Source organism: Tenrec ecaudatus, chromosome 3 (genome assembly GCF_050624435.1).
Source record: "Tenrec ecaudatus isolate mTenEca1 chromosome 3, mTenEca1.hap1, whole genome shotgun sequence".
NCBI classification, from domain to species: domain Eukaryota; kingdom Metazoa; phylum Chordata; class Mammalia; order Afrosoricida; family Tenrecidae; genus Tenrec; species Tenrec ecaudatus.
In genome coordinates, this window is record NC_134532.1 from 103,477,497 (window position 1) to 103,621,675 (window position 144,179).

The following is a 144,179-nucleotide window of genomic DNA, read 5'->3' on the forward strand; positions in this document are numbered from 1 at the left end:
ATCTATGGTCACTTTCTGATGGACTGGTACCCCAGGCCTAACCAACTCCAACATCAGACATGATGATCACAGATTTGCAAACATTGTTTAATCAGCTCCCATAATTATGTAAAGTGAAATATTTATAATTTACAAATGCATTAGCATTTAAATGTTGCAATGATATTTGTGAGCTAAAAAAATTAAAACTGCGGTAGAAACCCTGGTGTACTTCCAGTTAATCATTGGCATACTAATTGCAAAGCTAGTAATTCAAAACCACAAGTCACTCTGTAGGAGATAGATGACATTGCCTGCCACACACAAAAGGTTTGCAGCTTCAGAGACCATGTATAGAGTTGCTATGAATCAACTTCAGGACAATGATTTTTCTCTGACTTTGTTTCCCAGTATGTAAACAAAACCTTTTGGGAAGATGTAAAAAATGATATACATACACATGTCTTGAGCCTAAGAGAGTATGAAAAAAGGGTATTATTATGAAAAAAAATTAGAAAGTCCCACCATATGTTAGGCATAATTTGGGCACTTTATAAAGAGCATTACACACAAGCCCCAAATTTCCTGAGGAGTAAAGTGAAGAAATGAGTGGGGGCCTTCTCTGACCTCTTCCAGCTATACAAGAGAGAAGAAAAAATCCATTCAATGTTTGCCAATAGTGACTTCTATGAGTTCAGACATGCCTCCTTCAGCCACCCTCCTTCTTTTACCCTATCCTCCTACCCTGCAGCCTTCCCATGACACTTTACCTCTCTGTTGTTCTGATAATCTGTGGCAATGGCCATCCACAATTCACAGATCATAGGTCACAACACGTCAGGATCAGAAAACATTAAAGGTGCAGTGTCTCTCTGCAGAGCACTGTTTCTCAGCCATAATGATGGGTCACAAAGATCCTTTAACATGAATAAGTGTCCAAAGGACAACCAACTGCAAACTAGCCTGCCACCCAAAGGTGCTCAGCTTCACTGGATTCATGGGCAGGGAAACACATCACCCTGTCATATGTTCTCCAAGCCTCCTTCGTCATGGTCTTTGGGGCCACTGCTTCTGCAGGTGCGGTCTTGCCCCTCATCTCGTTGAACAAGGGATTGTCAATTCCTGCTTCTCTGATGGCTCACTTGATATCGAGTAAAATAACAAAACTGACCAATTTTAGACAGTTAGATCAGTCTACACCTTATTTACATGATCTCAATTAGTCATTTGTGGGAGTGAAAAAGACTATGGATAGAAGTTCCATACCAAGTAATTTCACTTCCCCAAATTTTTCTTATGGGATAAATTGCTTTTGTTTAATATGTCAGGCTAAGAGAACAGCAATGATAACAATCTAGACTTCTATCCATAGTTTTAAAGAACATCTAACTTACTGTAAAATGACTTAATATTGTATTCAATCTCTCTCTGCCAGAAGGCAAATTTTATGGTGATATATATATATATATATATATATATATATATATATATATATATATATATATATACACTGTTAATTAAATAGCTTCAAGCACTTGCAAATAAGCCGGAACACAAAATATCAATTATAAAAAATTACAACCTCTCCATTTTCTCAGTTAGTGTTTGACCTAATAGGAAAAAAAACAACCAAAAACTCAATGGGCTTGAAATACAAATCAGCTTTGTTACTCTTAACTTTAAAGAAAGTATTTTATCATATGAAAGAAAAACAAGTTTCTTTTATGCTATTGTTCAACAAAAACTGATGAAGATATAAATCAAAATAAGACAGATATTGTGTTTCTTCTCTCTAAAGCTAATGGGATCATACTATAAACAGCTTTTCTACAGGTGTTGTTAACCTCCATCAGCAAGCTATACTATCTTCTTCCAATGCTACTCACATCTCTCCAGACTTATAACTGAAGTTCTAGACTTCTAATTTTTCAAATGTTACTCAAACAATTCCAACCAACCCAGTGCCATCAAATCGATACCCACTCTCAGGGATTGCAGAGGGAAATAGGAACAGTGTTCCTGTGAGTTTCCAAGACTATAACTATTTGGGGTGTTGATAGCCTCATCTTCTCTCCTAACATTACCATTTACACACACTTTACCGTCTCATTTAGTATTTTCTCATTATAAAGCTTAATTAAGTTACAGATAAGCACACTAAATATTATAATGAAACAAGAAATCTTAATGTGAAAACACACATTCATATTTTAAATATAGTATATACAAATATACTATGAAGTAGAATGGTAGTATAGTGCTAGATTTATAACATAATCTCTCAAACCTAACTTATTCTGGTTATTATTGTAGGTTTCATTTTCAATACCGATAAGATGATGATAGAATTATTTTTCTTTCTTCTCATATGGACATGAAAATTGTATTTCTTATATCCTGAAGAAAAATTTAAAAATCTGAAGAAAAGTCCCATAATACTTGTCCATAAAATGTACCTTCGTACCTGTATCTGTTAGAAAGGATGAACCCTTTTGGTACGAAGGATCGCCTTTCCTTTTATGCGCCATGTTGCTGAACGTCCAATGCAATGGAAGCCACGTATTTTGCAGTCATCCTTTCTCTCTTCTTTTCTATTTTTCCCTGATTCCTAGATGTTTCCGGTTAGCATATCAGCACGATAAGATAAAACTAATCTTGAACTATCAAGCAACTTCCAATGACAATGAAAGTTGTTTTTCAAATATTGAAGTACTTTAACATCCATTATGGAAATCTCCATGTTGTTATCCATATTTTCTATTTCCATATCCTTACTCCATTTCTTTCTGGACTCAACTTTAAAAAAACAATTCAACTACACCATGCCAATGAGAATTCCCATGTTCAAGGTTAACAATGACTTTCACAGTGTCAAATAATCCTAAACTAAACCTTATATATATAGACTTAGATGTAATACCAATGTTGTTTAACTTAAATACACATACACACAGACAGAGTGGAATCAACTTGAAGGAATGGAGCTGGTTTTGGGGGCTCCATATATACATATTTGTTTATCCATTTAATTTTGTTATCTATCAATGCACTAATGACTATGATTATTTCTACCTTTTGAAGGACATGGATGTTCATATGTTTATTTGTGTCAAAAATTCTTATTTATTGAGGACATATATGCCTGAGTATATTGTTAGATCCTGCGTTTTTTTCGAATTCCAGCCTTTTAAGGATTCTTCACATTTTCCATAATGGATGTGCTGCTATTTTAGAGTCCCACCAGCAGAGTAGATGGGTTTTAATTTGCCAGCAATCTCTGAACTGCTTGATGAAATGTTTCAGAAAGATGAAGAAACACTGGACACTCTCACTAATCTGTGTCAGGAAATTTAGAAGACAGTTACTTGACCCATTGACTGTAAAAGATCGATATTTGTGCCTATTTCAAAGAAAGGCGATGTGACAGATTGCTCTAATTATAGAATTATATCATTGATATCTCAAAAAAGTAAATTTTTGCATAAGACTTTCTAAGCACGGTTAAAGCAGTATGTTGAAAGCCAGCACGGAGTAGGAAACCAGTGGAGAGGTCTGAGGGACCAGCCCCAATCCCAACTATGTAGACACCTGCCCCTCACCCCAGAAGAACTTATCTCAGAGGACAGCACTGAAGCTGCAGCTCAGGGAAAGGGACATGTGTGGTCAGAGCACATGGGAGCAAATGAAGGAGGAGGAAAAAGAGTGGAGCACATCCTGGCCCACCAAGCCTTGATGATGAAATTCCCACTGAGAGCAACCAATCCACAGAGAAGACTATATGGCCGGCCCCACTATGAGACATGACATCCCTCACTGACCCATAGCCCTACAGGGGAAAATACTGGAGACTGAGTGTGGGAATTCTGCCCTATCTGATCCCATGACACCGAGGCAAAATACTAAATGTGTGAAACAGAACAGCAACAGGAACAGAGCAACAAAGTCCCCCGGGAATACCAAAAATCAACTTTGGGGCCAAGTCTTGGAACCCCATCTGACTCGACCAGAAAACACTCCTAGAGACCAACAAACAATCCTTGAAGTAACTACAAGCTTTTCTTTTTTGTTGTATTAGTTTTTGTTTGTTTTGTTTTTGTCATTGGCTTTCAGCTTCTGTTGTTGTTTTGTTTTCTTTCATTGCTTGGTTTTGCTCTGTCTTGTTTTTGTGCTTGTTATCATCTCTGCAGGTCTGTCTAAATATGATCGGCTCGATGAATAATCTGGAGGAGAATACAACAGGTCCAACAGTTCCGGGGGACATGGGAGTGGGGGGGTGGGGGGAAAGAATGTGTTGTTAACAAACCTAGGGACAAGGGAACAACAAATGATCCAAATCAGTGGTGAGGAGGGTGTAGGAGGCCTGGTAGGATGTGATCAAGGGCAATGTAACTGAGAGAAATGACTGAAACCTAAATGAAAGCTGAGCATGATAGTGGGACAAGAGGAATATAAAAGGAAATAGAAGAAAGAGCTAGGAAGCAAAGGGCATTTATAGAGGTCTAAATAAATACATGTACATATGTAAATATATTTATATGTGAGAATGGGGAAATAGATTTTTGGGTATATATTTATAGGTTTAGTATTAAGGTAGCAAATGGGCATTGGGCCTCCACTCAAGTACTAGCTCGATGCACGAATACTTTGTTCTCTTAAACTGCTATTCCATGATGCTCACCTTCCCAACATGATCACTGAAGACAAAGTGGGTGCATAAGCAAATGTAGTGAAGAAAGCTAATGGTTCCCGGATAGCAAAAGATAGGCGTCTGGGGTCTTAAAGGCTTGAAGGTAAACAAGTGGCCATCTTGCTCAGAAGCAACAATGCCAGCATGGAAGAAGCTCACCAGCCTGTGTGATCATGAGTTGTCGAAAGCATCAAGTATCAGGCATCAAAGAACAAAAAATCATATCATTGTGTGCTCACCTTCCTGATACAATGGCTGAAGACAAATGGGTAAATAAGCAAATGTGGTCAAGAAAACTGATGGTGCTCTGCTATCAAAAGATATAGCATCTGGGGACTTAAAGGGGTGAAGGTAAACAAGCAATCATCTAGCTGAGAAACAACAAAGCCACATGGAAGAAGCACATCAGCCTGTGGGATCACGAGGTGTCGAAGGGATGAGGTATCAGGCATTAAAGAACAAAATCATCATATCATTGTGAATGAGGGGGAGTGCGGGGTTGGGACCCAAAACCTATTTTCAGGCAACTGGAAATTCCCTTATGGAAGGATCATGGGGAGGAGATGAGCCAGTCAGGGTGCAGGGCAACAATGATGAAACATACTACTTTCCTCTCATTCCTAAATGCTTCCTCCTACTCTACACCCCCACTATCATGATCCCAATTCTACCTTACAAACCCGGTTAGACCAGAGGATGTCCACTGGTACACAGGAAATCCAGGACGGATGATCCCTTCAGGACAAGTAGTGAGAGTGGTAATACCAGGAGGGTGGAGTGAGGGTGGGGTAAAAAGGGAGAACTGATTACAATGATATACATTTAACCTCCTCCTGGGCGACAGACAAGAAAAAGGTAGCTGAAGGGAGATGTGGAACAGTGTAAGATATGACAAAATAATAATTTATAAATTATCAAGGGCTCATGAAGGAGGGGGGAACAAGGGCTCATGAAGGAGGGGAGAGCAGGAGGGGGGGAAATGAGGAGTTGATGCCAGGGACTTACATGGGGAGCAAATGTTTTGACACTGATGAGGGTAACAAGTGTACAGATGTGCTTTATACAATTGATGTATGTATGTATTGTGATAAGAGTTGTATGAGCTCCCAATAAAATGATTTTAAAAAGCAGTATATTGATAAGGAACTGTCAGAAGTTCAGGCAAGATTCAGAAGCCGACATACAACAAGGGATATCATTGTTAATGTCAAAAGGATCTTGACTCAAATAAGTGAATTCTACATAGCGGTTTCCTTGTGTTTCCTTGACTATACAAAGTCATTGACTGCGTGTACAGTAAGAGACTGTGGATAACCTTGAGACAAAGAGAATCCTTAATGCTTCATAGCACTCATTCAGAACTTGTGTATGGTAATTATATGAACAAAACAAAAGAATAGCGTACGGTAAAAGATCAGCGATGTTATGTGTCAGCACTGTAAACCATCACCATATTTGTTCAACCTGTATACTGAGCAAATCAGCAGAGAAATTCGATTGTATGAAGAGTGTGGCATCAGGATGGGAGGAAAATATATTAACAACCTGTTATATGCAGATGACATTTGCTGGCTGAAAGTGAGGATGACTTGAAGCACTTGCTGATGAAGATCAAGGATTGTAGCCTTCAGTATGGATTACAACTCAATGTAAGAAAGACCGACATTCCCACAATTACACCAATAAGTAACATCATGATAAATGAAGAAAAGTTTGAAGTTGTCAAGAAGTGTGCTATTAACTCATCTATCTATCTATCTATCTATCTATCTATCTATCTATCTATCTATCTATCTATCTATTCATCTATAATCTATTGATATTTCTGATATCTGTTATCTACAGGCTCATAGGATAGTTTTACTCCTTTTTAAAATCAACTTAGATGTTGTGGTATCATATTAATGTGACCTTTCTACATATCATTCTCTGCCTTGTAATATATTCTAAGCTCTATACCTATTCTTATTTTAGAATTTTAGAGTGAATTATTAGTTAAACTAATGAGGCAGAACGAAGATGTAAATATTTTGAGTTCCCACTTTATTAAAGGGTGTGCCTGAAGTCACTGTTCTTTATTTCATTGGGATATTGTCTCCATGTTAGCTGTCATCTCTGTTAAAACAAGAACTAAATTCTGGTTTTAATCTGTACCAGTGATACATAAATCTCCAGCTGCCTCTTAATTGAGAGGAACCTATAGTCAAAAACCTGACAGAGACTATTTCTTGATACCCATGACCAACATTTTGTGTATCAAATTTTGGAATTATAAGGTTAAAAAAATAAATACTTGATCACCTGGTGTCAGCTCCTCTTTTTCCCCTCCCTCCTCCACCCTCCCAACTTTGGAACTCCTTGATTAAATATATATAATAATTATTATTACTTCACTGTCCGTTCCCTCCCTTTACCCACATACTGTTATTCATCCCCCTCGGGGGCAGGGGGGGCGGCGCAACATATTCAACCTTGTGATGGGTTCCCCTTTCTCCCCTCCCTGCCCGCACCACTACGCCCCTCATGATATTATTACTCCCACTATTGCTTCTCAGAGTTTTATCTGTCCTGAATTCCATGTTTTGTGAGCTCTTATTTGTATGAATGCATGTGCTCCAGTCTAGCTGGATTTGTATGGTACATGTGTAAGGGTCATGGTAGTAGGGGGGCGGGGAGGAAGACATATTCAAGAACTAGAGGAATGATGTGTGTTTCATCAGTGGTATTCTGCACCCTGGTTGAATTGTCCTTTGTAACTCTTCTGTGAGTGGATGTCAAATTTTCTACAGATGGGCTTTGAGACTCCACTCCAACCCCACCCCCCCTTTTGCATTGATAAAATTGTTTGTTTGGGATCTTTTGACCCTGATACCTTATCCCATCAATACCTTATGATCACATAGGCTGGTGGCCTTCTTCCATGTGAGCTTATTTGCTTCCATGCTGGTTTAACTCCAAGCTTTTAAGACACCATACACTATCTTTTGATAGCCGGACACCATCTGCTTTCTTCACCAAATTTGCTTATGTACCCATTTGTCTTCAGCGATCATTTTGAGAAAGTGAGTATACATATACATGCCTATATTTATACCCCCTATAAATAGCTTCTGCTTCCTACTTCTTTCCTATCGTTCTTTTCACTTTATGCCTGTCCCACTATCATGTTCCCCTTCCATTCCTCTAGGACACATTGCACTTGATCAATTCCCCACCAGGCATTTTATATCCTCCTTGCCATCAAATTTAGATCTTTTGTTGTTCTCTTATCCCTGAATTTGTTGGCTCCCTGCTCCCCTCTCAAGTTCTTTCCCTCTCCTCGCCCATGCCCCCCCCCACCTCCCCGCCGCAGCCACCATTCCTCCTCAGGATTGTTTATCCTGCCTGTCATATAGATAGACATTAGGCAATAAAAAATAAATTAAATAAATGAATGAATAAATAAATAAATAGATAAATAAATAAAAGATAATAGATAGTTCTGTTTGACTCTTATGAGTGTTTCCAATCAGATCTGATGAGGTGCCAAGCCCTATCCCCTGAGTCAGAAGTCTATTTTCAGGATTCCTCAGGGATTGGTACTTTGCTCCCCTTGCTGCTCTGTTGGACTCCCTTCACATTTTGTCCCACTGTGCGTGGAGAAAACTGGGCATACTTTTAGCACAGTGTCTCCTGTTCTGTTCCCTATAGATCTGCTGGTCAGTGAGGGAATATCATGCTTTATGGTGGGGCTGGCCCTATAGTCCTCTCTGTGCATTGGTTGCTCTGAGCAGGGGATTTCATACCCGGGGCTTGGTAGGTCATGATGAGGTCCACTCTCTTTGAGGACTAAGGTGCAACTGACTCAAGACATAGTATTTTAAATTGCCTCATATACATATGAAACTTGGTCACTGAATAAGGGAGATAACAGGAAAATGGATGCATTTGAACTTTGGTGTTGGTGAAGAATATTGAAAGTACAATTGCCTGACAAAAGATAAAACAAATCTGCATTGGATGATGTAGAAGCAAAATGCTAGTTAGAGGCAAGGATGGGGAGAATTCTTCCCAAGTACTTGAACATGTTATCAAGAGAGACCATATTTTCCAACTCTTGTTCCTTTTGGATTCCAACTTTAGCATTCCTATCAGCAAAAATGATTAACACATCTTTATTGTTATGTTTGATCAACTTCAGACTGAAGGTGTTGATAAAATTGTTCAGCATCTTCATAATTAGCTTTCATGGTTGATGCATAAACTTGAATAATAATAGGATTGATTGGATTTCCTTGAAATCATCTAGATATAATCCTGTCACAGACTGCATCATTTTTCATTAGGTTTTGGATTGTTCTTTTACAAGGAATGCAATGCCATTCTTTTTGAGTGTGCCATCCCAGTCTACTAAATTATATGATGTTTTGATCCAAAATTGCTAATATCAATCCATTTCAGCTCTCTAACACCTAGGATATAAATCTTTATTTATATCATTTCATTTTTGAAAGCTTCCAATTTTATGCTTAGTACATTCCAAGTTAGTAGACTTTTGTTTTGATTTGTTTTTGTTTGAGATGAACATCTTTGTCACAAAGATCTCCATGTCCTTTTCAATTTTACTTTTCCTCTTTTTTTTAAAGTCACTCAAAGCACTATGTAGGTTTGAGGGATAAGGAATCTAAGGAGGAGTAAGAGAAAGAGATTTACAAAGAAAATACTTTTGGGTTTTATAGAAATATATGTATAATCACAGTCCATTTCAAGAAATTGAATCAACAACAATACCCTGTGAAGCCCTCCATTTTGTTTTCGTGCTCCCTCTCAGCCTCCCTCTCTCCCTGTCCCTACCCCTTCCCTGGCCTCCTCAGTTATCAAAGTCTTATCTATTGGTGTATAAACCATCGTTTTTCCTTTTCAGTTGTTACTTATAATAATGGCGATATTAAATATTTAATTTTGTAAAATTGCCACAGCATAATGTTTTCTAGTTTCATCCATTTCTTTCCATTTCTCTCTACTTGGGGCTTTTGGTCAGTTAGATGTTCTTGCTATTGCAATTGTACAAATAGCTGCAATAAACATTAAACATAGTTGGTCATACTGTATTCTCAATTTCTTTAGGGAATATTCCCAGTAGAGAGATTGCTTGATTATAAGATACTTATATTTGCATTTGTTTAAGGAAATGCCATACCGATTTTCATAATGGTTGGACAATTGTGCAGTCACATCAGTAATGTAAAAACGTTCCTATCTCTCCATATCCTTTCCAGGATTTATTATTTTATGTTTCATTGAATTTTTCCAAATGTGCCTTATGAAGTGACATCTCATTGTTGTTTTGATTTGGATTTCTCTTATTGCTAATGATCATGAAAATTTCTTAATATGACTGCTGGCTGCCTGGATTTGTCTTGGGTCAACTGTCTATTCATGATTGTACCCATTTTTATTTCACTATTTCTACTTTTATTGTTGAGATGTTGAAGTTTTCTATACATTTGGAGGTTGGTCTTTTGTCTAATGTATTATTGCTGAATATTTTCCCAAACCCACGAGTTCTCTTAAGGACCCTAATAAAAGGCATAAACACATTATTGAACACAATGAACACGTTTACACTACATTTAATAAAGCAGTTGGCTAGTGAACTCAACTTCAACTCTTCAATAAAGAACACATTCACAGCACGTCATTAGTATCACAGTCTGAATACAGTAAGTTGTTACATTTTTTGTGGGTGAATGATGAACCAGGCAACTGACAATTTTTAATTCAATTTAAATGATCATGTAATGTTACAAAATATTTCAAAAACTCATAATTTTTATTATAATGATAAATCAATCTTACAAAAATTATTTAACCCAGAATACTCTCAAACTTGAAGGAGTTCTGCTTGCACAGTGAAGGAGTCATGGTGCTGTGCTGCATTATGTGCTAGGCTAGTCTTCCCAACATCAGCACTTTGAATTCACCAGCTAAGTCACTGAAGAAAGATAGGGCTCTCTGCTCCCTTAAAAATTTATAGCCTTGATATCAAAAGATATAGTGTCTGGGGTCTTAAAGGCTTTGAGGTAAACAAGCGGTCATCTAGCCCAGAAGCAACAAAGCCCACAGAGAAGAAGCACACCAGCCTGTGTGATCACGAAGTGTTGAAGGGAACAGGTAGCAGACACCAAAGAACAAAGACCATCATTGTGTCCTCACACTCCCCAAATAAGCACAGAAGGCAAATGTGTGCATAAGTAAGTGTGGTGCAGAAGGCTGATGGTGTCTGGCTATCGAGAGATATAGCATCTGGGATCTTAAAGGCTTGAAGGTAAACAATTGGCCATCTAGCCCAGAAGCAAGAAAGCCCACATGAAAGAAACATTCCAACCTGTGTGGTCATGAGTGGCAGAAGGAACCAGGTATCAAGCACCAAAGAACAAAAATTCATATCATCATGAATGAGGGGGAATCGGGGATGGGGACCCAATGCCCATCTGTAGACAACTGCACATCCCTCGCAAAGGGGTAGTGGGGAGGAGATGAGTCACTGAGGGTGCAGTGTAGCAATGACGAAGCACACAACTCTCCCCTAGTTCTTAAATGCTGCCTCCCCATGCACTATCATAATCCCAATTCTACCTTACATACCTGGTTAGACCAAAGGATGCTCAATGTTGTAGATGGGAACTGGAAACACAGGGAATCCAGGACAGATGAACTCCTTAGGACAGTGGTGAGAGTGGTGATACTGGGAAGGAGGATGGAAGGGGCCTAGAAAGGGGGAACTGATTACAAGGACCTATATACAACCTCCTCCTTGGGGGATGAACAAAAGAAAATTGGGTAAAGGGAGACGTCGGGCAGTGTAAGATATGATAAAATAATAATTTATAAATTATCAAGGGTTCATGAGGTAGCGGGGGGGAGAGGGGGAATAAAAGGAAACGAGGAGCTATTCCAAGAGCCCAAGTGGAGAGTAATGTTTTGAGAATGATGAGGGCAATGAATGTATAAGAGTGCTTTACATAATTGATGTATGTATGAATTGTGATAAGAGTTGTATGAGCTACCAATAAAATGATTTTTTTTTAAATTACAGCCTTGGAAATCCAATGGAGGAATTCTACTGTTCCTATAGAGTTACATAAGTTATAACCAAATTGATAAAAATTATTTTTTTGGTTTTGGGTGACACAGTGAGCTAGGCATTGGTTAACCATAAGGTTTATGGTTCAAGTCTACCAGCTGCTCTGCAGGGGGAAATGAGGCTCACTATTCTTAATTTAAGGGTTTTTAATTAAGCAGTTCTATTTTGTCGCATTGGAACATTATGAGCCAAAATTAGTTCAAAAGCAGTAGATACACTGCCAAACATTAGTGCAATTGTAGAAATTATATTAAAATCAAGGCTTTATCAGAATTGATTATGAATTAATAAAATTGGGCCTATTCACTACAATTTAATTGAAAATAATACTGTTTTGCAGGATATTATTTACAGGACATTTAAAATAAAAAAGGATATAAATTATTTATTTTCTTTAATCCTTATCATTAAGAGTTGGTAAAAAAAGTTATATTCAGTGTAGGTGTTCTTGAATAGCCTAATGAAAATAAAACAATCTTCATTGCTTAAAATGTATATCTAGTGAGTTCATGTCAACTGATAGTGAGCCTTTAGGTCAAAGTATATTTTTTCCCTAGTGTTTCCAGTTATTTAAATCTTTGCAAAAGCTCTCTCACATCCTTCTTCTATGCAAAGATGGTGGATCTGAACTTTAAAACTATCTGCTGAACTTAACCAAGGCTCTTTATTCAATGGCTAGCTGTAAGAAATTTTGTCTCTATGAAAGACTTAAACAGGATATCATTATTTATTTATTTATTACTACATTTCCAACTACTCATTAAAAACCAAACTCATTGCTATCAAGTTGATTCCAACTCAGTAGGCCCCAAAGGACAGCACAGACCTATCTCTGTGAGTTTCTGAGACTGTAATTCTTTATGGGAGTAGAAACCGTCATCGTTCTCACACAAAGCAGTTGACCTTGTCACTAGAAGCCAAATATGTAACCCTCATTGCCACTAGGGCTTCTTGTGATAGAACTAGTAACAATAAAATGTTATTTCATGCTTTAATTTATAATCCACATATTTATAAAAATGATTTGATCATGTATTATTTTATCATGTGTAGATCATATATTATTTTTCTTATTATAGTTTTAAAATTTTATTCATATAAAAAGGTGATAATAGTCTAAACTTTTCTAACAAAACTTTGTATGTAATTATTTTAAAATACATTATTATTACTATGGAGAGAAAAAAAGAGTAATGGTAACATCCTGAAAAATTGTAAATGAAATAAAACTCTGTCCTGGTAGGATATTGAGATTAAGTTAAAGCCTTCTTATGAAAATTTATAGATATAAATGAAAAGTCTTATTTGGACAGAGCACAATCACTGTGTCTAGCTTTCAAGATTGTGACTCTTTGTTGGGAAAGAATGACCCCATTTTTCCTGTGGAATGGCTTCTGGATTCAAACAATTAACCCTTTAGTTGCTGGTTAAACATTTTAACCACTGCACTACCAGGACTCCTAATAAAGCAACAGTCTGAGGCACAGCACCAAAGCATGAGCTAAAGACAATGTAAACAAATAAACGGTTATTGTTGTTATTATTAGGTGCTGTCAAGTCACTTCCAAATCATAGCAATCTTGAGTGCAATGGAATGAAACAATGAACCATTCTGACAATTGATCTCATGTTTGAGCCAAATTGATAGAGCCGCTGGGTCAATTTAGTTGAAAGTCTCCTCTTTTTCTCTGCCCCTTTATTTAACAAGCATGATATGCTTCCACAGGAACTGGTTTCTCCTGATGACATGCCCAAAGTACCATCCTTGTCTCCAAGGAGCATTCTGGTTGTATTTCTTCTGAGAAAATATGTATGTATTTTTGGCAGCCCATAGTATTATCAATATTTTTGGCAGTACTATAATGTAAATGCATTGATTCTTCGTTGACCTTCTTGTATATATGAGGCAGGTGAAAATGCCATGGCATGGGTCAGGCACACCTTAGTGCTCAAAGTAGCATCCTTGCTTTGCAATACTGGAAAGAGTCCTTGTGCAGCAGATTCACCCAAGGCAAAGCTCCCATTGGCTTCTTGACTTCTGTTTCTAAGAGCATTGATTGTGGACCCAAGCAAGACAAAATCTTCAATCTTTTCTCCATTTATCAAGATGTATGGACTAGCTCAGTTCTAAGGTTGTTGTTTTTGTTTTGTTTACATTGAGTTGAAAGTTAAACTGAAGGCTGCAATCCTCGATCTTCATCAAGAAGTGCTCCTCACTTCGGCAAGCAAACTGTGTCACCTGCATATCGAAGGTTATTAAGCTGTCCTCTGATCCTCATGTCACGTTCTTCTTCATCTAAACCAGCCATGCTTATTATTTTTAGCCAGCACACAGGTTGACTAAATATGGTGAGAGGATACAATCCTAATGCATATGTTTCCTGAGTGTAAACCATGCAGTATGCCCATGCTGTGTTTTCACAAGTGTTTCTTGATCCATGTACCTGTTCCACATAAGCACAGTTAGGTTTTCCAGGATTACCATTCTTCTCATGATCATTTATATTTTGTTATGATCCACACAGTAATGTATTTGCATAATCCATAAAACAAAAGTAAACATGTTATAGTATTTTCTGTTTTCAGCCAAGATACGTGTGATTTCAGTAATCATATCCCTTTTTCCAGATACTCTTCAGAATCCACCCTGAATCTCTGCCAGCTTCCGGTCAATGTACAGCTTCATGGCAATGGACTGCTGCAATCGTATGGAACATTTCACTTGTAAGTGATATCAATGATATCATTTTATGATTTGAGCATTCATTTGGAATATCTTTCTTTGGAATCAATGCAAATATGGATCTCTACCAGTCAGTTGGTCATGCAGTTGTCCAAGTTTCCTGGCAGAGATGAGTGAGTGCTTCCATTACTTCCTCAGATTGTGGAAACATTTCTATTAGTATTCCATCAATTCCTGGAGCTTTGTTTTAGGCTCATTCTTTCAGTGCAGATTGTACTTCCTGCATCGGTACCGTTAGTTCTTACGTGTTCCCACTGGAAGTGGTTGAATTCGGACAGTATTGGGGCGTGGTTCAGCGACTTTACACTTTCCATCTTCTTTTGGTGTTTCCTGCATTATTGCATTTTTTGCCCATAGAATCTTTCAATATTGCAATTCATGCTTTGAATTTCTTGTTAGGTTCTTTCAGTTTAAAATATGCTGTTTGTTCTTACTTCTTTATTTCTAACTCTATATCTTTGCATATTCCATTATAATATCTGAATTTGTCTTCTTGAGCGGCCCTTTGATATTTTCTGTTTAACTCTTTGACTTAATCATTTCCTATATGTGCCTTAGCTGATGTATGATTTACAGCAAGTTTCAGAGTTTCTATTTTTTTTAAAGAAAAGCTAGAATTTTTTATTGTGATATATTTCAAAGCAATTCAAAATAAAGTTGCTGTAGTTTATTTATTAAATATTCTAATTTTACATATCAGCTCATAAAACAATTATAAACTTCTTTTTTTTTCCCCCAGGGCCTGTCGTGCCCCCCGGAAGGGACAGGTCACAGGAGGCCTGCCCGAGATCCTGCGGGCATCAAACTTCTTAAAAATAAACTCTATACATCTTTTAGCTTTCATTGAATTACAAGATACACAGCACATATGTAAAATCTTTGGAAACAACAAATTAATGAAAAATTATAATTCCACCTTCCTGTGCTTTAGGACAGTTTCTTTTATGCTCTGGTTTCTTTTATGCTCTGGTCCCACCATTCTAGAAGCTGAATGCGAGAGGCATTAAAGACACACTAGACAATCACAAGACACATTCTAAAGGAAAACGGGTCAAGTTACTTCTCTGGATTGAGCTCATTTATCAATAATTTTGTGATAACTATAGTATTCATTTAATAAAAAGAACGATTTTTTAACAACTCATTTCCAAGGATACTTTTGAGTAAATAGTTGAAACTTTTATCAGAGGAAATGATTCTTATCTGAAAATTGCCATGATCAGGGGCTTAAACTATTTTCTGTAGGGGCATCCTTAATTGTAACTCAGAGTTCCTAGTTTTTGATGCAAATTCAATCAACCTGAGTGCTCATACAATATCCTTTACTTAGGAAAGAGAGAGAAAGGACAAAGAATAAAAAGGTTTTTAACAACTTCACACATAAGATATCTGCAATTCCCGAGATGTCCAGTCTCAGTGAACAATTAAGACATTTTTAATGATTATAATATGATACTCTAGCTGTTTATATTACGATAACTGCAGAATACATAATTCTCACAATTATTAGTGTGTATTGTGTCAAACTTCAATAAGTAACAAGATGATAACCAAACACTAATAAAAATATTTCATGCAAAAGTGTCATTGTTTTTTCTTAACTAAAACCAATTTTCCTTTTAAAAAGGGGGCGGGGGTGCTATGTACTGGAAACAGCACTGTCCCTAGTATTTCTCCATACACTTTTTCTAATACAAATTAGCTGTAAGCGTAGGAAGTTATCAACCACACAACAAAGTTATATCCTTTTTCACTTTATCAAAATTCCTAGCAAACGTGGCTAAAGGGAAATAGTTGGGGGATTATAATTTTGTTTTATTTATTTTTGACAACTGCTAACCAACTGACTTAAGTTCAAAGGGTCTATTTAGCACAACTTTTAAAAGAATTCAAGAATCAGAAAATATTTCTGTTCAAGACAGTCATTTCATAAAATTTTCTCCTACGTATTAAAGTAAAACAAGTTGTTATATTTACTATAGACTGTGGTGCTGTTCCACACAGTTAGCTACAGGCCTCATTTGGCTAACTGAACACTTAACCTATGGCTAGCCAAAATTGGTAAATATACACTAGATTACAAAGAACCAGTACAAAAAAGAATAGATAATAATCTCAATAAATTTTTATTGATTATATATTGGAATGATAATAATTTGGATATATTTAAGTTGAATAAAATATGTTATTAAACTTAACATCATCTGTTTTTTTAATTCTTTTATGTGGCTGCTAGAAAATCTTAAATTACATATATGGCTTTCATTTTTCTATCCAATAGCACTGTTGTAGAAGCAACAGATTTGTAGTAACATATTTAACACATTACTACAAAAGTTCCTTAGCTTAGAAAAACACTCTATTCTTAAAAACAAAGTCAACTATGTATTCACATTATATTTGAGATCATAAGATCTAATATTTCTTTCTATCATCTTCTAGATACTCATGAGTGTGTTGAAGCTTGGTTAGATATGAATCTGCAAACAGATAAGGGGCTCTTTTGGGGTGTGGATATGTTCCCACACTGGGTTGTAGAGATGGCTGCAAAGCTCTAGACTGTAAACCACTGAATTACACATTTAATAGACAAATGTTAAGGTACATAATTTATAACTCAATAAAGCTATTTTTAAAAGTTCAGAGCTAGAGCCAGCAGATCTAAAGTGCCAAGAAGTTACACATACATTTTCAGATAATTTAACTGTAATCTTTCACACTATTATACAGTTTTCAAGTACAATGAAATTTTACCAATAAGTGTCCTTTAACCTGCAATAGTTCAACATTCAACAGAGGATTATGTAATCACTTACCGGAAGTATGAACTGATAAAAATAAAGGGATACTAGACATGAGATTGGGCAATTGTTTTGCCTTGGGAGGGACTCAGCTCAAGCAGCAATAGCCCTTATGGACAATGTACATAATTGAATCGATATAAAATCTTGTCACGAATCTCTTACCCAAACTGAGCATTATATAACTGAACACTTGCTGTTATCTCAGCATCCTTGACAGAGTACTAGAATATAATAAAGAAAAGCAAATGAAGAAAAATAAATACAGCCTTATTCAGCCATTTCCATGGGAAACAAAACTAAACTGCTGAGTTCTCTTTTTCTGTTGTTGAAGCAAAAAAGTATGACCAACTAAAAAAATCCATCAGTTTAAAAAGGCTATTAGGGTTAGTAACCCTATTAAGCACACACAATCATTTGTATTTTATTTCTGTCAGATCATTAAATAAATGTATTTTGTAACTAACAACTGTGAGATTATTCACTACAAACTTTGTTGTGGTGCCATCTTTTGTGCTGTTTTTGTTTTAAATACCATTATTCCCAGAAGCAAAAAAGAAGTAAGAAAGAAAAGCAGCTCACTTTGTCTATTTTATAAATATTAGTCTGAAGAGCGACATTCTCCTTTGCACTTAGGGCCATACAGTCCTCGAACACAGAGGCCACGCTTCCTGCACTTGTGTCACTATGCATGTTCGTGGTCTGTGTGGCTTCTCTAGGTTTACAGCACTCGCTTCATCCCATTTTAGCCAAAAGAATAAGAAGACGCAGAGCCAACAACATAGCAACACATATGAAGAGTTCACACTGGACACCGAAATGGATTTTAAGGTGCGTCCTGAAAGTTGGGCATAGGCACACTGAATTACCTCAGGGTCTCATTTTAAAATAAACTAGGTGGACAGCCCAAATTTCAAAGAATTAGGCAAATCATTTAGGAATCTTCATTTAAGACAGTAAGATTAAAGGGACCTATATAGTCCAGTTAAGTCATTATAAAATGACTTATTTATACATTTGGGTAAATCTAAGAATGTCTTTACTATTTTTCCAGACCAAACATCTTCATAACTATGAATATGTGACCTACTTTGTAATGATTTAATGTTTTTTAATGGAAATTTATGTAAAACACTCATGGAATTTGACTTCCAAGACAGATTATTCTCTATGGGTGATTTCAAGATAACAACAAACATTTTACACAATGGAGACTTTTAATGGTCAATTCAATATGATTTCCCGAAGCACACATGAAGAGGGCTTCAGAAAATTCATGGGACAATGGCATTAAAATTTAATACGACCATGTTTTTCCTACCATATTTGTGCTTACAGTTGTGCTTATAATTAAAAATGCGTATAACAAAATTAATGGCATAAAGACACAACCATGTACATGATGATGTCCACAAAAGAAAGCTATCTAGCTATCAAAACTAAATTGCCCTTGGATTATTCTTTTCGCATTCTCCAAACAATGTCCATCTTTCTGGAAAATTGAGAAAGGATTTTAAAAAAATTTTGTCCAAGCCATGGTTAAACTCATAGAGCATACTGATAGTCTATCAATATATTTCAGAAAGATTTTGATTTAATAAAATGTTCACAAAGCCCTACAATAGATGATCTTAACCTGACAGAATAAGTTTTGTGCTGTCTCTAAAATCCAAGCAACCAAACTGTGCATGCTAAGAAACCACTCCATTTCTTGAGTTTGGAGCTACTTCTTTGCAGAGTTCTGCAGAATACTCATTCCTAGACACACAGCCATAAGCAAACAATGTGTAAATAATTGTTAAGAAAATGAAAATTCTCTTAGATAATGATTTACTTTAGAAATAAAATAAAATATTATAGAACTAAACCCTCAAATCTCAGCTTATTTTATAGGCTATCTAAAGAGAAGGAGCAGGCGATTTTTACAGCACACACAGATTGAAGAACAATGGATTCTGGGACCCTGGCGCTGCAGGCTTGCAACTAACTATACCACCTTTTGTAAGACTTTCTGTAAACCGCCATAGACATTGGTCAAGGTGCTTTCCATGGCCGTGTCTGCTGCAGACTGAGGAAGCATCCCTCGGAGATCCGTCTGGAGGTAGCCTGTCAAGAGACTCGGGCTTGCATTGTCTTTATGTGGACCACAAAACCAGCCACAGGGATGATTATATCCACGAACAAATTCTGATCTCTTTTCACTCCAGTCAAAGCTTAACCCACAAGATAAAAACCCTTCCTTACAGTCTGCAGTCTAGGAGAGATCAAGGAACTCTCTCGGTGATATGATATTCCAACGCTGACCAGCAGGAGTGAACGGCATCACACAGCAGTTCCCTTCAAAGTGCTCCAAGACATCCACGGAAGTCATCAAGCTGTCCCAATCAAAGCGACGGGGCCCTGGACGTATGTGGTCATTTATATTATTGACACGGTCTTCTAGAACACCGTGGACTTTATAGAGATAGCCACTAAAGTCATCAAGGTTTTCTCCAAACAGTGACACCTTTCCTTTTCTTAGCAATTCTCCAGTTATCTTCTTCAATGCCATGGTACTGGATGAGCGTGTTTTTAGGCTTAGTGGAAAAAGCAGCAGCATCCGGTAGGTTTTCCCTTTATTGTCCCCACGACAGGACCAGGGAACGCGCGCTGGTGTGGGGTGTTCCGGACGCCTGGGTCTCCCTCCTGGCAGCAGGTCCACACTTGCCGGAGCAGTGCCTCCACCAGCGGGTTCTTGAGGAAAGCTAGGCTGTGGAATCAGCTAAGAAACACGGAGCACACCTCCCTCTCTGCTTTCTGCAGAGTCTCTTCTCCAATCTGCTCTAATATTTTTTTCCTTTTCTGCCTTGTTAAATAACCTTTTGCTTTCTTCATGTATGATGTTCATGTCTTATATGAGTAGTGTTCAATGACACAAATTTGTTCATGAAATTTGAGATGGGATATACTCAAGGTTATAGTTTGGCTCCCATAGACTTGTTTTTATTTTCTTCAGTGTTATTTTGAATTCACATATGAGCATTTGATGGTCTGTTCTTCAATAAGCTGCTCATATCAAGTTTCTTCATTATCATTCTTGATTTCAATCAAGTAGTAATCAATTTGGTTTCTCTGTATTCCATCTGGAGAAATCCACATGGATGGTCACCTTTTGGATTATTGCAGAGGTATTTACAATGAAAGTACTTGTTGGTTTTGCAAAATTCTATCATGCTTATTTTATTATGAAGGCCATATATTCCAAATACTGCTTCTTCCTCTTTGTTTTCAAATATATATGATACTTCTCAAAATTATTGTTAAATATAAAATAAACAACATAATTTTATCAAAAATATAAATAGTTAGCCTAAAGATTTGGAGAAATTGGTGAGAGGGATTTTTTCTGTAGGGTAACTATGAATTGGAATCAACTTGAAAGCAGTGAGATTTGTTATTTTATATCTGATAATGTTAGTATCCAAAATTCATTAAGAACTTCTATAATTTAGCACCCAAACATTGATTGATGAATGCAGTTAAAAAATGCTAAATTTTTTTTTTTTCACCAAGGAATACATACAAATGGCCCACAGCCCATGAAAAGCTCTTCAGTGTCATTAATCATGAGAGGCAGGTAGACAGCAACCCCAAGGAGCTGTCATTTCACACATTAACAGAGTGACAAAAACAAACAAAACAATAGGTGTTGGCGAGAATATTGTGAAAATAAAGCCATTACCCTTTGCTAGTGGGATTGTAAAATGATACAGACCCTGTGGAAAACAGTTTGTTGTTTTCTCAAAACTTTAGAATTATCATCTGACACAAAAATTGCCTTTCTAATATAGCAGCAAAATAACTGAAAGCCGGAGCAAATTCATGTGCATCGTTGTTCGTTACAGCACTGTTTCTAATAGTCCAATTGTGTACAAAGCCAAAGTGTTCACGAACAGATCAAAGGATAAATAAAAAGTGGTACACGCATACAATGAAATATTAGTCATAAAGAGAAATAAAGTTCTGATGTATTCAACAACTTGATGAACCTTGAAATATATTTCATGAATGAATTCAATTCTAAATGGACAAATATTGTGTGAGATGCCGTATATGAAATATCTGGATTAGGCATGTGTATTGCAACCAGAGTATATTAGTGTTTATAATTCTACTGGCAAAAATGGCTAGTGGCATGTACAATGCAGAGAGTTACAGTAAAAACTTCCTACCCAATCACTAGAGTTTTTCTGATTTTCCTCTTTTAACCAGTCTCTAAGTCTGTCTTCACTTGCCAATGTAAACCAGAGCCCTGATGGCACCTCATTACACCAGGATTTTATGTAGAAAGAAATTATACTCCATTAACTCCAGTGGTGGTCCAGAATTAGGCCTTATCATTAGGCCATTGATGTTTAATGGGCATGCATTTTCTAGACCACTCTTGGATGTTTTGCTTTCTCCCTTCAAATGCACTTTACCTAGGAGGAGCAGGCAAAGCGCTGGAAAAGCCTGTTCCCCACTCCACCAAGACACACTCCCTCTTCAGCCAATTCGGATTGGAGTGATACTTCTTGCTGTTTATTATTCCCTTAAACGTGAAACAAGTATAGTTGCTTTTAGACACCTTCACCTCCTAGCAATGGGCCAGAGAGAGCCTTTAAGATGCTGCAGATTTATTTAAATCCACTAATGAACCTAATCTTTGACAACCACGAGGTCTTCAACTTTTTTTAGCTAAAGCTGACAGTGTTTATGTCATCATCAAGACCTCCTACACCTGTCTGAATACCACTGGAGGGGGAGAGTAAGTGTGGATACCATTCACTGAGTGTGACAAAGGACAGCATCGACAGCGAGGCAGGGAAGCAGGAGTGTAGAGTTTGTTCAGTGGATTTTCCCACACAATGGAATTGTGCTTCACCTTTTGAATCATTTTAGCATTAACTGTTTTCTTAATTTGAACTTGTAATTTTTTTAGTAAAAATTACTTTTCATGGAAAAACAATGAGTTCAGAAACAACAAACATTTTCACCCTAATAGACTAATACTTACCATTTAATACTTTAAGATGTTGTCGCCTTGCATTTAGAAAATTATTCCCCTGTCTGTTATAACAGGTTCTCTTGCTGCTGTAACTCAGCAGGGCGGAGCATGATTATTACTATGTCCTATTTCCCAAGAATTTGAATGCTCTAGGAAAAGGGGTTAGTCTAATTTTTACTGGGCTTCAGCGAACTGCTGGTGCCCCAGGCCATTATAATTCTGCTTATGATGAATTTTGTTTATGATGATCAGTTACGGATCTCCATTTTACTCTGTTAAATGCATTCAGTGAGTGGTAACTGCATTTTCAAGTATTTTTTTTACATTATGTCTAGGACAATAAAAGATACCTACCTTGAAACCTAAACCTGAATATCTTGGCAAGGACAAAGAATACTGTGTCAAATTTATTTTGACAAGATCATTCAATATCCAACCCCCTCACACCCCCCATTTCCCCCCACGTTTCTCCTCCACAACGCATGCAACAGTGCCATTTTCGTCATTGTCAGTGCTTCCCTTCTCTGCGCTTTCTTGTTTCTCTAGCACTAAAGTGATTATCACCTGAACTATAAGGATAACAAACAGTTCCTAATTTCACTTCCTTAGCTCACACAAAAATTATGTAACATCGGTTGTATTTCTTTATATTTGCTGTAGCAATTCTGTACATTGTTACAAATGGTTCAGTTAGAACTGGATTTTTTCTCAATATCATTGGGGGAAAAGTTTGTCCATCCCTGTGGAGAGAGGTGGTAGAAATGTTGGAATACAATTCTGATATAAAGGAATAATTTATCCTTTTCATTTTTTTCTAGTTATTTAATGCTGTTGTAACAAAAATGTCCCATCTGTATGCTTTGAACAAACAGAATTTCTCCTCTCAAAGGTTAGGAGCACAGAAGCCCAAATTTAAGACCCTAGCTCTGGGGGACTGATTTCTCTCTTTGTAGGTTCCTCAGGAAGCCACTCTACTGTCCACATCTGCGTGCCCAACATTTCTTGAGGATATTCTTATGTCTTGGTGTCAATCGTCCCTGGATCTAGTAGGTCCTCAGTTCAAGAACTCCAAGAACTAGAAACACGCTTCATTCTTATCTCTTCGTTGTGGTGCTAGTCACATTCATATTTCTCTGCTTGAGTCTCTTTGTTCTTTTCTCTTGTAAGATAAAGGTGTTGTAGGCCTTATCTCAGGGAATTTCTCTTATTTAAAAGCATGGTAACATCCTATCTTCAGGAACTGATTGGGTAATCACTTCATATCATATCATGGGGCATTATATCATGATTACATAACTGCCAAATCACTGAGAATCAAGACTCAGGCAGGTTGATATATATTGTGGTGGGGCATAATGAAGTCCACATCAATCAGCATTTGCTATAAATAGGCATTCAGAAGGCTATGGATATTAATTTGGATCAGTGTGAAGTCTGTTATCTTCTTAACTTGGGATCACACAGTTTTCATCCTTTTAGACTGGTAAGGTTCTTATACTTCTGAGGGACAACTGAAACTCAGATTCTGCCTATGGATTAAACCAAAAATATCTTTATAGACAATTTCTAAAATATACACTCTAGACTATCAATGGGGATGGTAGTTGCTGATTCTGTTGCTTAAGTATGTGCTTTCTCATGAGTGATATTACTACAAAAACTGAATGTAGGGAATCAAGTAGACTTAGGAAAACTCCAAATTAAAAATCACTTATTTTAAAAGAACAAAGTATGTTTTATAGCATTTTTATGTATTAAATGCCTTATCGTACTTGCTCATTTAGTCTTAAGTGCTAACATTTCAATATATTACCCGAACTTTTATTATTATTATTATTATTTTTAGTAGTTAGTTCAAGGATTTTTTGTTGACTTTTAGGAGTACTTTCCAGTCCAGTCTGTTGGGTGGGGCACCACACCCTGGCCCCAAAGTCCACCTTTAGCATTCCCTGGATACCTTGCTGCTCCATTCCCTTGCTGTTCTCTTGCACCCCCTTAGTGTTTTGCCTCGGTGTGGGGGATTAGATCAGGTACAATTGTCCCCTGTAGGGCTATGGATCATGTTCATAGTGGGACTGGCCATGTGGTCCTCTCTGTGGACTGGCTGCTCTAATTGGGATCATCATCCTCAAGACCTGGTGGGCCAGGATGTGCTCCATTCTCTCCTCCTCCCCTTTCATCTGCTCCCATGTGCTCAGATCAGATATGTCCCTCTCCCGGAGCTGCACATTCAATGCCGTCTTTTGAACTAAATTCTTCTGGGGGGAGGGGCAGGTGTCCATTTAGTAGTTGGGATTCCGACAGCCCCCCAGACTTGTCCACTGGTTCCCTATTCCAAGCCAGCATGTTGCATTCACACCTTGCGGCATTGGGTTGAAGTCTGGTCCCACTTTCCCTGTGGAGATATATGCAATACCCTTTCCTTGGGTGGTTTTGTGCTACCCTTGTTGGTGTGAATAGCATATTTTTCTTTTTTTTTTAAAAAAAAAGATTACTTGCCATTCAAAATGTCAAGGCTCTCTAGAAATGTCAGCAAGATTATGTTTCCCTGAACAAATATTTGTATTCAGGTATTTTCCAATGCATTTCTAACTTCTATAATTTTTAAGCAGTCTCTGGCTATTATTAGGCACCTAACTATATAATTAAACACTAGAGTGTGAAATAAGCCTCTCAATTTACTTTAAGTTTGATTTGTAATTACATTAAGCATACTAATTGCATTCCCCCAAGTTGTGCATATTATGTTATTACATATGGATACATTTTGTATTATTTACTCTTGTTATGGGCATTCATAAAAACATTTTAACAGTTGCATTAAGGAAATAATTTGAATAATTGCTAATAACAATGAATGTTAATTTAGTTATAAGTAATGAGAATTAAAATCGCATCTTGCTTCAATAAATCTGTCTATGTGCCAGTCAATTTTAAGTCTATTTTATTTATATTGATTTAAAACCATAACCTGCATTCATTTTATGCAAACCTGTTTACTTGAAACATGAGCAAACTAAGGTTCAAAAAAATGGCTAAAAAAGTTGACCAGTGCTAATTTGTGGGTAAGTGTTGAAGTCAGAACACACGCTCGCAAATGCATTCCATGAATCAGTTTTTGTATAACTGTGTTTTAATGGAGCAATACATGCTTCATTATGTCGTGAAATGTGCTCCTCAAATAATATAGAATAGTAAGCTGCTATATGTTAAAGGTCCTAAAGCCGTTTCAAAGTAGAGGACAGTCAGTTTTTACCTGTGTAGTAATAAGCACAAAGCGATTCCTTATAGATTCCATTCTGAGCTCTCTTGACAAGTCCAAAGTGGAGCTTATAAAGTTACACTTTCACATGTATCATTTGAATGTAGGTATGTGGGAAGGCTTTCTAAAACTGATATATCTTGGTGTTGACTTTGTAATTATTTGTATGCCCTGATCAAGAATTTGGGATCTTTGGTTTCTGCTATCCCTAGTTGTGGTATCTTGTGCACAATTCAGCTTTGAACGTGCTTACTTTATTTTTAAAGTAAACAGTTTCAACCAGCAGGACACTCAGCTAAGAGCATCCAGGGTCGGGGCATCCAGAGGCAAGGGGCAAAAAGGGGTGGTCGCCACGATCCAGGGAAGAGCTTTCCTTAATTTCATCAACTTTAATATACATGATTGCAGCTGGAATTACCATGATTGGTGGTACCAGGCTTGCCTTCCATTGGATCTTCATTAAAGGATTTAAAGTGGATCCATTTACAGTACAGGACCTTGAAATGGTTTTGGATGTTTATTATTTTTAGCCACTAGTTCCCCAGGTGGGGAATGGGTAATTTGCTCATCTGTGGCTTTCCTTGGATGTGGTAGCCATTTCTCAGAATCCTTCTCCTGAGTCCTGGTGCTATAGTGGTTACTGAAAGGTCAGCAGTTCAAAACTACCAGGATGCGCCTTGGGGAGATAGATGAGGTGTCCTGCTGCTGTGAAGAATGGCAGTCTCAGAAATCCAGAGGGGGCACTTTTACTCTGTTCTATAGAGTTACAATGAGTCAAAATAGATCCAATGGCACTGCATTTAGTTTTTGATTTGGTGTTGATTTATTCACCAAATATATTTTAAATAACTTATTTCAATCTATAAACGTCCTTGGTATTATAAAATATAAACAAAATAATGTTCTTGTTAGACAACATGGAGCTGATTCTGAATCATGATCATTCCATGGATGCAGAGAAAAACTGCTTCTCAGAGTTTTCAAGGTTGTGATTTTGTTTGTTTTTTTTTTTACAAAAGGTTGCCCGGCCTGTCACTTGCGGGATCTCTGAGTGAGGCTGGACCACTAATATTTTAGAGGAAATTGTGAAGCATCCAACCCTGTGTGTTACCCAGGAACAGCTGTGAATTAATAGCACACTTAACAAGTTATATTGTCAATTATATATAGTATTGAATACTCAAGTTGTTAAAGCATGCAGATATATGTTAAGGTAAAAATAAAACACTAAATAACAAGAACTATATAGCAGAGAGAAAAGGATGACTTTCGTTTGACATTGACCAAGAGGAATCAACATGATCCCAAGTGCGAGGACTGTTCCACACAGAAGACCCTTAGAAAGAGCCAACGGCTTCAAACCACAACCATACCTGGGCTTTTTCTCTGGTTCATTCTTTTCCTTGTTCTAGTCCATGTTACAGAGACTTTAATAGTGTAACACGTTTTAGGTGCTCTTTCTTAAGGATTCTGAGAAGTTTGTTGAAGGTGGGAGAAACCAGAATACTCACTCTACTTTCTATTTTTCAAATTGTAGATTATATTATTTATACTTCCATCAAGTGACTGGCATAATTATTCCATATGATAATGATTCCCATCAGAAAATTCACCATGTGGCTATTAACTTGAATAATAATACTAGTTGATTTCAGCTCACTATTACCTAGACTATCAATCTTTTATATATTCCATATTATTTATTTTCAAAAATATTTACATGTTTTCCAGTTTGTTTTTTCCCTACAGATAACATTCTGGTTACAAATGGATGATTCTAGGTGTTTCTTCTCATTTTTAATTTGTGTGCTATCAGCAAATGAAATACCCAAATGCTTAGCTCCATCTGTGCCATTAAAATCAATTCTACTTTGAGGAGGCAACTCTTACCCATTTGTATTTTGAATGTCTTTCAACCTGAGGAGTTGGTACAAATCCTGACATGTACCATTTTATATATTATGATATCTATTAAGTGTGGACGGCATTGAAAAAGAGGTAATCTAACACCTAAGAAAATGATGTCAACACATTGTTTCAAACTCATGGTTTGGAGACACCTTTCAATCCACAACACACAAAATCCTAATTGATTTATTTTATTACACGGACAAAAATGAAACAAAATTCACAAGTCCATGATTGTTGGTTTTGTCGGGTGCCAGCTGATCGGTGCTGACTTATAGCAACTTACTGTACAAGAAAAAAATGCATGTCCCGCCCCTATTCTCATAAATGTTATTGTGGTTGAGCCCATTGCTGCAACCACAGGCTCAATCCACCTCATCAGGCATCTTCCGCTTTTATGCTGCCCTTTTACTTTACCAAGTACGGTGTGTTTTTCCAGAGACTGGCATCTCTCTCCCAACAAGTCTAAATATGTAAGACAAAGCCTCACCCTCCTAGCTTCTAAGTAGCGTTCTGGCTGTACTTCTGAGACAGATTGGCTTGTTCCTTTTATTTGTTCATGGTACTTTCAATTGTCTTCATCAGCAATTTCTTCACCAGCACCATAGTCCAAATGCAATGATTCTTCTTTAGTCTTCCTTATTGAATGCCCACTTTTCATATGCATATGAGGCCATTAGAAAATGTCAGGGCTTGGGTCTGAGGCACCTTAGTTCTCAAAATAATATAATTTATTTTCAACACTTCAAAGAGCAGATTAACCCAATGCAATGCATAATTTGACTTCTTGACTGTTGCTTCTATGAGCCTTGATTGTTGATTCTACCAAGATAACACCCTAGATGACTTCAGTGTTCTATCTCTTTATCATGATATACCTACTGATCCAGCTGGGAGGATTTTTTTTTTCACATAGAGTGGTAATCATACTGAGGGTTGTAAACCTTGCTTGTCTTTTTCTTATCAGCAAGCACTTCTAGTCCTCTTCAATTTCAAGGTTGTGCTATCAGCACATCAAAGGGTGACAATGAAATTAAATGAATAAATTGAGACAATAGTTTTCCCTTAGAAGGGAAACATAAATTATTTCCCTAGAACTGGAGCATAAATTGAGATTTGTGACTTCTTAACCTATGAGTATATACTTGTTTCTTGACACCACTTACATATGGTACATCTATTATGGCAGGACTAATAAACTGAGAAAGTATATTAAACATCTTTCTTCTTTAGTGAGTTTCTGAGACTGTAATTCTTTAGGAGAGTAGAAAGCAGCCGGTTGTTTTACAACTGCTGACCTTGAGGTTAGCAGCCAAAACAAAGACAGAGAATTATTGGGGGTAGAAAATAAACTAAAACATTTATACTAATAGGCATTATGCTGGATACTTTTATCACCTCTATTTTTTATGTAGCTTTCTGAAAGTTCTATTAATTTAGTTATTATTTCAATATGCTAACATATATTCACAGATTGTACCATATGCTACACATAAGTAACAATCCTCATTTGTCTGTGTGTAGATGATATCTGGAGACACAATTAAAAAGGTAAAGAACCCAAAATCACAGGGTCAGAGAATACCCAAGGTTACCTCCACTGAATCCCAGGTGTGGGAAGATGGATTGGGCTTCTTGGTAGTTCTATAAGCTCTTTATGACTAGTAGCTGGATGGATCCAGGGAGTGGGTATGGAAGACTGTTATGTGTTATCACCAAGGTTTCTATGAATTACAACCATATACCAGGCTTACTGTTAGTTAACAAGGACCACAGTCAGAAAGAAGAGTAAATTGTAGAGTGCGAAGAGTAATACCTGAGAGACCAGCTAGCACCTACACATGGTTTTACAATGGCTAACAAGAATGACTGTCAGAGAACACTAGTGACTGTTCAAATTCTACACCCGAATTGTGTCCTCTCTAGTAGTTACATAATCTCTTGTCAATTTGATAGAGACTTGAGAGTTAAGAGGTGAAGGTTAGCCTGTCAATCAGGTCGCAGCTCGATGACCTCATTTGGAGGTGCTAAAGAGATGAATAGCTCACCGGAAGCAGGACACAAGCAGACTTTCTGGGAGATATTCCAGCTGAGAAGACACATGGAGCCACATTAGTGCCCTGCTAGTGGCCTGAGCTAGTGAAACCCCATGGAGAACCCTGCCAGCACCGAGATGTTTACACCACCACTGGATCCACAAGACTTCCCACCCACTGGTCTGTGATCTTGCATTTGGTGTCATTGCATGTGTTTCATGAGTCTGAAGAGAACTTTATAGATTGGTATTGGACATGTGGGCTAATATTGGACTTATGGACTTGATATGGACCAGGCTGGGATGTTTTCTCAATATTCAAGTGTTCTTGTATAGAAACCTCTTTCTTATACACATATGAGTGTCTCTATGAATTTGTTTCTCCAGTCAACCAAGACTAACACATCCTCTTTTTCATTTTTGTCTTGTTCTTCTGGAGTCATATGGGGTACAATATTCTCTGAAATATAGTGTCATTTCACTATTTTATCTTTGTCTTGATAATTGTCTGTCTGATGTCATTTATCTAAGTATAACCATGTCAGTGTCAGTGCTTACTCTTAATGATGCTGTACAACAGAATTAACCCATCCTCACAAACATTATGTTAGAGTCAATTGCTGTAGCTACTGCTTCAGTAAGACCTTTTGAGGGTCTTGCACGCTTTGCTTATCCTCTAGATTGCCCAGCATGAGGGACCCCCTGATGACTTCTCCAAAGCACAGAAGATGAAGCTCAGCACTGAGCAGAGTAGAAGTGCCCCATTGGGTTTCCTAGGCTGTGATCTTTGTAAGGACAGGTGGTCAGATTTTCCCACAGAATGACTGGTAGGTTTTTTTAGCATTGTGAGTTTAACCATTGTGGAGGAGATCTCCATATACTCCCAGTGTGGTCGTTGTTAGGTGCCATTCAGTCAGTCCCGACCCATCGCGACCATATGCACAACAGAATGAGACATGACCTATTCCTGCACCATCCTCACAATTGCTCCCATGCTTGAGCCTACTGTTGCAGCCAAGGGGTCATTCATGTCCTTGAAGGTTTCCCTCTTTGGGCTGAACTTCTTTACTAAGCAGGATGTCCTTCTCCAGAAATGATTCTCTCCTGACGATACGTCTAAAGTATGAGAGATGAAGTCTTGCCATCCTTGTTTTAAGGATGTACTCCTCCAAGGTAGATATGAGTGGCTCATCTTCTTTGCACTATATCTGACAATGCTGTTTCTAGCTTCATTAGGCCTTCGGTATCTGACAATGTTTCTCTGCCGCCCATCAGCTTGTCAGTGGCTAATTCCTCAGAAATAGACAGCTGATTCCATCTTCATAGTCTATTCTTAGTCTGGAAGCTTTGCTGAATGAAACCTGTCCACTTCAGGTGACTCTGCTGGGAATTAAAGTACCAGTGACAAAGTTCCCAGCATCATCACAGAAACACACAGCACAGCAAACTGACAGACAAGACAATGAGAATGTAATTCTAATATATCCCTTAGCACAACTAAAATTAATAGTACGGTAATGTCAGTCCTGAAATGAAGTAAGTTAATATGTGTTTTCATAAATTGTGGGTAACGACAAATGATAAATAATTATAAATTGAAGCATTTGCATATCATCTGAGAAATTACACTCCTAAACATTTGTTGTGATTGCTGTATCCCACTATGAAATCAGTTCTAACTAACAGTGCCCAAATGTGCAGTAGAAAAAAATCTATGTCATTTTCACAATTGTGGGTATGTTTGATGTCCTGGTTTGCAGATACTATGTAGAGTAAACTATTTTTCAGTTTTGCTGGCCCTATATTTTACCAAGACTAATGTTTTGTTCCAAGAATTGGTTATCTCCTGATAGCATGTTCAGAGTAAATAAGTCTCGTCATCAGTGACTGTAAGAAGTAGTCTGCTTCTATTTTCTCGTTATTTTTCTGGCATTTCATCGTATAGTCAATATTATATTATAACATAATTGTTGAAATACTTCAATTCTTCTTTTGATTTTCTTATGCATTATCCAGATTTTGCATGCAAATGAGGTAATGGGAATCGTGTGGTAGGGGTCAGGTGTTCCTTAATCCTCAGAGAGACATCTATGCTATTGAAAAGTTTCAAGAGGTCCTTCGATACAGATTTTCCCAATGTAATATGTCATTTAATTTTTTTATTGCTACATGCATGGATGTTTGGATGGTTTATGTTTCTTCATAGAACCAAGTTAAATTAAGTGCATTTTTTCTATTTTTTTATCATGCTGCTGCTTATTGGTCTAGTTAAGAGAATTTCTGCCTAGTTTACGTTGAGGTGTAAACCACACAGAAGGCAGTGGTCTTTGTGTATGCTTACAAATGCTTTCTCTTTCAGCAGGTAGGGTGTGTCCTCTGCATATTGTAGGTTTTTAATGAGTCTTCCTTCTAATCTTATGTCATCTTCTTCATACATTCCAATTTTGTAGCTTATTTTCTTACTCTACAGGATGAGTAAATATTACAAAAGAATGTAACCTTGATTTACACCATTCTTGAGTTGAAATCATATAATATCCCTTTGTTATGTCAAATGTCCATCCCTCAATGTTTGCACACTTTACACTTGAGCACAATGGATGGACTATTCTGGAATTTCAGTTCTCGGCAATCTTATCCTTAATTAGTTGAATTCCTTTAAATAGTCAATAAAACACAGGTGAACATTTTTCTGCTATTCTTTTCTTTGAACCATTACCTATTTCTCACACATTTTCACTCATTCCCAAATGAGTCCATGCCATTCAGAGTGACTCTACACATACATGTATTTGGCATCAGCCATTATATCCTTCATTATACGCTTTCTTCTGAATCTGACGGGAATATATAGCAGTTTCCTGTTGATGTACTATTTGAACTCATTTTTAAATTATTTTCAGCAAAATATTATTTGCATGTGAATGTGTCTTGGCTGCATATTTGATCCATTTCTGACTGTACAATTTTGAAAAGTCTTCAATTTCTTCACCTTCGGCCTTGAAGAATGGCACATAAGTTCGAATAATAGTTCTATTAATTTGTCCTCTTTTGTATGGATGTTGCTCTATTTTGACTCTATGTTTTATTCTATATCTTCAGGATAGAACTTGAATAGTTTTTCCTTTTCAACTTGTCATTTAGAATATACAATTGTATCGATGAAAATGTCTAATACCAATGGTGCAGCTCACGAATGACCATAGTATCAATGTTTATGCATTCCATTTAATTTTTGATGACTTCCACTTTCCCTAGATTTAGAATAAATAATTTCCATGTTATTATTCAAAGCTGTTTGCAACTGTTTCCTTTTAAATCATGCTATACCAGGAAGGAAATTCTTAATGGCTTTAAAGGGCCCCAAACCTTCAGGAGAACTCTACTTTGAGGACACAACCCTATCCTGATAGTATTTTGAGTTCTTTCAAACTGGAAAGGCTCATCTTCTGCAACTACATCAGATAAAGATTTCATCCTCTTTATGGGGCTCTGCTTGACCAATTCTTTTAGAAACTGACTTCCATATTGTTCTTTCTACTGTGTTGTTGAGCTGATTAATGCTCACTTAAAAGAAGTCAAGCCAGGATCAGGAAAATAATGGGACTCTGCAAATTAACTTTGATTCAAGAATTATTTCACTGGCATTAGTCTAAACATGAAATAATTATGATTAAAATGTAAATAAAAGTGTTGCTTCATTGCTTATATTGATGTTGTATGTTCCATGGTGAGATATTCTTAATAAAAGTAAACTATTTTACAAATGAAATATACTTTTATATATATTTTAAAAATTAAATCTATCCAGTATATAATTTAATTAGTATTCTTCAATCTTTCTATCCCACACTAACAACGCAATCAGTACCAGAAACTACATATTTTATACTTTTAATTTAATTCTTTAGTGTATAATTTATTAATATAATAAACTAGCAAAAGATTGCATTTTCTATTTTATAGATTGTGTCTCACACATACTGATATTTCTCAAGAAACATGGGTGTCATCTACTTAATGAGTGTCCTTCTGTATTACACTTTCTTGTATTACTTTTAAAAAACTTTTATTTATCACTTTAATAACTCTCATTCTGCATTAATAATTATGTCTTCTTTGCTATTATAACCTACAGTTTTGGAATGGGCTATTAGGTCTGTCACTTAGACAATAAAATGAAAGTGTTGCTAGGTTTATTGTATTTGAAGTCATTTTTTATACTACTTTAACAATGTCTATTAAAAGTCTGACCAAAGTCTGTTGGATAAAAATAATAAATATTTTATGGACTTTACAAAAGAAGCAGAAATGTGAAATATTTTCCCATTAAGTTCTTTCTTATTTCTAAAGTTCACAATGTGCTAGGACATATTTGATAGAATGATGTATGTCTTTAATTACATCTAACTCAGCACTACAATAAGTTTGTAGTCTTATCAGTGCTTTTATAACTATAATCCAGAAAATCATTAAGATATCCTGTAGAATCTCTTGTTATAGAAATATTTTAAAATATTTTATTTGCATTACTTATGTGGGTTATCATGATTTTCATTTGTCTATACTTCATTATGTCATAAGATGCAAGGAGCCTCTTGTTTTCCATCAGTTTACCATTTCATCAGCTCTGTGGAAAGCATATTTTTTGTCTGGCAGCAACAGGAGGGCCATGTACTGGTTTTTAGGTTTGTAAAATTATTCTTTGGAGCGACCTTCATACTTTTTTTCTCTAACAAGAGAAGTTTTAATAACATTGTTAAAGTTTTATGACTGGATTATTAGGTGCAGTTAAGCCAGTTCGGATTCATATGGCACTGTTCACAAAAGAATGAAACCCGGACTGAACCCGCACCATCTTTACAACCTGTGTTCGTCCATTGCTACAGTGAATGTGTCAATCCATTCTGTAAGCGTCTTCCTCCCTCCCCCATATTACCTCCACTTTTCCAAGGATCATTTCATGTTCCACAGCTGTCTCTCCTGACAACCTGTACAAAGTACGTGAGACAAAATTGTATCCTCCTTGTTTCTAAGAAAGGAGCATTCTAGCTTTCCTAACTCCAGACATATTTGTTCTTCTGGTAGCCCATGATGTATTTCAAATTCATTGCCAAAATCATACTTCAAGTAGATCATTTATTTTTCATTCTTTCTTATTCAAGTTTTTGCATACATATGAAGCTATTAAGAACACTAGCTTAAATCAGGATTGTTTTCATACTTAATGTGACATCTTTGTTCTTTAACATTTTTGAAGTTTGCAGCAAAAAGTTTGGACCAATGCAATAGTCCGTTTGATTTTGTGACTACTGCTTTTATAAGCCTTGACTGTGGAGTCAAGTAAAATAAAATTCATAAAAATTTCCATATATGCAACATTTATGAATGGACAAGATGGGAAAATTCTGTTTTGAGGCTTAGTCTGAACAGTTTACAGAACTTCTGCTTGCCAAATTCCATACCCTGCCAAATTTCTGTCTGTTCAACCAAGAATCATAAGAATATCCAAATCTTTCTTTTATGTGAGTTACTCACTTGTTTAGGAAGAGTATGTATCAAAATTCTCATATATATTGGCAACAGCTACCTGCTGGGAAAATGTCTGCCTGTCTTCCTTTAGTCCTTCTTTAATGCAGCGTGTTCCAACATGAACTAAACAAAGGCTAAAATTACTACCAACCATATTTAACTAAAGGAGCCCTGGCCATGCTGTTGGGTAAGTGTTAGATTGCTAACTTCAATTAGCAAATTTAAACCGACCAGCCGCTCAGAGGGGAAAAGAAGAGACTTTCTCTTCATGTAATGATGTACAGCCTCAGACATTCTACAGGTGGTGACTACGTGTAGGACTTGACTGAGTGCCCATGGGTTTGATTTTTATTTTATTGGAGTTGAAGTCCCTGGATGGACAAGATGATTTCCTTGCTCCCTGGACTATTGATCTTTTAAGGCTGGAAGTTCAAATACACCAAGACGCCACATAAGACAGTTCTAACACTATTTCTAAAGAGGGGGTCAAGGGGAACACTGTATAATCCTGTTGCTCTGACACACACGGGGTTTTCATGGCCTAGAATTATTTTATGGAAATGATTTTTGTTTTTCTTAGTAGTGTGACACACTTTTAATATGAAATGTAAAGATACTATCTTTGTACCTTCTGTTAACATGATAAGGTGTAGAAATGTCTTTGTTTCTTGCCTATCTGGTGGATGTTGATGGAAAAATATTCTATGTTGAATATTTCGATACTCTAAATAAAACTCTCTGCCCAACAGAGCGGTGTGAAGCAGAGTCCATAAACCTTTACCACTTACTTCTATCACAGAATAGTTGCATTGGATTCTAACTAATACAGAAAAAAAATTCTATTACATCAATCTACATAAGGTTGGGAAGTATTGTATGCATTTTGTTTTATCTTAACTAATACAATATTCAACTGTTATTTGTAAAGCATTATTTTTATTATTATTCACTAGACAACTCTTTGGATTAGTTAGTCATAGTTTCTAGGAATCTTGGTGGTATAATGACTACATGTGAGCTGCTAACTGCAGGGTCACAAAGTTGACCCCACTAGCCTGTCCATAGGAGAAAAAACATGCCTGTCTTCTCCTGGGAAGATTTTCAGTGTTGTGAGTCCAAAAGAGATGCTCTACTTTGTCCTATAGTATGTCAATTGGTCTGAATCTACTGATGACAGCGAATTTTTCATTTTGTTTTTATTGTCATATATTCGTTGATTTAAGGACAGACACTTCATTAATAGTTTACTAAGTTGGCTAATTCAAGTAGAAAAATCCTATAATTAAGATCCCATTATGAAAAGTATCAAATTGTTTGGCATGCTTGGGCTAAAATTAAATTTCTCAAATTTTAAAAGCAAATGACTGTTATAATAGAAAACATTAATATCATGATAAAATATATGTATAATAACCAGTAAAAGGAAGAAAAGAATTAGGTGATGAGCTATAGCAGACACCAGGAGTCCTATTGTTTGTTCACAGTAGGGAGTATCTCAAATGTTCTATGTCATTGGGTGTTACCCTCTTGAAATTGTGATATAGGTTTTTCTATTTTTCAGTAAATGAAACCGAGGATTGAAAAACTTTAGGGATTGCAGGTGTTTCTGGGGGCTTCAGGGGAGGGAGGTGGTAAAAGGGAAACGATGTCAAGAAATCCAGAAATAAAAAAGTCTGTTTAGAAACTGATTGTGGAAGCAATGGTACAATTCTGCTTGATGTGACTGGACTATGAAATGACATTAAGTTTGTATTCACTCCCAAGTAATAATAAATTAAAAGAACAACAACAAAACATAGATCCATGGATTTGGGGCTTATACTAAATCCTAGCACCAATTTGAGAACAATTGGTTCTTATATCATGGCCCTACTTGATGCCCTTAGGAAGGGAGCAAATCAGAGACTGGTGCTATAGCAAAATATAGTGAAGAAATTAGATGGTGCCTCGCTATCAGATAAGATAGCACCTGAGGTCTTAGAGGCTTGTCTCCAACCAAGGAGCCATCTAAGTGAGATGTCAACTAAGTCCACATGGAAGAAGCACACCATCCTCAGTCACCAAAAATTGTGAATCACGTAATCCAAAGTCGAAGGAGGGATTCATATCACAGCCTAGAGTGTGAGAACCTGGAAATGCAGAAAGCTATGGATGATAGTGGGTACCTAAGAGTCATTTGTGAAACTACATAAGAAATAAGTCTTCCACTCCAGGGATAGATACTGCAGCCAACTAAATGGGAGGAGGAAAGAAAGAGGGGGGAAAAGACACTGGTGGTGGGGGATTGGGCACTTACTCACCCAAGGGGAGGGATTGTTTATATATCCACAGAAGAGGGAGCAAGAGACCAGGCTTCAACCCTATGCACCAAGACATGAATACAACATACCAGCATGTACCAGGGAACTAATAGAGAGGTCTGTGAGGCTGGCCCAATTCCAACAATATGGACACCCACTACCCCACGCCCAGAAAAATGCACTTCAAAGGACAACACTGGATCTGCAGCTTGGGGAGAGGTGATCATCTGATAAGAGCACACGGGAGATATGAAAAGGGACGGAGAAGGAGGAGAGGACATCCTGGTACAACAAGCTCCAAGGATAATATTGCTGCTCAGAGCAGACAATGCACAGACAGGACCATAGGGCTGGCCCCGACATGAGACATGGCAAGTTATCCCTCACTAAACCATGGCACTGTGGGGAACAACACTGGAGACAGTGTGGGATTGTGCACAACCTGATCCCATCATGCTGGGACGAAACACTAAGGGCATGCAACAGAGCAGCAAGGGGAGTAAAGTGAAGAAGACTTTGGAGTTAGAGGGTAGCACCCCATCACTCTCAACTGAAAAACACTCGTAAAGGCCAACAAACAGACCTTGAACTATTTATAGGCTTTTCCATTTTTGTCAATGGCTTTCTGTTTGTTTTGGAGTTTTTGTAGTTGTTATTGTTTTTTTTGGGTTTGACACCTTTAGTTGTTTTATTGGGCTCTGCCTGGTTTTTGCACTTATTAATGGCTCTGCATGTCTATCTAGATAAGATAGGTGGGATAAACAATTTGGAGATGAGAACAGGACCAATGATTCCGGTGGGCTATAGGAGAAGGGAGTGTGGAGAAGGGTAGGGGGTGAAACAAACCCAGGGACAAGGGAACGACAAGTGAACTAAAATCAATGGAGAGAAGGACATAGGATGCCTGGTGGGGATTAATCCAGGGCAATGGAGCAGCGAGGAATAACTAAACCCAAATAAAAGCCAAACATGATAGTGGAATAAGTGGAAAGTAAAAGGAAATAGAGGAAAGAACCAGGAGGCAAAGGTCATTTATAGAGGTCTAAATACAAACATGTGCATATGTAAATATATTTATATATAATGAGAGGGGAATAGAACTATGTACTCATATCTATATGTTGCAAATTAAGGTTGCAGATGGACAAAGGACCTCAACTGAAGTAAATCCTCAACACCAGAACCCTTTGTTCTAATAATCCGTCATTCTTTGATGCCCATCTTTCCCACACAGTCGCTGAAGACAAAATGTGTGCATAAGGAAATGTGGTAAAGAAAGCTGATGGTGCCTGGCTATCAAAAGATAGTGTCTGGGATCTTAAAGGCTTAAAGATAAATGAGCAGTCATCTAGCTGAGAAGCACCAAAGCCCACATGGAAGAAGTACACCAGCCAGTGTGATCATGAGGTATTGATGGGATCAGGTATTGGACATCTAAGACCCAGAACAAAATCATACCCAATGTGAATGGTGTGGGGATGGGGAGGCATGGAGTGGAGACCCAATGCCCATCTGTAGACAATTGAACATTCCCTCACAGAAGGGACACAGGGAAGAGATGAGTGAGTCAAGGTATGGTATAGCACCAATAAAACACGCAACTTTCCTGTAGTTTTTTGGTGCTTCATATCATGACTTCAATTCTACCTTACAAATCAGATTAGACCAAAATATGCACACTGCTACAGAGAAGAGCCCGCATAGGGATTCCTGGATAGATAAACCCCTCAGGGTCAACAATGAGAGTAGAGCTACAAAGAGGATTAGGGGAGGGTGGGGGGGGGGGAGGAGGAATCAATTGCAAGGATCATCTATAACCCCCTCCCAGGGGGACGAACAATAGAAAAGTGGGTGAGGGGCAATGGAGGACGATGTACAATATGAAAATAAAAATCTATAACTTATTGAGTGTTTGTGAGGCAGAGTTTGGGGGAGGGAAGTGGAAGAAATGGGGAGCTGATATCAGGGGTTCAAGTGGGAAGAGAATGCTTTGAAAATGATGATGGAAACATATTGCAAATGTGCTTGAAACAAAGAACGAATGTATGGATTGTGATGAGAGATTGAAGATCCCCCAATAAAAGCATTTAATAATTAAAAAAAAGAAAGAAAGAAAAAAAGAAGAAATTTCATGTGAACTCCCTCTATCCACAATTGAGAGATACCAGAGGAGTGGTAATTAAAGAGTTGAGTATCAAGGATAAAAGACATAAATCTGATTTGCACAGTTAAAACTTTGTTAGGAGATGGCCCCTAGGATGCAGGCTGGACCTGATGTTGTTTCCAAAATTTCCCGCTTTTTTTTTTTTTTGGTATTGTTTTGTTTGTTCATATTAGGTTTTGTTTGTTCATATCAGGATATTATTTCATTGGAGGTCACCCTCTTAATGTTGTGTTATATGTTATTCTGTTAGTAAATTTTACAAAATTAATTTCTTTAAAGTATTTAGAAAAATACCACACACAGATTAATATTTCATAAATATTTGTGTTATCTTTTATTATTGTTAGTACTAATAATACTAATATGTATGCAAGTAATTTAAGTATCCACTTAAATTGTTTAACTTATCTTTTCTAGGAAACATCTCATTAGCATACAAAACCTCACATATCAGAAAACACCAAAACCCACTGCCATTGAATTGACTCAAATGCAATGACTCTATTAAAGTTTTACCAAGTTTTAAATCCTTATGTTAGCAGAATCTCATCTTTCTCCTCAAATCAACTGGCAGAGTTGAACTGCTCACCTTGCGGTTCACAATGCAGCACCTGTAAACCAGGACTCCTGGTGCCCAAATAACAAATAATAAAGTCAGTAAACAAACATAATCCACTGCTGTTGAAGTGATGTCAGCTCATAGTGACCCCATAAGACAGGATAGAACTGCCCTTGTGGGCTTCTGACTCTGTAATATTTCTGAGGGCAGGAAGCCCAGTCTTTCCCCTGGGAAGAAGCTGGTGATGTCAAACTGTTGACCTTGAAATTAGCAGCCCGATGCTTAACTTTGGTGCTGCCAGGGACCCCTTGCCTACACCCACAAGGGGTTTCAAAAGTGTGGAAAAATCTATTCTCTTTTAGTTTGATTTTTCCATAAGTTTAAAAACATGTATATAAAACTGAAACAGCCAAACAAACAAAACTCCCACTCTTATTTGACCCATTCCAACTCAAAATAATCCTATATAAAATTTTCAAGATTATTAATCTTTATAGGAGAAGAAAGCTTCATCTGTCCCTTGTGGAGCAACTGGTGGGTTCGAAACAATAAACTTTGGGTTAGCTGTCCAATGTCTAATCAATAGCAGATAAGAATCTGCACAAATATATATATATATATATATATATATATATATATATGTGTGTGTGTGTGTGTGTGTGTGTGTGTGAGCGTGTATATGCATATACATACATATATGCATTATATATATGCATTTTTTACATTTTAAGATCTTTTTCTCTCCTATTTCCAATTTTTAAGATTCACTCTTAAAATAAAACATTTCTTGATGGGCAAATAGTTGAAAGAACTTATCTGCAATGGTGAATCATTATATACCTTTCAATGACAGAATCTAAGAACCAAAATGACAAATGTGAAAATTTGTTTAAGTTAAAATTTAAAACAAAATTAAGGAAAGAATCTCCTTAAAATTGTTTAGGAATATGGTGATAGGTATATTTGTACTGTCACTATTTATTCTTTGATTGTAATAAATTGGTAGTTTGAGTTTTTCTGATATATTTCCTAACCTATCATACTAAATATAAGACTCTGAACTATAGCAAATTTCATATTTGTGTCTGAGTTCTTAAACCTGTGGAAATAATTTCTTTTAGAAATAATACAAACTAGTCCCAAAGTGGTGGAGATTAAAGATGTCACAAATCTCCACAGGTCTAGGATATTGTACCAATCCAGTCCCCAAATTTACCGCATCTCTTTCATTTTAGCATATATCTCCTCATATCCCTGGGTACTGTAATTTGCTGTTCAGTCCCAAATTTAAAAGTCAGGCAGAGACAAGGCAAATTTAGGGTTCAGAGCCAGAGGCAAATATGTCCCAAACTCAAAGTTCTTCTTGCTTCCCCTACTACTTAAACAGGAAACCGAGGTCCCCAAATAGAAGGCTCTGATGGAGGCATGGTGTTTACCTTATAGAAGATCACACAGCAAGCAAAACACAAATAGCACCCTCTGGCAGGGTACAGACTAAGGATATGTCCCATCTTAAATTCTGTAACAGATCCTCCTTACAAAGTGACCTTATAACCGTAAGCATACCAAAACATTACCAAACTCACTGCCATGAATTCTCTGCTGATTTAGTCTTTTCGGTAAGCGACCTGAGCCTCCAAGCATCCCTGCCCTCCCAGATTACCAGGAAGATTACTCAGAGTGTTGTTCTTCTGGGTCTCCTTGGGGCTTCACCATATTAGTTTGGTGGTCAGAAAGAGAATGGAGGTCACTCAAGGTGGCATGAGGACAATTGAAGGCTTAGGATGAAGCCAAGGCCCTGCCAGGGGTGCCCTTTGTTTTTGGTATTACGATACTCTGTATACATGCACTTAATTGAATACTAGGTAAGATTTCTTCATGTGTCTACTCTTGTGAATATACTCTGGGGAAGTTCCCGATGGACAACATATAGGCAGCGGTTCTCAACCTGTGGACTGCGACTCCTTTAATTTTATGGTTGGGGGGGGGGCGCACCGCAATATGAGGAACTATATTAAAGGGTCACGGCATTAGGAAAGTTGAGAACTGCTATAAGGTATCCTCCAATACCTTCATGAAAATGACAATTGTAATGGAAGTTTCCCTTTCGTTTATGACGGCATGGCTTCTGCTAGAGCTCATGCATGGACTCAGCAACATGAACTTCCTCTCACCTACACTAACTTGGTTACTACTATATCCGAAACGCTAATCTGCCTGAAGCAGAGGCTAACACTGAGTTCAAAATATGGGGTCACTCCTCAGGGAGATCATCCAGCAACTTGGTCATAGATTTATTACATAAGACAGCTTCCTTCATGGGAAGTACAATGCTCTGTTCTTACTGGAGTTGACACTTATTCTGGACATAAATTTATTTTCCCTGCCCACCAATCTTATACTCAAACTACCATTCATGGATTCAACCACTGTCCTTGTATCCCACACAGTATTGCCTCAGATCAAGGGACTTACATGCAGCAAATGAAGTGCACCCATGGACCCATGTCACAGAATCCACAGATACTACTAAATTCCTCATCATCCTGAAATAGCTGGCTTGACAGAATGTATAAATATTTTTCTAATGACTTAATTATGTTGCTAGTTGATGAAAATACCTTGTAGGATCAGGCAATGTTCTGAAGGAGGCTATATATACTCTAAATCAATATACAATGTTTGATATTGTTTCTCCTAGAGCCAAGATGCCTGTGCTCAGGACTAATGAGTGGAAATGGAAGTACACCATTCACTTTTACTCCTAACGATTCCCTCACAGCATAGTTTCTTCTGGTCCCTGTGACCCTAGGCTTCAGACGGAAGGTCTTATTTCCAAAGGAAAAAGACTTCCAGTTGGAGACAAAACTAGGATTCAAACTATGTGTTCATTTTGTCTGTGAACTTGGAGTCAGGCAGAGGCTAGAGACAGAGGCAAGGTAACTATGAAGCAGAGCAGAGGAGCAGTGTCAAGATTGTGAAACTGTGATGCAGAGTAACACAGAGGCTTCATGGTCCACAGAGGCAAAGACAACCGACTGTCTGGATGAGAGGCTCAGGTCGAGAGAAAGTTGGGATGCTGAATCAGGAAAGGTGTTTCTGAAGACCAATTACAGTATCCTCACTGTTTACTGACCCTGACTATGGTTAACCTATCAACTCCATTAAAAACTCCTCTTAATTCTATTCTCTGTGAGATTTTGGGGGCCATAGTAGTGAATTATTAAACCCAGCACAGAAGTCGAGTGCAATGGGAAGAACAGATAGTGTCAGAATAAGAAAAGAAAGAGGGAGGCTGGAGGTGTATCTGACCTCTCTCTCCTTTATGGCAATAGGGAAGCCAGAGAAGGTCAGACATGGTCCCCACCTCATACCAGTTAGACTAGTTAAGCAATAATATGAGTTTACTATTTTTGTTGGTAATTGAGTATGTGTGTTTAAGATGTTTACAGATACTCAATTTAGAGTAGACTGTGACAGGGAGGTTTTGAGTTCTCCTGAAGGGGTCAACATTCTCAGTGGGTAGGGGGTTAAAATCTATTAATCCTCCTTGATCTTATCAACTCTATATTGGGATCTGCTGATATCAGTTGTAGGATGATTAGTGAAAATCAATTCCTTATGTAGATCACAGTGCTGATTAAGTTTGATCAGGGATATGACCCATTTCCTATATATAAATGTTGTGAGAAGTTTGCTCTTTTGCTGGGTCTACATCTTCATTGTGGTTTGTTGACCTCTGATTCTTCTATTTGAACCAACGACCTTTTATATTGTCTATCAATCATGTGAACCTGCTATCATCAACAGTCTTCCATTTGCCTGCTTACATGGTTATATTCAATGCTGAGGCCACAAACCTGTCATATTCCTTTTTCATGGTTAGTTAACCCCTTCAATTATTTATCTCTCCATTCTCACTGCCTTCAAGGCAATAATGACTCATAGTGACCCTACAAAATAGGGGAGAACTGTTAACTGTTTATAGGAACTGAAAGCCTCATTTTTCTGCCTCTGAGCCAATAGAGGTTTTGAACTGTTAAACTTGCAGATCACAGCCCAATGCATAAGCACTACAATACTAGGGCTTCTCTTCATTTATAAGAGTCCAGAAGAGTCTCCAGCTGGACATCTGATCCACATATTTGAATTAGACTGGACTTGAAGATTTGAGCAACACTAAACTGAGCCACCTCTACAACTGTGTGACCATTTCCTTGATATAGTCTCTCTCTCTCTCTCTCTCTCTCTCTCTCTCTCTCTCTCTCTCTCTCTCTCTCTCTCTCTCTCTGTTAATACCATAGCAAGCAAACCCTAGTAAGCACTTACTAGTGCTTGTCATGAACCTTGGGCATACATTGACAGTCTGAAAAGAGCTTTGTAGCAGATCTTGATTTAAAAAAAACAACAACTGTATCATGAGCATATTTCACTTTACTTTTAAATTGTCAACCTCCATAATAAACCACATAATTGTGAACATTCTCTATGTGTTTTGTGTTGCCATTGAAATAAATTATAGAAACATAATGCAGAAACATAAAAACTACTGTGGGAGACTGAAAAATGAAAGTAGAGAATACCTTGGGAGAAACACATATACATACAAATAAATACAAAACAAACAAACATCAACTTGATGACCACTAACAACTGTAACAATGTGTGATCATAATGTAGTCTTTGTGTCTAGTTGAAACAATATTAATACTTAGTGTGAGATTTACAGAGTTCTTACAATACAAATGCAACTACAATTAGATGTTTAATATATTATAGCATTATTATAACATTCTTTAGGTAATTATTGTTCATTTCAAATTACAAATATGGAGCGGGATATGTTCAGTTCTTCCAGCTTGAGATATGTGAAGTCTATTATTCTTTTTTTAGTTTTCTAAATCCAAATCTTTGCATCGATTCCTCCCTGAGTGTTAGCTACTCCATTGACCAAGACCAAGTTTCAGAGTCATTGTCCTTCTGATAGGGGGGCCCCAGTCCCCGGCTAACTGGAAGAAGCCGTGCTGCTTGTCCTCCTCCATAAGCTCATGAAAACAATACAATACTGTACCTCAGAATGGTGCCTGTTCAGATTTGTCTCCTGTTATCTCTGTATAGGGCAGCTATCTTCGCCTGAGAATTAAGTAGACAACGCATACTGAGACACGGGAAGAAATATGCAATCTTATTGGACTTGAACAAGAGAAAATATGAAATTTGTAATCAAAACTTCCTGTAAAAAAAGTCCAGGTGCAGTTAAAATGCTATCTAATTTTACAAAAATATTCAGTGTAAAATAATGTTTATAAAAATAATTGATACTAATGTTAAAATGCACAAAACTTTGGTGAAGCTGGGGTCATATCGGACGAATCTCTTTATTAAGTTAAGTGAAAATACAAAGAATGGGTTTGTCAGAGTTCACTAATCTTTGTACTACTGAAAATTTCTTATGTGGATGTAATTTTTCAGAGATCGTATAAGTTTTTTAGTGCAAAACATAAAATATTCCACATGCAATCCTGTTGAAAAGCCTGTGCGATTCAAAGTGATGTTGTGACTAACTATAACTCAGCAAAATAACACACTGAGTGCTGGGTAATTCTCATTAGTAATGTGAAGACAATAAGCAATGCAGAAAATAAAACATTACACAAAGCAAAAATATAGGCAAATGACCTAATATTCCCGAGGATGTTAAACAATAATAACCACAAAATCCTCTATTAGTATGATTAAAGCTGTGATTTGAAAATAGAAAAGAAACATATGTAAAAGGTGAAATCAGTAGTAACAATAGTTGTTAAGTATGTGAAGTGGTGACAAATATGGTATTTTTCCAAGAAGAATAAATAAATAAGTATACTTAGTAAGAAATGAGTTTGCATATAGTAAAAATTACTATATTTTTATGCAAATAGCACAATTCTTCATTTGTTTACCGACAACTTCTTCCCTCATGGCAATGTATTTGTAAATGCACTATGCTAATTTTTTATATCAACATGTAATTATTCTGATATATTTGATCGATATGAGAAGATTTGGGAGAGAAGAAAAATGTATAATTTTATTTCAGTAATATTTTGTAGTCAGTGCTCTTGAGTTCTCAATAGAAATGTAGAACCGTAGTTAAAATCTGTAACACCTTTTAGAGAAGTTTTTTTTAAAAATGGTGTGGATTAATAGAAAACAGAAAAATCAACAATAAGCCAGACATTTCTGATGAGTTAACTATAGTCCTGATAGAGATATTAATGGGGTAGAGAGCAAATGAGGATGGGACAAGTTGCTGGTTTAACAATATGAATCAAAGATTCTATTTCATAAATATTATTTTGAATATACCTTTGCTTGAGTTTGAATTCCGTGTCAGAGTAACGGTTAAGCCTCTCAGCAGCTAAGTGAAAGATTAGATTTCAGCTCTGTCCAGAGGCTCCACCACTACATGTTTGGTGATTCTGAAAAATCAACCTTTGAAAAGCTGATGGAGAACAGTTGTACTCTCGCACATATAGGATTTTCACAAGTTGGAATTGACTCAATCGACAACTGATTTTGCAAGATACAAATGAAGGTCTAAAGCATAAGGTCAATCAGAGACCGTTTCCCTAGATTCATTGCCAGGGAGTCCATGCTGACTGATAGTGACCCCCTGTGGGTTTCTGAGATAGTAATTTTACCAAAATGGAAAGCCCGGTCTTTGCCTGAGGAGGTGCTTATGATTTCAAATTGCCAACAATGAGGATCACAAGCCAACAAGTAACCACTCCACCAGAGTAGAGATATGTAAAAGAGTTAGCATGACAGTTGAGCGGAATTAAAAAACAAAAAAAAATATGGAAATCTGTAAAGTTAAAGATTCCATGGTTCAACATTGTCCAATTCTGGCAAATAAAGCCAGAAAATAATATTAAGGAATTACTATTTAAAGAGAATAGATGGTTTCTTAATAGTATGGGGATGAGGCGAGAACAAGAAGCGAAAGGTTTGACAGAGCTATTTCTGGGTTCTGGTCTCTTGACACTGAGGAAGCATACAATAATGACAATGCTCTAGGCATGCACTGTAACTAGGAGCCGAGGGGAGGCAAAGCAAGAAAAGTGATAACAAAAAATAAAGAAGATTAATGGAGGCAATGAAAGAAGAGATGTTGCTTGAGGCTTTTTATATCTTCTTAAATTTAAATACAAAACAAAAGAAAACTTGGTTTACTTCATATATCATTGTTCTTATCTTATTAGAAAACAAGGTATAGTACTTTCCTGCATCAGATTTCAAAGGATAGAACTTTGTTGTTTTATATGTGATTCTACTATTTTTTATTCTAAATTCACTCAAATCTTGCTAAGAGAACCTATAAACTTTTTGTTTATCAACTTTAAAATGACTAAAATCATAAACAAGTGTTAAAACATTAAGATACATATAATAAATATTAAAAAATTGTTTGTAGACCTTAAAGTACAGTTTCTTTACTTGCATTATGTTTGCTTGCTTTCTTGTTGCCAGGTATAAAGTTGATTCTGAATCACTGTGGTGCTCTGTACAACAGAATAATACACCCCCCTGTCCTGTGCCTTTTTCACAATCCTAACTACAATTTAACCCATTCTTGCAGAGTGTGTTAATTCATCTTGTTCGGGTCTTCTTATTTTTCACTGAACCTCTACTTTACCAAGCCCAATGTTTTTCTAGAGAAAGGTCTCCCTTGATAACCACTTCCCAGTATATGAAACCATGCCTCACCATCCTCAATTCTAAGAATCATTCTGACTTTATTTCTTACAGAAGAGATATATCTATTTTTCTGATACTCCATGGGTTACACAACATTTCTTGCTACTAACCATAACTGTAAGGTGTTAAGGTTTGTTTTGAGAGTTTTATTAACATACTGACATATAATATACATACCATTAAATAGCTCAAACAGATTGAAAAGAGTTGTTCAATCATCACTACAATCAATTTTAGAATACTTTTTTTCTTATAGTTGTAATTAGCTAACCCTTTCCCCACATATCTCCCAAACCATTAATCCAGTGATTGCATCTACAGATTTACATATAGATTTCCTACAGTGAAAAGACTATGGCAACAAAAAGCAACGCACCAATAACAATAACAAAATAAAACATAGTAAAACCTCATTCGAAGGCATCCGTATTTTAGGGTCTTTCTTATTGATTATCTAGATTTCAGATGCATGTGAGGTGATTGAAAATACCATGGTTTGAGTATTTTTTTTCCTAAAAATGGTCTTGTGAAGCAAATTTGACCAGAGTCAGATGTCATTTGATTCCTTTACTGCTTCCGCCATGAATATTGACTGTGGGTCAAGTCAAATGAAGCCCTCAATAGATGCTTTCCCCTCGTTATTGCTATTCAAGCATAGTAACAAATCGTGCTGTTTATTGATCCAGTTGTAAATGTGTTTTCTTTGTGCTGCAGTGTGTTCCATATTAAAGGCAAGGGTCTTCGATATTCATCAATGAGTACACTTCACTTCAGCCCACAAGGATATCAATTCAGCCGACCTTGGGCTGGTAATAAGGAGCCCTGGTGGTGTAGTGGCTACGCATTGGATGTTATCTACGTGGTCAGCAGTTCAAAACCACTAGCAGCTCCACAGAAGAAAGACTAAGCTGTCTACTCCTGTCAACAGTTACAATTTTGAAAAAAAACTCACAGGGGTTGTTGTGAGTCAGCATGGACTTGATGGCTGTGATTGGGCTATTAATTAGCTTTCTTGCAATTATGATGTAGTCTTCCTTTTCATATACTCCAGCTTCTGGGAATTTAGTTTAATGTACAGAGAATCAGTACTCTAAAAGGATACCATCTTTCAGGGACATTAAGTTATTTAATGTGTTTTTTCTAGTCAACATCTATATTTTCCACCAAATGACCTTCCCTTTCTGGGCCAGGGCCCAGATGGTTCGGATAGATTTCGCCTGTGAGTAACTGTGAACAGACATCCCTTAATTGTCGTTCTATTATGTATAAAATGAGCACTCGGAGAAACAGAAGCAGGCAGGAACTTACCTCAAAAAGAGCCAGAAGTGGCACACATACTTTGGAACTCAAGATCTCTGTGCAATGAATCTTGTGGAACCAAAAGAGAGCTGTGATATCTGAGGAACATTGGTAGAACCAGAAACCGGAGCATGAAAAAGTGGCGAAATTCCTAGCCCATAGAGCAAGGTAAACTGAGGTCTTTGGGGCAGTAGTCTAGTTTATGGAGTGAGGTTCCCCTAGGCACTTAATGGAGGGAGCCATATTTTCTGATCCACAGGGGTGGAGCTGAGTGTTTGAGGCTTACTGGGTTGTGGCACTTAATTCAAGAAGCTCGGTTTTCTGACCCACAAATGCTTACCAGTGGAGTGTTATAAACTTTACTGGCAACCCTGAGGGAACTTAGTAATATGTGCTGAAAACAACTGCATCCTGATCATTTTTGACTTGTATTATATAACCTGTGAGCTTTTGTAATAAACCCTTTATCGTGAATATTATCTGTCGGTCCTGTGTAGTCATTGTAATCAATTCTACAATCTAGCTAAAAATGTAGATAATGTTATTTTAAACAGAACATAATGAACTTCTGGCTCACATCTTCTCTGAATGTGTACTTAGCGGTGTTCCCCTTGTGTGTCAGTTTTTCATACTGTTATGGCTGTGAGGCTAGGAGCTATGTCACGGGCATTTGAAATGCCCGCAGAGTCACCCAAAGTGAATAGGTTTCAACAGAGCTTCCAGACTAAGAATAAGCAGTGAAGAAGGACTCAGTTCCTCACTTCAGAGGAGTATCTGCTGAAAGCCTTATACATAGCTTCCACACATTTTCAGCTACTGTAGTTCTAATAAATGGAAGGAGAACATTGGGGAAGAGTGCCAGATGGGCTTCTCACATTGGAGGGTGCAAAAATGTGACCGAGGAGGAGCCCATTTCTTTGAGTGGAGTGGACCGTGGTGGCCTGCGTCAAGCAAAACCTGTGGGAGCAGAGATTTTGAGATGTTCATTTGTTGACAAGGCACAAGTCAAGGTAAGGAGAAATAGCTACAAAACTGCTGCTAATGATCAGAACTTGAAATGTGCAAAATATGAATCTAGGAAAATTGGAAATCATCAAAAAGGAAATTGAATGCATAAATATTGATACCCTAGGTATTAGTGAGCTGAAATAGGCGAGTGCTGGACATTTTTTAACCAGTTACTATGATTTTCTGTGCTGGCAATAGCACAATCAAGAGGAATGGCATGGTATTCGTTGTCAAACAGGACATTGCAAAAGCAGCCATGAAGTACAATGCTTTCTGTGATAGGATTATATCTGCCTGTCTTCAACGAAATACATCAATATAATTGTTATTAAAACACATGCAAAAACCACAAATACTAGCGACGAAGAAACTGAAAAATTCTACCAATGTCTTCATTCAAAAAGGATCAAATGTGCAAGGAAGAGCCATTTATTGGTCATTGGTATGAAAAGTTAGAAACAAAAAAGGAAGGAACAATAAAGGGGAAACATGCAATTGGTGATAGAAACAAAGCTGGAGATTGCATGATGGAACTTTGCAACACCAATGACTTCTTCATAGCACATACTTTGATACAACAACACAAAAGGCAATTCTGTACATGGGCTTCTCCAGATGGAATGCAAAAAAAATTCAAATTGACAACATGTGAGGGAACACAAGATGGAGAATCTCAATATCAGCAGCTAAAGCCAGAGCAAGCACTGACAGTGGAAGAGACCATAAATTGCTCATATGGAAGTTCAGGTTAAAACTGAAACAAATTAAAATAAATCTACAAGATTCAAATACAATCTTGAGCCTTTTCCACCTGAATCTCCAGAACATCTCAAGAACAGATTTTGCATTGAACTGTGATGGCAGAAGACCTAATGAGCTGTGAGAGGACATGGACATCATTCATGAAGAGAGCAAAAGGTCACTAAAATGACAGGAAAGGAAGAAAAGCTCAAAGTGCATATCTGAAGAGATGCTGACTCTACATCTTAATGATAGAGAAGCTAAAGCAAATGGAACAAATTATGAAACCAAAGAGCTAACTAGAAAATGTCAAAGCTTAACTGGAGAAGACAAAGTCAAATATAATGAAATGTGTCAAGACCTAGAGTTTGAAAATCAAAAACAACACATTCAGCATTTCCTAAACTGAAAGAATCCAAGAAAAAATTCAAATTGTGAGTTATAATATTAAAATATTCTATGGGAAAAATATAGAATGATGCACAGAACACCAAAAGAAGGTGGAAAAATACAGAGTAACTGTGCCAGAAAACTATTTGACATTCTATTGTTTCAGGAAGTAGCTACGACCAGTAACCAGTTGGGCTGGAGGAAGAAATTCAAGCTGCACTGAGAGCAGTAGCCAAAAGCTGAGCTTCAGGAGGTGATGTAATAGCCATTGAAATGTATCAACACACTAATGAAGCACTGGAAATACTCGCCGTCTCTCGCCGTTTCATGCCAGGACATTTGGAAGCCAGTTACTTCAACTGACTGGAAAAGCCATATTTGTACCCATTCCAAGAAAAGGGGAGAAAACAAAATCTTCAAATTATAGACTGCCATCATTCATAGGAGATTCCCGTAACACATTCTGAAGCATGTCCAACAACGGTTGCAGCAGTACATTGATAAGGAAGTGTCAGATATTCAGGCTGGATTCAGAGGAGGATGTTGAACTAGAGGTATAGTTGTTGATGTCAGATGAATCTTGGCTGAAATCAGGAAATACTAAAAGGATGTTTACTTGTTGTTCTTTTTGACTAGGCAAAAGCATTCAAATGGATGGATAATAACAAATTATGAACATCCTTGAGAAGAATGGGAATTCCAGAACATATGATTATCCCTGTACAGGACGTGTGCATGGATCAGGACGTGGTTGTGCATGGGAAAGGAACAAAGTTAAAGTTAAGAAAGTTGTGCATCAGGGTTGTATCCTCTCGCCATACATTTTCAATATTCATTCTATGCAAATAATCAGAGGACGCAAATAATCAGAGGAATATTCGAAGAAGAATGGAACAAAATGATTGAAGGAAGACTTGTTAGCAACCTGTGACATGTTGATGATATAAACGTACTTGCTGAATGTGAGGAGGACTTGAAGCACTTGCTGGTAAAGATCATGGATTTCAGCCTTCAGTATGAGTTAGAATTCAATTTGAAAAGACCAGAATCATCACAACAGGACCAATAGGTGACATCAAGATAAATGGAGAAAAGGTGGAAGTTGTCAAGGATTCTGTCTTGCTTGGCTCCAGAGTCAATGCTCATGGAAGCAGCAATCAAAAGATCAAAGGATGTGTTGAATTGGGTAAATCCACTGCATAATACCTCTTTAGAATATTGATAAGAAAGGAAGTTACTTTGAGGCCTAAGGTGTACCTGACCACAGCCATGGTATTATCAATTGCTTCACATGCCTGTGGAAGTTGTACATTGAATAACTATGGCAATTACATAATCTGTCAATTTGCAAAGGGATACAGGCTAGCCTATCAATAAGATATAGCCAATGAGGCTTCCCTGTGGGCATGGTCTTCTTCAGAGGATTCTGGGAACTCCTGTCTTCCTCCCTGGTGGCAGGACACATACACTTGCTGTGAGACATTCCTGATGACAAGCCTGATGGAACTGCACTGATGGAACCAGAGCCTTGGAGCTAGAGGAGTCACATGGAGACCCATGCAAGCACTGTGATGCTTCTGCTGCCACTGGATCCATATGCCTTTCTACCCACTAGCCAGTGATCTTCCTGCATTTGGAGTCATTGCATATGTTCTGTGAGTCTGAATAGGAATTTATAGACTGGTATCAGACATATGGACTAATATCAGACTTATGGACTTGATCTGGACTGGGATGGGATGCTTTGTTAATGTACAATTACTATTTTATATGAAGCTCTTTCTTATATACCTATGCATGTCTATAAATTTATTTCTCTAGTCAACCCTGATGAATACAATAATGAAGAAAAATTGATGCATTTGAATTGTGGTGTTGGGAAATATATTGAAAATATTGTGGACTGTGCAGAGGACAAACCAATCTGTCTTGGCAGAAGTACAGCTAGAGTGCTCATTAGAAACAAGGATGGTAAGACTTCTCAGTTACTTTGGACATGTCATCAGGAGAGACCAGTCCTTTGAGAAGGGCTGTTCGCCTGGGTAAATTAGAGGGGTAGGAGAAAAGATGAAGACCCTCAGCAACATGGATTAACACAGTGGCAGCAACAAGGGCCTGGAACACAGGAACAATTGTGAGAAGGGCACAGGAAAAGGGAGGGCTATTTATGTTGTGCATAGCATCGATATGGGTTAGAACCAACTCTAAGGCACCAAACAACAACAAAAACATGGGTCACGATGCAAACAAACATTTTAGGAGAACATTCTATCTGAGTAAAATTGTCTTCATCTACAACTACAACCTCAAAAACAAAAGGCTGCACACTATTTAAACTTCTTCAAATGACTAGTTAGGTCTCTCCAGATATGTTTTTAAATTAAAAGTCAGTAACTATTGCTATCAATTGACTTAGCTATTTTTATAGTAGTCGGTCATATTTGCTTAAAATATCCCATGTTATAGACCCAAAACAATCCGTACAACCAAATCATGAAATATTGCAAATGTAATCGCCTTCATAACATCTGGTTCTCAATGGTATGATTCTTTATTTAACTTTGCAAAGTTTACACAGTGGAGCTGCATAGCTCTCCTGCTGCTCTCAAAAATGGACTGAAAAACTGCAAAGTTGCAGAAATCAGTATTTTTCAGATATTGAGCATCAGCCCAAATCAATTGCTTTTGAGAGAATTTGAATTAAACATCGTGAGGCAAACGTGTGGCCAAACATCTGGAGAAAAGGATTCAAAGGATAGCACAGAGGTGCATTATCATTGAGAAGATCAAGGAGGTTTGAGGGATGTGGTTTTAAAGGCCAGTGCACAAGTAAAGAAGACCTTTAAAGCTAGAAACTTTGAGAATTTGCATATCCTCTGTATGTAGTCTTTAGCTGAGTTTAAATGTTTAGCCGATTTTGTTGTAGGGGCACGGGTGAGGGGGCACTAGCAACAACATCAGAAAAAATAACAACGTAAAGAAAAACAACACAAGCCCTAAGGTTCTCAAAACGCACTAAATAGTTCTGGGCCAGCGAATTATTTAATGTGCTGCTTCTAACTAAAATCTCTTAACTCCTACCAAATGATTTTCCCCCCTGGGTCTGTTAAGAAGGTGGAGAAAGATACAGATAAGAGTCACTTGTGAGCTATTAAAATCAGGAATCCTTGGACTAGCAACTTGCTGTGGATAAAAAGAGCCCTCTGGGAAGCAGGAGGAAGCCTCTCTTTACCAGCAAGGGCCAGGAGAGGGGTGTATCCTCAGGACCCGAGATCGCTGCGCTGTGAAGTCCTGGAGAAGAAACCCGCGGCATCAGGAGCGCCACAGCAGAGCCAAGACCCAGCGCATAAAGCAGTGTTCAACGCCCGTTGTTCTGTGGGGACATCCCACGTCAAGCTGAGTGCTTTTGTGCAGGAGGCTGACTTGCGAGGTGGGGTGCCTCTGGACACGGAATTCAGGGACCTGAGTTAGAGCTGAGTGCCTTCAGACAGAGACTTAAAGTGGACTCGTATGCACCATGGGGCATTTATTAGTGGACCTGAAATAACTTGTTGACATATCCTGATAAACAGTTCAAGGATGTTTCTCCCTGGCATGGCAAATTACCTTAATAAAAACTCTTTCATCATGAATTTTGTCTGAGTTCTGTGTAACCATGGCAATAGAGTTTAAAACCTAAAGCTCAAGTACGGAATAGTAACTAAGGTAGCTGTAATGGCTTATGCTCCTACAGGCAGAGTCAGGTGCATTCGATAGTCACTGCCTCGGGTAGAACTTGCTTTCTACTCAACTGCTCCAAAGTTGTGGAGGAAATTTACCCTCAGCTAAATGTCTGGTTCGGCCCAACAAGGCTTAAAGGAAAGACTTAAAAGTATCAGATTCTTCCCAGTTAATTTACTAATGTCCAGAAATCAAGATTAGGATTGTTAACAAAGAAAAATAGCCACTGTTCAACAACAAAATCCACAATTCCCAGCACTAAATGTTATCATTAAAAAAAAGTTTCTTTTTAATATTGATAACAAGTGAGAAATACCATTCAATAACAATCTTTATCTCTTTAAAGCTGGTTTCCAAATCATAAACCTCTACCCATGTGATTTCCTATCTTTCCCTAACAATATCCTAAACCAACATACAAATAAACAAATATATTGCTTATTTGGTTGGCACTTGTCAGGACTGAAGGAGTTTTGTAACATTTGTCCGAAATAGGTAGAGTCCAAGGAATCCCTTGCCTGAGATCTCCAGTACCTGACAGAAAGATGCAGAGCAGCGTAATTGAGATGAAGCACGCAGGAGAGTGCATAGATTCCAAGACTATCAATCTTCACCGTTTCTAGAGAGCAGCTACTGTGGCTTCCAAGCATGGGCTTTTTGATTAAAAGTTTATCACTTAACAACTGGGTCTCAAGGCTTCTAAAAAAATCTCATTAGTAAACATTCAAAACTTTAAAAAACATTACTCAAAATTTCCCATTTTAGATATAAAGTTAATAAAAAAGTTAAAGTTGAAAATATATTAGTTGCATATGAATTAATGTAATTATTATTATTACTTAAGCCCATTTTATTGGGGCCTCTTACAGCTCTTATAAAAATCTATACGTCAGTTGTATCAAGCATATTTGTACAGATGTTGCCATCATTATTTTCTAAACATTTACATTCATCACAGCCCTTGGTAATAACTCCTCTTTTTAACCTCCCTCTCCCTTCTCACCTTCATGACCCCTTTATAAATTACAAATTATTATTATTTTCATATCTTCCAATGACTGTTTTTTCTCTTCCCCCACAATTTCTTCCCTGTCCGGTCCCCACCCTCCCCTTATCCTCCTGGTATCACTACTCCGTGTATCTGACCTGGATTCCTTGTGTCCTGAGCTCTTATCTCGAACTGTGTACATGCTCCAGCCTAGCCTGCAGTGAAAGGCAGGGTTGGGGTGATGGTAGTTTGTTTTAATGATCTTTGATTCCATAACAGAATTCCACTGCTTAATGTAATTGAGTACTGATAACTTTTAATAAATATGTAATATTTAAGAAGCAGAATTAAAAAATATATAACTTGTGCTACTTCTTTGAAGTCACTTGCTTGCTTTTTAAAAAAGATATTGCCTGTCCCTGGTACTTTTCCTTGATCTTTATAATTCAATGTACAACTTTCACATAGATGAGGCAACTAAGAAACAACAACATAGCTTTAATCAGGTACTCCTTAGCCCTCAAAGTCGCATCCTTGCTTTCCAACACTCTCCGGAGGTCCTGTGCAGCAGATTTAGCTAACGTAGCGGGTCCTTTGATCTCTTGACTGCTGCTTCCTCTCACATATTTTCAACAAGTTGTCAAGAAAGAGCAGTCCCTGGATAAGAACACCATGCCTGGCAGAGCGGAGGACTAGCATCCAAGAAGATCTTCCACAGGATAGATTGACACAGTGGCTGTACAATGCACACACATGAGCAAACTGTGAGGCTGGCCCAGAACAAGTGGCTAGTTCTGTTGTGCATTTGCTTGCTTTGAGTGTAACTGACTCCAGAGCACCAACAGCAGTAATCTAAGCTGGGGAACGTATTACACAGATTCACTTGTAACATTTATTTCTTGGGAGAGTATCTTGAGGAATAGTGGTACAGGCCTATGCAAACAAGAATACTCGGCTTGTAGAGTACTATGCGTACAGCGTAATAGATTATTTGAATCATGTTTTTTAAATTTTGAGATTTGTTGAAAATGACCATCAACTCGGTATCTTTTCCTAGGAAATTGCAACATTCATATCCACATTTTATTGACAGACTCATGATTCACTAAATTTTCAAGGCAGAAATTTGGGTCTATATTGGCATAAGTTCTAACACATATCTATACAAATAAATATAAATATACATGTATATGAATACTCACATGCACATATATGTAGTACACCTAATGTTCAGATTATTTTTGTAGATCAAGAAAAGGTAGAAAAACTAAGTGCTTTTGCAGAGGAGGCTGCCTTGCAGGGGGCAGGGCCATCTGGGCCCTAATCAGGCCTAAAGAAGTCTTGGAGCATTTGTCCAGACAGGACAGTGTCCTAGGCAGCACTGGTTTGAGATCTCTAGGCCCAGAGGGAAACATGCAGACAAGCATAATTGAGAGGACGCACTGTAGACAAAGCAACTATATCCTTACTACGTTGTAATCAAGCATCTTTCCTAATAAGCACCATAAGCCTGAGCATTGTCTGTGAGTTCCGTGTGGCTATATTGCCTGTGAGTTCCGTGTGGCTATATTGCCTGCGAGTTCCGTGTGGCTATATTGCCTGTGAGTTCCGTGTGGCTATATTGCCTGTGAGTTCCGTGTGGCTATATTGCCTGTGAGTTCCGTGTGGCTATTTCATCCACAGGTTGAACCCAACAGAGGAGGAGTGAGCAGTGGGAGGCGGGTCATGGAGGAGAGTCAGAGGTGGGAAAAGAAGTTGAAGGGTGGAGGCATGTCGGAACTCTGCATGGTGGCAACTGCCATTTCTTTACTAACATATATGAAACTTTTTTTAAAGACAAGATAAACATATGAGGTGGGTACACATTTAATTTCTTTTAAAAAATAAAATTGAGACCCGAGGAGTTACTTTCCCATAAAAATCGTTATTTCGGGGATTTAATATTCAAATTTCACATATGATAAATGGGGTCATGTACTATTAACTTTGGAAAATAATCAGTGTGTTCTGATACTTTCACACCTCTAGATTATTCTAAACCCTCCTGGTCTTGCTGGGTTCATACCCGTCAACCACTCCATGGGCAAAAAAAATCGAAACGTTTGCTTCTATAAATATTGATAGCCTAGGATAGCCTGCATAGCATTGCTAGGAGTCAGAATAGACTCACTGGAGGGGCTTTTGTTTTGTAATACTGTACTAGTGTAGCTACACGGGCTAATACAGCAGCTCTTGTAAGGCTGCCACAGGACCGGACAATGCTTCCTGCCACTGTTCGCACACGTCCTAGGTCTCCTGACAGACTGAAAAGCAGCAACCACAATAGTATTATCACAACAGCAAATTAAACATTGACAAAGTTGCATATTTTTTAAATTCATGAATAACAAATTAGTTGTATATGTTATTTATATGTGTTTCATCTATTTGTTTTTTTAACTTTTTCAAGCTATGACATGTAATGTTATCTAGCACTAAACTTTAGAAAAACTGAAAATATTTATTATGGTAATTTTATATGCTACCATCTAATGACAAAATAATACATGGAATGACATAGTCTTGGTTTCCCACTGACAAAGATATGTTTTGTCATTTAACATATGTTCATTAAAGTAAAAAATTACTCTCTTAGCATTAATGAACTTCCTGATTCCTTCAGAATTAATTCTCCTAAACACATTTCAAGAGATTTGCTTCATTATCTTCCCATTTAAGTCATTTTCAATGACATGTCATTTTATAAGGCTTGTTGTGCAGGTACTGACAGTTGCAATTCTGTTTTCATCACATGCATTTCAATTGGACTAACATAATAAATCTTATTCATACCAATGTCATCATTTATTAAGAATGATAATAAGCCAACCTTCTTTCAGACTTAATATTGGTGTTTTCATTAATGAGGTGTGGTATCCTTTCATGTTTTATGAATATCTTAGTTGACAGGTAAATTTTTGCTTATTAAATAAATATATTTTTTAAAATAAATATTTTTAAATGGCGAGCAAGTGATTTCAACTTTATATTTTAGTCAGAAATATTTAAATGTACTTTAGATTGTTTTTAAATGAAATATTATTAAATAATATTTGAAATAAATATTGACATATATGGAAAATGAAGTGATTTTAACAATACAAAAATATGTAAATCACTAATACTCCATGGAGTTTCATAAGGTGAACAATGTTCATTACCAGAAGTCCCCATTGTGCGACTTCAAAACCATAGTGCCCATAAGGGAAATCAGTATCTTAATTTACAATAAAATAAATTTTCCAGTTTGGGGAAAATCTTTAAATAGAAACACCATGCTTACTCATTTGTGACTGGACTTCTTCCCTCTGCCTATTGTTTATGAGATTTGTTTCCAGGTTATTTTATGTTGTACACTTGTGCTTATTCAAATTCCATTTTCTGAACATAAAACAATTTATTTTTCTATTTTATTCTTGATAGATATTTGAATTGTTTCCAGGTCTTATTATTTTAAGAATGCTATCTATCACGGATGAATTGGCATGGTGACTGCGACAAAGAGCTCCACCTTAATAGTCGTGATGAATGTGGGCGGGACTGGGCAGGGCTGTGCTCTGTTGTGCACAGGGTGTTAAGAGGAGGGCGCCGAGCGACCACAACATCGCAATATGCTTGGACTTATTATCTCTGTCCATAGGATCAATACTATTCTCAAACAACTCCGAAGAATTGAATTTTCAGTTTATATATTGGGGGCACACAAACCAGAATATTTACCTATAACACTGGATTTTGTTGTTTTGATTTTTTACAATGATAGAAAACCATACATTTCATTAGCATTTTCAAAAATCCATATTTTAACGTTACATATTTTATTAATTATATGTTCTTTTTGGTTTTAACTTATTTTGCTCCTGTGTTTATCTGGGTACATTAGAGAAACAAATCCATAGAAACTCATATTTATAAGAGAGTTTTAAAGAAGGATTCAGCGCACATCAAGAAAACATCCCAACCCAGTCCTGCCAGGCCCACAAGTCCAGCATTAACCCATTAATCCATATGTCTGACACCAATCCACAAAGTCCTCCTCCATCTCACAAAACACACGCACTGATGCCGACTGAGGAGGAAATCTGAATCAGTGAATGTGTAAGCATGTCTGCGCTGGCAGGGGTCTCCACACGGCTGTTCCAGCACCCAGGGCTGCATCGGGGTAGGTCCATGTGACTTCTCCTCAGGGATGTCTTGTAGGAAGTGAGCCTTACCAGCTGAAGCAGGGAACTGGCTAAGGCAGCTGCACCTTGGTCCGACCATCACAAAGCGAGACCCGAGAACTAAAAAAGGCTAGGCTCACTGAGCCATTTATCACTCCACACTTCAATTAACCCCACATGTGTTTGTTGGCCCTATAAACTTTAACTATCTCAGCTTCTATCATATTATTTCTATGTTTCTACTTTTATTGAATTGTTTGGCACAACAATGTCGACATAAAGATGAGATGTTGGTTGCCATAAATTTTCAACTTTTCCCCCTTCAAATGTTTTGATTTATATGACACATAAAAGTTGAGTCAAATATAAATATGTAGATAATTTACTACTCTCTCTATAGTTATCTTTCCAAATACTTAGGCTACAACAACAAAAAAACACATTATAAACCTAAGTCTATATTAGTTTATTTTTATACTAATTAAATCTATAGCTTGTTCTACAGATTTTGATAGAATTTCCTTTGATTTGATATAGGTATCCAAACTGGACAGCAAACTCACTGCCATCGAGTCTATATTGACTAACAGCAACCCTGTAGGACAGTGGAGAATTTCCCCCTGTGAGCTCCCAAACCTGTAACTGTGTATGGGAGCAGAAAGCCATGTCTCTCTCCCCCAGAACAGCTCGTAGTTTCCAGCTGTTGATTGGTAGGTTGCCACCAAACACGTAACCACTATGCCAGCAGGGTTCCTCTGAGAGAGATAAAGAGTAGTTTAATATTTTGAATCAGAAGGTATTCAATTTGCTATATACTTTGATTGTATTTAGTGTATAATTGGTTGAAAAATTGGACACACATATATTTTATATTAGTAATAAACATAAAATTAAATTTAAATGTCATGTGCACTGTTTTATTCACTGTAATGATACAGAGAATCTTGGATAGAATGCAACAAATTCTATTCAGCAATATCTGTATAAGTAAGCTACCCAGGAATATCTGTACAAGGAAAGTGTACAAAATCATATTATATTTGTTTTGTCCCTTACCTTCTAGAAGCCTACTCTAAGAAAAATTATGTTTTTACTTTCATTGTTATTTATTTTCTAGATCCAAGATAATGGTGTGTCATAAACAATGCTGTAAATGCACAGATACTGAAAATATAATTTCCCTATTGGTCAAACACAGACAAGAAATAAAATAAATAAATAAATCATTGCATCATTAATCTGAGAACTTGATTGAATGACTTACCTAAATCCATTGTACTAACATATAATCCTTTGGTTATAGTTTAATAAAATATGCCTTAAGTTTTCATTTCTTAACAGGGTGAATACAAGCTAAATTATCTAATATGTATTAGATTAATTTCTTGATTTAGTTTTATATTAAACAAAAATACAAATAATCATTTTTTTACAATGGAGATAATACTTCATAAAATCTGTATTTTAATCACAGCTATTTTCTGATTTTCATAAATACTAAAAATACAACTATTCTACAAAGTAAACAATTAGGGGATTATATGCAGCTTGACCTTTTCTATGTTTGCTAATTTCACAGGAAAACAATAAGAAAATGAAAAAAATTCAATATGAAATTTATATTTACATCAATAATCACTAATGAATGAAGACCAGAGATGTTATGGATAGCATCAAGGACAACATACACAAAGAAAGCAAAAGGTCATTAAGCACACATTAAAAAAAGAGAGTGAGAGAGAAAAGACAAAATGAATGTCAAAAGAAATGCAAACTACCTCTTTATCTAAAGAAACTAGAGTGAATGAATAAAAAAATGAGGATGTTAAAATAGCTGAACAAAAGTTTTCAAAGGGCAAATTCTGAGACCAAGTAAATTCTATAATGAAACATGCAAAGACCTGGAGTTAGAATTCCAAAAGTGAACAACGGCTGGACTTTTCTCAAGTTGAAAGAGTTGAAGGAAAAAAATTCAAGCCTCAAAACTCAATAATGAATGATTTTATAAGCAAAAGAACAAACGACTGATAGAGTGGATGCCCAAATACTACTAAAAGTAAAATTAAAAAATAATGACTGATAGTGATGACTGTATTTTATGTCAACTGCATGGTACTCATGTGCTGGTGATTCCAAACTGTCCATTAGGTAACAGGCTGAAGCCTTTTGATAAAAGAGAAGAAGGAAATTCTCTTTCTTGTGCTTCTTTGTCTTCTGTTTGCTTGCATCTGTCCCTGGGGTTGACAGTCCATGTGGCCTGCCAACCCTGCTAGTTTTGGCACCCTGTTATGTTCTTGTGTACCTTGGATTCATGTAGCTCTGCACATATTGGCCTGTGATCTCCCTGCTCCCCACTTCGCCTTCTGTATCATTGCCCTATAGCTACATTTGTCCGAAGTGGGCTTTGGCCTCTTGCCCTTATTGGAGCCATGAATTAATAGGTTGAGTCACTTTTTAAACATAAAATTCTTTTTTATTTAAAAATTATTCTTATGCATGTCACTAGTTTGGTTTCTCTAGAAAATTCAGTCTATAGGTGTTGAACCATTAAAGTTGCCTTGGATCTCAACTCAAGCACTCCCCTAACACAAGAACACATTGTTCTAACAATCCGGCATTCTGTGATGCTCACCTTCCCGACAGGATCACTGAAGACAAAATGGGTGCCTAAGCAAATGTAGTGAAGAAAGCTGTTAGTATCCGGCTATCAAAAGATATAGCGTCTGGTGTTTTAAAGGCTTGAAGATAAACAAGCAGCCATCTAGCTCAGAAGCAACAAAGCCCATATGGAAGAACCACACCAGCTTTTGTGACCACGAGGTGTCGATTGGATCAGGTATCAGGCATCTAAGACCCAGAATAAAGCCATGCCCCAGGTGAATGGGGGTGTGTGTGGAGTGGAGACCCAATGCCTATCTGTAGACTATTGGACATCCCTCAAGGAAGGGTCACAGGGAAGAGATGAGCTAGTCAGGGTGCAGTCTAGGACCAATGAAACACACAACTTTCCTCTAGCTCTTTGGTGTTTCTTTCCCCCCACTATCATGACTTCAATTCTACCTTACAAATCAGATTATACCAGAACATGCAATGCACACTGCTACAGATAAGAGCCCGTAGCACATGGAATCCAGGATAGCTTAACCCCTCAGGGCCAACAATGAGAGTAGAGATACTAGGAGGATTAGGGGAGGGTGGGGACAGAAAGGGGGAATTGATTGCGAAGATCAACTTTAACCCCTTCCATGGGGATGAACAACAGAAAAATGGGTGAAGGGCAACAGAGGACAATGTATGTATGAAAATAAAAATCTATAACTTATCAAGGGTTAGTGAAGGAGGGCAGGGAGGGAAGGGAAGGGAGAGAAATGGGGAGCTGATATCAGGGGCTCAAGTGGGAAGATTATGTTTTGAAAATGATGACGGCGGCATATGTGCAAATGTGCTTGACACATTGGAGGAATGTATGGATTGTGATAAGAGATGTAAGAGCCCCCAATAAAAGTATTTAAATAAATATTATATTGGGTACTGATAGAAGAAGTTTAAGCTCCATTAAAAACATTGGCAAAAAAGAACACCCTAGTAGCTAACAGAATACCAAATCAGAGTCTTAATATTATTATCAATTATTATTAAACAGCTATAATGCTAGAAGCATTCTCTGTTCAATGCCAAGAAATTTGGAAGCCTGTTACCTAACTTATTAACTGAAAGAGATCTGTATTGTACCCTAGTTCAAATAAAAGGCTTCCTAAAATATGGAAATTATTGAATATTAACATTAGTATAACAAATTAGCAAAACTTTGCTGAAGATAATTATTATAATGGCTATAGCTATAGCAGCATAGGGAACTGCTGGAAGCTCAAACTGACTATGAAGTAGGAGGTAGAAGGAATATACTGTTGATGTCACTTGGTTGTTGGTTGAAAGCAGACAATGCCAGAAAGATGTTTACCTGTATAGTACTGAGTTAACAAAACATTCAAATGTGTAAGTCATAACAAATTATGCTTCACAGTAGGAAGAAAAGAAACTTCAGAACACTTGTGCTTATGCAGAACCAAAGCCTACTGTTATTGACTCAATTTCAATTCATAGACACCCTGTAGAATATTTCAAACATGGTATATCTTTTTTGGGGGAAAGATCGCCTTTATCACATGGGCTTAGACCAAGTGGCAGAAAAGATGTGTGTCAAGGGTAAATTATTTCACAATATTATTTCATTATCTATACAAGCAAATCATACAGGACCCTGGGCAATATGAAGAACAAGCAGTCTCGGATTACAGGAAGCTTCGTAAATAATATGCAGATGATACAGCTTGCTTACTGCAAGTGGAAAAGATTTGAAGTAACCCTGAGGACAATCAAACACTTTCATCTTTTATATGGAATACACCTCAAAATAAAGAAAATAAAATCCTAGCAACTATATTGATGTAGCATTGTGATAAATGAAAAATATGGAAGTTGTCAATATTTCATTGTTCTTGGATCGACAATTATAGCCTAGGGGAATAATAGTCAAGAAATGAAATAATATGTTGCATTGGGAAAATCTGCTGCATCTTTTAAACATTTAAAAGATGTCACTTTGAGGACTAAAATGATCCTGATCCAACTCATGGTCTTTTCCATGTGCATAAAAAAGATGGAAAATGAATTAGGGAAACTAGTGCTATTAGAAAAAAAATGTTGTATAATCAAGAATTTCCAGAGAAACACAAAGAATCTTTCTTGAAAAAATAAAAAATAAAAGCACGGCCAGATGTTCCTTAGAGCAAGCATGCCGAGATTGGGCTCACTTATTTTGGACATCTTATTGAGGAGGGAAGGATACCGTGCTTAGTAAAGTACAGGTTCAGCCAAAAATCGAAAGACCCCACAGAGTGAAAAACGAGGGAGGCCACAACGATGGTTCCATTGCAGCTGTCTGCATGAGACGGTAGAACGCCAGGCAGCATTTCTTCTCTTAATTGGGTTGCTAATAAGTTAAATTTGGATTGACAGCACAGAACCACAACACTTGATGATCTTTATTAAGATACAATTATGTTTATAATATTGTTTTTAATTTCACAGTTATGTTCTACTATGGGAACATTTTAAAACAAAAATGAAAATGATCATTTTTAAAACCCTAGTTTTAACTTTGTATACTTCAAAACAATTGTAATGCTTACTATAGATGCTGGGAAAAAATAAAATGTAGATAATTTAAGATGTCATTTTGGGGGCAGTTTTCATCTAAATATAATCATTTAAATTAAATTACATACATGAAGTTTTTATGTTATTTTTATAATTTAGTAGATAGATTTCTAGCTTTGTGGACATTATACACATCTAGCAAACTACATATAATGTTTCATTTTACCCCTAAATATTAATCCAACACTGTTACAATGTTCCATTTGTTTCCTATTTAGAAAAAAATTTTCAATTTTTGGTAGCTGTATTTGCAGTGGATAAACCAAAATGAAGGAAACTAGTCACCTTGAAATTTTCTGACTACAGCATGCTTTAATGTAAAGCATATTTTAAATTAATTAATATTAAAATGATTAGTATCTTAAAGTTCAGAGTAAATTACTGAAACACTGGCCCTCTGCATCCATAGGCTCCTGATCTGAAGATTCAGAACTAAAGAAAAATGTGTAAGCAATATTTCAAAGGCTAAATATATCTATATGTTGATGTTTCTCAAAAATATCTTTACAAGTTAGAAACTCTCTTGTGCTAAGCACTCAAAATTACAAATATGTCTTAATATTCCACACACTTATCTATATATGGTTATATTTTATTAAGTCTAAAATAATCAGGATTTAAGAAATGACTATGAGGTGATTTATAAATTAATTCTTTCATAAAAGCTCAATAAAACAACACAAATGAAATAAAACCAACAAAAAAACACTGGCAGGATGTATCAGAACCAACTTTTCAGAACTCTGGAAATAAACCTGATTTACAACCATCTGTGAATCTGAGTTAAAACAATTAAGGAAATCTGTTGAAAACTGACTAAAACACAATACTGTTTAAGGGAACTATTGCCATTCTCCAATTTTTAAGTTTTCAGGAGCCTGGAGCATCAGCAGCCTCACATGCATGATCATTGATGAAAAATCAGTCTCGAAGACACAGGTGCGTTGGGCCGCTCCTCATAACGCTCCATCCCAGAGTGCTGGCACTATGTACCTTGTTTTCCAGCCGTGTGGGAGGTCCTTGTTTTACAGACAAAACCATTTGATTTGATTCAGGGTTAAACCCACCGCACCTGTGGTATGTCCCGAGCGCTTACAAAAAAAGAAGCCAGTATCAACTGTTTCCTACTGCAGTGATCTATGGCTCTAATAGTAGTTCGGCCAATTAAGAGCTTTGCAAAAATGCTAACATGGAACGTGTGGAAAATGAAATGGCCCCAGCCGCCTTTCAAATGCCCTGACAAACCCTGGAGGATCTAGAAGGGCAGGCACACCATGTTTCAGACTAATACCATGACTCCCGACAACGAGGGAGGGCCCCGATGTCATAGCTCTAGCTGGTCTTCAGGTCCCGTGGAAAGAGAAAATTAAGGCCCGACTGAAAACTGCCCAAACCTTGAAGGAGCGCTGTTCCTGAGCCAACAATGAAGGACATACTGACTGAACCAATTCAGAACGTCTCTGCGGAGTCATTAGCTAAGTGGTGACTTGATCTCCAAACCGGTGACATGATTTTCACAGAGGAGAGACAAGATAGCCTATGATTTACTGTGTGAATGACTGTCTAATCTACAGTATCACTGAATCTAATAAAATTTCAACTTGGTGAAGCTAAGATAATAGGTACTTTTGTCACACATTAATAAATAAAACAAAACAAAAATAAAATATTTTCAAGTTTTGTCAATAGGTCTAAAAAATAAGACTCTTAATACATTGAGAAATGTTCACCTGTTTTGAGGCTTCGGGTAAAGTAGTCAGATAATTTATTTTTAATGTGAATTTTGTGTATTGGATTCCTTTTATGCTCCTACCTGAATAAGAGGAATTCAATAATTCTAATTATTGACACAATAATGTAAATGATTTGAAACAACTCAATCTATGTTAAGAATTAGAAGCTGTGACTATTTTACAAAATTAATGTACTACTGCTATTTAAATATAAGCTAACCTTGCTTGTCTTTTTTTGGGGGGGGGTGTATGTCTCTTTTTTATCAGAGTCCAAATATTTTATTTAACTTTGGGACTTTTTTATTAATAAATCTTTTAATTGGGGCTTATACAACTCTTATCACAATCCATACATAAATCAATTGAGCAAAGTACCCTTATACATTCGTTGCACTCGTCATTCTCAAAATTCGCTTTCCACTTGGGTTCTTGGAATCAGCTCGGTTTCCTTTTTTCTCCCTCCCCCTCCCTCCCCGCTCCCCCCTTCCCCCTGCTCTCTTAATCGTTTATAAATAATTATTTTATCTTATCTTACACTGCCCGGAGTCTCCCCTCACCCACCTTCCCATTGCCCGTCTCCCAGAGAGGAGGTTACACATAGATCTCCAAGATAGGTTCTCCCTATCTACACCCTTTTCCCTCCTGGTGTCGCCACTCCCACAGCTGGTGTTAAGGGGTTCTTCCGTTCTAGATTCCCTGTGTTTCCAGATCCCTGCTGCACCACTCTACATCCTCTGAAATAACCAGGTCCGCAAGGTAGAATTGGGGTCATGATAATTGGGAGGGGAGGAAGCGTTTAAGAACTAGAGGAAGGTTTTGAGTTTCGTTGTTGCTACACTGAACCCTGAGTGACCCATCTCCTCCCCACTACCCCTCTGCAAGGGATGTCCAGTTGTCTACAGATGGGCATTGGGTCCCCATCACGCACTCCCCTCATTCACGGTGACGTGATCTGCCTTCCCCCTCCAACTGCCTTTGTTGTTTGAGACCTGGTTTCCTCTGCCCTTCAAGCTCACCCATGTTGGTGTGCCTTGCTTGTCTTTTAAATGCAAAGGGTATTTTAAAGAGCTCATGGAGAAATTTCTTTATCTTTTAATTCTATTTTTTCATGCCATTTGGGGGACTTATGTGCACATGCAATCTCAATAACATAAAAGTCGACAAGCCTTGGAAAGATATAAATGCAAATGAAAAAAACTATAGTAGGATCAGACGCTATTAAGTACAATAATTGACAAAACAAATAATACTCTAGCACTCTATTGTGCATGACCAATAAAAGTTTTGTTCTATTGTGTGTAGTAGGATTGCTATGAGCTAAAGCGAAGTTCACTATACCAACTACAGCAACAGCTTACTAAAATATTTTCTGGAGAAGATCAGCATGAAGTTGAATATTGAAGAAAGATATACATTGAAAATATATAGATCTTGGCAAGCTAAGTAATTCCCATTAAGATTTAGTAAACATTGCGAACCAGTAATAATGTGTATGATGGTGTAAAAATCTACTGCAAAAGTGAGTGTAAGACTATGTTTTGGGAAATAAAATTTATGTTTCTGACCTCCAAAGTAGTGTGCTATGCTATGACATCTAAATTAATGGGTAATGTTATTTATTTCAAAGCAGAGTCCTTAGGTTGAATTTCTTTTCTAAAATGAAGATCATCGTTCAACTTACAAAAGAGGGAATTGGCATCAGTTGCTATTTACCTATCATTGGTATATCTGTTGTCATAGTGCAGCGGTTTGTGTGCTGGACGCTCTGTCACCCATACTTAAAATGCCAGCAGGGTCCTCCAAAGTGACCAAGTATCAATACACTTTCCAGACTAACAACAGACTATTAAAAAGATATAGGCTATCACTTCAGAGAATCAGCCACTGAAAACCGTCTGGCCATTGTACATAGCACCACCGTGAGATGAACTAACTGGACAGTAAATACTATGTCTCAATGGAAAAGTCTATAAATGAAAAATAGACAATTCATTGTCTTTTATTGCAATACATTAAACTAAATATATATATATATATATATATTCATTTTATTTACATCTGCTTTGCCTACTAGTAAATGTGCCTTGAATATTTACAATTATTTTATCAAGTGAAAAAATTGGAGATATTGTGCAAATGAAGAAAATTATGACAACTAAGATATGACTGACATTCAAGAAATGAAAAGGAATTTAATTATTAGAATTAGCAAATCAAAACATCCATAAATTTCATTTGAACATAATTTGGAATTTTAAAAAATGTATTCTTGAAAATTCCAATATTTTGAAACTTTATAGAAGTTTTTCCTTTATCAAGAAAGGGAAATAAAATGGTTGAGCAAAAAGTGATTTTTTTAAATGAAAGAAAAACAAATCAGCAATCAAAATTCTTCACAGGAGAGAATTAAATCAAACTTCCTCTGTGATTAATTTCTAATGATAAACCCAGTACAAAACTAATAATTACACACAAATAAAAGGTTGTTAGAATGTTAATTATGTGCAGTTATAAATTTCATTTTCCTAAGTGTAAATGATTTCTACACACTTATAGGCATTTCCTTCTACAAGAATAAATGTAATTATCACCCAACCAGAATCCACAGGTCTTTTTTGTAAACCTAGCTGGAGTGAAATGAACCAGTTAACACCTTAGGTGTTATAAAACTTATCACATTCAGAATTTTATAGGTCTCTTTCTATCCTGATATAGTTTTGATAAATGGATTTCTCTTTATGAAAAAAAGTGGGATTCAATTTTATCAGAATGCATCAGGAAATAAAATTTTTAAATTATGAATAGGTAGATTTCTTGAAATTTCAGGGAATTTCTTACGGACAAATGGCTTCTAAATGATATCCTACTTTTCCTTTTTTTCCTTGATCAGAGTCCCTTTGTTTGGGGATCAACTCTTGTTTACAACTGTTATTTCTGTACATTTTGGTCAGCCTAGATCTGCTTATAATAGTACATACTTTTTTTGCTGAGATATTTCACTGGGAGGAAAGGGTTAGCCAAAAATAGCAAGTTATCAAGAGGGAAAATAAAGTGTAACTATAGACTATGTATGAAGTGCATGTTTCAGTGTCTTATAACAATAGCCCATCACCTCCTAAAGGGTCGATTCACCGGAGAAGCTTCAGAATTTACAGCATTGCACAGCTTTAAGAAATTTGGGAAGTTGTCTAAACAAAGCATGTGCCTGTATTTTCTCTCTTGTCAAACATTTGTTTTCTTTACTGTTTGTAAGTGCCGGTGTTAGCATGTTAGATCTGTTTAAGTAAAGTAGCATAACATTTTAAAACAAATGGAATTCAAATTCTCACAGTTAAACAGAACAGGACTCAAAAATAATTGACAATCCATAATCACCCTGAATATTCTAGAAAAAAATCTTCTTGCACATGTCTTGTCATTTTTGTCCTTGACAGCAATTATGATGTCATATGTCTTGTAGACCCATCAGTTCAATATCTACTGTCACCTTACATGGTGTTTCCTCTACATCTCTGCAAATCTCTTTCTTTTAATAAGGACACCTTAGTTTTAAAATTCACTATAATAGTTTTAGGGCTCTCTGGATGACTACATAATGAAAGGTTTAAGTTTTTAAATCTTTCCAAAAGTTCCTTAGAAAAAATGTCTAGTGATCAACTACCAAACTATCAGCAATTGAACGCCCTTTCAAACCCAGTCCTTTCTGATACACTTGAAGTCCACATGAATCTAACTTACTTGGCACCAACATTTTTTTAAAGTCTAATTACTTGAATATATCTACAGATTAATATGCATTTAAAAATATGGTCACATTTCCAGTTTAAGAACATCAATATATCTTTTCAGGGGTACACAGTGTAGCCCACCTCTGGACACTTGAGACTTATTTTACAAGTGTGTAGGTAAGGAGCTTACACACATGAGCTTAGCTCATGTGATGTAATTGGAGAAGTACATTAAAAGAAAGACCGCAATAGAATACCTTTTATAAATAATTGCCTGTTGATACTAATGGCTTCCATATTTTTAAAACAAATGATTTTTTGCTTAAAAATCTGTAGATATTATAAGGAAGTTTTTTATCATTAGAAATTTAGATTAAGATAATTGTTTAGAAGTTCTGTTAAAATGGTTGTTAGTACACTACATTAAGCATCTCTAATTATTTCTAAGTTATTTCTCAACTCTTTGCAGTAGAACCTTCACTTCAACACTTACTTTTTTTTTAAGAAATCACAAACTTAGAAACAATTATGAAGATGGTGCAAGGCATGGAATGCTTCCATTTTTTATAAATAAGATCACTGTGCTTTGGAACTGGTTAACACATTACAACTATAAAATACAGATGTGAATGAGTAGACAATAGAATGTTAAATTAGGTTACCTAACAAGTGCTTTTCTACAATAGAGACAGGTTGTAAAAAAACTATTTTAATCAATAATTTCCCTTAAAAATAAAACTTCTAGAACTTAATGATTAAGTTTATTGACTCTCCTAAGTATTTTAGATTTGTTTTGAGTTCCATTATGCTTCTCTGTACGAGAAGGTCGTAAAACATTTTGACAGACTTTTAAAACATGGTAACAAGCTTATGTGAGTTTCTATATGTCTGTGTGTATTTTATAATGGTATCCCTAGCATTTATTCCAAGGTCAAAGTAGGTTTTTAAAAAAAGAAATGAATAGAAAAAATACTTACCTAGCCTCCCCCCTTTTTTTTCAATATAGGAGAAGGAACTTTATTGGGGCATGGAAGAAAAATGTTTTTATAAAAGAAGCAATCTAAAGAAAACAGCAATCTCTAAGAACTCTCTGACATAGTCTATAAATCTTTGCAGTTCTTTTTTTTGTATCTTAAAAAAAAAAGGAAAACCAGTAAAAATAAAATAGCAGTTCGATGTGAAAAACTCAAAGTAAGAAACAAACTTTAAAATTTTGGACTCTTGGTAACTACTTTCAGAGGTTTTAAGTTACTGTATGTACCCGAGTATAAGCCAACATGAATATCAGCTGAGGTACTTAATTTTACCACAAAAACTGCATAAAATGTGCTGAAATCCCTGGGGGAGAACACGGGAAAGACAGTGCAGTAATTGCGCCCAATTTGACCCACCACACTGAAGCGAAACACTGAAGGTGTGCTGCAGAACAGGAAGGGGAACAGAGCAACGAAGTTCCCAGGGAATAGCAACAATAGATTTTGGGACCAGAGCAGGGAAGCCTATCAGACTTGATCAGACAACACTCTTAAAGGTAAACAAATAGACCTTGAACTGTTTACAGGCTTTTCTCTTTTTTATTTTGTCATTGATCTTTTGTTGTTGTTTTGTTTTGTTTCTTGGTTTTGATCAGTCTTGTTTCTTGTGCATATTATTATATCTGTAGGTGTATCTAGATAATATAGTCAGGATAAAAAATCTGTAGGAGAAAACAACAAGACCCATGGTTCTTGGGGGATATGGAAGAGTGGGAGGTGGGGGATAGAAATTGGATGTTAATAAACCCAGGGACAAGGGAACAGCAAGTGATCAAAAAAATCGATGGCGAGGAGGGTGTAGGAGGCCTTTTAGGGTATGATCAAAGGCAATATGACTAAGAGGGATCACTGATACCCAAATGAAGGTCAAACATGTTAGTGGGACAAGAGGAGAGTAAAAGTAAATAGAGGAAGGAACTAGGAGGGAAAGAGCATATATCGGGGTCTAAATACAGGCATGTACATTTGTAAATATATTTATATATGATGTTCAGGAAATAGATCTATGTACATATATCTATATGTTTAGTATTAAGGTAACAGATGGGCATTGAGCCTCTACTCAAGTACTCCCTCAGTGCAACTTTGTTCTATTAAATTGGCCTTTTATGCTCACCTTCCTGACATGATCACTGAAGACAAAGTGGATGCATAAGCAAATGTGGTAAAAAAAATCTGATGGTGCCCAGATATTGAAAAATATAGTGTCTTGGGTCTTACAGGCTTAAAGATAAACAAGTGGCCATCTAGTTGAGAAGCAACAAAGCCCACATGGAGGAAGCACACCAGCCTGTGTGACCACGAGGTGTCAAAGAGATTAGGTATCAGGCATCAAAGAACAAAAATTCATATCATTGTGAATGAGGGGTAGTGTGGAGTAGAAACCGAAAGCCCATATGTAGGCAACTGAACATCCCCTCACAGATGGGTCACAGGGATTAGATGAGGCAGTCAGGGTGCAGTACAGCACCTATGAAACATATAACTTTCCTCTAGTTCTTTAATGCTTCCTCCCCACCACTATCATGATCCCTATACTACCTTACAAATCCGGGTAGACCAGAGAATGTACACTGGTACAGACAGGAACTGGAAACACAGGGGATGCAGGACAGATGAACCCCTCAGGATGACTAATGAGAGTAGAGATACTAGGAGGGGAAGGGAAGGTGAGGAAGAAAGAGGGAACCGATTACAATGATCTACATATACCCCCCTCTTTGGGGATGGACAACAGGAAAGTGCGTGAAGGGAGACATCAGACAGAGTAAGACATGAAAAAAAAAAGCAAAGGTTCATGAGGGAGGGGACGTAGGGGAGGGAAGGAAAAAATGAGAAGCTGATATCAAGGGCTCAAGTAGAAAGAAAATGTGTTGAGAATGATGATGGCAACAAATGTACAAATAAACTTGACACAATGGATGCATGTATGGATTGTGAAAAGAGTTGTATGAGCCCCCAATGAAATGATTTTTTTATGTGCTGAAAAACTCGACTTATACACAAATATATTCTGTATGTATTTCAAATTAACGGTTGTAGAAAATGTAGTCATATGCTGTATAACATATATTCAGTCAACATTGACTTCATATACAGGCATGGTCTCATGTAGTTGTGCAAAAATGGCATGATAGATCATCTGACTTCCTTTAATTTCTCAAGGGGAAAGTATCACGGTGATCAGCAGTTCAAGTCTGATTCCTATGAAGAATATGTCAGGCATTCCTCCCTCTCCAAACCTTTTTTTAAAAACTAATTCTGAGATCAGCTATCCCTCCTACCAACTCTGTAGTTTTACACTAGGTTCAACAATTCACTCGAATAGCAACACAACTCTCAGAAAAGTCTCATGATTATGAAGGTTGACTTTATTTTTGAGGGAAGAAACATGTTACAATTTGTGATAGAGAACAAATAGTTCTTCAGGAAAGTTCTTCTTAGCTGTGCCTTGAACCTTTGACCTGGCCTCTATTCTGCTCTTATTAGTTTCCAAAGGTCAGTTAGCTCTGTCAGTACATGGCCAGAGATACCTTACTCCATCAGTAAGCATCTTGCCCATGGGTCCTCAGGTCTTTTGATTCATAGATGAGCTAACTCACCTTTGCTGTCTCCTATTATTTTTTGGTTTCTGATGTTCCATTTGCTTTTTCTCCCACTGTTCTTTTGCTGCTGTTTCTCACTGTCTCTTGAAAACTTTGGTATTTACAGCTCTTTGTCGTTTGCATCTGGGAAGCTTTCGGCACAGGGATCCCATGTGCACTTTGCTCCAGACTCTTCTTTATTTGGTGTTAATCAAGTTTCCTCTGTATGTTGGTTTATCACTCCTTTTAAGATAAAAAACTCTGATTTAATCTAGATGGTGTCCTGAGTAAGGGTGGCAATTTGAGTGCATTCTGCCATAAGCAGGCCTCATTAACAGCAACAATAACCTAAATTCCACTATAAAATAAACTAACATTGCCTCCCACCATATCTGTCAGTTTGTGGTACTATGGTGGTTTGTGTGTTGCTGTGCTACTGGAAGCGATGTCACTGGTATCTCAAATGCCAGCAGGATCACCCAAAGTGAACAGGTTTCAGTGCTTCCAAACTAAGGACAGGCTACATAGAAGCCATTAGCTCTCCACTTGGAGGAAGCAGCCAGTGAACACCTGATGCATCGAATGAAAACGTTGTCAGGTCCTCAAGGCCTAATAAATGACAGCGAAACATCATTGGAGATAATGCTGGAGGATGGGCAGCTCAGATCAGTAGGCACTCCAAATGTGGCTCATAAAAGGCTGGTTTCTTAAAGTGACATGAAGGGGCAAAGTCTATGTGAGTGGAGTCTCTGTGATCATTTATTGATGGGGCACAGCTCAAAGGAAGAAGAAATAGCTGTAAAAATCTGTTAATAATTGGAATTAGGAATGTAAGCGGTATGAAGCTAGGAAAATTAGAAGTCATTAAAAATGAAATGAAACTCATAAACATTGATATCCCAGACATTGGTGAGCTGAAATGGGTTGTATTGGTCATTTTGAATTATAAAATCATGATTTACTATACTGGGAAGGCCACAATCTAGAGGAAAGATTTCACAAAGGACATTTCAAGTTCTATTTCAAAGTACAATGCTGTCTGTGATGGTATTATATCCACGGATGGGACTCAGCCTGTTTGCGCTGGTTCAACAGAATCAATAGCTAAATTTTGTTGTTGATTTTGGGGAACTGGTTGTTAAAAGGACTCTTGTACTCAGGACCTTCTCAAGGTAGTCACCTTAGCAGCTGCCCAATGTTGGAATAACGAATTTGCATTCCTTACTCTTAACAATCATGTGTGCAATAGCATACTCTAACCACCTATATTAATGTTCATTCTATCCATAGGCAGAGAAAATTAGATGGAATTAGTATGATTTAGTTATTTGTTTCATTAAACTATGAATCTCATATATTACTTCAAAAACAGGAAAGTGAGATGTCATTTTTGGTGCCATATAAATCATGTCTGAAAGCAGAGAATGTTAAAAAAAAGATGTTGTGCTAGGCCGGGTTGACTAGAAAAGCTAATCCAGTAATACTCAAGAAAGAGCTTTCTATGAAAAGTAATTGAGAAATCATCCAAGCCCTGCCCAGCTCAAGTCCATTAAGTCAGATACTAGTCCAAATATCCCTCTGCAGACACACACAGTCACATGCAGTGGTGCAGAATGCAGGAATATCACAATTATGAGGATGGCTCGAGAATGGAGATTTTTGTGTTCTATTGTGCATAGGATCACTGTGAGTTGGAACCACATTGATGGCATCTAATTATAATAACAACAAATCAAAGTGTGCAATAGCTTTTGGGATATGGATATAATGCTTTCAGAAGTGTATAGACACAAATGGAAACTATATCAAGAGACAGTATCTGCCTATTTTGATAGCTTTCTTTAATAATGACTTCTATAATTTTGTAGGAATACTTTAAAAAAAGACACAGTCTATTATCTTAAAGGATGTTCTATAGATTCCATAAATTTAGTCTGTTAAATTATTTGGCATCATTTTTATTTACTCTATAGCTTACTATGCTGATTTTCAATACTTATAAATTATAGCATCAGAATATGACTAAAAGCCTGAGAAAACATATATTTAAAACAGAAGAAAGTAACAGATAAGGATAAAAAATAAGATGAAAAGTGTAGCTGTGCAAAGAAGAGACAAAAAAAATGAGGTATTCATAATTTTTTTCAGAATTTTGCCTTAAAAACAAAAACATAGTTCTGATTTGGAAGGGACCATTAAATCTTATTTCTAACATCAATATTCATTAGCAAACAAATGTATATATACTTCATATTTAGGTCATATAAACATAAATAAATAAAAGCATCAAAGGAATATTGAAAGAGTACACAGTCACTGTACCAAATATGAATAACCAATATAAAATTCTTCAAGGTTTAGTATATGAACAATATCCCTGGGGAGAACCAGAAATACAAGCTGGACTGAAAGGATTAGATGAAAAAAAGTCACCAAAAATTGATAGAACACATTGAAATATTTTTTCAACAAGCTAATGAAGCACTGGAAGCACTCACTTGTCTCTGCTAAAAAATTTGGAAGACAACTACTTGGCCAACTGACCCGAGGAGATCCCTATCTGCACCCATTCCAAAGAAAGGGTGACCTAACAGGATGCTCACACCAAAAAACAATATCTGATATCACACACAGGTGTAAAGTTTTGTTGAAGAACATGCAACAGGGTTGCAGCAGCACCTTGACAGGAGGTTCAGACCTGATTCAGAACAGGGTCTAGAAGAAGGGCTAGAATTAATGCTGTCAGATGATCTTAGCTGAAAGAAGAGAATACTAGGATGTTTCCTTATGACATAGTGGCATTGCAAAGGCACGAACCCGTGTGGATCCTAAGAAACTATAGATAATCATGAGAATAATGGGAATTCCATATCTCTTAATTGTGCCCATGTGGAATCTGTACATGGATCAAGAGGCAGTTGTTTTCTTTTCTACTGAGGTTTACCTATGTTTTGTGTACACATTGTTTTTATTTTTGTTTGTTTGTTTTATTCCTGTTTGTGTATTGTATGGCTTTCCGTATACGAAAGCCAGAAGAGGTAAATCTATAGGGACAGGGAAGCAGGGTTGTGGAAGGAGTTGGGGAGAATGGGAGCTAACAACAAAGAAGAGAAGAAGAAACTGTACTGAAATTGATTGTGGTGGTGATCATTCAATTCTTATTAATATGACTGCATTAACGAATTTTATTATATGTGCAGTATATGCAAATAAAACAGAACAAGGAAATACTACATAATTTAAAATTAGGGACATGCATATAGTGAGGTGTATGTTGAGCAAATAATCATGGCAGCTGGAATTGATGAAGAAAAATTAAGATAAAGCCTGAAGAAAATTTGAAAATCACCTGAAATATGCAAATGACACAACCTTGCTTGCTTGAACATGTACTTCGGCTTTGTTATCAGGACTTTCCCCTGGACCAGGACATCATGCTTCGTGAAGTGGAGTGGGAAAGAGAGGAAAGCCCTCCAAGAGCTGAAGAGACAGTGGCTGTAACCACAGCCTCAAACACTTGTGAAGACAGAGTGGGAGTGGTGGAGGTTTGTTTGTTCTTGTTGTAAATAATATCCTTATAAGTCAGAACTAATTTGACTGTACCTAACAATAGCAATAACATTCATTATCTAAATATTTTTAAAGGATTTTTATTGTGAACTCCGTGGGGTGGGAAGTTCCCTTTCAACTGTAAATTCTACAGTTCAGGTTACTCATCGGCATCCTTCCTTATTCTATCTTCCTCACTCCCCCTGATTTCTCCTCTCTCTTTTTGGGATCTCTACCCTCCTTTGCCTCCCAGTAAAAACCGGTCAAGTGTTCACTTCATGCTCCACCCCTGTCCTTTCCTCTTTGGGACAAGCATTAAGACTAATAAGTCACTTTGTTTAACAATATTGTGTGGCATTTGTTAGGAAATATATCTAACCCCTTATCCACAGTATCCCTAATTTATAAAAACAATGAAGATAATAAATAAATTCTTCTTCAATAGAGATATTCTTAGTTAAATAGCCTTTATTTATTTAAGAAAAAATTAAGTGATAAAGACTTAGCAGACCGTTTTAGATTGAATAATTGTTTCGAAGAGAATGGTTTAATAGGTCTTGACCTTTGTGTGCACTGTATTTTCTTGTCATTTCTCAAGATTGATTTTATTGAATTTCTCTATTTCTTTGCCAAAAACATAATGTTATACATCTATCAACTTCACCTCCAACCGATTTCTGTTGTGTTTCATTGAGTGTGATCTACAACACCTTAAAAATTGTTAGCATAGACACAATTTTTTAAAAGAATGTTGATAGTGGTGCCATACTTTGTTTATCTCTTCTTGATATTTATGGACGAATTTTTAAAGTAAACTAAAAACATATTTCCTGAAAAGCTGCGTTAAGAGAGTCTTCCCCCTTTAATGTGCATGCCCGAGGTCTCTAATGAATCTATACATCACTTTCAAGGAGTCAGTTTTCACACGTGTACACTAGAATAAGCAGAGATCAACTACAACAAACCAATCTTATTGTGAGAAGATTATCTAAGGAACACTATTGTTTCTATTAATTGGTTATTCCTTAACTGTGTATCTACAGGCATTATTTAAAGTATGGTCTTAGACCAAGTGAGTGAAATTTCTAAAAATATAAATTAGACAGTACATCCCCAAAATGTCCTAGACCGACAAAAAATACAACTTTCCTCTAGTTCTTTAGTACTCCGCCCCTCCCCACTATTATGATCCTAATTCTACCTTACAAATCTGGCTAGACTAGAGCATGTATATTGATACAGATGAGAGCTCACAACACAGGGAATCCAGGACAGATAAACCCCTGAGGAACAATAATGAGAGTAGTGATATCAGGAGGGTATGGGGAAGGTTGAGGGAGAAAGGGGGAACAGATCACAATGATCGATGTATAACACACACACACACACACACAGGGGGACATACAACAGAATAGTGGGTGAAGGCAGACAGCAGTCAAGTTAAGATTTGAAAATAATAATAATTTATAAATTATCAAGAGTTCATGAGGGAGGGAGAAAAAAATGAGAAGATTATACCAAGGGCTCAAGTAGAAAAAAAAATGTTTTGAAAATGATGATGGAAACATAAGTACAAAAGTGCTTGACACAATGGATGGATGGATGGATTGTTATAAGAGCTGTAAGAGCCCCACATAAAATTATATATATAAATTTTTGTTCAAGCTTAGGAACAATTATGAAAATTGAGTGGAATGTAGCAATAATTACGTGGATGGCACAGAACCAGGCAGCATTTCCTGCGCTGTGAAGCTGGTCGCCATGGGTTTGAACTGACTCACGCATCTAACAGCAACAGCAGCGGTCACAATTCATGTTGAGTACCCAGTCAATTAAAACCATATCTATGGCTATATTAGAGAATAAAATATAGAGAATTGATAATAATCTTGTAACTAGGTATAATTAAAGTGTAATAATTTGGGTTAGTATATATTCTGGCATCAAAACATCAAAAAATGTCAACTTTGTAAAATATTTTGTCCCCATATGTTTTCTGTGAGGGATATGTCATCGCAACATATATTTTACGTTTAAATTAAAACTCTCTTGTATTTCATTTCCAACTCTTAAATCAAGTTGTATACAAATTTTATTCAAATAATACATTCTTGTTTTAAAGATATCCAATTGCCTTTTTTCCCCCCCGTTTTTAGGAGAGTTTAACACAAAGGCTATTTCCAAATCAGTTCCGTTATTAAACTCTTGGTGAACAAAAATCAAAATAAACAAACGCCCATTGTGACTTGTTTTTATCATGGAGTTTACCTTATTTACAGCAGTCTGTTTCACTCTCTAATGGCACTCTAAGAGCCTTGAATTTAAACAATATATAAATTTCTTTATTACTCTATTCCTCAAAAGGAGAATGATATATTACTTGTGTTTGGTACTCAATGAATGTGTTACATACTTAAAATCACAAAATAAGTCCTAGTTAACCCATCCACGTAGCAATGGAAACAACAAATTCCTTGCTATCTAATTGATCCCAAATCACGGTAGCTCTGAGATTGGAGTGTAAGGTCACTCGGCTGTTACATGAAAGATTCTCCTAGTAACCGGCTTTCATAAAGATTACTGTCACAAAAAGCGATGGAGTACGTCTACTCTGTAACACATTGGAATGTTCTGGATTAAGATAAACATAATGGTATTATGTTTTTCCAGATACTTCTATTTAAATACAATCTCCATAATAAACCATATAGTTCAAAGCATTTACAAATGTATGAAATTAAAAAAGAAAACAACTTCCTACACCTGAAGTAAAACATGTGCAGGTATTTTGTCAGTAAGAGACCATTCCGTCGGATGGGGAAAACGGCCTGAAAAACCTGATTTGTGGTCCCTTCTCACAGCAATACAAATGTTTGGCTCTTGAAAACGTATATTTGCATCAAATAATTTGTGTAACTTGGTCAGTGCATTAGGGGCCTCAAAACATTTGTGGAAAAATTCCATTCTCTTGCCATTTCATTTTGCCATGGACTTTTCAAAGCCTACTCATACATTAAATTTAGTCACCTTATGCTTCTGGAAATTCTTTTTCATCGAGTATCCTCTTGAAAATACATGTAAACAAATGGACAGCATCCCTCAGCTGAATCAATGAGCCATGCTGCACACTTAGCAAACATATGCGGGAATACCAATTAACACAAATATCATAGCTGTCTTTTGTTTTGTGGGTTATTGCTGCTTTAATTGTATCTTACTGCTAAAATTTTGGAAATGAATATTGCTGGTCCAATGACTACTATGAAAATTAGAGCGACTTGGCTCTTTCTAATTAGCAGTTTGTGAATACAGTCATCTCAGAGCATCTGTGGTTTGTAATAGATTGTGCAAATAAAGCTGATTTGCTCTTCAAGGACAGTGATGGAGGGATAAAAAAGCATTAAGAATGGATCGGTAATTCACTTTTGTATTAGAAACATTGATAAAACAGTGGCTTGGCAATGTGATCTTGAATGTAGCTAATGTTTAGATAAAATATTCTAAAATCCACTATTGTTGACTAAAATATTAAGATGATTTATTTTGAATGTTTTATCTAAGAGGATGAATATTTCATATGTATATACAATTTTATTAGTAGTGTTTGGGAAAAGAGAAGTATAAAATATTAATAGTGTTTGGAAATTATTAATATATAACATTAATAGTATTTGGGAAATTAATAAATATATAATATTAATAGAATTTGGGAAAGGGAAATATAAAAATAAAGACATTTTACTATAAGCTAATTTGAATTGTTATTAAATGCATATTTAATATCAGGAACACTGAGGTTTTCAATTTGCAACATAATTAAAATGTTTAGTTATTTTTAGATTAACAGTGCTTACAAATTTTAGTTAAAAGAATTCATAATTTCACACAAAGATCTAAAGAGCAGATTTCAGAACTGGATTTATGGCTGACTAATTTTAGCACTGACTTGCTTTGGAAGACAAAATTTAATCATGTAAACCCAATAGGGCTCCACTGAATTCCAGACAATGAAAAAATACCAGATAAGTAGCATTCCGTTATCCAAGTCTTTGTAAAGTTAAAGCTCAAGGAGTGGCTGGTGGGTTTAAATCACAACCTTGTAGTCAGCAGTCCAATATTCTGGCCATCAGAGCTTCTGTTCAATAAATGATATCATTGTGTGGTGAAGTGAAATTAGTTGGTAGGGTTTTTCTATTCACAGATATTGTAACTTTCACACAATTGTTAGGTAGAATTATGAGATGGTTGTGCTGTCTTGTTAGGTGCCATCAAGTTGGTCCTGACCCATAGCATCCTTCTGCACTACACAATGGAGCACTCCCCAGTGATGTCCCATCTTCACAGCTATTCCTTGACTCGAGCCTGTTGGTGTAGCAACCATGTCAATCTATCTCCTTAAGGGCCGTTTTCCCTCATTGCTGCCCCTTTGCCAGACATGAGGTCCTTCTCAGGGGATTGGACTCTCCTGACAACAGTCCAAATTATATAAAGTGAACTCTTGCCATCCTTATCTTGAAGGAACATTCTGGCTTTATCTCTTCCAAGGCAGATTGATTGGTCCTTTGAGCAAATTATGGTCTTTTCAATATTCTTCTCTACACCACAAATCAAATGTATCCATATTTCTTCAGTCATCCTTATTCAGTGTCCAACAATCATATGCATTTGAGACGATTGAAAATACCATGGCTTGGGTCAAGTATACCTTAGTTCTCAAAGTAGCATTCTTGCTTTTCAATATCCGAAAGAGTCTTGTGCAGCAGATTTCCTAAGGCAACTTGTCTTTTGATATTCTGACTGCTTCTTCCTTGAGCATTGACTGTGGGTCTAATTAAGACAAAATCTTTGACAATTCCAACCTTTCTTCATTTATCATGATGGAGAATTAGTCCGATTGTGAAAATTTTGCTCTTCTTTACATTGAGTCATAATTCATAATGAAGGCTACAATCTTTGATTTTCATCAGCGGATGATTCAATTTCTCCTCACTTTCAGCAAGCAAGGTTATGTGGTTTGTATATTGCAAGTTATTAGTAAGTCTTCCTCCAGTCCTGATACCACATTCTTCATATAAGCCTGTGACACTGATTATTTGCTCCACATACTGAATGAATCACTATGCTGAGAGGATACAACCCTGATGCATACTTTTCTGAATTTTAAACCAGGAAGTAATCCCTTGTTCTGTTTACACAACTGCCTTAATTGCCATGTATAAGTTCCACAGGAGCACAATGAAGGATTCTGGATTTCCCATCCTTCTCAAGTTTATCTATAGTTTGCTGTAATGCACATAGTTAAAAGACTTGGCATAGTCAATAAAATACATGGAAACATCTTTGTGATATTCTTTGCTTTGAAAAAATATGGATCTGACATCAGCGATAGTATTCCACATTTCACATCCTCTTTGGATTCCGCCTGAACCTCTGGCAGTTCCCTGCCAATAAACTGCTGTAACCATTGTTGGATTTTCAAGATTTACTGGCATGTGACATCAGTGATATTGCTCTAAATTTTGAGCATTCTGTTTGATTGCCTTTCTATAGAATGGGTAAAAATATGGATCTTTTCTAGTTAGTTGACCAAGTAGTTGTTATCCAAATTTCCTAGTGTAGATGGGGGAGTGCTTCTGGTGCTTCATCAGCTTGTTGTGATGGGTTCAATTCCTGGATCCTGGTTTCTGGCGAATGCTTTCAGGGCAGCTTGAACTTCTTTCTTAAGCACCCTGGTTCTTGCTCATAGGCTACCCCCTGAAATGTTAGAATGGGGGCTAGTACTTTTCGGTGTATCCTTTCCATTTTTGAGACTTTCTGCATCAGTCAATATATTCCCCATATAATATTTAAACATTACAACACATGTTTGATTCTTTTCTTGAGGGTTTTTTTTTTCAGTTTACGATTCAGGAATAAATTCCTCGGTTTATGATTTCCTAACACTCGGCCTTTGCACATTTCATGATAGTACTTTGCTTTGTCTCCTGGAGCTGCCCTTTGAAATTATCAGTTCATTTCCTTTACTTCATCTTGTGTTCCATTGCTTTAGCAACTGTGATCCAGAGCGAGTATCAGGATCCCACCTTCTAACACACTTTATCTTTACTCTGAATCCTTTCAAGAGATAATGATGCTCAAGAGCTGCCGGTACTGAAGAAAGGAGTCCAAACTGAATTGAAAGAATCGGCACACCCAAAAAACCCCAAACCTACAGGAATTGACAAAATGTCAACGGAACTGTGGGAACAGGCTGCTGAAGCATGGGCAGTCCTCTTGCACTCATGCCAAAAGAGAGCAGACTTTAGTATGGCTTACAGCTCAAATTAAGAAACAACAACAACATAAAAACTGTTTAGCTGCTGAAATGAGAAGCAATATCAAGAAACATAGAAAATATTGAAGCTGTCAAGGATTTCAGTTTACATTGGAAGTACCATGGATTGCCAGAAAAACAACAGCAAAAATCTGTCTTGAAAGATGTATAACCAGAAAAAGTATTAGAAATGAGCACAGAGAGACTTAAATTCAGGTACTTTGGGAGAGTTATTAGAGAAGACTAGTTTCTAGGTCAGGACATCTTCCTTGGTTAACAGCAGTTGCAACAATGAGCTCATCACGATGATTGTAAGGACGAAACAGGGCCTGACAATGTTTTTAAAAATATAATTATATACAGGACCATTGTGAGGCAGAATCAACTTCACAACACCTAACAACATAAGAAAAACTTATTATGATTTGAGAGCAGAGTAAATCAGAAATTAATCATCATATTATATCATATCATATATTCTAATAATATTACTATTATAAACAAAATGTTTCTACAACAATAAAGCTAACTTTATTGCCTAAGTCAATTCTGATCCACATTATCCTTACAAGACGGAGTACCGCTACCCCACAGAGTTACAAACCAGTAAATCTTGACTAATACAGACTTTGTCACATCTTTCCTTGAGGAATAACTGACAACTTGAACTGATAGCCAAATTTTGATTAATAGCAAAGAGGGCTCTTACAACCTCAGTAGGTAACTTAAAATTAATATTAATAATAATAATTAATAAGATAAACACTTAGTATGAGTTAAAATAGTTACAAGATCAATTGATTCTATATATTTAATGACAAATTAATAAATTGTAATCATTTTAGATCTGTCTTGTTCGTTTACAGGTTTTAACATTAACCAAATCTGATAAATATTATCTATGACTAACAATATTTCTATGTACTAGGAATAATAAATCTGTGTAAAATAATCATAATACAACTGAAAATATATCAATTATAAATAACCATTTTGGCAGAAATTGATGAAATATGAAAAATCATAAACAATGTAATTAACTGATAAATTCTAAAATATTAAAATGAATTTATTTATAAATCTTTATTAGAATTAATGACTTTTCAAAAATAAAAATAACGATCTAAGGATGGGTATCCTATTTGGAGAAATCAGACTTATATTATCACCAATGAATGAGCATAGATCAATACTTAAATGAAACTGTCAGTGAAAATTGTCATTAGTTATTTGAGTTTGTTGTTATTTGCTCTCAAGTAGGACCCACCTCACACTGACCTTATGTATGGCAGAAAAAATAATGCATGGTCTTGTCCCATCTTCATAACCATGTGTATGTTTTATCCGTTATTTTGACTATTTTATAATTCCTTCTAACCTAGGAGTTCAACTTCTATCATTATATTTGATGAATTATCCATTATGTTTCACAGAGTTTTCATTGACTACTTATCTGAGTCAGTCAGTCTGGAAACTGACACCTGTCCACCTGGCGCGACCCTGATGGTATTTGAGAAACCAGTGGCACAACTTCCAGAATCATAACAAAGTGTAGGCCAGCATCTGATGAAAAATTGGCAGAGGAGTAATGCTGGGATTAGTTATTTCAGCCCATCTAAATTATTCATGTGTTTATTCTACTAGGAGTCAAATATTTTATGAAGATATATTTCCTTCAGTATTTGGCAATTGCTATACTGACAATGTGTATTTGTATAACACCTTTATCTAAAATTGCATTGTTGAAGAATATCACATATAAGAACAACACCTAGTTTGCATAATGGAATTGTAAATTATAGCAATGTACACCTCCAAAGTTTCTCTCATTCTCTTTTGTTTGTCTCCCTTACCTAATCAAATCATCACAAAATGACTGTTACTTTAGAATTCCATTAATAAATACATTACCATATATTTATCACTAGACCTTTACATTTTAATATGATAAGAATCAATGAAAAAACTATAATACACAGTATACTATAGATTCCAACCCTTTGCTACCCTAAAGCCAGAGAGGAACTGATTCTTAAAGTTTCCTAGAATATAAATCTTTATGGGAACAGATCGCTTCAACTTATCTAGCTTTATCAAAACAACCATCAACTTCTGTTTCCTTACTCCAGAGAGAAGTGACAGATTTCTAAAATATGTGAGTTCAATATTTATACTTTCCATTTTCATAGTCATACTAAAATTAAGTATTGTAGTAAATTCCAATTAATTTTAGTCTATAAAATGAATTTTAATTTGAAATTTTATTTTTTAATATAAAGAAATGTTAAAACTCCATGGAGAAGATGACTGCTCAATAAGAGACCATTAGCAATTTCATCTTAGATTTTACAATAAAACATGCTGTGTAGAAGTGATTGCAATTGAAGTTATCGGTACATTGGAATGCAAACTACTCAACCATAAAGAAATGAGGCAATCATTTGCTATAAAAAATAAATTAGGAGGCAATACTTCGCTGGCAAACTATTTGAGCATTTCAGTTCATAACTATTCATAGTGCTATAAACAGATGTCTTTGCTTATACTGTGGGTTGTCTTGTAATATTGTTTTATTCAGCATTATATTTAAACAGAATGTACATGACTTGTTTTAGTGTCTACTAAAACTTAACCTGATGTGGAAATTTTGTGGGAAATTTATTATAATGTTACCTACATAGCTAGCTTTTTCTTACAATATGATCCCCAATATACTTTTGATTATTAGAAGTATTGTTTAACATCACACTTTCCGTGAAGATATTTCATAATTAATAAACATGATTCACAAAATTGCTTTGTATATAAAATTGTTTTTTATATAAAACATTCTTTATGGAATTTAGTTACACTTCTAAATTGAATGTTGTTAGTTTTAGGGGCTATCAATTCAGTTATAACTCATAGCAAACTTATCTGTGAACAACAGAAGAAATACTGCCAGGTTCTGCACTCTCCCCGACAATGGTTATGTTTGAGCTGATTATTGAAGTTACTGTGCCAATCCTTCTCCTTGATGGTCTGTTTCTCCAGGTGTGACTCTGTACTTTACAAAGCAGTATGTCCTTTCCAAGCAACTGCTGTCTCTTGATAATACGTTAAATGTCTGTAGAAGGAAGTCTGGTTGACCTTGATTCTATGGATCATTCTGAAGACAGATTTGTTTGTTCTTTTGCCATTTAAACATAGAGGAAAATAAAAGGAAATAGAGGAAATAGCTAGGAAGTGAAGGGCATTTATAGAGGTCTAAATGCAGGCATGTACTTCTGTAGATATATTTATATATGAGGATGGGTATATAGATATATGTGCATATATTTAAAGGTTTAGTATTAAGGTAGAAGATGGACACTGGGCCTCTACTCAAGTCCTCCCTCAATGCAAGAATTCTTTGTTCTATTAAACTGGCCTTCCATGATGCTCACCATCCTGACACAATCGCTTAAGACAAAGCAGGTGCATAAGGAAATGTGTTGAAGAAAGCTGATGGTGCCCGGCTATCAAAAGATATAGCATCTAGTGTCTTAAAGACTTGATGGTAAACAAGCAGCCATCTAGCTCAGAAGCAACAGGGCCCACATGGAAGTACCACACCAGCCTGTGTGATCACAAGGTGTCATACCTATATTTTCAAATTAAAATGTCTCAACTTATGTTAAATAACTGCATTAAGTGCACTTTATATAAACTGCTCAGAAGACTAAATCTGTTCATGTCTTTCATGATCATGTAAAATTAATCTTAAAAAGTGCACATTTTTACATATTTTTAAAAATTTTAATTAATTTATTTACATATTCTAGATCTGCTGATTATTAGTACATACATTTTCATATTAACCATTACTTCTTACCTGTATGAGGGTGGGTCAAAAAGTATTGCTACAAAATCATAGAAAATCCATTTAAAAATACATAAAAATATTAAGTTACTGATCCTTGACATTTCCTCCACCTGGGTTTATATACTTCTGGAGGCAGTGTTTCTTCTCTCTAATGTTTTACACAGAATTCTGTTCTCTTCAATGTACACCACATCAATGTAACTTTTTGAGCATTCTTACTATATCTTAGTTATTCCTTTGAAATGTGTTTGTGTTTTATCAACAAATGGAACTTTGAAAGGGCATGATTAGTGGTCTAGGGTAAGTGAGGTGAAGTTTCCTAAGATAATTATCATAGACCAACCCTCAAGGAATGAGCAGGTGAAAATAGATGACAGAAGCTTGAATGGGGAGTGGAATATGATGGATTTGTTATCTGCATCCATTTCCTAGTCTTTTTCTTACCAATACTTTTAAGTTTCATAAAATATCTTCTTGTTAAGCCCTGTGATGCTCCTGGGTCCCCTAAGAAAACTTATAAGGACCACTCATTTAAAATCCCAGAAAACATTTGCTATAATATTATCAGAGGACCATTTTGCCATGAATTTAACTGTTCCAGCAGATACTTCAGAAATCACATGTTTTCATTGGCCTTTATTTTCTAGTTAGTAAATCCAACACTTGGCTGGCTCTGACTTGCCTCATAAAATGGTCTTTGTTAGCTTTGGTCTTGCTTAGAAGACTGATGGAAAGATGAAATCTTTGAGCTAGCTGATTTTCCCACCATGCTGTTGACGTGCATCCAGTCAGAAGCTTGCTAATGCCAAACATGTTCCCTTCAAATTAAAAATGTCAAGCAATATTAGATCTCACCTTGAGTACCAATTACATCAATGATGATCCAATGGTCTTCTACAAATAATTTCTAGATTTTAGCCACAACCTCTTCATTTGTTAAGATTGAGGACCCTCTTCCCAGCTTTCCTTTAATCACTTTTGGAGGGAATCAACTGTGAAACACACTAACAATTGCAAATATGTTAGTGTGCTTTAGTTTCCTTTAAACCTGAAGAACATTAAACCTTTAAGTTCACAAAATACAACTGGACTCTATCTCACCTGAATTTTGAGAACATCTCAAACACAGAGTTGCTGCAGTTAACACTAATGGCAGAACCGGGTGAGCTGTGGAAGGACATCAAGAGCATTATTCCTGAAACAAACAAAGGATCATTAAAAAGACAGAAAATAAAGCCCAAAAGAGATCAAAATAGATGTCAAGAAGAGACTCTGGAACTTTTTCTTAATCATAGAATAATTAAAGCAAAAAGAAGACAAAAAGAGTCAAGTATGTAAACAGAAAATTTCAAGAGTAGCTTGAAAAGACAAAGTAAAATACTGTAATTAAATATACAAAGACCTTGAAGTAGAAAAGCAAAAGGGCAGAACATGCTCAGGATATGTTAAACTGAAAGAACTCAGGAAAATATTCAAGCCTCAAGTTGTAAGATTGAAAGGTTCTATGGGCAAAATAGTGAATGACATAGGAAAACACATCCTCAAATTGATTGTAGGAATGATTGTACAATTCTTCTTGATGTGATTGAGCTAATTAATTGTGATATGTGAATTATATACCAATAAAACTATTGAGAAAAAAAGCACGTAGAAATAATACACACTCTACCCCCTCAAAAAAAGTTTGTGGATATTAAAAGAAATAACATGTAAGCACGAGTCAGTGATAATGAAGGATAAATTCAAGTTGCGCTGAAAGCATAAACCAACAACAAGACTCCAGGGTATGATGAATTGCCAGCTGAAATGTTTCCTCCAGACTTTGAAGCAGTAGACTACTTGCTCCTCTCTACCAGGGTCTTGGGAAGGTAAATACATGTCCAAGTGACTGGAAGAGATCCACATGTCTAGTCATTCCAAAGTAAGATGACCCATCAGTATACTTAAATTATATGACAATATATGGGCTATCACATCCAAGTATGCAAATAAAACTTTACTAGAGATCATCCAACAGTGGATGAATGAGGACATAGACAGGGATAACATTGCTGGTGTCAGGTGGGTCTTGCCTGAAAACAGAGCATTCCGGAAAGTTTAATTGTGTTTCATTGGCTATGCCAAAGCCTTTGTGTGAATCATAACAAACTATAGATAACCTTGAGAAGAATGATAATTCCAGAATATTTTATTGTGTTCATTTGGAATGTGTACATAGATCAAAAGGCAGCTTTGCAAGCAGAACAAGGGAATACTGAATGTTTTCAAATAAGGAAAAGTATGGAACAAGTTGTATCTCACAGCATATTTATTATAAACTATTAAGGGAGCAGGGGAAGGGGGGAGTGGGGAGGAAGTGGGAGGGGAAAAAAGGAAACCGAGTGGATTCCAGGAACCCAAGAGGAAGGCAAATTTTGAGAATGACGAGTGCAATGAATGTGTAAGGGTGCTTTGCTCAATTGATGTATGTATGGATTGTGATAAGAGTTGTCTGAGCCCCAGTAAAAAGATTCATTAAAAATTTATATGCTGAGTAAAGATCAGATAATCTGGTTTATATGAAGAAGAATTTAGCATCAGATTTGGAGAGTCTTATTAAAAACCTATGATATTTAGATGACATAGCCTTGTTTGCTGAAAAAGTGAGCAGGACATGGAGCACTGATGGAAATCAAGGATTACAGCCTTCAGTATCGATTGCCACTCAATGTCAAATAGACCAAAATACTACCATTGGACTAACAGATAACATCATAAACAATGGAGCCAAAGTTGAAGGTTGAAGTCAAGGATTTTCCCTTGATTGAATCTACCATCAACACTCTTGGAAGCAGCAGTTAAGAGATCCAAAGGTAAATCTGTTGCATAGGGAAATCTTTTACACAAGACCGCTTTAGAGTTTTGAAAAGCAAGAATATTACTTTGAGAACTAAAGTGCACCTGACCTAAAGCATGCTATTTTCAATTGCTTGGAATGCTTGTGAAAACTGGACATTGAATAAGAAAGACTGAAGAAGAGTTGATGTATTTGAATTGTGGTGCTGGAGAATATTGAAAGTGCTTTTGACTGCTAAAAGGACTTGTCTCAGAAGAAGTAAGGCATGAGTGCTCCTTAGAAGCAAGGATGAAAGACTTCATCTTACAGACTTTGGACTTGTTATAAGGAGTGAGTTTTCCTTGGAGTAAGACATCTTCCTCAGTAAAGTAGAGAGGAAATGGAAAATAGGAAGACTTTCAACTAGATGCATTGACACTGTGGCTAAAACAGTGGGTTCAAGTGTGAGAACAATTATGAGAATTATGCAGGACGGGGCCCAGTGCTTCGTTCTTTTGTGGATAGGATCATGATGGAAAAGAACCAACTCGATACAGCACCTAACAATTACAACAATATAAGTAGCATATTATTCTTCACTCTTAAACCTTTTTTTAATTACAATACCATACTAACAAGAAATCTAAAAGTTTCAGACTATAAACCTCCTTGTTTAAGATGATAGTAGTTATAGACTCCAAAGCATTATACATTTTCAGAATTACACATCTAAAAAGTATAATAACTAAACAAAACAGTTTTATCTGTTCTTTAGTCAGCCTTTAATACCAGTTTACCACAGAGACCAAAAATAGATGCATAGTTTATCTATAATTTCATTCCAGATAGTAAGATAGTATCAGACAATGATTTTTATGTTGTAATATAAAATAAACTCAAAACCAAACTTAGGGCCATTGCATTGATGCCCACTCATAACAACCCAGCAAAACAAGATAGAACTGTTCTTTTGAGTTTCTGAGACTCTTCACAGGAGTAGAAAGTCCAGCTTTTCTCCTGAGGAACCCCTGGTGATTTCAAACTGCCGATAATACAGATACCACGTCATCTATTAGCCACTAATCCCCAATGATCCTCTAATATATAATTGCAATGTCAAATATGGTGATAACCATGTATCGAGAACTACCCATTTACAGAGAGAGATGCTAACTTGCAAAAAGCTCCTTTGATAATATGAAAGAAAGTTTAATTATTTTGTGTCCTAATGCTCTAAATAGGGGTCCTCAAACTTCGGCCCACGGGCCACATGCGGCCCTCCGAGGACATTTATCCAACCCGCCAGATGTTTTTGCCCCATTTTGCCTCATATGTGCAGTGTGTGTAGGAATTTGTTCATGATTTTTTTTAAATAAAATTTTATTCTGGGCCTCCAACGGTCTGAGGGAAAGTGAACTGGCCCCCTGGGGTTTAAAATGTTTGAGGACCCCAGCTTAGTTTTAAAAGGATAAAAAATAAATACTAAATTACTAAAGACTAAATACAAGAGGGTACCCCCCCCACCCCCCCGCCACACACACACACAAAATGGCAAAAAAGCTCCCTTGGGCGGAGCTCTCAAAGTATGCATTTTTCCTGGTAGGCAAGCATCAAGCAACTCACTGTGATTTACTGCACCCACTGGCATCGTCTGGGAAGGTTCTTTCTGGTCACAGTGAATTTTTTCATAAAAGCAATTTCACTCAAAGTCAAACCTCGTTTTTGTGATGGCTAATTTAAAAGAACAGCGAGCAGCTGTGAAATTTTGTTTCTGCTCAGGAAAAATGCTAAAGAAACTGTTGTGATATTGAACACAGCTTACAAGGACAGCACTATGGGGAAAACTCAAGTGTATGAGCAGTTTTCTCACTTCAAAAAAGGTGAAATGTTAATTGGTGACAAACCTCGTTCTGGATATCGGTCAACTTCCCATATGGATGAAAATGGCAACTGGTAGTGCGTGCAGTTTGTCCCACCAGGTCAGACTGTTAATCAAGTTTTCTATTTAGAGTTTCTGAAAAGATAGTCTATCAGTGTGTGACAAAAACGACCTGATTTTTGGCAGATAGGGGACTGGTTTTGCCACCACGACAATGTACCCGCTCACATTCTTCTCAATGCACCATTTTTTGGCAAAAAAAAAAAAAAAAAAAGCATGCTTCTCTTGCTTCTCACGCTTCGCATGCACCTTATTAACCTGACCTCACTTTGCCGGTGACTTCTTTTTGTCTCTGCAAATGGAGAGGGACACGGAAGGACAGCTTTTTGACTATGTAGGAGAGATAAAGAAAAAAACAAGGGGACAGGGGAGGGGGAGTGTTGTCAGTCATCCAAACAGATGAGTTTGAAAAATGTTTCTAAGACTAGAATGGCAGATTTGACAAATGTGTTAAATGTAATGGAGAATGCTTTGAAGGTGAAAAGGTTTTTTCTTAAAAAAATTTAAATATTTTCCTTTGAAAAAAATTCCGTTCTGGCGGATAGCCCCTTATCTATTACACTAAAGAGAGAGAGAGAGATAAAATAAAATTTAAAAAACTATCTGAATTTTATCATTTATAATTCTTTTCCAAATAGTTTAAAAAGTGAAATAAATCAATATGCATTGTTTAATCTTTAAGTATACAATGTGCACTATTTGTTTTGGATTGCTGTTTCTAATAAGAAATGTGAATGAATTCTGTTCCTCACATTTTAGGCTTATGACTTTTCCTCCCATTTTTATCATTTTAATTAAATCTCAAATTATTTATTTTTCAAAATACATGTTAAATTCTTATTATAATAGTGATTTCTTTCCCAATTTTCAATAATTGATTTTAGCTTCTAGTATTATTTCTCAAAGAAGTATGTCTATGTTATTTATCTTTAAACAATCATTGCACTATTTCAAAAATAAAAACACTTTGACTTTCAGTAATAAGTAGTATACAATTGCAGTGAACATGATTAACATTGGAATGGAATTTTTAAATAGTTCTGCCTCACTAAACTAATCCCTCCATTACTTATATTTGTTGTTGCTGTCATTGCATACCATGGAGTAGATTATAACTCATGGCATCCCCATGTGACAAAGTAGCAATTTCTCTTGGCTTTCCCTGGCTGTAACCTTAAGGGAAGCATATTGTCACGTTCCATGAAGTGGCTGTGTGGGTCCAAACTGCCAGCCTTTTTGGTCACCAGGTGAGCACTTTGCCATTGTGAGCCTTGAGGTCCTCTTACTGCTTTTGTGATGCTCCAATAATTTATACTGCTTTCAATGAAAGTTATTGCTTTGTATCATTTATCAAAGCCTGCGTGCTATTAGAATTTCTTCCTTCAATGTCACTTGCTCTTCATCATCTTCTCCTTAAAACATTTGAAATTCAAATAACTTGTTTTGCAACAGTAACTACATCACGCTGGTATTCTTTTGATATTTCTGTAACAATTCCATTTTCATTTGCATTAATGTAACATTCCATTTTCCTGTTAATTCTTTCAATAATGAAATCTTCAGCTTGAGCACTTCTTTAGTTCTTTTACCTTATGAAATGCTAATAATGTTAAGCGTCGTTCTATAGAGAGGCAAAACTAATGGCACTTGTATAAGTATATAAAGAGAGTAGTTTATATCAAGAAAAATTGCTCACACCATGTAGCACTGTTATCAGATATTACACAGGAGGCTTTTCCTGACTTGCATGGCTGCCAGGGCGGGGATGCCTAAAGCTAAGACGAAGCCAGGAACCTAGAAAGCAAGGATGCCAGGATTCTGGAAAATCAGAGGCTGATGGAAGCAGAAAGGAATCAGCACATGAATGTTATGACAGGGCACAGATATCTCTCAGAATTGGCAGACAATATCCCAGTCCAATTGCACAAATCCCAACGGACCAAAAGCATGATTAAGGTTAGCAACCGTAAAATAGGGTGAACTATTTGTGCACAGATTATAGATTTAAAATAAGTCATATCCCCATAGATAAATCTGTGTTAGTCTAGGTGGACTAGAGAAACAAATCCAGGGAGACTGAAAAGTGTATAAGAAGGAGGTTTATATACAAGAGCAATTGAATATTGAGAAAATGTCCCAGCCCTGTCCAGATTAAGTCCATAGATCCAATATTAGACCCTATGTCCAATACCAATCTATAAAGTCCTCTTCAGACTCACGGAATGCATGCAATAATGCCAAATACAGGAGGATAACAGGCCAGTGGGTTGGAAGTCTTGTGGATGCAGTGGTGTAAGCATATCAGTGATGGCAGGGGTCTCTATGTCACTTCTCCGGCTCCACAGGTGTGGTTGCATCAGGGTAGGTCCATGTAGCTACTCCAGCTTCCAAGGCATAGGGCCATATGTATTGTTTGTAGAGCATCTCTCAGGGAGTGAGCAGAGAAAGTGGAATCTCTGCCTCCAAGGAGAAAATACAGGATTTCCCAGAATTCTCAGGAGAAGGCCAAGCCCACACTGAGGCCTCATTAGGTTATGTCTTAATTGACAGAACAGACTCCACCCATTCACTCATAATCCTCTCACATTGACACCACAACATCATCTGGCTGTGATCCAAATGGAGGTGGCCTTACTACCACCCTACTGAGGATCTTGGTCTACCCAACTTGACACAAAACCTAAGAATCATAGTTCACCCCTTGTCATCTTGGCACTTGTACACATCTCTTTAGCCATACATAGTCTTAAAGTACACAATGATCAAATAACACTTGCACCAAAATTAGCACAACTAACTTATATACAAATATAAATACTAATAATCCCATTACAATTTGTATTTTATAAACAAATGAAATAAAAATATGTGTTGCACACATGCAATGAGAAGATAATATAATAATTACAGTCCTTGTTGCTTCAACTGATCACGTGGCTGGAGAAGATACTTAGAACTATCTTTTTCTATCACCCATTTCATAGTCCACCCTCAAGTCCCTCAGCTGGTCATGGTTCTTTACCTGGCAAAGTGATCCACATCTTCCTCAAGTTTCATGGTCATTAGTAATTCTGACATAGTTTGGTTGCTTCTGTTTATCAATTATTTTTAATAGTTTTATTAGCCTTTACTTCACATTCATACTATTTAATCATTCAATTATATTAAGAAAATGTGTGTAATTATCACCACAATCAATTTCATAATACTTTCTTCTTGTGCTCATAATTGTTAACTCCTTATTCTCCCCATTTTTCTCTGCCACCTCCCTAGACAATTATCAGTGCAGTTGCTGTCCTTATAGATGTACCTATTATGGATTTTATACACAGAAAATTGTAGAAACACAACCCTAATGTAAGCAAAGAAACAAACAATTAATAGACAACAACAATTAATAGACAACAACCCAACAACAATTAATAGACAAAACACAGAGAAGCCTCAACAACAACATCAAAAGGAGAACTAGTCAACACTGAAACACCTTTTAAATGGGACAATGGGCTATCAAATAATAAGGTATCATATTTTAGCCTAATTACAACTGCCTTCACAGACTTGCAATGCTCCCTGTGAGAAAGCAGGGCTCTGTAGGGGGTTATTGCAGGGCTCTGCAGGGCTCTGCAGGGGGGTATCTGCAAACAGATACTGCTCCCACTGCTCTGTGCAGGCGGCAGGCTCACAGTTTCAATGCTGAAATCATTCATTCCCTCCTGCAGATTTGGGCTCTGTTAGTTACAGTCCTTGTATCACATATGCGGGTGTGTTTTTCCATGTGGACTTAGTTCCTAATTGGACACATTTAACCGAGTTCTTATCTATTCTGTAGTGACCATTGCTATGTACTATAGAATACTGAGTGTTTAGACCCTACCCTTTCAAGTCACCAGACATTCTAAAGAGGCCACACTGGAATAATTCTGTGTGGAAATCCCACTAAGTGAACTGGGTTTTGCCTCAAACTGATCTGTAGCAGATTTAAAGAGCACTCTCTTTTAGACATAAGGCTAGTCTGAGAAGAAAAAGATGACTGCTATCCCCAGGTCATGAAATTGGTGGTTTGGACTTTGGTTCAGTTTTCTTGTTTTGAAGGTGTCTAATCAATGCAGAGATGGGATTAGGATATACTATTTTAATGCCTTCCTTGCGTTCAGTTCATGTGTTGTGGTTTGGATCCGGCCTACACTTACATAATTTCCTTTTTCTCAACAATGTTTTACATTGGCTAAATCAATGACAATATCAATGGAATTACTTTCTGGTCCATATGAGAATTCATAATGTTCTCCATCATAAAGTGATAATGATGTCTCTAAAATGAATCAGAAACATATATAAACCGTGGATATATGAATTTGCATTTTGGGTCTGTGGTAGTGACATAATCTGTTGCCAATTTGAGATTTAAGAGTGAAGGGGTGAATTTTAGCCAGGCAATCAGGTCACAGCTTGATGATTTCATTTGGAGGCACGGAGAAGATAAATATCTCACTGAAGGCAGGACTCAGGCTCACTCCCTGCAAAACATTGCTGACCAGGTTGATGGAGCTATACTGATGCATCCTCAGCCCTAGGAGCTGAAGGAACACAAAGAGGTCCCTGGCAGTGCTGAGATGCTTCAACCACCACTGGATCCACAAGACTTTCCATCCACTGGCCTGTGATCATCCTCCATTTGGCATCATTGCAGGTGTGTGCGAATCTGAAGAAGAACGTACAGATTAGTATTGGACATATGGGCTAATATCAAACTTATGGACTTGATCTGGACTGGGTTGGGATGCTTTCTCAATATACAATTGCTCTTTTATATAAAACTTTCTTTTATACACATATGAGTGTTTATGAATTAGTTTCTCTAGTCTACCCAGACTAACACAGGTCCTAACCCCAGTCTAAGACAATTAGTTCTTATAATATGGTCATATTCAGTGCTCATCCTCATGAAGAAATCACTGAAGATATGGACACTGTAGAAAAGTGTGGTGAAGAAACCAAATAGTGCCAGGCTGCCAGAAAGAATAGTGCCTAGGAACTTAAAAGGTTGTATTAAAAGAAGCATTCATCTAAGTGAGGTGTCGACTATGTTTACTGTTTCCTTTAACAACAGGACAATGGCATGGTGGCCAGAGATGGAAATCTGAGTGATCTGTATAAGTTTGAATTTACTCAAGGTGATTTGTTTCCCAGCATGTGGTCTTTTTTCAAATTTGTGCCATCTGCATTTGAAAATAATATGATATATTTTTGCAGTTGGATGGAGAGCTCTAAATATGTCTATCAGGTTGTTTAATTGTTGAGTTTAGTTGTGTAGACTCCTTGTGAGCTTCTTTTGCACTGATCTGTCTTTCTCAAAGAGCAGTTTATTGTAGTGTCATAATATGGATGTAGAACCTGTGATTTTGTTTATCTTTTGAAGGGTTTGGTTGATGAATTTTGTGGGTCTCTCTTTGGGGACATATATATATTTTTTATGCTCTTAGCTTGCACATCCCATAAGCTTTATATAGTGCCCATCCCTATCTCATGTTATATCTTGCATCTTGAGATTGATTTTGTCAGAGATTAGGATTACAACTCCTACTTTTTTTCAAAATGTTTATTAGCTTGATATTCTTTGAACTTCAGCTTGTTTTTGTCTACTACCTTGAGATGTGTCTTTGCAGACAACCAATTGATGTGTTCTGTTTCCTAATCCAATCTGTTGTCTTTGTCTTTTAATGGGTAAATTCAGACCTTTGATGTTCAGAGCGATCACGGAAGTGTGGATTCTGTGCTGTCATCTCATATCTTTTGGGTTAGAAATTTTCTTCCCTTTCTCCTTAGCAGTGTGTTTTGTGTGTGTGAGGGGGGGGGAGACCAATTCTTGCCTCCTTTTTACTATTGGCCCAATGATGTTTGAGGCAGTGCTTTCATTATTTTGCCTTCAAGATAATGATACGCTAGTGGTTTCTCATGTTTGCGCTCTGTGAATGATGCTCTTCTGTCCAAAGTGAGCTGGAAAGAATTTTTGTAGTGCTGTTTTGTTGTTGTTGTTTGCTTACTTGTTTTTTCTAATTTTTTTTTCTTTTTCTGGGAAAACTTGACCTCTCCGTCTATTTTTATGGATAGTTTGGTGGGATAGAGAAATCTTAGTTTACCATTATTCTCCTTCAACTTTCGGAAGAGGCTACTCCACTCTCTTCTTCATGGTGTCTGCTGATAAGTCTGAATATATTTTTGTCTGAGTACCCTTGTACATGACTGCTTTTTTTTCTATAGCTACTCTTATGACTTTTTTCCTTCTTCTCAAAGTTTGATGATTTGATTATTATATGCTTTGTGTGTTCTTCTTGGTTTTCTGTGGGATTAAGAAGATTTTCCCCCAGCTTTGTCTCCCCCAAATATATGTCAAACACTGGAGGTTGTTTGCCAGCATGTGTTGGGAGGTCATATGCTTAAGAGATATCCTCCCTGAAGGCCTTCAGCCATCAGACTACTGTCTGGTCTCACAATAGTTGGGGCTTACTCCCAGCAGTTAAGTACAATAGATTACTTCCCCTGAAAGCTTAGGTTAAATCAAGTCTCCAGCTCAAGGGCAATGAAGGTTAGGCCACCATCATAAATCTAGGATCCGCCCGTTTTGTCACATGTGTACCTCCAGTCTCTCCCCTTCCTATTACATGTATAGCCCTAGATCGTCCCCTTCATTACTGTATTACCTATAGCACAACCCCTTCCTGTGAAGTATGTCTTCACCTAGAATTAGGGAGCTTGCATGCCCCCAAAAGATGTATGTTTGGTTTAGTAATAAATCTCTCTCGCTCGCTATAGCAATTCCAATCTTCCACATCCTCACGTGTACCACCAAGAGGAACTGAGATGAGCATGCTACTATGAAATGTGTCTGACTCCATTATTTCACTCTCTCTTATTCTTTATGACTTTACTATAATCTTTGCTTATTGTTGCTGTCAATTGCGTCTGCAGGGCGTGTGATGATTTGTTAGAGGTTGGCTCCCCTGACAGTTTTCAGTCTGATTGGTGTCCTCTCTGCTTCATGGATAATGGTCTGATTCTGATTCATTAGATTGGGGAAGTTTTCATCCAGAAATTTCTGCACTATTCTGGCTATTGACTTCTTTGTTGGGTCTTGTTCTGATCAGAATACTATTCCTCTTCACAACCTTGCTCATTGTACTCAGGTTTTCTTCAGCTCCCTTGATTATTATTTGCGATTTCCTCACCTGTTTGTTGAATTCTACTTGACTTTCTTACATGCTGCTGATATGATTATATACCTCTTCCATCCTGCTGATAAGGCCTTTTGCCGCTTGCTTTGCTTATGCTGCATTTTCCCTTAACTCTTTTGTTTTCCTTTGCTATGTGGACTCTGCATTAATTTTTTCATTCTTTTTCTGTATCTTTTATGACTCTAAACAACATTCTGAATTAGGTAATTAGTATATTGTGCCAACCTGGCCGATAAACACATGTGGGATTAATTGAAGGGCAGAGAGATAAATGGCTAGGGGAGGCTCACCTTTTTTATCTCTTGCTCTTTGATCATCAGACCAGTGTGCGCCTGCCTTGCTTGTTCTGTGCCTCAGTTTGCAACTACACTACCCGTGGGACACCTAATTCATGAACTGTGTCGCTGTAATTTGAGGTTCCTTCAAGACCTGCTTTGCCACACCATTGGAATTTACATCTCTTGAGCTGGGGACTGTCGGACCTTGTCATCTTGCTAACTGTTGATGACCCGCCTTGCTGTTTGCTGCCTGTTCCCAGATAGTCTGACTTGCTCTACAGAGGACTACCCGGTGGCCCTCAAGACATGAAGGATTGCCAGTGTCTTACAACTGTTTCACAGGAGTGAGTTCCACCGAGCCATTTTACTGCTTTGTAATTTAATTAACTGTTTATTTCTTGTTATATATCTATCTGTATAGATATATATAAAAGTATTAGCATTCAATTTTTTTTTCTCTAGAGATGCCTGTCTAACACGCTGAAAATTTGTGGCAGTTCAAAGTCTGCTTCTTCTATGTACATTACTGGTTTCAGGTCCTCTTCTGACATTTCAATTTGTTTCCTTACTTTCTGCAGTCAATGTTGATGTGGATCTGCATGTTGTTTTGGTGGATCTTAGCACCATTCTCCCATAAGACCAGCTGCCCTGTGTTTTCTCTCTGAGAGGCTAATAAGAAGGATTCAATGGAATTCCTGGGGCCCATTGTGCTGCGGGCTTGTGCTGTGTCTCTATCTCACTGGGGTTTTACAATCTTCCTAGGGACACGGGGATTAACTATTTGGAGTGGCAGTTCAGTGCACTTCTCAGGCACCATGACAGGGCTGGTCTCAGCCAGCCAGGGGGTGGTGCTGGGCAGGCTGATCACATGGGAAGTACAAAGTAGAGGTCCCAGAATGTGTGAAGCACTGGGTGCTGGCATGAGGTACCTGTGCGGCACTAAGTGCAGGCCCACTGCAGCAAAGGTGGTGGGCAGGGGACAGGGCTGTGGATCATGAAGCAGTTGTGGCAGGTGGGGGGCGGGGCTGAGGGGCCACAGGAAGCTGTGTCTTTTCACTTTCCATGGTGTTAAATCCTCACAAGAAATGCTTGAGGACTTCAATCCGTTAATGTCATTAATGTTGAATCTACTTTGAAGAATAATTGGCCCCAGGTTAAGTGCCCTTTAACCTGAAAAATTCCGTTTTTACCACAAGGTTCTATTCTAATTCATAAAATTTTCATTGGATAATTTTCCAAATCAGATTGCCTAGATTGTCTATATTTAGCCTGTTGTATTATTTTATTGTAATAGCGTTGCTAATCACACAGTGCTAAAATGATGGATAGTTGTCTGGCATTTGTTTCCTTGGACAAAAATAAGACAGTTTGATTCCATAAAGGTTATTGTTACCTGTTGGATCTCTGTGGTTCGGAATAAACTCTAAACGATGGCCTTGCTGTAATGCTGCATGCAATGCCCTAGCATTTTAAGCACCGGCAGTGTCACTGACGCTGGGGTAGTTTCCTCAGCGCTCTCGGACAGATTCGCATTAATGGCCTGGTGAGACCTTGTCAGTTAAGGGTGGCTTTGTAGGACCAAAGACCATTGTATAAACAATCTTTTCTCACATTTTTTTTTCAGAAATAGTATTGGTTCAGTGGTTATTTAACTACTAATGGATAAGTCAGTAGTTTGAACCCACCTGAAACTCTATAGGGAAAAGATGTGGCAAACACATTCTGTAAAGTTTTAACCTTTGGAAATCTGTGAGTGTAGTTCTACTGTGTTGATGGAAACTCATTTTGGTGTGGGAGAGTGGTATAACCCTGTTGGGAGGCAACATTGGAAGCACTTTTGGTATAGGACAAATGTTTGGGATGACATTTATCTAGTCAAACACCTTGAAAAAAATCCTTATTTATACCATTCTAAAGAACAGTGATCCATCAGAATTTTGAATTTATTAAGTATCATTATTAATATCTCATGTGGATAAAATTTTGCTGAAGACAATTCAAAATTATTTTCAACAGTGAATCTCTATCATTGATTCCCAAACTTATTTGGCATAGAACCACACTAAATTGTTCTAGTGTCTCTAAGGGGTGGTTGGTATCACCCACTCTGGGAAACATTAATCTACAGATAGTTGCCAGAAAATCAAGTTGAATATGAAAGAGTATATAGGATAAAGAATATCAATTATAATGTCAAATGGATTTCTAAAAGCAGAGGATTTTATGCCGATGTTTATATGTGTTTTGTTGACTATGCAAATGAATTTTGCATACTACAGAGAAGAATGGGAATTCAAAACCATGTTTTGGACTATTAGGCCATATGTTGGCTATTTGAATAGGACAAGAGGGTACTTCATGATTTCACACCCAGGTAGATGTGTGTCAGGGTTGTAACCTTTCACCATCCCTATTGAATCTGTTTTATGCTGAATAAATATCTGAGAGGATTGACAATATGACGAAGAATGTGGTATCAGAATTTGGCAGAAGGCTCATTAAACGTCTCAAATATGCAGATAACGCAACCTTGTTTGCTTAAAATGAAAAAAAATTGATGTACATTGATGAACAGATTACAACTCCACTTGAAGAAAATAAAACCCCTCACAATAAGACTAATTAACAGTATCATGATAACTGGAGAAAAGATTGAGTTGCCATTGATTTAATTTTGTTTGAATCCACAATTAAAATTAATGGAAGTTGCAATCAAGTAATCAAAAGACATATTCCAATGGGTAAATCTGAGCACAAGATGAGAAAAACTAATATATTTGTATTGATAGAATAGAGGCGGAATGCTGCTTAGAAATAGGGATGGTGAGATTTGATTATATGCAGTTTTAGACATAGTTTTCAGGGGAGACTAGTCTCTGGAATAGGAGAACCTGCCTGGTAAAATAAAGGGCCAGAATAAAAATTAGAAAAGAAATTCCAATAATATCAATTGAAAAATTTCTGTAACAGTGGTATCAGACATAACACTTGTGAGGATGGTCCAGAATCTGGCAGTGTTTTGTTCTTTTGTGTACAGCAGGATCACCATGAGTTAGATCCAACTGAGTGATATTTAACAACATGACTGTTTTGCCTACATAAAATGCAGTGCAAAAGGGAATTTGGATAGTGAGATTGTCAACTGGAATCAGCTGGTTTGTAGACTAGGGAGGGTAATAGTAGGTTCTGGAGGCAGCTACCTTGACTGAAATGGAGGGGGGAAGAGTCTCAAATTTTGTTATAATATTAATTTTCCCACCACTTTAGAACAGTCCTTGATATACTCGAATTCATTTCCTATCTATAATTTGAACACATGGAAACCTTAAGTAGTTTATTCTAGTACAATCCTGAATGACATAATGACTGAATAATTTCCTTTAGGATTAATATACATATATGTACACATATACATATATTTCAATATTTTATCCACTATCACTCAAATTAATTTTATGCGCCTATACAAACATATATTGTAAGAGAACAAATTAGTGGGGAAAACTATGAGAACAATGGTGATATATTTGTTTTTATACAAATGTGATATTCTTCTCTAAATATGTGTCCCTTTTTTTTCTTGGCTACTTACTGTCCTTTACCACATCTTGCAAGGCAAGCATGATGGCTGTTATATATTTATGATTCTCAGTGATTTGGCAACTGCGGACTGAGTGTACTTTCAGAATGTACTACAATGTAATAACTTTCCACTATATGATGTGTTAATTAGCCAATCACTAGAAAAGGGAGGTTCCTAGAGATTGTGAAATGTCTCTAAAATATAAATAGATATTCTCTCAAAACCTAGTCTCTTTTCCATTATACTCTCCTGGTTGCTAATTTCTGATCTGAGGTCCATAAGCCTGGAGAAGTCTCTGCCTTGACATCTGACACAAAGAATTTGGATTTGCTCAGGACCCACAGACTCTTGAATCTTTCTTTGGGATGGGTACACATATGGATCCCTTCCCCTCATTTAGCCAAGTAGCTGCCTTGCAAATTTCCTGGCGTAGATGGGGTAGTGCTTCCAGCGCTTCATCAGCTTGTTGAAATGTTTCAGTAGGTATTTCATCAATTTCGGGAAGCTTGTTTTCCTCTAATGCCTTCAGTGAAACTGCAACTTCAAAGCAGCTTGGATGGTACTCCTTTAGTACCATTGGTCCTTGATCATATGTTACTTCTTTTTTTTTTCTCTTTTATTTTATTTTATTTAAAAAATTTTTTTTTATTTTAACAATTTATTGGGGCTGATACAATTCTTTTCACAGTTCATACATATACATACATCAATTGTATAAAGCACATCTGTACAGTCTTTGCCCTAATCATTTTTTTCTCTTTTCTTCTTTTACATTTTATTAGGGACTCAAACAACTCTTACCACAATCCATACATATACATACATCAATTGTATAAAGCACATCCATACATTCCCTGCCCCAATCATTCTCAAGGCATTTGCTCTCCACTTAAGCCCCTTGCATCAGGTCCTCTTTTTTCCCCCCCTCCCTCCCCTTTCCCCCTCCCTCATATGCCCTTGGTAATTTATACCTCGTTATTTTGTCATATCTTGCCCTATCCGGAGTCTCCCTTCCCCCCTTCTCTGCTGTCCCTCTCCCAGGGAAGAGGTCACATGTGGATCCTTGTAATCAGTTCCCCCTTTCCAACCCACTCACCCTCCACTCTCCCAGCATCTTCCCTCACACCCTTGGTCCTGAAGGTATCATCCACCCTGGATTCCCTGTACCTCCAACCCTCATATGTACCAGTGTACAGCCTCTGTTCTATCCAGCCCTGCAAGGTAGAATTTGGATCATGGTAGTTGGGGGGAGGAAGCATCCAGGATCTGGGGGAAAGTTGTGTTCTTCATCGATACTACCTCACACCCTAATTAACCCATCTCCTCTCCTAAACCCCTCTATGAGGGGATCTCCATTGGCCGACACTTGGGCCTTGGGTCTCCACTCTGCACTTCCCCCTTCATTTAATATAATATATATATACACATACATATATACATATACACATATATACACATACACACACACACTTATATCTTTTTTTTTCCATGATGCCTTATATCTGGTCCCTTGGGCACCTCGTGATCGCACTGGCCAGTGTGCTTCTTCCATGTGGGCTTATTTGCTTCTGAGCGAGATGGCCGCTTGTTCACCTTCAAGCCTTTAAGACCCCAGACACTATCTCTTTTGAGAGCCGGGCACCATCAGCTTTCTTCACCACATTTGCTTGTGCACCCATTTGTCTTCAGCGATCCTATCATGGAGGTGTGCAGTCAATGATATGATTTTTTGTTCTTTGATGCCTGGTAACTGATCCCTTTGGGACCACTCGATCACACAGGCTGGTGTGTTCTTCCATGTGGACTTTGTTGCTTCTGAGCTAGATGGCCGCTTGTTTATCTTCAAGCCTTTAAGACCCCAGTCACTATCTCTTTTGATAGCCGGGCACCATCAGCTTTCTTCACCACATTTACTTGTTCACCCACTTTGGCTCCAGCCGTTGTGTCGGGAGAGTGAGCATCATAGAGTTCCAATTTAATAAAAGAAGGTATTCATGCATTGAGGGAGTGTTTGAGTAGAGGCCCAGGGTCCTTCCGCCACCTTAATACTTGACCTATAAATATAGACACATAGATCTATTTCCCCATCCTCCTATATATATTTGCATGTACATGTCTTTGTCTAGACCTCCATGAATGCCCTTTGACTCCTAGCTCTTTCCTCCATCTCCCTTGACTTTCCTCCTGCCCTACTACCATGCTTCATCACCACCTGGGCTAGAGTATACCTCTTCTCTAAGCAACCTTACCCTTGATCATTTCCCACTAGGCCTGCCACTCCCCCTTCTCTACCATTTGGGGTCCCATGTTTTTCCCTTGTCCCTGGGTTTGTTAACACCACTTCCTTACCCACCCCCATCCCCCCACCCCAAGTCCCCCCGGAACTGTCGGTCCCGTTGTTTTTCATCCAGATAGTTCATCCAGCCTGTCCTATTCAGAGAGACCTGTGGAGTCACTAACATGCACGAAAACTAGACAGAGGAACACAAAGCAACAGTATACAACCAGACAACAAAACAACCAAAACAAACCACTGAAAAAGAACAGAACAAAACAGTTCACAAGAGAAAAGCTTGTAGTTAGTTCAGGGATCGTTTGCTGGCCCTTAGGAGTGTTTTCCAGTCCAGTCTGTTGGGGCACCACGCCCTGGCCCCAAAGTCCACTTTCAGCATTCCCTGGGGACCTTGCCACTCCATTCCCTTGCTGTTCCGCTGCACTCCCCCAGTGATTTGCCTCGGTGTGGTGGGATCAGGTCAGGTGCAATTCCCACACTGTGTCTCCGGTGCTGTCCCCTGTATCGCCCTTAGTCACTGAGGGGCATCATGTCTCATAGTAGGGCCAGCCATGTTGTTCTCTCTGTGGACTGGCTGCTCTACTCAGGAACATCATCATCACGGCCTGGTGGGCCAGGCTGTGCTCCACTCTCTCCTCCTGCCCCTTCATCTGCTCCCGTGTGCTCTGATCAAATATGTCCATCTCCCATAGCTGCAGAGTCAATGTCGTCCTTTGGAACAAATTCTTTTCGGGGGAGGGGCAGGAATCCACTTAATTTATGGTGCTGGGGCCAGCCTCCCAGACCTCTCCACCGGTTCCCTCCTCCACGCCGGGATATTGCATTCACACCTTGCGACACTGGGTTGAAGTCTGGTCCCACTTTCCCTGTGGAGATATAAACCATACCCTCCCCTTGGGTGGATTAATGCCCCATTTCTGTCATGCTGATTGTACTTACCTCAGGGGACTCATGTTGTACCTGTCCCTTTGGGTCTGGCTTACCTCGCTTAACATAATTCCTTCCAGCTCTTCCCATGAAATAACATGTTTCATGTGCTCATCGGTGCTTTTTAGTGCTGCATAATACTCCATTGTGTGTATGTGCCAAAGTTCTTGAAGTGGTTGCATGTCTACTAGTTCTTTTGGGTAGAGTGACTCTTTCTATTACTTCCATCAACTTTTGATACTTCTTTCATTGTTTATTATTTTTCCCAAGACTCTTTCAGTACTGCAATTCCTCCTTGAATATTGCTTCATTTCCATTTGATTTCAGAGTACTGCTTTCATTTTAAGGTAAACTATAGGATTCTATATTCACAATTATATCTCCTTATAATTGATGTTTTGCTGTTTTGATTTATTATTATCTATAATACCTTAGGTGGTTTTGAGATGAACTTTAGCTGATGTTAATACCTTAAGGGGGGCCTCCTTTATTGTTAAATTCATATGTTATATTATTTCCTTAATAATTACAATACATTTTACATAGTTTTGGAAGCCTTAAGTTCCAACTTAAGTAAAGTAAAGTAGTAAAGTATTAACAAATTTGACAATGTATTAATCTTCCAATATCTGCACCATTTAATCATAATTATGTAATAGGGAAACATAATGTAGCCTCAATAATAAAGATATACATGTATATACAGATCTATATGAAGTAATGCATTTCTTTGCATGGGTGTTCAATATTGATGATTCCTCCATAAAGACCATTTAAGAAAACAATTAAACATGTGGAAAATCAAATATACATATAATGAAAATTTGACACAAATATGTACTTATATATGCCTAATATGTAGTAAAACATTGTGTGGAAAATAAAGATATGTTTTTGTGATATGGGAATAGAAAGTTACAAAATAAGTCCTGGATCAAAAGTAAAATTAAAAATTACTTGTGTAATTAAATTAAATTAAATTTAAATTTAATTACTTGTGTAATTAAAAAGTAAAAATTACTTTTGTAATTTATTTTTTAAATGTAAGAAGTAATACTGTAAAATATAATATTTATAGTCATTTATTCAACAACAAATAAAGGCCAACATTTCCATCAATTAATAGCTTTCAAAAGTTGAAAAGCAAAATTTCTAAAACTATATTGGATGCAATTGAGTGATGCAAACAAATGCATAATTGGATGAATAGAAAACAATTTATAAATCACAGATCATATCCCAAACCCTTTTCATTATTTAAAAAAAGTAACACCTCTTTTAAGAAATAATATATATATGCAATATAATGTGAAATATTAAAAAACTAGAGGATCTTTTAGTAAAATTCATTCATTTCTTTATTAATAAGGTATTTGATAGAAATAAGGTAGCAAAAATTAAGACCAAGCAACTGGATGGGAAACCAAGATTTAAACTATCATATGAATGGAAAAATATATCCCTAATTTGGAGAAAATAACTGCTCCTCTTTTGAACTTCTGTGTCTGGACACACCATAAATTGGAGTTGATGATGTATTAAAAGGAATTTAAAAGTCTCACTATGGATAGATTTCTGGAACAGGAGTGCTTCCCATCTGCTTTCATTATCCATAATTGAAGACTAAAAAAATAGAGGTCATGCCAAAATACATCAGAGGCCAGAGGAAAGCATGGACTAACAAGCCAAATATATACTCTATTCCCTACATTCAAACCACATACCTACGTAATAGTAAGTTACTTTAATTTCAATTCAGTATTAATGATCGGAACCTTTTTTCGGTGTGGGAATACAATAATGATTATTTTTAATTAAAAATAATGCTTTAAATTTTAAATTTAGAATTATTTAAATCTCCTTGTCAAGCTTAATAACATTTTTTTCTGTGTTAATGCAGTTTTTGAGTCATGAAGAAATATTTTATATATATACATAAAACTTCCAAAATTTTCTTTAAAAGTTACACCTCCACTTTTCTACTGATAGAATAATACTAGAATGATAATATATCAATTTAAATTAAATACACTTTTATTCATCTCAATGTTTAAATTAAAGTACATATTGTATATTATTTATTGATATTTAAAAAGAATATAAACAACTATATTTTACAGATGATAAAACTTGGGACATAAATAATAAGTGTTTGCTCAAATTACACAGGAAGTAACTGACTGCTGAGATTAGGAGAAGTGTTATCTCAATAAGACTTTATTCTTTTGATTATTGTGCTATATTTAGATCCTACTTCGTATTTCTGCTTTTTTATTTGTAAATTAAGGAATATTATAATATCTACTTCATAATATTGCAATGTGAATTTTAAAATGGGTAAAGCTTTTGCAACAGTACTCAATAAAGTCAGGTGCTATTAATACAGATGATAAGAAAATGGAAATGTTCTCATTGATAATGAATCGATTAAAATTAACTCAATGGTATATGATCAGCAAGGACACATAAGTTTATAATCCCATACATCTAAGAGGACTTACTTTATCAAGCACTTCAGATACTCATTTTGTGTATAAAAATATAAAATTGGTTTGGTTTTGTTTTTCACATATAAGGGGGTTTTTCAAATGTTCATGGAAAAATTTCCATTACCTTCACCTGCATTTTATATGAAATTTTGAAGATCCTATAGATATGTTTTTTCAAAAATGCTTCAATTTTATGTAGAATTATCTTATAACTGGGAGAAAATATATTGTACTCCATATATTTGTGAATAATATTACTATAAATTCTTGTTATTAATTTATTTCTATTCTTATTTTTAACTAGACTATATAATTATATACACTATCTGGTTTCAGATCAGTTTAGGATACACTAACTATACTTCCTAAATTAACACAGAATTTTAAAAGATTATCTGTAACAAATATTTAATTGAACTACCATATAAAATAAGAATGTAACCATTAATATGTGTGTATGTCTAGATAGATGTATATACTTGATGACCTGCAATGTTCTGATCAAACACCTTGTTTTCTGAAATTAAAGAGGATTATTTTAAAGGTAACATTACTTCTCCATTAAATGGATTTGCCCTTTGTTGAAGACCAACTCTCCAAGATGGATGAATTAAGTCTGGGTTCTCAATTCCATTTCATTGATCTATAGGTCTGTCATTGACTGTACCACTGGCTGCTGAGTTCTGGGAGCGTAATGGTTATGCACTCACCAAAAGTTCAGAGGATCAAAATCACCAGATGCTCTGCAGGAGAAATTAGTGCTTTCTACTGCTAGAAAGAGTTGCAGTCTGCGGAACTCCTGGGGGCAGGTCTACTCTGCCCTACAAAGTTGCTGTGAGTTGGAATCATCTTGAGAGCAGTGAGTTCTATTTTATTTGATTTTTTGACTGTTGGTGAGATCAGCTCATGAGAAATAGTCAACTTAATAAACCCTTCTAACAATAATTATACTTCTTTGTGGTGGGTTGTAAATTCTAGTCTTTAAGCCTGTGATTGTAATCCTGTTTTCTCTAAATGGGTACTGCTCTGTTATCGGGTGAAGGAGATAGATGTTGAGCCTCTCACTTAGTTGAAGGTGTGAATAAAGTCACCACTCTTTGTTTCCTTGGAGTTAGCAGAAAGTTCACACTTCCATCAAGGCCATTCTATGGTGCTTAAAAGCTAATTATGAGGGAGGGAGGGAGAGAGGGAGGGAGGGAGGGAGAGAGAGAGAGAGAGAGAGAGAGAGAGAGAGAGAGAGAGAGAGAGAGAGAATATGAATAGTGGGGCATACTCCAGCTCTGTTTTCAGTGGCAGAAGCAGAGACCAGAGGCACCAGAGGCGGGGAGATGAAAACATGGGACAGAGCAACAGAACCAAGCTGAAACCAGACTCCCAAACAAGGAGACTATGAGGCAGAATAGTCTAGAAGACTGTGAAGCAGAGCAGTGGGCTGAATTCTTGGACACGAGGAGGAAACTAAGGGCTCATTTGGATGAGAAACTAAGGACCAAAGAGAGATATGGTTGCTGTCTTAAGAGAGATGTTGCTGAGAACTGGTGATTGTAACCTTACTATTTACGATTCTTGCTTGCAGCAGCAAGTTAACGTCCCTAGTAAACCTGTTGAATCACGAGTCTTGTCCGTGACACTGACTTTCTTTATGTTGAGTTGTAGTTTATGCTGCAGGCTGCAATCCTTGGTCTTCATCAGCAAGTGCTTCAAGTCTTCCTCATTGTTAGTAAGCAGTATTTTTTCATTTGAATATCTCAGTTCGTTAACAAGCCTTCATCCAATCCTGATGCCAAATGTTTCTTTGTATAACCAGTTTCTCTAATCATTTGATCGTCAAACATATTGGATAAATACGAGAAGATAACACCCTAACACGCTTTGAACCTTGCTGTATGCTGTTACTCTGTCAGCACAACTGCCTGATCCAACCAGATGGCACCTGACAACATGCTCGCTCAGGTTTTTGTGGGGAGTGCAATAAATTATTGAACCCAGCAGAAAAGAAGAGCTGTTGGTGGCAGATTAGGTCAAGAAATTTGGAGAGTGGAAATATGTCTGACTTTTGCCTTATGGCGATTGGCCTTGTGTTTGTATGTGGTTAGATTTTCCTTCCCCATTGTGTGGCCAGATGAGCTAAGCTATAGCACCCATGTTACAGGCCCAGATTGTATAAATTCTCTTACTGTGTTTTTCTTTAGTAGTGCATTCCTTACAAAGGGTATCTTTATTGCTAATATAAAGTTTTTCCATCTTTTTAAATAGTCTTAGTAGAATCTGTTTTTGTACTGCATTATATCCATGGATTGCTTTACGTAGCATTGACTTTTTCACAATATACAATGTTCATGTCCATAAAGATGATATATTCTTCCATTTAGGTGGGTTTCTTTTCATTACTGTCATAATGTTTTATAGTTTTCTCTATGTCATCTTTTCCATAGTTGGTTAGGCTTATTCCTAAATATTCTGTCTGTTTGGAGGCTATTACATATGGAATTGTTTTTCTGCTGCAACCATTGTTGAATGAGCTTCAGCTAAGTATACCTTGTATATGATATTGATGAATTGTCTTTTAATTTCCACATTTTTTTTGTTAAATATGATGAATAATTTTTTTCTGTATTTGAGCATTCTGTTGGGTCAGTTTTCTTTGATATGGGAACAAATGTAGATCTCTTTCAGTCAGTTGTCACATTTCTTGGCCTCGATGAGTGAATGGTTCCTGTGCTTCATCAGTTAGTTGAAACAGTTCAACTGATAGGACCCTTCTTTGAGGTGTTTGTTCCTGCTAATGCCTTTAGTGTTTAGACTACCTCTCTCAGTGCTATCAGTTCCTGAAATGGTTGCATGTGAACTTGTATTTCTTTTTAATGCCGTGACTCTAAGTATTCCTCACATCATTTTGTGATGCTTTCTGCATTGTTCATTATTTTGCCCAAGTTATCTTTCATTATTTCAATATGAGATTTGCATTTTTTTCATTTTTCAGCTTGAGATATGCTGATAATTTTTTTTCTATATTCAGGTCTTCATACATGTCATTTTAATTCTTTTCTTCGTCTTGTTCTTGCCCTTTAACATTTCTGTTTAGCCCCTTTCTTTATCTTTTCTTCCATGTGTGTTAGTCGCTCTACCATCAAGAGCAAGATTCAATCTCTTTCAACATCTATTTTGATTGTTTTTTTCTTTCTGATCTTGTAAATGACTTTTGCTTTCTTCATGTATGATGTTCTAGATGTCAACCCATAGCTCATCAGATCTTCTCTCATTAGTGTTCAGTAAATCAATTTTTTCTTGAGATGTTCTTGAAATGCAGATAAGATAGACTCAAGTTTTCAATTTTGCTCTTATGGACTTATTTTATTTTCTTCAAATTCAGCCTGAATTTACCTACAAACAAGAGTTTAGCCTCAAAGGTAAACTCTGGTCTTGTTTTGACTGCTCCTGTTGAGCTTGCCCCTTTTGGGAACGTATCTGTCCTCTCACAGATGTACTTATTTTGATTGCTATGTACTCCATCCAGTGAAGTTCATATGGAATAGTTGCTATATAATTGGTGAAAAGAGGTATTTGTAATGAAGAAGTTTTTAGTTTAGCAAAACTCTATCGCTCAATCTCTATCTTCCTATCTATAACCAAGCCCATCTTTTCCTACCAATACCCCTTTCTCTATGTTTGCAATTTTTACAATCCAAGCACCAATAACTATCAATGCCACTTAATTATACGGTTAATAAATATCTGACTAAGAAATTGACACAATTCCTCAATTTCCTCATCACTCCTTTAATGCTGGGTTTATAATTTGAATAGTAGTTTTATCATCTGCCAGGAAAATGGTGGTCATGCATTTAGGAATCTTACTAATGCAGTACTATAAAAAGTTTAATTTGTAAAATAAATAACTAATGGAAATGATCAGGATATTTCTCAAAAATTATCTGGGCTTGATTCTAAAATTTAAATATAAATAAAGTTAATTGTATTAATTTTACTTTGTTCCAGTTGGAAAGATAACTTTAGAAACACTTTACAAATATGCATATAAATGTGAAGAATCATTGGTAAGCAAATTGGTCATATTGTTGAACAAATCCAGTGCTCAGCATAAGGGAAATAATTGACATCAAGTTGCTTCTTAGTGGCTCCATGTGTATCAGCGTAGGACTGTTTTCCATAAGCATTTTGGTGTTGCTTTTGACCATTTATTTATTTATTTAGTGATCTCTTAATTTTCTCATTGCGGTATATGTCTGTTTATTCCAACATTTTACTGCAGTTTGAGTTAATTAAGGCAGGCAATGCATTTCTAGCGGTTTCTCCATTTCTTTAGGAATTATTTGCAGTAAAGTTTTCCATAATACATTTTTGAACATTTTTATTTTAATTGGTATGTTTGCCATATCACACATTTCATTATTCCTTATGCCATTTATATCTTCTCCCTTTTTTGTTCATTTACTTCTTGATTTTATTAGTCATAATCTATAGAACAATTTTCTTGACTTAATCTTTTTTATTGTTTTCCTCTTTCTATTTTCTGATCTAATATATATTATTATCTTTTTCTGGTGAAATGTTCCCCCTTCCCCTCTCTGTTTCTCTTAACTTAATAAGCTATCAAAAAGTAATAGTTCTACTATTTCCCACAAATCCTATACATTTGATAAATGCACACTTGAAATGTATGATTTTAGGCATAGAACGAGTCATCATTCCTATTCCAATTAATTATTATACCATGCAATTTTATTTTTCACAATGACATTATTAAAGTGCCACTAGATATTTGATTAATTTCCATAGATAGATAATTTTTTAATTCACTGATTCTTAAGATAAAAGTAAAAGAACTGTCTTTAAGGTTAAATAGACCTAGTTTACTTAGTGTGCAAAAAAACTCACTCAAAATTCACTCATGTCTGTGCTAACTACAGAGAAATATCAGTTTACCTGAAAAATCAATTAACCTTTAATTAGCTAATAATAACTATTTACATGTAAATTAAATACTTATCTAAGCAACCTACTTGGAAGTGTTCCTTTCATCCATCTATTGATTTGACTTGAAAATTTACTTTAGGATTTTATCAGTTTCAACTCTGTAGAGCAAAGATAACTAGCTTTCCTCTAATTATATAATCTACTAGATGCTAAGGAAAAATTTTTTTCTCTATGGTATAATGCTAGCTAGAATCCTTAAGAAATTCATACACTTTTCTATGTTGGATTGGGTTTATTTATTTGCATTAATTCACTTACATATGCTGATTTAGTAAAAAAGAAAAATAATTTGTTTTGTTTTAGTTCAAAGGACATTTTGGACATACAAACAGAACACTAAAATCACTTTACATTACAAATATCCTCCAAAGTAAATGCTTTTTCTCAATATTAATTTATTAAAACATTTTAAACAATAAACAGGAAACATAAGTGAATCTCAAATAATTATGAGAGGCATCAAAAGTAATTTAGCACATTAGCAACTATTCAGGTTCTGCATTCATCTTCATTACTTCACAAACTATTATTTCACAGAGTATAAAACATAGGTCACTTAGTGCTTCATACGACATCAATCTTCTGTGTATATGCGTCTCAATTCTGGTAAAAAGATGACAATTTAAAAAGTGAGAAAATATTTTTTCATGACTGGATTTACAAATTAGTAATATATGTTTATAAAGGTGAAATTTAGAAAGAAGTCATAATATTTCTTTGACATCTGAAATTCTCTCTCTCTATATATATATATATAAATCTTTAATTGCTGATAATTTAGTAAATAATCTTAGTAGAGTTGGAATTGCTCACATTTTTCCTCGCTATATTCAGGAGAAGAGCCACTTATATTAGAAGCCACTGGAAACATGAGTGAGGACGAGTTTCCTTGTCAATGCAGAGGTGACCATAGAGAAGTGAATGGATTCAAACTAGTGGGAGTAGACTGTATGCCCTTCAATTACTTAAGGAACATGACACAAAATGAGGGGGGAAATAGCTGCAAAAAGCTACTGCTAATACAAATTTGGAATTTAAGCACTATGACAATAAGAATATTGGAAGTTGTGAAATGAACTGGATCCCATAGAGTTGGGTACAATAGCCAGTTTGAATCACACAATGAGAGAGGTTACAATGCCAGGAATCCAGCAGCTGTCTGGCAGTTTCTTGTTCTGTGGTGGCTTGTGTGTTGCTGTGATGCTGGTAACTGTGGCACTGGTATTTCCAATGCCAGCAGGGTCACTCAAGGTGAACAAGTTTATTTCGAACTTCCAGGCTAAGAACAGTTTAAGGAGGGTAGGGGGGGGGAGATAGACTGTATACTTCTGAGAAACTTATGCACAGAATCAAATATGGATGGATACTGAAAAAAGGAAGAAAAAGAGAAAAATCTTGGAGATGATGCCAGAAGATGAGCTCCTCAGATCAAAGGCTCTGAAATATGACTACGACAGAGAGGCCTTTTCAGCGTGGAGTCAACCCTGATAAGTTGGATGGAGCAAAGGCTGTGGGATTAAAGCACTGAGGATGCTCACTGACTGTTAAGACACACCTCACGGTGAGAAAAAGGGAAGCTGTGAACAGATTTAATAATTGGAACTTGGAATATATGAAGTATGAATCTAGGAAAATTGAACACCATAAAAAATGAAATGGAATGCACATAAATTGATGTTGTAGCATTAAAGCTGAAATGCACTGACACTGATCATTTTGAATCAGAAAAGCACATCATTTGCTATGCTGGGAATGAAACAATCAAGAAGAATGACACCATACTCACCATCCAAAAGGACATTATGACCTGGGTCTTGAAGTACAATGCTGTCTCGGATAAGATTATATCTGTTTACATACAAGGAAATATAATCAATAAAAATATCATTCTAATGTATGAACCAATCACCAAAGCAAATGATACATAAGTTAAAGAATTCTACAAATGTCTTCGGGCTGAATGTGTTCAAACTTGCACTCAAGGTGCATTGATAATTACGGGCATTTGGAATGCAAACAATTAGAAAAATAGAGTAAGGAATTGTAATTGGAAAAATGACACATATTGTGACTGCATTAAAGGAGTCTCCAGATAGAATCCACAAAAACTGACTACATCTGTGGGTGTAGTAGCTGAATATTAGCAGCTAGAATGAGACAAAGGACTAACTGTGGAGCTCACAATCAATAAAACTTATATAAGTTCAGATAGAACTTGAAGAAACTACAAGCTGTCCACAAATGGTGACCCAACAAAATGTGTAAAGTATAGAACAATTAATATTATTAATATCAAGTAAAAATACAATGTGACTGAAGTCCTTCCAAACATGGCTAGAGCAGTCCATTGACAGGGAGCTGCCGGCTGTTTCAGCCTGGTTTAGAAGAGGACAAAGAACTAGGGATACAGCTGAGGATGTTTGATGGGTCTTGGCTGATGCAGAGAATACTTGTGTGTTTTTTTAATTATACAAATATATTCACCTCTTTGGATCATAACAAACTATAGATAGCCTCCAGAAGAATGGGAACTCCAGAACACTTTATTGTGCTCATGTGGGATTTGTATGTGGATCAAGAGTAAATTTTGTGGAAAAAAAGAAAACAAGGGAGTATTGCAAAGTTTAATATTAGGAAAGACAGACCTCACAGTGTTGTATCATCTCACCAAACTTATTCAATCTGTATGCTGAGTAACTAATTAGAGAAACTATATTATATAAAAATAATGAGCATTGGGATATTTTGAAGGATTTTTCTCAACCTGAAATAGGAAACCGATAAAATTTTGCCTGCTGGAAGTAAGCAGGACTTGCAGCTCTTATTGATGAAGATCAAGGATTTCACCCTTCACTATGGATTTAAACTCAATGCAAAGAAGACCAGTATCTGCTCAAGTGGGTTAATAGGTAACATCAAGATAAATAGAGAAAACAAATTGCAGTAATCAATTTTGTCTTGATTAGATCCATAATCAATGCTCATGTAACTAGCAGTCAAGAGATCAAATCATGTATTGCATTGGATAAATCTCCTGCACAAGATAGCTTTAAAGGTGAAAAACAAGGATGTTACTTTAAGGACTGAGGTGAACCTGACCCAGCCATGGCATTTTCACTCACCTCATATGCAAGTGAAAGTTGGACATTGAACATGGAAGACTGAAGAAGAGACTATGAATCTGAAGTGTGGTGCTGGCTAAGAATATTGAAACATGGGCTCCTAAAAGAGCAAGCCCAAGAGCAAGTCTTGACAGAAAGCACTTCCAGGATGCTCCTGAGAGGCAAGGATGGCGAAGCTTCAGCTCATGCCCGTTGGACATGTTGTCAGAAGAGATAAGTTCCCCGAGAAGGACACTGTAGTTGGTGAAGTAGGAGGGTGTGAAAAAGAGGAAGGCCCTCAGCACATGGATCGGCACAGTGGCTGCAAAGATGGGCTCCGTCAAAAGAACAATTGTGAGAATGACACAAGGCTGCAGAGTATGTTGTTCTCTTGTAAATTGCATCTCTATTAGCTGGAACCAATTCAAAGGCATCTTCCAACAAAATTCATTATTCATGTATGCTTTAGAATGGAAATTTTCTTATTAAAAATATTGGTTTCCTGCTATTATATATATGACATTTAATATGGTGCAGACATACAGTGAAATAATATTTCCAAAGAAGAGCAATAATATCTTGATGAATGTTTGAAAATGGGACGAGCATGAAGAGATTATGCTGAATGAAATAAGCCACTCAGATGCAGCGAATGTACAACCTCACCGACATAAAAATACAAACAAATGTTTAGAAACCAAAATTTGTTTCTTTAAGTAACTTCAAGGCTAAGAGAAAGAGGAAAGAAAAATATATTGTTTTTTAATGAGTTCTGAGTTTTGATTTACAGTGATTGTAAAAGCACAATAATTAAGGGTAGGTTGTCACAGCCAACTAATGTAATTGTTACTAATAACTTGTACATATATAACAAGTGGAATTACAATAGGATGAATCCTGAAACTATTGTCCTAAAATAATCTTTAAGCTTTAACCCCCCAAAAAAATAATCTTGTAAATCTTCTTCAAACCAAAGGGTAGTTCAGCTTAAAGAGTAAATTATATCCTTCTTTTTTTTCCAGGTATCTATATGAGATCCAGTTGACTGTAATTACAGAGATTAAATACAAATGTTAGCAGGCAGTGTGTTTCATTCAAAAGAGTAGGAAAAACTTATAAAAAGAGATTTGGAAATATTACAACAGTCAAGGAACATAATCAATGCCAATTTATTGTACATGGAGAAACTTGAATTTGTTTATATATTTGCTCCTTATATTCACGACAAGAAGAAGCAAAAATAATATATTTATATGAAATTTAAAATATTTATCTATTTATACACATTAAACAGATATGCTGAACATGAATTAATTTAATATAGAAATATAATTCATTACTTCAGATTATCTATAAACATTTTAACATAACTTCAGTAATCCAAACAGAAAAAATAGATTTATTTCATAATTGTAAATAAAACACTACACGTTTATCAGCATCATTGTTATGTGCAACCACTGATATATTAAAATGGAGGAAGACTACATCTGAAAACAAATGAAGGATAGCTAAATCAGTATTTGAATGCCAAAGTGTATATTTGCAAACCACTGAGAATCTGAATCATGAACCGGCTAGCTGATACATAACCTTAACCTGCATGGTCCACGTTATTCTCCCTTAAAACACAACTCAGTAAACAACAGACTGTTGCAATATTTTACAAATTAATATATATCTTTTTTCATCGATTCTTAACTATATTTTGTCTAAAATTATAATCCCTTAAGCTGTAGATTCACTATACATTGACCGATTTAGAAAATATATCACTGGTTTTGCGCTATTAATTGACATGATTCATATTCAGTTTTATTCAATGTTTAGTAATGTCTTTATTTTTCCTCTAAATATGGAATTCAAACCTATAGCATCATTGTATTTAGTTATGCTAAATTGCATTTAAATTTGTGCCCATGTCTATGTGATAAAAGATTGTAATTTAAGGGAAATATGCAAAAATTGTTTTCAGTAAGAAAAAAGCATTTCTATGTTGGTAAGAGGATCGTAGGTAGGACAAGAGTGAACAATAGGCAGCAGAAGGTAGATTTATCTGTGCCAATGCAAGCATGTGGACAGGTGCAATGGCAGGAAATTGGAACCTATTTTCACAGTATGTACAAAGTAAGTTTATCTGCTGAAAGTTACAGGAGGGATTTTAGGGCCAGGAGTTTGAAGTGATTGAAAAACTTTTGAAATATCTGCTTGAAAAATGGGGAAGAGAGATGATGAGGTGTTTTATTTTTTAACCTGCTAGGTTAAGATCAAACATAGTTGAACACTTTAAATTATATGATGGCAAGTAAACTTTAAGATTGCGTGGTTTGCTCCAGCATCATTCAGGAGCCTTGAAGGAAACAGAGAAAATGTAAGTTGGAGTTTTCCAAGGCACAGTTTGTTGCAGGTGAGTTAAAATAAATAGGGAAAACTGGCTAAATGTTGGAGTGGTACTCTACACAACCTAGTTGGGAAACCAGAAAATCAATGGAGGTAAGGTTGTCATTAGTTGCCGTGATGTTGGCCTTACTTCCTGGTACAATCATGTGCAATGACCTCTGACTGTTGTGATACATAAGGCTGATACTCAGGAGTAGATTTCCAAACCTGTTCTTCCAGTCTGCTTTCCTCTGGAAAGATGGAAAATATGTTTAGCATCACAAACACGCAACTCTTCCAGTAGAGGTAGATAAATAGAACTCATACAAAACAAAGCACAACAAGACTAGATAAAACAAAACATAAAGCAGCAAAGAATAGGACTTCTCAATAAGACAAATGATATATATATCTGAGAAAGTGCCCCAGTCCCTGAGCCTCTTATTTGTTCCACATAATCAGAGACTCCATGCATAAGATTTTCAGCATCTACTTCCTCAGAATTGGACGGTCAGTTCCTTCTCAGTAGTCTGTTTTTAGTCTGCAAGTGGCACTGAAAGCTTTTGGTTTTGGGTGACCCTGCTGGCATTTGAAATATCACTGCCATAATTGGAGCATCACCGCAACCCACAAGTCACCACAGTATTTCGAACGGACAGAGAATTCCATCAAAAAATTGGAGTGAAACAGTGGCTGCAACAATGAGCTCAGGCACAGGAACAATTGTGAGGACGGCCCGGGACCCAGCAGGCTTTCGTTCTGTTATAAAAAGGGCTGCAGTGGGTCAGAACTGACTGGATGACGCCTAATAACAGCAGAGGACCTGGGCTCAAGACTGACAGTTGAGTGTAAGCACTGAGTTCTCTCTATTATCTCCCTCCCTAGTCTGGATACCTCATCCATGTCTCTGTTCTGATTATGTTCGGACATCATAAAACACCATTCTGTATTGTCTCCAGATAGGAATTGTCTTAGGCTGATTTCTCTAGGAAATAAAATCTAGTGACTCCTATACATGCACATATATGTAAAAATGTATATCAAGAAAATGTCTCACAGGATTGTCATTGTTGTTGGGTTCCATAGAGACAACTCCTATGCATCGTGACCGTATGTAAAACAGGAAACTCACTGCTGGCGACTGACTGTGCCATGCCCACAATTGAGGTGATGTTGGAGCCCACTGTTGAACCTCTTGACACATGGTGACAAGAGATGGTGTCAATGCATCTCTTCAAGGGCCTGCCTCTTTTTCACTTCCTCTCTGCTTTACCTGGTATAATGTGCATTTCCAGAGACTGGACTCTTCTGAAAACATGTCCAAAGAATGTCAGACAGAATTTCCCCATCCTTGCTTCTAAGGCGCATTTTACCTGTACTTCTCACAAGCCAGGCTGGTTTATTCTTTCTTCAGCCCAGAGGATTTTCAAGATTCTTCACAGGCCCCATAACAAAAGCATCAATTCTTCCTTTCTCTTCCTTATTTGATGTCTAACTTTCACGTGCATATGAAGCCGTTGAAAATACCATGGCTTGGATCATATGCACCTTAGTCCTCAAAGTTATATCATTGCTTTTCCACACTGTAAAGAGATCTTATGCAGCGGATTTACCCAGGCAATGCATCCTTTGAGCTCTTGACGGCTGCTTCCTTGACCACTGATTTTCCCTCCAAGTGTGGTAATCACATAACCTGGGGTCACTTTGGGATTTGAGAGGATTAAGAGAGAAGGGGTGGCATCTAGTCTGTCAAAGTCAATGAGGCCTCTGTGTGGGCATGGGAACTCTGGGAATTGGTGTATTTCCTCCTTGGAGAGGAGAGAAACTCTTTTTCTCTGCTCATTCACTGAAAAGACCCATGGCACTACGCTGATAGATATCGTGCCCTGGTAATGTGGAGACCCCTGCCAGCACTGAGAGGGTTCTACCACCACTGGAACCACAAGATTTTGTACCCACTGGAGGATAATCTTCCTTCATTTGTGTTTCATGATTCTGAAGAGCACTTTATAGATTGGTATCAGATATATGGGCTAATATCGAGCTTATGGATTTGATCTGGACTGGGCTGGGATGTTTTATCAATGTTCAGCTGCTCTTATATAAAACATCTTTTACTTATACACATACCAGTTGTGCTAGTCTGGGTACTTTAGAGAAACAAATCCACTGAAATTCATGTGTAAGAGAGAGTTTTATATAAAGGTTAAGTGCGCATCATGAAAACATCCCAACCCAGTGCTGCGCAAGCCCACAAGTCCAACATTAACCCATATGTCCAACACCAATCCACAAAGTCCTCCTCCATCTCACAAAACACATGCAATGATGCCGACTGCGGGAGGAGAGCCGAATCAGTGAACGTGTAAGCATCTCAGCATTGGCAGGGGTCTCCACATGGCTGCTCTAGCACCCAGAGCTGCATTATGGTAGGCTCATGTGGCTTCTCCTCAGACATGTCTTGTAGGAAGTGTGTCTTGCCAGCCGAAGCAGGGAACTGGCTAAGGCAGTTGACCCTATTCCGAACATCACAAAGCAAGAGAATCAAGAATTAGAAAGGCAAGGCTCACTGAGTCATTTATCCTTCCACCCTTCAATTAACCCCACATGTTTTTATCGGTCATGTTGGCACAATAATCTATCTGTCTCACAAATCTCCATGAAATTTTTTTCTCTAGTCAACCCAGACTAACACACCAAGCAAGGCAAAATCTTTTACAGCTTCATTTTTCTCCCTTTATCATGATGTTAACTATTTGTCTAGTCGTGAAATTTTTAGTTTTCTTTATACTAAGATGTAATCCATACTGATGGCTGCAATCCTTGATCTTCATCAGTAAGTGCTTCCTGTCCACCGTTAAGTCACTTCACAGGTTTATAGAGTGGATATGTACAATCCCAGGCAGGTTCCCAAGTCCCTGATTCATGTGTTAGACTGCAGGTTTCCCCTGCCAAGTGTATGTCTAAGGGCAGGTTATTTGTAGGAAATTGCAGGTTGGAGAGGTGACTGTATTAAAGTCAGCAGGTCAGGCTTGTGGCAGGCAATATGAAAGCCCGTTGACTGAAGTTCAAAGAAAGAGAGGTTAATGAGACATATACAGAATCCAGATCCAGCAAAAAGTAACTTTTCACCGGCATCCATTTGTATAGGAAGCACCATACATATCCTTTCAACTGACTGTGATAGGGCTATGATCTGAGTAAGAAAGCTGCATTCTACCCTATTTTTCTTATTGACTCGCTGTCAAAAACTGTGTTGAGCCAAGAAATGGGGAATTATTAGATGTTATTAGTCAAACAACTGAGAATACTGGCCTAGCCAAGTGGCTGCAAAACTTAGCAATAACAGGAAGAAGCCTATATGCCTTGCCTGTAACACAAAAAGGGTTTGCACTTCTTCCCCCTTCCCCAGAGAACTGTAAACTCCTAATCCTATCTTTCAGGCCCAGGAGGCAGTCCAGAATCATTACCTCAGTTGCCTTCTTACAAGCAGAATCTTCATCGTTAGCAGGTGTGTCCACACACCCAAGTTGATAGAGTCTGATCTTAACAATATGCCCTTTACCAAACAATTGTGTTTTAAAAGTCAAATACTTAAACTTCTAAATCCCCGCTGTAAGAATCAGTTATCTGGCAATAGAAGATTGGTCTCTATTGGTGAAGCTAACCTTGTGCTATCAATATATTATTAAAAAATTATTCTTATGGACTTGATCTGGACTGCATATGATACGTGCCTTTTAAAAAAAATCAGCTTGAACCCTGGCTAAACAATGACTCTGTGATAAAGCTCCATTGTTTACTGCTGCCTCTTGAATTCATGTGCAGTTTTAAAACATCTTCAAATGTTGATGGTACCCAATAGGAAAGTAGAAGCAGTTGTAACTGCCTTATGAAAGATATCGTACCCTTGAGGTACCTTATGAAAGATATTGTACCCTTACAGGATCCAGATAGGATAGGAGCAGAGAAGGAAAAGTAATGGGAAATAAGTATGCACAGTAAGATCTAAAAAATAATTAATAACCTAATTTCAATATGCAGAAAAGAAAGACATGTAATGCTTCCATGAAAGTGTAATGTTGTATGACTTTTTTAACCTAGCTGATTGCAATATTGAAGTGCAGCCTTTTGTGGGATTCTAAGTTTTTATCCCACCCCTTGTCTGTCAGTTGGCAAAACCAATGCCTCTGTAGCAGAGAAGCCTTTGTTCGAACAGCATACATGTGGACACTAAACATAGACTTCCCCCGATGAAATACTCAGAAATCAAGATGGGTTGACAATGGCTGCAAAATGGGCTCAATCATAGCAACAGATGTAAGCAGGGTGTGGGCCTGGACAGGGTTTCATTCTGCGGTAAACAGGTTTCCATGATTTGCAACCAACTTGGCAGTAACTAACAATTATAAGCGCTTCTTCTCTATCATAGTTTTTATAGAGTGCAATTTTCTTAGCGTTATGATAAATGCATTTTTACTTTTGTAAGAAATTACTAGTCTTGAGAGTAGCTATAATAGCAAAGCATAGGTTATCATTTTTGTTCACATCTTTGGCAAACATTAGGGTTGCAATTTTGTTTTTCCTGTTACTTATAATCACAGTGTCCTTAAACTGATGTGGTGGTTACTCATTGGGCTGAGAGCCACAGAGTTAGCAGTTCGAAACCAGCAGATTCTCCAGGAGAGAAAGACTAGACTGTCTGCGCCCTTAAAGAGTCACACTCTCTGAACCTCAAAGGGACTGTTCGACCCCATCCTGCAGCGTTGCTATGAGTTGGCATTGACTTGATGAAAGTGCTTCCTCTCCACTAGCTTGGCCTTGCTCTAATACTCACAGGATCTCTACCCTCTCCTAGATGCTGGTTCCACTTCCCTAGTTGTTCCCCTGTCCATGACGCCATCTGCTCACCACCCTCTTCTCCTCACCTCCTTCTTCCCCCTCTACTTTCCAGGGCCATTGGCCCCAGTGCCTGCTCTCTGGGCTTCCCTCCGATGGTCCAACCCTTATAATTAGGCATGGTCAAGTAGGAAGGGAAGAGAGAAAGAGGAAGCTCCTCAAAGAGATGGATTGACATAGTGGCTGCAGCAATGCACTCAATCATAGGAAAATTGTGAGGAAAAATTGTGAGGATGGTGCAGACCTGGGCAGTCTTTCATTCTGTCGTTCCTGGGGACCCTATGGGTCAGCACAGGCTCAATGGCTCCTAGCAACAACATAAGGCAGGAAATTAGGTCAAGGCTATTTCACATACCAGTAGGGTCAGTCATGCTGGCAGTTTCAGAGGAGCTTGTCTGACATTTTATTTCCCAAACTTAGTCAATGAAAACCTTGTGGATCACCGAACAATATTGTCCAATGAGGTAGCATGGAACAAAGCAACATTTATTCAGTTTTTAATGAACTGATACACTTTCATTGCCAACTATCAATGAATCTAAAAATCCTTATTCCTATTTAAGAATATCAAGAAAGGAATCCTAAAAGACTTCTGCTTTTGTGATGATAAGCTCCAGACTCTAAAAAAGTGTGTGTCCTCCACTCACGATCATATCAAGATATCACATTATTTCCACTTGCAGATTTTATTTATCAAATGAAAATCTTTGTTTTCTTCAGTAGTCAGTCATGATAATTCAGTCACATGAATTAATAGTCTGTATAGTAATAATATTTTATCACACTTTTAAAATTGTAATATAATGGTGTAAAACAAAAGGAAGACTGGAACTTTCTTGTAATTTTCACTCTAGTTGAAGTGTACTGTCATGCTATTTAGAGGATATCATGGAATCTGTAGAAACAAAACTCAAATCACCCTAATCTAGGGGGATTAATTTAGATTTACTTAGATAGCATCAATCTATAATAACTTGAATAGACCAAAATCTATATTTGCTATTAAAATTATATTTTTGACTATTAGAGATCCAAGAAACCTCTTGCCCATATTTTATTAGCAGTTTTACATAGTATCATGATCTTGTCACTAAAAAAAAGTAAAAAGATATATAACTGAGTCTTATTGGTGTTTATAAGTGATTCTGTGGCTGACTTTGGTCTAAATTGGGCATGAAATGAATGTATTACCGCAAGGCATGGAAATAAAACCCATTATAAACTAGAAATTAATCGCTGCAATGGCAAATAGCTTTGTAAGCTACAGGATTTTCTTTGTGACTGATTTGCTTTATTCCTTTTAAAGCTTTGCTGAAAAGCAATTACTTTCTTTTTTCTTTTTTACTTTTATTACTCATGACTTCAATATTAATGTTACCCTCATTTTCAGTTTGTATATATTTGAAGAACTTATTTGGGTATTTTTTGAAAACTTTATTATGCTTTAGATGAAAATTTACATAGAAAACCATTTTCCTCTCAATAATTTATAAACAAATTTTTCTGTGACATTAGTTGCATTTTGTACAATGTTTATTCACTTATTCTATTTCTAGCCTTGAATCACTGTTTTCATTCACTTTCCCTGAGTTCTCCTACTTTTTGTCTTTGTTTTGGTGCAATAGTTGATTTTTTTGAACTTGTATTTCTCACATATATTATTGTCTATTTAATAGACAAGCCTATTATATAATGAAAATTTGGCTTCCTAAGGTAAATTTAGTTACATCTCACAAAAGTAGCTTAGGGCTATAGTATCAGGTTCTTTAAGTCATTATCAGAAAAGTAAGTTTAATCTATGGATTTGAGTTTTTTCTACATTTTTATCCCACTCTGACCTTCCTGTAAGTAATTAATTCTACTTTTCCCTATAAGATCTCTCTGAGTCTGAATCAACTGGATGGTGATGGCATTTTTTGTGTGTGTTATTCCTAAATTCCTATGCTAAGCAACAGAGTTGCAGTTTATCTTTTTTCTCTACTGAGTTTCACAAACAAACTCAGTGCCATAAAGTTGATTCTGACTCATTGTTAGTCTATATGACAGAGCAGAAATGCCCTTGTGGGTTTCTGAGCCTCTAAAATTCTATGGGATTATAAAGCTTCATCTTTCTCCTATGGCGCGACTAGTAGTTTCATATAGTTTAGGAGCTCTGGTGTCCTACAGGTGATGAGTTGGGCTGCTACCCACAGGCCCACAGTTCAAAACTACCAGCTGCCCCTCAAGAAAATAATGGGGCTTCCTACATCCATAAAGAGTTACAGTCTTAGGAACTCATAGGGAACAGTCTACCATACCCTATAGGGTTGTTATGAGTTAACATCAGCTTGCTGGCAGTGAGGTTAGCTGCCCAGTGCATAATCCATTACACCGTGAGTGCTCCTTTAAGTGAATTTAGATAATACACATTACATATGATCATTTTCTATTCTAAGTCAATGTTCAAGTAGACATAGATGTATATGTTACAATATTGCTCTTTTTTAGACCTTGAATCCAATTCTTTTATAATTTATAATGGAAACTGTTACTGTGAAATGCATTGCATTGTATTTAAATAAAAAAACATTAAAATTATGGATATGAATTTCCACTCAAACATAATATATTATTCATGGAAAATATTGTTCAGTAAAAATAGGAAGTTTAATTGGTTTATTTCCTATATACTTCTGAAAAATACAGGAATATGGTCAATTATACTTCCTAGCCATATGCAAACATAAATAATATAGAGAAAAATTTAATAGAGTCAAATAACTAGCACATGAAGAAATAGAAAAATAGAGACTATTACCAAAAATCAAAGAAATGAAAAGACAAAATAAGGTTTTGATAGCTGGGTCCAAGAAAGGATGGGCTCAGCTCAACCATATAAACTGGTATACAGAAACTGTGAGTATGGATTCAAAGTTCTGCCTTCAGAGCAGTGAAGGTTCAGCTGTCCTTATACCGCCCACAAAGTAGGAGGCGCTTCCTCCTGATCTGAATTATATTATTCCCAGACTTCATTGAGTCAATTCCCACTCATAGTAACCCTATGTACAAGAGAAAAATCTGCTTCTAGGTTTTGTAAAATCCTTACAATGATTGCTGTATTGGAAGCTATTATTGGAGTCCTATTTCAAGGGATCCCGTTAAGGATGTTCCATTTGTTTGTTGACCCTATATGTTACTAAGAATAATTTCTTCTTTAGCAACTCGTCTCTCCTGCCAGCATGCAAAACAGACATGTCTCGTCATCCTCCCTCTTAATGGGCATTCTCATTGTACTTCTTTCACATCAGGTGTGGTATGTCTTCTAGGGAGTCCATAGTTTTGTCTATATTCTTCATAAATTCATAATTCAAATTTACCCATTCTTCTTTTGTCTTGCTTATACATTCCCCAGCTTTGTAGGTATGAGTTAAATGGAAGTAACAGGCCTTGTGTCAGGCACATCTTTGTCCTCAAAGTGACATTTTTCTATTTAACAGTATAAAGAGGTCTTCAGTAGTAGATATGTCATCTAATTCCTTGGTTGTTGCCTCCTTGGATATTCATTATGAGACCAAGTAAAATCAAATCCATGACTATTGTAATTTTTTCTCCATTTACCATGCTGCTTATTTGTGCATCTGTAAGAATTTCAATTTTCTTTATAGTCCAGCCTAATCCATATGGTACTGCTTTGGCTTCCACAGACATGTGCCACCAGTATTTTAATTAGCTGCTCTACCACCCATAGTGAACAGATTTAAATGTAGGCTTCAGACTAAGATACCTGTGGAGAATGACCTCCTGATCTATGTCTGAAAAATAAAATAACTAGCCAGACAAAACCTTATAGAAAGTAGTGGATCCTTGCCTTATGCAGAGTTAGAAGATGAGACCATCAGTTTAGAAGGCCTTGTGTTAGTCTGGGTAGACTAGAGAAACAAATTCACAGACACTTGTATGTGTATGAGTGCTTTATATAAGGAGCAATTTTATATTAAGAAAACACCTCACCCCAGTCCAGATAAACTCCACAATTCTGATATTAGTTCATATGTCTAATTCCAGTCTATAAATTTCCCTTCAGACTCACTCAGCATATAACAGTGACACCGAATGCAGGAAGATCACGGGCCAGTAGGTAAAAAGGCTTGTGGATCCAATGGTGGTAGAAGCTTCTCATAATTGGCATGGGTTTCTATGTGGCTCCTCCAGCTCCAAGGCTCTTGCTCCATCAATGCAGCTCCATGTGGCTTGTGTGCAGGTACACAAAGCAGAGTGAGCCTATGTCCTACTTCCAGGGAGGAAGAGAGGAGTTCCCAGAATCCTCAGGAGAAGGCCCTGCCCACATAGTGGTCTCCTTGACTGTAAACTGATTGACAGGCTAGATTCCAACCCTTCACAAGTTGACATATTATGCTACTGCCATAGGCCGAAAATGACAAGAAAGGTCTCTCCTACAAAGAGAATCTCTTATAATAAAGAAAGTAAAATTAGTTCTACCAAGAGATAAATGGGAAAATAAACTTTTTTTTCTTTTCCTGTGTTAGTGAACTTGTCATTCAACTGCTGTCTCGTATGGATGTAAAAATGTAATGTGAATGGGAAAGTCATGCAAACATCAGTAGCATTTCCTAAATCCATTGAATACTAATGCATTTTTGTGGCAGGAATAAGTAGCAAAGAAGCCTATGTATGTTTCTAACAATTAGATTTATGTTCATATATATATATATATGTATGTGTGTGTGTATGTATGTATGTATATATAGTGTTACATCGGCTTATGACTTCTATAGAAGTCTCACTGGAGGGTATAGCCCAATTTATGTCCCTTATATTTTGCTTTAAGTTTCCATCATGTAAAGTACCTGGGAATTAAGAGAGAGTAATATTTTAATAATAATGATTAAAATGCATTTCAATATTTGATAAGGGTATCAAATTAACTTCATTATATACATTTTTTAATATTTTGGGTATGCTCAAGAAAATTGAACACCAGTAACACTATTTGTCTCTTGAACATGCTAATGCAAGGATATAATATAGCTTCAACATCTTCTGTTTATGTCATAATAAGCTAACATTTTGACCAAATTTCAAGAATTATATTTAATTTAAATTAACTTAAAGATAGAAACCAGGGTTGAGATAAATCCATGATTTGTAAGTCAGTGTTCACTAGAAAAAGGCATCATGCTTGGTACAATAAATGATTTATGAAAATGAGGGGGGGGGAGAAAATTTATGTGGATTTACCAAAACCAACAAGAATTGGCAGAAACATTAATTATTTTGAGGTGGCATAGGACTGTGCATTATTTCATTATTGCATACAATGGGTTGCAATGAGTTGTAGTTAATTCAAGAACAAGAAACGAGAGCAAAAAAGTGCAAAACTTTTATGTACTAGGAGTTTGCCCATAAAATAAATTAAGTATTTTATTGTTCAACTAGAAACAGACATACTTTTAGATCTCTGTAATGAAAATAGATATATGGCTAAATTTCTTAGGTATATAATTGTTTACATTTAAAATCTATACAAAACCAATCACACCAAAATGTAATTTTGTCTTTTTATTCCTTCAAAAAGTTATGTTTAAAAGGCAGTTTATTGTGTCTGAAAAAATTACTATGTTGATTCTGATAGTGTGATATCATGTGTATTTCCTCTTAGTGATAATTTATTTAAAATATTTTGACTTTTAGGTTCCTGGCCCACAATCAGAAGTTAACAAATCAAAGCCAAATGGCTTTTAAAAAAAACCAAAAGGTTGTTGATTAAATAATTCACCCTTGATCCTAATATTTTAAAATCCTAATCCCTCTTCCTGTATATATGACCTTCTTATAATAGGTGTGCTGGATTATCAAACACAGCAATACCTATAGTTCACATATATATGGGGGCGGGTGAGAGAGAGTTATATCAAGAAAATGCCTTACATAGTTTTAGAAATGAACAAGGCAGGCAGGTTCCAAAACACTTTGACACAGATGTTCGTTTGGAGTTGTCTCACGACTTGCAAGCCAGCCTTTAGTGAGAAATGAACCCAAGATGACCAAGAAGACCACACTCCATTAACTAAAAAACTGAATGAATCCAAGGATAGCAGACCAGATGGTAGGCCTGATGATCAAGATCAGCGAAATCAGCTGGTAATGAGGTAGGATGTTTGCAGAAACCTAAAGAATTGGAGCTCCATGAACCAGATGAAGGAGCCAGACCCAGGGAAAAGCAAGCATGGTTTCCTTAACATCCATTTATATTGGAAGCAGGCCACATCGCAAGGAAATTTTCTTTCAATTGAATCAAGGTTGTGGCCTTAGTAACGGTGTTACATTCCACCTTAATCTTCTTACAACTGATTGTCTGTGATTCCATTGTGTTAAATTAGGTTCTGTGGGCATTCTTGGGATAAAGTACTAAACAATTCATAATTCTAGCCCAAAGAAATATACAAGGCCTAACTAATAATTTATAGAAATAGACATTTCCTTGATTGTGCTATCAGTTAGAGTTCATTCTGGTGTAAGGTGGTTTATTATCCTTTCTGAGTGGTGTTCATAAAAGGGAAGAATAGACACAAAGACCAAATAAGGAAGATAGACAAGAGAAGATACCTATAAAACCAAGTTTTGCCAACATTGTGAAGTAGGAAGAAGCTGGGAAAAAGAGGGAATGATGCTCCCCAAGATAAGATGGAAATAACATGGCCCTGCCCCCTTTAAACCCATTGCCATCAGTCAATTTTTACTCCGGGCAAGCCTGAAGGGCAAAATAGAATTTCCCTGCAGTTTCCAAGGGTGAAAATCGTTATGGAAGCCAACTGCTACATTTTTTGTCCTGTGGAGTATCAGCAGGTGGGTGTGGACTGCTGTTTTTCAGTCAGCAGCCAAGAATTTAACCCGTATGCTTGGGGATCCGATAGCCTTGCCAACACCCTTACTTTGGATTTGTAGCCTACAGGGCTCTGAGACAATGCATTTCTGGTTTTTAAGGCATTTACTTTTGGTAATTTGTTACGACTGTGCTGGGAAACAAGCCTGTTTTCTTCATTTAGCACCGTTGGGTTCTATTCTGCTTTATTTTTACATTCAGAAGAGTCTGAGTTTAATTTTTTGTGTGTATGAGGGGTTCAGCTGACTTTGTACAAACTCTCGCCTTCCTGAACCATTTCTTAATTCCAAGTGCAAACCACCACTCTCCCTTTCCTGCTTGCGGAGATCGTCACCACTTATTTCAGGATATTGCTAACAACATGTGTACGTATATTCTGAAATACTAGAAAAAATTGACTATCAATTAAATATGTATAATCTCTCATATATGTGACAGACAGATATTTTTCCTTTCGTATCAGAATACTTGTAAGAGGTTAATCTCTCATATTAAGCAGCACTCCATCCTCTGGCACATAGGGTCAACATGAGTCATGACCAATGTGACAAAACCTAACATGGAGCATTGAAAACAAATTTAAGCAGGAGAAAAAGAATAAATTGATTTAGATTGTAAAAGCTAACCTAGCTATTAGGTGTCATAAGTCTAAAAGCGTATTATCAGGAAGACTGGTTAGGAAGTTATGGATGAACATTAGGTAGAGAAAGTAGCACAAATAGGGATTGGTGGAATTTATTTTGTTTTAGATTGCAGGCTGTAGGCCCCCCTGAGAGATTGGATGTGAAGTAGAGAAATTAACATGGATTAAGGGGATATTTACAAATTGTGCTTGGGGATTTAATTAATCTTGTAGGAAAAGTAGGGATGATTGATTCTTAGGATAGGTGCAGGGTGATAATCATGAATTTTTCTAAGAGGGTCTAAAAGTTCTAAAATTATTTTCACATGCATATATTATTGCATACATCTTTTAAAAATCCTGAAAAAATAAGATAGAGCTAATCAAATAAGAATAAACAATTTACTGTTTCATTTTTCTTTTTTTGTCAGGAGGCAAAATTAACAACAAAGAACTCATAACTTTCAATGAATCACTAGATGTAAATTATTATTATTTTTACTAATTTTAGAGTTTGGTTCACAAATTGCAGTTAGACATGATACCTGGCATTTTGTATAACATCTTCAACACTCATGGCTATGTGTCTTTATTTCATATAGATTTTATAAATTGACATTAAATAGAGTAATATTAAATCTACCTGGAAAAATTGTTTAAAACCATGTCGCTTAAGAGTTATTGTTTTCAGAATCAATATTATCTTATTGACATGGTAACATGTTCTGTGTAGTCAATCTTATTTTTTTCCAGCTGTAAAGGCTTGTTCCTTATAAGTGGAAAGGGAAAGCTGTTGTGGTGTTGGCTTCTCTCCCTCTCCCCTTGACAAAGAAAATGTGAGCGATGGAGCTGCATCCTGAAAAGAAGCTGTTCTGCAAATAGACGTGTGTCCTATACAGCCTGAAGTTCTGTAAGTTAAATTTATATCTAGGGATATTTTGTCAGTTATGTTCAAATATTTTCAGGACTCCCTTTGGTTAAAAAATACAAGTTTTATCTAACTGTAATTCTAATCTCTTAGGAACTACAACTGATATTAGTAATTTTGGGCAGACTGCAAATACATGTTTCAGAATTTAAATTCAGATTAATCCAAGCAGCTTTTACCATGTAATTTAAAATATACAGGGAAGCTCCCTTTACCTCCAATTTATCCATTACATGTATATTTTTTTCCTCACAGACACATCTAGATCATAACAAGTGTTTTTATTATTTTGCTTTTTCTATAGAAAAATATCCAAATAAACCTAGGTTTAATATAAAAATGATTCATGGAAAATAGCTCAATGAGATTGTTTAGGGAATGATCTACTTCATTCTTAAAATATTAGACTTTCATTGGATTTCAATGGTAACTCTGAAGCATCTCTCCCTGTCTCGTGGGTGAACATCATAGCATATTTCTTTCCAAATTTGAATGGTAAGAAACATTCACTCCACTCCTTGGAAGATTCATCACTTTAAAGCATGCTTTTCCCCTAAAAAAAATTATTTTCCTCTCTCTTCTGCTCACATCTTCCCAGGAACTAATCAATATTACTGACTTTTGCATCTGTGAAGCGAAGAATGCAATTTGGCCTTTGCTTTAGGATTTCTCAATAATACAGGTGTTTTTAAAAATGCCATACAACACTTAAGGATTTGTGTAAATGAGTGGACGCTGATTAGCATAGAAGGTCCACCTGATGAGCTCATCACAGCACTAGATGTAATTAATTATGCATATTTAATAAGACCACAATAACTACCATGTAATGATGCCAAATAACGCCCCTGGACACAAAATTTCATGAGCTTCCTGCTTGGCAAAAATACTTGATTTCCGCAAGGAGTTGGAAACAACCCAAATTCCCATCAACAGATAAATGGATTTAAAAACTGTGGTATATACATACAATGGAGTACTATGCATCACTAAAAAGCAGTGATGAACGCATGAACCATATCACCACATGGGGAGGACTAGAAGAAATTATGCTAAGTGAAGTAAGCCAAGCACAAAATGGCAAGTATAACATGAGTCTTCTGAGGTAAGTTTATATATATATAAACTTTATATATATATATATATATATATATATATATGAGAGAAAAAAGAAAGAGAGAACAGAGAGATAAGTAGTAAGTACAAAAGGGGCACAGGGGAAAAGCTGCTGTATACAAACACTGCAGGGGTGAGGTCCAGGTAGTATGGCAGGGGCCAGGCCAAATCCAGGGGTTCATATGGTAGCCAACTAAAATGGGGGTGGAGGGAGAAAGGGGAAAGGAAAAAAAAAAGTTGTGATGGGAGAATAGGGCACTGACCCACCCAAGGGGAGGGTATTGTTTGTGTCTCCACAGAGAAAGAGGGACCAGATATAAAGCCAGTGCCAGACAAATGCAGTGTGCCGGCAAGGAGTGGGGAGCTAGTGGAGGGGCCTGAGGGCTTGAGCCCCATAACAGCTACATGGACAACTGCCCATCACCCCAGAAGAATTTGCTTGAGAGGACAGCACTGAAGCTGCAGCTAGGGGAGAGGGGTATGTCTGATCAGAGCAAATAGGAGCAAATGAAGGGGGAGGAAGAGAGAGTGCAGCTGATCCTGGCCCATCAGGCCTGGAGGACGATATCCCCACTCTGAACAGCTAATGGACAGAGTGGACAATATGGCTGATCCCACTATGAGGCACACCATCCCTGGGTGGCCCAGGGCCCTAAGGGGGACAACACTGGAGACTCAGTGTCAGGACTGGCCCAGACAGACCCTGTGGCACTGAGGCAAACCACTAAAAGCGTGAAGCAGAGCAACCATGAGAGCAGAGCAGGGAGCCCCCAAGGCAGTACAAAGGACAGACTCTGGGGCCAAAGCATGGTACCCCATTGGACCTGACTGAAGGACACGCCTAGAGATCAAAAATCAGACCTTGAATTATTTACAGGTTTTTCTTCCTTAAAACTTTTTTCTTTTAATTAATTTATTCTTCTATGGGTAACTGTTTTCCTTTTTTGTTGTCATACCTGTGTTCTCACTCATCGCCTTTCTTGCTATGACTTGTTTTTTGGTCCATATTATTATCTCTCCAGATCTATCTATAGATAAGATAGACTGGATGAATAGTCTGGAGGAGAAAACAACGGGACCAATGGTTCTGGGGGACACAGGAGAGGGGGAGGAGGGGGATGGACAACAGAGAAGAGGGTGGGGGGAGACATTGGACAGTGTAACATATAACAAAATAATAATAATTTATGAATTATTAAGTGTTCATGAGGTAGGGGGAGTGGGGAGGGAGGGGGAAAATGAGCAGCCGATATTAAGGGCTCAAGTGGAAGGCAAATGTTTTGAGAATGATGATGGCAACATATGTACATATGTGCTTGACACAATAGATGTATGTATGAATTGTGATACGAATTGTACGACCCCCAATAAAATGATTTTAAAAGAAAAAGGAAAAAATATTTGATTTCAGGATGAGCATGGGCATCCCTGGTGGTAGGAAAACGCTTTGAGTTTCCTCCTAGACCACGCCAATGCATCTCTATTCTTTTTGTATGTAATAAGTATGTAATCATAAGCATGCTTGACTCTCAATGAAATTATGTGACTTAGCCCAGCCAAATGAACATTGTTAAATGGAGAGTCAGAGACAATGAAATGTTGATGGGAGCAGGAACTCTCATCTTTTTCCCTGGGAGTGACTGGGGAGTTTGCATTGCTGACTTTGAGATTAACAAACCGATGCTGAACCCACTCTTCCAACAAGAATCCTTTTGCTCGTGTCTTAGCAAGGTTAAAGCTCAGTACCAAGGAGTCAATGATGGCGCAAAGTGACCCCCTGTGAGTTTCTGAGACTGTAACTATTTGTGAGAGTAGAAAGCCCAGTCTTTCTCCCTCAGAACTGCTGGTGGTTTTGAACTGCCCACCATAAATACCACAGCCCAGAATGCAATCACTACATCACCAAGGCTCCCATTCTTAGCAAGGTTACAGACACACAATTAGCCAGATAGCTTGAGGTTATCAAATAGTTTGGCAAAAATTTTTTTCTCTCTCTGTACCTCCTAAGCTGTGAGTAGTGGAGCACACACTTAATTAAACTTTATGTTCATTTAAGAGGGCTTATTTAAGAGGGCTTTATGTTCATTTAAGAGGGCTTGAGTGGTGTGTTTCTAATTCTATGATGCTGGAAGCTAGGATCCTAGTATTTCAAATATGAGGTGGATCACTCTAAATGTTCAGGTTTCAGCCTAGTTTCCAGACTAATAGCAGACTAAGAATAAGGAATAAGCTATCTACCTCAGAGGAATTAGGCAGTGAAAGCATTACGGATAGCAGAAGTACATTATCAGAGATAGCCCCAGAAGATGAATCCATTTGATCCAAAGGTATTCAAAATATGACTTGAGAAGAGCTGCCTTTTCAAAGCAGAGTCAGAACCATAGTTCTGTAGATGGAGCAAAGCTTTTGGGACTACAACCTTCAGGACCTTCATTTGTTGTTGAGGCACGGGCTGCAAACATCACTAGTTGGAATTGGGATGCATGAAGTATTAATATAAGAATAATGGAAGTCGTCCAAAAAGGAAGACCTAAAGATCAATATCTCAAGTGTTAATGAGCTGAAATGGATTGGTATTGACCCTTTTGAATTGGGCGGTCATATGATTTACTGTACTAGGAATGACATATTCTAGAAGTAAGGTGCTGCCTTACTTGTTAAAGAGGACACTTCAAGGTAAACACCCCCAAAATGATTTTTTTCAAAGCGATGTATTTAAATTTTTTAACAAAACAATCTAATCATCTTCAAAGTACTCTTCATAACACTTAATATATTTTTGTCAAGTCTGCAATTACATTCTTGGAAACATTTTTCAAAACTGATCTCTTTGGATGCCTGACAGCTCTCATTTTTCTTCCCCTTTTCTCTGTCGTCAAATCACTGTCCTTTCATGGCCCTCTGAATTTGCAGAAACAGAAGGAAGTTGCACAGAGAGAGATCAAGTGAGTAAGGTCAAAGGACAAGAGAGGCATGCTATTTTTTTTTTTTTTTGCCAAAAACTGAGGCACTGAGATGGTTGCATGAGCAGATGTGTTGTTGTGACAAAACCAGTCGCCCCCCGCCCCATCTGCCACAAATCAGGCCTTTTTTGTTGCATGCTGTTAGCTATCTTTTCCAAAACTCTAAATAGAAAGCTTGATTATCATCTGACCTGTTGGAATGAACTTCAAATGCGCTATGAGAAGACATTTTCGTATGTTCCAGAAATTGACAGATCTCCAGAATGAGGTTTGTTATCAATCACCATTTCATCATTTTTGAAATGAGAAAACCACCTGTACACGAGTTTTTCCCAACGTGCTGTCCTTGTAAGCTATGTTCAACATCGCAACAGTTGCTGTGGCATTTTTCCTGATCAGGAAACAAAATTTCACAGTCGCACGCCATGTCCTCTTACATCAGCTATCACAGAAAACGAGATCCATGCTAAACAGCTTTTACAAATAAAATCACTGTGACCCGAGAGAACCTTCCCACAGGTACAGGAGTTGGAAAATTTGGTCTTGCTGATAGACTCAAAGCTGCAGATAGCAAGGTAGATTTTTGCAAGACCAAGATTGCTTCATAACAAATACTTTTTTTTCAACATCATATGAAACTTTTAGGTGGAATACACATAAATTAAATAAACTATATCTGTGTGAAGAGATAATAGGAAGCTAACTATTAGTGTGGACCAGGGATATAATCAATTGCTCATATGCAAGTTCAGGTTGAAGCTCAAGAAATTAAAACAAGTCCATGAGACCAAATATATGACCTTGGGCCTATCTATCCCACTTGCAATTTGAAACTATCTCAAGAGCAGATTTGACACATTTAACAGTAATGACAGAAAACCTAATATGCTGCTGGAGGACATCAAGAGCATCATATATGAAGAAATGAAAAGGTCATTAAAAAGGCAAGAAAGAGAGAAAAGATCAAAGTAAATGTTAGAAGAGACTGAAAATTGCTCTTAATTATAGAGTAGTTAAGAAAGCTAAGGCAAATGAAAGAAATGATCAACTCAAAGCTCAGAACCGAAAAGTTCAAAGGGCATCTCAAGAAGACAAAATAAAATGTCATAATGAAATGTACAGATATATAGAAAAAGAAACCAAAAAGAAAGAACAGGCTCAGCATATCTTTAACTGAAAGAAATACAGTAAAAATTGCAGCTGCAATTTTCGATATTGAAATATTATATGAGAAAAATATTAAAGGATGCAGACACATCAAAAGAAGATGGAAAGAATACACAGTCACTGTATCGGAAAGAACTAGTTGACATTCCACCAGTTCAGGAGGTACCAGGAGTAAAAGCCAATGGTACTGAACGAAGAAGTGCAAACTGCACTGAAAGCATTAGCCCTAAACAAGGAGCAGCAGGAATTGATGAAATGACAATTTAAATGTTTCAACAAGCTGAGTAAGCACTGGAAGCACTTATTAGTCGGTACCAGGAAATTTGTAAAACAGCGACTTTGTGAATTGACTAGAAGACGTCCAGAATTGTAACTACTTTAAAAAGTGACCCAACAGAATGCTCAAATTGCATAACAATTTCATTGATATCACATCCAAGTAAAACTTTACTGGAAATCATCCAACAATATTTATTCAATATGTATGCTGAGCAAGTCAGCAGAGAAGCTGGCTTATCTGAAGAACAATGTGGTGACAGGTTTGGAGGAAGGCTTATTTACAATCTTCAGTAGGCAGATGACACAATTCTGCTTCTGAAAGCGAGGAGGACGTGATGCATTTGCTGATGAAGAGCAAGGCTTGCAGCCTTCCATGTGGTCAATGTAAAGAAGACCAACATTCTCACAATTGGACCAATAGGTAACCACATGATAAAAAGAGAAGAGGTTAAGATTGTCTATAATTCTGCTTGCTTATCAATGCTCATGGAAGCAACTGTCAAAATATCAAGGGACACATTTCAATAGTTAAATCTGTTGAATATGACCTCTTTAAAGTATTGAATAGAAGGGTTGTACCTTTGAAGACTTAAGTGGGCCTGGCCCAAGGCATGGTGTTTTCAGTCACCTCATATGCACGTGATCCTTGGAAAACAACCAATGTATTTGAATTGTGGTGCTGGTGAAGAGTAGTGAAAGAGGCATGGACTTCCAAAAAAAACACCAAAACTGTCTTGGAAAAAGTGAAACTGGAATGCTCATTAGGAGACCAGAAGGACAGGTTTTGTCTCACGCAATCTGGACAATTTATCAGGAGATGCCACTCCCTGGCAAAGGACATCATGTTTGGTAAAGCAGAGGGCTAGTGAAAACGAGAAAGACTCTTAACAAGATGGACACATTGGCTGCAACAGTGAGCGCCAACGTAACAACTGTGAGAATGGCCCAGGATGGAGGGTGTGTCTTCTGCTGTATACAGGGTGGCTATGAGTCAGAGCAGAATCGATGGCATCTAAGAACAATGCTTGGATCCCAGGAAGTGGTAGAAAGCAGGCCCCCTTTGTGTACTTTAAGCAGAATTTCAGGTGAAGGGCTTGCATGGAGGTATCATTTGTATCTTCTGAAATAGTTTTCTGGATCTGGGAGATACTGGCATAGCAGTCCAGCAGGAAAGAAAGTGGAGCGGGAGAAGAATTTTTCCATTTTGTCTTGCATAGTCCTTGAGTGAAGGGGACTCTTCCTTCTGTAATTAATAAGAGCTACTTTCCAGGTGCTAACATATGCTTAGACACTTACTGGAAGAACATCATCATTATAGGGAAATATATAAAACTATAGAAATTATGAACACTTGTAAGTACCATGCCAATATGTTATGCTGAATCTGTGATTTGATGAAACAATGCAGCATCAGAAAAAGGTAGTGTATCTCAAATTTTGCGTGTCATCGTACATGTGCACTCTGAGAAACCTTTGCAAGATTATGATGAAAGAAAAGCTGCATGGCCATTATTCTAAAAGATAGTAGAGATTTAGCTCCATGATAGTGTGCGTTCCATTCCAGATGCACAGAATCAAGTGAATATCACAATAATCACACAATTAAACAAATTGTCCCCCTGTTAAGTTTTCCTTATACCTACTCTAATAAGTGGGCAATCGCATTATGAAAAAATTTTAAATATTGAGAGAATTACAAGAATATATTTTATAGATACAAAATGAGCGATTGCTGTTTAGAAAATAGCACCAATAGACTTAAAAGATGGTTGACATTAAAACAAAATAAAAACCTCACTGCCATGGAGTTGATCTGACTCATAATGACCCTGTACAAGAGGAGAGAACTGCCTTGGTGCGTTTCAGACTGCAACTCTTCAGTAAAAATCTCTGCAGGTTTTGAAATACCGACCTTACATTTAGCAGCACAACATGTAACCACTACTCCACCTGGGCTCCCATAGTGTCTGTGAAGTGTAATAAAGTGAGGGGAATGGAACTCAGTGGGTCTACATACCTTAGAGTGTTGCAGAAGGGGCTGCAGATGGCAGGTGCCAAGGGGATAGACGTGGTAAAGGGAGAACAGGTTCCCTCCTCGGACACGGAGGGTTGGATTCCGGTTAATGCTTATCACACAGGTGACAAGGAAAGTACGATGTACTCACTGTACCATTTGCTGAATTGACCATCTGTTTGTAAAATTTTTCTCATGCTTTGATTTTTTTTGTCGTTGTTTTACTTGACTCTTTAACAGGTTTCTTTGCAAATGCAAGTAACTGCTCCCTTCATTTCCCGTTGTCACAAAACCCAAAAAGCACTTGGACAGGAAGCCTCTATCATAGGGATGAAATGTATCACTTGTGCTTTTATCTTTGCTTATCCATAAACTAATTTATTATCTAAACGCGTATGATAATAGTAAAAGCGAATCTACATGAATCATCTTGAAGCCAACTATTGTCGCATGCGTTTTGTGAGCTTCCATCCTGATAATTGAAATCCTTAATGCCTACCATCCCAACTCAGGCCTCAGTCTCAAGTGGGAATAAATTTGAAAGGAGAAGAAAGCACGGAGAGATGAAGGGGAGAGGGGATAGAGAAGAAGAAGAAATATTGATACCTGGATTGAGGGTTATAAATTGCATGCATATCCTAGAGAAACAGCGCTTGATCATTGTGCTGCTAACTTGAAATTTCAGCAGTTCAAACACACCAGTTTCTCCCAGGGAGAAAAATGAGACTGTCACATTCTATATAGATTTACATCTCTGGGAAAATGAAGGACTGGTTCTACTGTGTCCTACAAGATGCCTATGAGTCACAATTGATCCAAGGGCAGTTGATCTGTTGTTGTTGTTTTATAATTGTGATATCCTGGGAATCCCTGAGTTCAGCCATATCGGATGGACCATTGCAGGTCTACTGTCAGTGCTCATTGTGGTTTCAGGTCTTGTCTCTGTGAGAAGGCAGTGTAGAGTTTCATACAGGACTTGAGGTGATCGTTTTGATTTATATGACTGGGGTCTCTGGGTTCATGGGGTAGTGGTCCATGGCAATTGAGCACTTTGATGGAGTACAAAAGCACCGTATAAATTGTGGTAACAGGACTCCAAAGTTATACCTATATTTTGAAATAGTACAAATCAGTCATTTTACTGGGACACTAAAATCACTGCGTAAAGAGAGAGGTACAGACAGCAGCAGCTGGGAAGTGGCAAATTCTGCCACTGAAGATTCACATGACATCAATTTTGCATAATAAATCAATCTTTGGCCTAATAATCTCAATAAGTAAAGAGTAGGTATATTTATAAATGTGTTCTATTTACAGAAGAAAAATAAAAAAAATCATTTTTGAATTTAGATTAAATTTCAATATCTAATCATCCATTTTGAAAGAAAATATTCTTATAATAATTATTGTAAATTGAAGAAATAATCTGAGTTTTCTATTGCATTTGTGTGGAATAGGAAAGCTTCTCACTGGAGACCAGCAATGCGCCAACTCTTCCAATCTCTTTCGTAGTTGAGGTGTGGTTGATGCTGCTGTCAGGGGTTGTCAACTTGCTTCCAAAGACGAAGTCAAAGATTATAGTGACATGTGTAGAGTTAGAAAATCAAAAAGTTAGAGCACACTCTGCATATCTTAAACTAAAAGAACTCAAGGGAAAAAATCACTCATTTAATATTGAAGGATTCTGTAGACAAAACATTGAATCATGCTGGAAGCATCAAGTGATCTGGAAAGAATAGACAGAAGGACTGTACCAAACAAAACAGGTTGGCACTCCACCATTTCAGCAGGCAGTGTATCAGCCAGAAACAATGGCGCCGAAGGAAGAAGTGCTAGCCGAACTGAACGCATTAGCCAAAAAACAAGGAGTTGAAGGAATATCAGCTGAAATGTTTTCAACAAGCTGATGAAGCACTGGAAGCATTCTCAAGACTATGACAAGAAATTTGGAAAAGAGAAACCTGGACAACTAACTGGATGGGATCCATATTTGTACCCATTGCAAAGAGAGATGACCCAACAGGATATTCAAATTATAGAACAACATCCTTTCTAACGCATGCAAGTACAGGCTTGCTGAAGATCATCCACCAACAGAGCATTGACACCGAGCTGCCAGAGGTTCAGGCCAGATTTGGAAGAGGACTGAGCACCAGGGTCATCTTTGCACAAGGGATGTCAGATCCTGGCTGCCAGCAGAGACTATCAGAATGGTGTTTCCTTGTGTTTTATTGAACATGCATTCAATGTGTGAAACATAACCAACTATGGCTAGCTTGAAAAGAATGGAAATTCCAGACCACTTCACTTACTCTTGTAGAACTTGTACATGGATCAAGAGGCAATGGTGCAAAGCAAACAAGGGAATATTGTATGGTTTTGGCATTTCTTAGTAGATATGAAAGACATTTATAAGATGCCCTCATGAACAGCTCTATCCTGAGCATTTCTTATTAGAATGACAATCTGTTAACTTCCTTAATAAATCTTTTAATTATGAATTTTGACTGTGAGTTTTGTGTGGCGTTTGCAATAAATGCAAGAACTTAGAGATCAAGCGAGGATCCCAGGTGGCCGTGCTGTAGTTATGCAGTGGGCAGCTCACAGCAGGCTCAGCAACTTTCAATCACCAAGGGAAACACAGGGCTTTTTACTCCAGTAAAGAGTTACAGCCTCAGAAACTCAGAGACAGTTCTACAGGACTACTCTGTAGGATTGCTGAGTCGGCGTCTTAAGGGCAGTGACTGTTTGGAAGATCTAGTAGAAAATATGTTTTAAGACAACACAGTTAACTGATTGAACATAATCTGGTTTGTATCAAGAATTCCTTAGACTTCAAAGTGAGATCTAGATAACACTTTAAAGAAATCTTTTTTTTTCAGGCACAGTCATTTTAGTAATCTTCATTTAAAGACATGCTATGCGTATATTGAAACAAACAGTAAAACAAAACAAACTCAACACTAGTAGCAATCCCTGTGATTTTATGAAATTGTAACTATTTACAGGAGTAGAAAGTTTTTCTTCTGCAGAGCTGCTGGTGACTGGTGCAGAT

General features: G+C 36.9%; 1 pseudogene; it reads right to left on the reverse strand.

Moving 5' to 3' along the window:
- Positions 1–19,323: 19,323 nt before the first annotated feature.
- LOC142442318 (stAR-related lipid transfer protein 4 pseudogene) lies at positions 19,324–96,048 on the reverse strand (annotated as a pseudogene).
- Positions 96,049–144,179: the final 48,131 nt, after the last annotated feature.